The sequence below is a fragment of the Chelonia mydas genome, chromosome 4, assembly GCF_015237465.2.
Source record: "Chelonia mydas isolate rCheMyd1 chromosome 4, rCheMyd1.pri.v2, whole genome shotgun sequence".
Lineage (NCBI taxonomy): Eukaryota > Metazoa > Chordata > Testudines > Cheloniidae > Chelonia > Chelonia mydas.
In genome coordinates this window covers 73959576-74103754 of record NC_057852.1, presented here as the reverse complement: position 1 = coordinate 74103754, position 144179 = coordinate 73959576, and the positions used below count along the sequence as shown (strand labels likewise).

General features: G+C 40.5%; 1 long non-coding RNA gene across 1 annotated transcript; it reads right to left on the bottom strand.

The window, feature by feature from the left end:
• Positions 1-74382: 74382 nt before the first annotated feature.
• Positions 74383-124927, bottom strand: LOC122465496. The gene is made up of 3 exons (XR_006290397.1): positions 124724-124927; positions 119864-119973; positions 74383-74991 (listed from the first exon to the last, which is right to left on the bottom strand). It is a non-coding gene; the product is annotated as an uncharacterized LOC122465496 (long non-coding RNA).
• Between the last annotated feature and the right edge of the window lie 19252 nt (positions 124928-144179).

Below are 144179 nucleotides of genomic sequence, written 5' to 3'. Positions count from 1 at the left end.
ATAGTGTATGTGGAAGAAAATAAGTCTAGGAGAATAATGACTACTTCTCTTTGGTAAAATCAAAGATACTTACCATATATATTTGAAAGTAACTTGGGAATCAATCACAACATGATTATGGAAGAGCAAAATTCTCAAGTTATTATTTAATAAGATATTCTAGGTTCGTATTCTCCCTGATGAGTATTGTGTTAGTTAAAGTTTGAGTTAGGGTTTGCAGAGAATTTAATCTTTCTTCCTGTATTTCACATTTCTTACTAAAAGCTTCAACAAGGTCTGCCTGTTTTCAAACAAAATACCACTTTAGTAAGTGAAGTTTATACATTTCCTAACTTCCTTGAAAGAGTATGAGCCATTCACTGCACTACACGAAATCCTCTTTTTCCACCAATAAATCTACAGACTCAATTACAGCCAAAACTAATTAAAAGAATCACAATAATTGTGCAACCTTAATTCAGCCTGCTTGTGCTTCTGCGTTATGATAGTCTTTAGTCATACAGTGTTTTTTTTCCACAGGACCATACAGTGTATCAGGCACCTTTGCAACATTGGCAGCTGTTGCCCAAAATAAGGGGTAGATCTGGGGCTCACAATTAGATAACTGCAGCCAGCAAATGATTTGTGGGATGGGGAAGTCAGAAATAATTTCTGATCTCCCAAATAAAATCAGAAAACTAAATAGTGTGGGGTCTTTCTCCTCCCTCAACAAATACATTCTCCTCGCCCACATTAACTCTTCTGCTGACTTCCACCGTAGTTCACCTACTCCTCCTGAAACTGATCTAGCAGCTCTCTTCTGCTCTCTGTCTTCTTCTCCTCACCAGGTCATAGGTCCCTTTGCCTCCCCCATTTTCGCCTCCCCTCATATGTTCACAGGGCTCAACCTGCAAGAAATGTTTGGGGAGAGTCTAGAGAAGCCTTTAGAGACATGTTAGTTCCCTCAAATTGACTGGTAATAAATGAACTTGAGTAAAAACTCTAGTGTAGACAATCCCCATAGCCTTGTCTTCACAAAGAAAAAAAAGTGCATTTTAAATATGTTTTGAGCAAACCTGTATAAACTAGCCCATGTTCAAGTCCCACTAAAGATAAGGCTGCTGTAGTTTTGCTGTTAGCTGTTTGAGGTAAATGCTAGGGAAAAATGGCATGCAATCATAGTTTGAGTATCTACACTATCTATCATGAGTGGTGTCTCATTTTCAGAGCTCACATGGTCAAAGGTTATTTTATGAGTGGAGTTTGGGAGAGTTGCACCACCTTTGCCCTGCCCCACCTGACACTTGGTTAGAAGGGAAGAAAATGACCTTTGCTTTAAAAAAACCCAAATACTATTTTCAATAGCCTTTTCAACCAGTCTTTCAAATCATGTAAAAAACTAAACAGATCAGTTGACACAGGAGGGAACATAAAGTCTCTCTCAGTACTGAAGTCCCTCTGGAGATGGTACAGAGTTCTGTAGGAGATACACCAGCTACATCAGAAAGATAACTAGCTGGGAGTTCAAACTAACCTTGATGCCTCCGTCTGCCATTGTCTCAGTGCCTGTGGTGGGAGGGAAACGTTCTCCCCACAGCTGAGAGAGGAGGGAGAGAAAGAAAAGAATGTTTGAGCTGAGAAAAGAACGTCTGAGCTGTAGAATGCTCCTCAAATTCTGCATTACATGCAGGTCTTGTACGGTGTACAATAAATAAGGCCTGGGAGCCACACTTTCAAGTCTACTCAGTTTCTATCTGAGCTATGTGAAACATGAGGATAAAAAGTAATATTGAACAGCTGCCTCATGTACTGACCACCCTCCATCCTGTGCGCTGATTGAGGCAGGGTACTGTGGGGAAAACTGTTATCAAGACCATTTGGGACCCTCCTGTATCTCTGACATACTTTATCACAGGAGATGACACAATCAGGCTATGAACATAAGCTTTCGTGAGCTACAACTGTAGCTCACGAGAGCTTATGCTCAAATAAATTTGTTAGTCTCTAAGGTGCCACAAGTACTCCTTTTCTTTTTGCGAATACAGACTAACACGGCTGCTACTCTGAAATAAGGCTATGACGTCAGTAGCTTATGTCCAGTTCCTGCTTGGCAGTCCTATAACATTTTCATCTCCAGGAGCAGCATAGGTAGGTAAAGCTGGTAAAATTTCATTCAAGAACTGGATTGAGGTCATCAGACAAAGTTTGGGAAGAGGAAAGAGACCCAGAGGAACAGCAGAGAAAGAAACATCAAGGGAGAAGAATAAAGGTAACTGTCACAGAGAATCATGTAGGGGAAAGAGGAATCACTAGGGATTGCATGCAGAAGGAACTATGAGAAATTGTGAACTGGAGGATATGGGGGGACCCTTAGGAATTGGGTGCCAGAGCATGAAGATGAGGGACACTGAGGAATCATGAGCCAAAGCAGGAAGTTGTGTGTGTTGGAGGAGGAGGAACTTTGATGAGCATGAGCAATGAGGAGGAAGACAAGACACCAACAAATTGCATGCCAGATCAAGAGGAGTAGGGATTATGATGGATCACATGCTTGTGAAGGATGCAGAGGAGGGACTGTGTGGGATCGTGCACCAAAGGAAGAGGGATTCCCATGCGAAAGGAGGAGGGTCTGCAAGGGATCATGTGCCAGAAGAGAAGGGACCATGAGGAATCATGTGCCTGAGGAGGAGTTACTGAGCAGGACTGCAAGAGATTGCACGCTAGAGGAGGGAACACGAGGGCTCATACATGAGGAGGACAAGGAATGACACTGTGGGATCATGTGCCGCAGGAGGAGGACAGGTCATGCACCATAGAGGGAGGACAGATTACACGTCAGGAGGAGGGACAGCAAAGGACTGTGCTCTAGTGGAGGAAGGACAAATTTCCAGTGCTCTACAGGCAGGGCAGAGAGAGGGAATGGGGTGCTAGTGAAAATTGGATCTTACAATGGGAAGTGTTGGGCAAACTTAACTACAAGTGTCAATAACAGCTCTGCTTATAGTATATGGAATTAAGAACAGCTGAGATACTAAATGCCATGTGTGCTTCAACCTGAGATCAGTCACAGGAACTTAGGGAGTCCTCTGTGGCCAAGAGATGCTAAGGGATCTCTGAAGAGGAGGAGCATATTGATTGTTCCTCTGTTTTAAAAAGTTAGCATCTCATGCCTTGGCTTGAAGCAAACTGAAGAGTCTATGGATGAGATTTTTCAAGCCAATCAAATTGGATGACATACAAGAGGCAGCTTTCAATTGAGACACAGGTAATACATCTCCTTCTGGGTTCGCCACAGGAGGTTCTTTTAAAAAAAATTGTTGGGGGAGGGAGCATGGAATCACTGTCTGTAGATTGAGACTCAGCTGTGGTTGTGTGCAGCATTTGCACTCTGTCACTTGGTTGTTTGCGCCTACATCTGGCTATGAGTGAGCAGACAATACAGATAATCTAATACATTTAGTTTAATTGCCATATCATTTGCTTCATGTGAAGATAAATATATTTACTGGGGAAAGTACTTGGCTGCCAATAAGCAAATCTAGAGATGTAATGAAATGATATAAGATAATCACTCAGGAATTGGGGACACTCAGGTTTTCTTTTAGTCCTAGAGCCCTCTGAGGTACAATTAGTTCATAAAAACTTTATCCCTATTACTTAATTAATTCAACTACTCCACTGTTATTGACCTGAGGGACTGCAACTTATGCCTTCCTGGAAGGACACAATGAATTTGCCTGGGGAAGATAACCAAACCCTATTAATGGATTATTGGTTTTACACTTAGTAGTAGTAATAGCCTTTTAAAAGAATTTGAGTTTGGAGCAAATATATTTTAAATTGTTTAACTATGTAACTCTTGGTATATAGAATTTTAGTGGTCTTAATTATTTTTATTAAGGCTTCTCAATATGTTTGACATAATATGATAATAACTGTACATTTTAACTACTAATACATTAATACCTAAAAAAATTCCATTTGACTGGGAGAAAATATTGAGACTGTTAGCAAGACTTGAGAATTAACTTTTATATACTTTTCTGTATATATCATGGTTGTTTAACTTGAACAAATATGTTTTTAATAACTCCATATCTGAGCCTGTTTCCACTGAGATCTTTGCTATTGACTTCAGTTGGAGCTGGATCAGGCTCTAGTCTATGAACATATGGTAACTGTTTTATTAACTCAAGATTAAAGACAAGATTCTGCACTGTAAACTGGAGGGGCCACACTGTGGCTGTATTCCCTCCCAACCTCCCAGAAGGAATTCAGGTGGTGTCACTTAGAAATCCTTTTGGGGGCTTCCAGATACCTGATGCTTAGGAAGTACAGGATCAAGGCCCTTTTCAGACAGGTAGCACCTTTGGGAGGGGTGGGGATGGAGCAAATATTGAGGAATGCAATGTCCTTCTATGCAGCTTCTTCAAGAGAGCTGTCAGAGGTGGGAGACAAGTTCCTTTTGCCTTAATCTTTCTGCCTCCATGCAGCATCTACCCAGAATATGGTCCTAAAGGCATATTTTCAGAACTATAAAGTGCCTGCACCATTTGTTTATAATCTTCAGTAGAGGGTTCAGCATAAAGTGACATTTGACAAGCCTCTTAAGTGGTTATTTAGTTTAACCCAATTGTACTGGATTACTGCACAGACCTCCCAGAGTATTTAACTGTGGTTAGTGCATGAGACAGGTCACACATACGTATTCATATATATATTATTAATGTACTTTGAGGACACCTTTAAAGCTCCTATTAAAGTGAATGGGAATATTGCTTGAATAAGAATTGTGTAGGGGGACCCTCCATTTAAACGTAACTTCACCTCAGCAGGCACATACAAGCACTCTATCCCACTTAAGGGTGGTGTGGAGTGTTCACTGCTGTGGGTGGGGACCTCTTTGAAGGTAGGAGGCCATAGTGATACAGTCCTATGGCATGGCTGAGTTCTACCCAGATGCTTAGGTGTCTGCACAAAGGTGCTCTAGTCAGCTTTTTCTGGCAGAGGTGAGGGTGAATTTTATCCAGCGTATTCACGCAGTATCTACTACCATTATTTCTGATGAAAATAAATCTTGCTAAGTGGGTACAATGTCTGTTGGAGCTAGAGTAAAATTAATTGACCTTTGAAGTTAAAATTAGTTGAAGGAACAAGTGTCTTAAGCATGCTATCAATTTGCAATACAGCACAAGTATTTTTTGATAGAAAAATGGCTAGTCCTGTCACTTTCTTTTCATTATGCAGGTTGTTCCCTCCCAAAGAAGTGTATTGGAATGTCTAGCAAGTCTCCTTTCATCAGTTTCTGTATCTTCAGGAAACTCAATGTATCAATTAAATAATACAGTTCCAAATATTGTACACTGTCTAATCATGTAATTTGCACACATGGAGACTTGTTGGTGGGTTGAGAATTAGTCAATGGCTATGAAACATATTGGGAACTATGCTATTGGCCAGATCCTGCCATCCTTATTCATGTTGAGTAATGCCTTACATCACCAGTAATCCCATTGATTTAAATGGGTACTCATGGAGTAAGGCCATAGGCACCATGAGTAGGCATGGCAGAATCCAGCCTAAAGTAAGGACTTCACTTAAAATAAATTAGGTGGCATGTAAATAATTAAAACCTTTTAAAATTCTCCATTAGTTGATTTCAAACATAAGTAGGGGAAGTGACAATGGCAACTCTTGCTCAAATATGTGGTAGATACTCTCCCCCTTTTTACTTTAGCTACATGCATACATTAGGGCCTCTTTTAAAATGCCTCGCTCCAGCCACCCTAATATCTTGTGGTTTCTGAGCTGTTTCCTAAAGTGCAGGGACTTCTCAAAAAGGTTGCTGCTATAGGTCCTCCTACAGGAATGTGCACTACAAGCCTGGCACATTAGAACAGCTACTCTGTCTAGGAATTTATATAGCACTCAGAACCATGGTATCTGAACGCCCTGCCTGTATCTTTCATGTGGCAGATCGATTGCCATGATTGTCATGCTAAGGGGGTGATAGCGACGAGGCGTAGCCTCCCTCAGAGATAGACCAGGAGGGATGGCCACGCATGCCTACAGTATGTAAGCACATTTGTTCTAACTTTGATTTCATTTTTCTGAATGAGGCCGTACCCCAGTGTTGTCAGTTGGTGTGCATGTATGTGCTCTTTGTGTGCTGTCCCAGCCCTGCACGGAGAGCTGGCTCAGTGGACCTCGATAGAACTGCCTAGGAAGACCAGACTCAGTTCAGTGGTGAAGGCACTTGGCTGGGTTTATTGTCAACAAAGCACAGAACTAGTGTCCCATAGATTCTACAGGTACGCTAACACATGTATGCCCATTACAATGGCCCAGCTCAGTCAGCGGCGGGACTCTCCACTACCCCCCTAGGCTGGACAAAGGGTTAAGGCAAGGTACCTCAACATTTATAGACTGAGATAAACAACTTACGTACCACCTAATGTGTTTCAATTATGACATCTGGTTGTTACCTCCCCTTGTACCTTGCTCCAGCTCTCTCAGGCAAAACATCTCTATTTATCACTCCTTTCAAACCCTCTTATCTGGTATTATGTCAGGATGTACCTGGGCTAATCTTCTGGAATGTGTACACACATACCCAGTATCGGTTGCGTCTCATGAGCGCCTGTGTTTTAGCAACAGTAGCAGTACCTTTCCCAAAGTCATAAGTTGGACAGTGAACTTGTAAGCATCTACTTTAATATACAGCCTTCAGGCCTTGCATCAGTCGTTGTGCCCCCGGCTCTCTCTCTACTATACCCAGGTCCGCCAGTGATAGAGCAACCACTGACACAAACAGCAATTGAACAAGGAATGCCGGAAATATCCATTCAAAAAGAAGCTGCCAGCCAGACGTGCTTGGGGAGGGGGAGGTGGAAAGAAAGAATCTGAAGTATAATATGGCCTGCAGTTTATGTGCTGCTGCACAACCAGATTTAAGGGTTGCCATAGCTACTGCACTGCTGCTACAGCAGCTGCTATGATTCACGAGATAGAATATTGTCACAGCTACACTGGGATATGGCAGGCAGGGTTTTCTAAGCTATTGTGCCCAGTAAAAGTGTTTTTTTAAATTACAATAAACAAAAGTAGTTCTGTGTTAACTCAGAGTCTTAGTAGCCAAGCAGTCCTATTTCCATATTACAGGCAAAGACAGATTAATTCATTTTGTTGCCCTCAGCAGAGACTAAAACCATTACCCTTGGGTTTGTGTGCCTACAAGCAGGCAGCTAACAATTCTCCCCTTCCATTTACCCACTAACTTGATTCTGTTGGCTGCTTCTGGTTCTGGCATGAAATTAAACTTAAATTGGAGAAAAAGCAAAGTGATCAGAGACCTTTGGAACATAACCAAATCCACAACTGAATCAAATCATTTTGAATATATAAATATATTTCCTCCACACCTTGTTTACTTTTATTGCGTGGCGAGCGCCTGTAGAAGCCTTGAGATCCATACAGTTAATCATAGGAGAATTCTTAGATTTCATGAGTTCACTACCTACATTAATCCAAGTCCCCTGGTATAAAGAGCAAACTACACAGTCTACTTCACTTTGATCACTGATATTTGGGTTTTCCCCACTGACCATGGCTTTGAAGTGTTTCTTTTAAGCAGGTTTCAGAGTAACAGCCGTGTTAGTCTGTATTCGCAAAAAGAAAAGGAGTACTTGTGGCACCTTAGAGACTAACCAATTTATTTGAGCATAAGCTTTCGTGAGCTACATCGGATGAAGTGAGCTGTAGCTCACGAAAGCTTATGTTCAAACAAATTGGTTAGTCTCTAAGGTGCCACAAGTACTCCTTTTCTTTTAAGCAGTTACCAGAGATCTTTCCAGACTCATTTGTCACCTTGTTCTTCAGGTCTTAGGGGTTTGAGGAAAGTTACAATAAAAGTCCAACCTTGCAAATGGATTTCACAAGGAATTGTGCAAGTGTCAGTGATGAGTGGCTGTGCCACAAGTACTCCTTTTCTTTTTACGAATACAGACTAACACAGCTGTTACTCTGAAACCTGTCATAGAAGTGCAGGTTATATAAACAACACATGCTGGATGCTGACTTTTTCCCTTGAGATTTCAGATAATGTCTATATTTCCCATCAACAAGTAATGGTTCTGCAGTGGTGCCTGAATCTGTATTTCCCCCCCAGTCTTTGCCCCCACTATATATTGTATACAGTGTACAAGCACAGAGTCACAGATGGGTAAGTATCAAGTTTGGTGATTGGCAGAGTCCTCATACTTTTGACTTGACCCATTCATTACTTTTTGAACATTTATTCAATTTACCTTGGCCTAGTAATCAGAACTGGAAATCAAAAGAACAGGTTTATTGTTCAAATTTAATTGTATGCTATGCCATGATCCTAGCCAGGTCAGAAATGCCAAGAATTGTAGTTCTTTTGCCTCTGCGGCTGCCTGAAACCATGCAGGGCAGAGAACATTAAAAAAACAAACAAACAAAAAGAAACAAAAACAGAAAAGCAAACAAAACAACTACAAAAATCTTTTCCAAACTAGTTCAGACCACCCATGGTCAGGTCTCTCTCTCATTTTTCCAAACTCTTCTGCACATTCCTAATCATATCAACAATTTTCTAAGAGCAGATTTTACTCCAAAGGGGCTAAATCCTCTCAAGAACATAAGAATGGCCATACTGGGTGTCATGGGGTCTCCTCATGGCTAGGGGCACCTCCTCCTAGCTGCTCTAGGGATTAGCTCCTTCCAGATCTGGGGATGCCATCTGCTGCTCACTACAATCCCTGCTGCCACTCTCCTCTCTCAGTCTCTGTGACTCCAGATGCTCATTCTTCATGACTTGGCCCTCTAGCCAGGTCACTATATGTGTTTTCCCATTCTGGGGTATCAAAGTCTTGCTTCGCTAGCAATCTCTGGCAGTATTCCCATTCACTGCCCCACAATGCCATTTCCTCAGCAAGTGGCAAGGGAACTCTGGCCCATCCTCTGCTCTGGGTTCCAACTCAGGAACCTTCTAATCATCAGCCAAGGGTTGTTTCCTCCTGTACTTTACTGCCTTTCCCTGAGCCCTTTCCTTGTCTTCTGGCTCTCCCCACTCTCTGGGTTTACCAGCCTCAGAAATCCCTCCTCCCTAGGGAGTAACTGTGGGCTATTTGTCTCTGTAGCCCCAAACACTGCTTCCCTGCAGACCCCTCTGCTATGAGCTTTCTGCTTCTATAAACCCAGCCCAGGTCATTCCCCCTGAGCTGGGCTCCCTCATTCAGCCAGGGGATAACCTAAACCACCTGATTCCCCTCAGATCTGGCCTGTCAGATTAATTGGCCCCCTTCTTAGCCTACATTAACCCTTTCAGGATTAGTGTGGGGGTGAAAACACCCCATCACATTGGGTCAGATCAATGGTCCATCTAGCCCAGTATCCTGTCTTCCCACAGTGGACAACACCAGATACTTTAAAGGGGATGAACATTTACCTTCTGCTGTCCAGTCACAACATCTGGCAGTCAGGTTTAGGGACACCCAGCGAATGTGGTTGCATCCCTGACCATCTGGGCTAATAGCGACTGATGGACCTATCCTCCATATCCTATCCTCTTCATTGGATAATAAGGTCTTGATAAATGCCTTCACCAGGAGGTTAGAAAAAGATGTGTACATGCTAATTAAACCTCATACAGTAAGAATATAATAGCTATGTAAACAAATTGCACGAATAGAATCTCAACTTTGAACTCAATGAGAGTCATCCTGATAATTGAAGTAACACTTTTCAATTTCCCTTTGCAATTGGCATTGCTAAAGTCATTTCCTATTGTGCTTTATGGTGAATGTTTTGCAGCTCAATTAAACTCTCTCCCAGCAAAATGAACAGCTGAGACATAAATCCAGTTGCCAAAGTGCTCTCAAATCATAATAATTTTAATGGGAAAGATAAAACAAAAACCAGTTAGAGAAAAAATTCACCATGAAGTGTCCACTAAGGTAAGTAACACTTGGGAAACATTCTCAATATTACGGTATTATTGTTTGCTATTTTGCAAACCTTGTTTTTAACCTAAACAATAGCAAGAGTAAAAAGTGAGGCTGGTGTATACACATTTGATTATTAACTATTAACTCCTCATTGTAGCCCCTTTAAATTGTGGTTATACTGAAAAGTTACTATGAAAATGGCACCTGAGGGCTCCATGTTTGTTGTTTCTGTATGGTTCTCATATCACATTTGCTCAGTTTATGAATAAGAAGATAGCTTTCCTAACTACCAACCCTGCAAACGCAGCCTGAGATCTGAAAGTCAACCTACATTTGTTTCTGTCGCTCACATTACCACAAGTAACATTTTTTTGCAACTGGAACTTAGTTAAAAATTCTCAGTGAAAACCTTTGTTAAGGTGACACCACGCTTAAGAGTCCATACTGTATCAACAACAAAAATCTAAAGTTCCTTACAAGAAAGCTGTACTGAGTAATAGTAACAGCCATTAAAAAGCTAAAAAATTAGTTAGTTTAAGCTTAAAAAAACCAAATCATTTGAAAGTATGGACATTCACAGTTAAGCCAAACTACCTTAAATTTTCTCCTTAGGGACACAAGCCCCCTCCTTCTTTGTGAGTGAACTATCAAAAACATACCTGGGAGAGCACTGGTTACATTCATACTAAGGCGGATGCTTTTTTCACTACTCTAAGTTTTGCCCTTGTCATATAATCGTTATAATGTCATGATCTGGTCTTAGAACATTTGCATATGGGAGACAAACTAGCTCACTGTCTAATTACATGTGGATAACTAGCTGGCCTTTGGAATCTTAATCCCTGATCCTGAAAGTCACTGAGCTTCTCCAGCATTTCACAAGATCAGGCTATTAGGCTTCTATCCTGCAAGAAACTTTTTATGGAGCTGCCATCTTGAGAGCTGCAGGAAGGGGGCCTCACTCTTATGCATCCCCTAAGAATCACAGGGAGAAGGCCATAAGAAACACAGGGAATGAAATTACTGTCTGGAGGGAACTTATACAAATTGCAGGTGAATTGGGGATTTCAGAGGGATCATGGGGGGTGGGGCGGCAGCACATCTTGGGCCTTCCCCCTATCCCTTCTTGTGGATCTCCTGAGATTCAAATGGGGAAACTTACTCCTCCAGTTGTCTGGAGATGCACAGAAGCAGGGCTCTATCAGGGAATTTAGGTCTCTCAAAGAAGCAGGGCTCTATCAGGGTAATTTAGATCTTTCAAAGAATATTTGTGGCCATTGGCTGCACCTCCAGCTCCCATGGTCTTTAGGAGACTGGTTAGTTCTGGCATAACCCCCATGGCTTACAAGCTTTCAGGGTTGGAGGGTCCAATACTCATCCACCAGAGAACCTTAAGAAAATCTTCAGGGCCCAAGTAAAGCACACCACTTCTTTCCCCCTGCAGACCATAGAAAATGTATTTATTATCTGCAGCAAGCTAAAACTGGGTCACTGGTCACTTTACAAGCCTAAACAGGAACATCAGTCTCCTAGTCAGGATCCTCTAAATGTAGGAAAGCTTCCAGTGAGTGGGGTGATTATAAGGAACTCCAATGAGGCTGTTGGTTTTGTGGACAGTGTGGGCCCTACAGAGCCTAGTGAGGCTTGCATCGGGTAAAGGCGGCAAGCATCTAAAGGCTTACAGTGGAGTATGTGTGTTGGGTGAACAGTGACCCTCTTAAGGTCTGCAGGAGGGGTGGAATTCCCCACTTTTCCCTTGACACCCATGTTTCCCTTCTTCAGTGCTCCCCATTTTGCTTCCTCTTCCCCACTGCAACCCCTCTTTGTCCCAGCTATGCTGGCACCTCCCAAGAACACTCGCTGCTACCATGCCAAACTCTATGCTCTTCCCAGTCCAGCTATGCTACACCTCCTAACAACCCCTCTCTCGTGGAACACACTTGTTGTGGGTAAGGGTCTACCAAGTGATTTCCTTGGATTAGGACTACAGAAGTCCTTCTCTTCACCCACCCCCACAGAATAGATGAACCTAATAAACATAACTGTGATTGTGTCCCCACTATACTCTTAATTCTCAAGCTAGGATCTGGCAAAAAAATTCTAGACAAAAATTGCATTACTGATGGTCACTTTTTAGACATACTCAATATAATAATGGTTTATGTGTTTAACTTCAATTTTGGTGGGAAAATCTCCTTTCTCCGTTGAGAAGCCTCCCTAGCTATGAGTTGATATTAAGAAGTCTCCCTGTTTGGAAAAGGGCTATAGATTTATAGTTTTTAATGAAAGTTTATGCCTCCATCAGTTATTTGTTCTCCTATTTTAAGGTCATAGGATTCAACAGGTCATTCTGATGTTAATATTTAAAATCTTAACTCTGAAAGTTTAAAATATGTTAAACTTTTGGCACTGTGGTGAACACCTCTGTTTCTATGTGTTTGTAATTCAGGGATCCCTTTGATAAGCCACTTTAGACCTGTAGAAAAATTTGAGTTTGACCCTTGACTTAGGGTATGTCTACACTGCAATTATATACCTGCAGCTAGCCTGTGCCAGCTGGCTTGGGCTTGCCGGGCTTGGGCTAAGGGGCTGTTTAATTATGGTGTAGACATTTGGGCTCAGGCTGCAACCTGTGCTCTGGGACCCTCCCACCTTGCAGGATGTCTACACTGCAATTAAACAGCCCCTTAGGCCAAGCCCAATGAGCATGGGCCCATGGTGGATTTTTAACTGCAGTATACACATACCCTTAATGCCAACATTCCTTTGTGTAAGTCTTTTAGAAAGGGAACCAAAATCAGGCTCAAAAGGGAAACTCAGTTGCACCCTTAACAAGGTAGATTCTGATGGTGATGCATAAGTAAGGAAAGAACATGGATCCCTCACTTTACCTGGTTCGGCTCTGAACTGTGATGGGTGTAAAAAGTTGTGAAAGTTTATTTTTAAGTAATCAGATATGACTCAGACTAGATACAGAGATCATAACCATTGCATGAGAGGGTGTTATTTTTACATGACCATAAACCACACATTAGATAGTTCAAGAAGCTATGACAGTACAGGAGTGATTGCTTCATTACAAAATTTAAGATGAAAATATTCAGAAGCATTTCTAGTCAAATTCTTCTCCCATTGTCTTTGTAGTGTAGGGAAGCATCAAAATATTATATTGAATATAAATGTGTGGAAAATGCACAGTTTTAACTTTTTTCTCATCTAAAGTATTAAATAGAACAAATTACCTGCTTTATTCAATAAAAATCTTTAGCCTGGAGTATTTTATAAAACATGGAATTCACTAATAACACAATAGCACTAAATATAACAATTTTCAAAAGTGCAATTTTCAAAAGGGATAGATTCACCAAGGAACTTTGGTGTGATGATGCTGACACTCGGAGCCCGATTGCTGGATTGGGTGCTGCCAGTGAGTTAAGTGGAGGAATGTCTATCTTCTCGCTGTTTGCACATCACTCTGGGGCTTAGGTATCCAGACACCTGAAGTGAGGTTGCAGTGCACATGAGCAAACGCAGAAACAGAGACACCGAGGGACCTTTTACAGTGAAAATGTAGGCCCTGAGCAAGTTTAGGAGACTATCGGGTTCAGCAGCAGCTGAGCAGGGGTTTTGTGAATCCCTACGGGGCTGATTATCGAATTTAGGTGCCAAAAGTGCACCTAGTTGCCTTTTTGTGAGTCTAGCCCTGAGGCTTCTGGAAATATGCAGGAACGTTCTCAAGAATCTCCTCTATCCTCCAGTCGTCCTTCACATCAATGGTATCATGCTTTTCACAGGTGTCATACAGCCATTGAAGAGAGTCTACCAGATACAACCCCCCTTTGCTGAGCAGGTCTCCCATATAGCGACCACATATAGGAAAAGAGATGGTTACACAGTAGAAGGAAATGTGATGTGTAGCAACCAATCTGCTCTGCACAGCTCCCTGATTCCAGTATCTCCTCTGTGGCACAAGGACTGTTCTTCTTTCCATGTTGTGCAAGTGGATGGAACATATGATTCACACAGTTTCATAGGGCTGTATTTAGTCTGGTTGAAGAGTTACATTTTTATTTCAAATATGGTCTTTTTTCTAAGCTAAAAAAAATTTTTTTTTTAATTTTCCATTTCTGGGATGAAACCAGAAAACGAAAAATTGAGTGTGTCTTCAGTTGTTAGTTTTGGGGGGCTTTGAGTATTGTTTTTCCTGTTCCCCCTTTCTCACTGGCAAAGTAGAAAAAGGGGGACTGAAGAAAAAACAGGTAAAGAGAGGAAAAATGTGTGGGAGGAAGGGAAAAACAAAAACATGTAATAACGAAGACTTTGAACAAAACATTTCAAATAAAATTTGGAGGGGTGTAAAATGGTTTATTTTCAGAACCTGTAGAAGGGGCATAATGGAAATTTTAATGATTTCTCCCCCATCCTCTTCCTTTTCTGACCAGCTCTAGTCATATCACTAACTAAAAATGTTATTGTGGAATAAAATTTCATACTGCATATTCCCAGGAATAGTGTGACTTTTCATAACTTGAAAATATTGTTCAGGCATATATTATTTGGAAAAGGATAATTATAACTTCACTGGTTTAGATACTATTGTACTTTTATAATAATAGGTATTGTAACATTTAACAGGAAGCACTGTGAAATGAAAATGCATGCATGCCATATAATGCAGTCTTGATCAGCATGTATCTTAATGTTTGTCAAAAAATGAGGATTTAAAAGTCAAAATGAAATACCTAAAATTAAATATAGTTTGAGCTTTAAAGAAATTGACCGTGATTTTCAAAAACATTTTCCTGGAGTGGGATCTTATGGCTATAGATAGGCATTTAAATAAATAGCCTTATTTTCAAAAGTTCTGGACACTGGGCAGTTTCTGTTGACTACTGAGAGCTGCCAGGGGCTCAGCACTTTTGAAAGTCAGGCCACTTAATTAGTAGTCTAAATAAGAATTTAGGAACTGAAGTTTATGCAAACAATTTTGAAAACCTTGGCTATCAACTGAAGGATGTCCAAGTAGCTACAAGATCTTTATATTTTTTAATAGCTTTAAGACAACATGAATATCACAATAGCTTCATGCCACAGACTGACATAGTGTCTCATAAAGGCTCTTTTTAGAGATGTTATTGTGTCAGACTTTCTTGTGGTAGGTCCTTTTAAAAATATACATTAAACTAATAAAAGTATATTTAAGGAATATTAATATTATGACAGACAAAAGTTAAAAGGTGTCATTTTTTTTAACTGGGATTTGCAACATTAGGGCCAGTCTGTTAAAGGTATTTAGGTGTCTAACAATGCATATATGCGTCTAGTGGGATCTTCAAAAGCAGGCCACGACTACACTACCTGCCGGATTGGCAGGTAGTGATCGATCTATCGGGGATTGATTTATCGGGTCTAGTGTAGACGTGATAAATTGATCCTCGATCGCTCTGCCGTTGACTCCGGAACTCCACCATGGCGAGAGGCGGAAGTGGAGTCGATGGGGGAGCAGCGGCCATTGATCCTGCGCTGCGAGGATGCGAAGTAAGTGATTCTAAGTCGATCTAAGATGCATTGACTTCAGCTACGCTATTCTCGTAGCTGAAGTTTCATATCTTAGATCGATCCTCCCACAAGTGTAGACCAGGCCTTAGGTGTCTTACTCCCACTGATTTCAATCGAAGACAACTCCCTTAGGCTCCTTTGAAAATCACAGCCTTACATCTCAAACTGAGCCTCCTCTTCCAAGGAAGTGAGAAGTGTAGATTTGTCCATGCAAAAGTACCTGGTAAGTGCTTAGATGCTACAGTGATGGGCACTACAGAGATACAGATTTCCTTGCAGGGACTTATGAAAAGATCTCCAGACTTCCAAATAATAAACATGCTGGTAAAAGAAATGATTATGCTAGCTGACACAAACGTAATCCATTATGTACTATTCTGAGAGCTACTGTTATAGCCTAAGGTGAAACATACCTGTAGACATTCTTTTTACATGGTTTAGAAAAACTGCCTCTAGCAAGGCATAAAGAAAACAATGGACCAAATTCATCCCCATTGCAACTCCATTGATGTCCATAGAGTTTGTACAGGAATGAATTTGGCTCAGTGTCACAAATAATTTTAAATTGTTTTGCCTTGCTTTATCCTATTAGTAGTTAAATGTTGCCACACTTATTCCTATTTGCTCTTTGTATTGTCTGTGAGGAATTTACTTGTTGTAAAATGAGCAGGGATTATTTGCAAATACATATTTCTGAAAATATTGTGGAAATGCATACTTACAATTTCCCACAAATGTGGTTCTGTATCTCCAAGTGGATTGGATTATGATCTACTGTGTCAAAGAAGGAATATTCTCTGTCCATCTGTTTTTAAACGCGTTGCCCCCGTGAATTTATAGATTGGATTTTTGGTGTAGCACTTAGTATTATTTATCATAAGCCCCTATGTTCCAGGTGTTTCTAGACAGATATAAAGGAATTGTAGGTACTTTCTATCCTATCACCAGATTCAATGGGATTTATGAAAATAACTCCTTGTAATGCTAATCTGATACCTGTTTTGATCCTTTATGAATTGATTGCAGAATCCTTTATTTTTCTGTCCGGTGTAAAAAGTTTCCCACAAATGCTTTCTGTATGCACCAATCAACAGTTCATGATTATAGATATCACAAGTGGCATTAGCATTTTAAATCAATCAGCCAGAGAGAAACTGCTGATGTGGAATGCTTTACTGCCAAGACAGACTGTTTACTTAGTAAAACTTGCCTGTGTGTGAGTACAGTAAGTGGAGTCTCCTGTTGATTTCCTCATTTCATTACCTTACTTTGGCAGAAACTGATGGAATTCGATTTCTTTCCTATGAGTCAAGGATAAATTGGCACTTATGTAGTACTTTATATGTTCAAATCACTGTTTCATTAGTCAGTATTTGCACAACAGTTAAATTTCTGCTGAGGAGGTGGGAAGGTACAACAACAAAAAACATCACAAACACTTTGTAACAATCTGGACACTGTGTTGCAGAAAAGTGACAGCATCTAGAATTAGACAAAACTGATCTAATGACTTCTGAGTTCCCATGATCTCTATTGATTGCACAGCAATAGTGAGTGTCTCTAATCCATGGTGGCAGCTGGATCTTTGTACAGCCTTTAAGAAGAAAGGGCAGGAGGAGATTCCTGCTTGTTATAAGCATAAGGTAGTGGTGCTTCTTAGGAGCTAGAAGAAAGAACAAAACAGACAGAGGCATTAAAACAAATATATATATAGAACAATGAACTGACTGTAATTATGTACTACTGCCCTTTACTGGATAGAATCAGGACTACTCCCTTGTGTCATTGGTTCTATGCTACTTAGAGAGACAAGGTGGGTAAGACAACATTTTTTATTGGAGTAACTGCTGTTGGTGAAAAAGACAAACTTTCAAGCTATACAAAACTCTTCTTCAGGTCCGATCCTACTTATGGCTAATGAAGTCAGTCTTTTAGCTCAAATAATAGGGGTCCTGTGGTAAGAGGATTTGAGTTCTATCTCCATTTCCACTGTAAAGTTCCAGTGGACATAGTCTTTAGCATAGTGGCAACTGTGAATTTCTAGACTCATATACTTTAAGGTCAGAAGGGACCATCATGATCAACTAGTCTGACCCTTGCACATTGCAGGCTACAGAACCTAGTGCACCCACTCTTGTAATAGACCCCTAACCTCTGACTGAGTTCCTGAAGTCCTCAAATCATGATTTAGAGACTACAAGTTACAGAGAATTCACCATTTACACTAGTTTAAACCTGCAAGTGACCTGTGACCTATGCTGCAGAAGAAGGTTGGACCCCCCCACCCCACCCCCCCACCCCCCAACTCTCTGCCAGTATAACCGAGGGGAAAGTTCCTTCCTGACCCCAAGTATGGCAATTGGCTAGAACTGAGCATACGGGCAATACTCACCAGCCAGACAGCTGGGAAAGATCTATCTGTAGTAACTCAGAGCCCTCCCCATCTAGTGTCCCATCTCTGGCCATGGGAGATAATTGCTTCTAGCAGTTGCAGATCGACTACATGCCATTGTAGACAGTCTCATCATACTCTCCCACTCATAAACTTATCAAGCTCAGGCTTTAAACCAGTTAGGATTTTGTCCCCATTGCTCCCCTTGGAAGGCTGTTCCAGAACTTCACTCCTCTGATGGTTAAAAACATTTGATTAATTGCAAGCCTAAACTTGTTGATGGCCAGTTTATTTCCATTTGTTCTTGTGTCCACATTGGTGCTTAACTTAAATAACTCCTCTCCCTCCCTGGTATTTAGCCCTCTATGTATTTATAGAGAACAATCATGTCTCCCCTCAGCCTTACTTTGGTTGTGCTAAACAAGCCAAGCTCTTTGAGTCTCCTTTCATAAGGTAGGTTTTCCAGTCCTCGGATCATCCTAGTAGCTCTTCTTTGCACCTCTTCTGGTTTGAATCCATCTTTCTGAAACATGGGAAAACAGAATTGCACACAGCATTCTAGATGAGGTCTCACTGGTGCCTTGTATAATGGTGCTAACATGTCCCTGTCTCTTCTGGAAATACCTCCCCTGATGCATCCTAGGACTGCATTAGCCTTCTTCACAGCCGCATCACATTGGTGGCTCATAGTCATCCCATGATCAACCAATACACCCAGGTTTTTCTCCTCCTCTGTCACCAACTGGTGTGTCCCCAGTTTATAGCACAAATTGTTGTTGTTAGTCCCTAAATCCATGAATTTGCACTTTGAACTATTAAATTTAATTCCATTTCTATTACTTCAGTTTCAAGATCCAGATCTTGTATGATATTCCAGTCCTCCACTGTATTGGCAATACCTCCCAAATTTCTGTCATCCACAAATTTTATTAGCACACTTCCACTTTTTGTGCCAAGATCAACAATAAAAATATTAGATAAGATTGGTCCCAAGACTGATCCCTGAGGAACTCCACTAGTAACTTCCCTCCAGCCTGACAGTTAACCTTTCAGTATGACCCTCCTTATCTGCCTTTCAATTCTCATATTAATCCTCATCTTCTCCGATTTAATTTATAATTTCCCACGTGGAACTGTATGAAATGCCTTACTGAAATCCAGGTAGATTTGGTCTATTGAATTTCCTTTGTTTAAAAAAATCAGTTCTCTCAAAGAGGGAGATCAGGTTGGTCTGGCACAATCTACCTTTTGTAAAACCATGTTATATTTTATTGCAATTACCGTTCACCTCTATGTCCTTAAATACTTTCTCTTTCAAAATTTGTTCCAAGACCTTGCATACAATTGAGGTCAAACGAACAGGCATGTAGTTTCTTGGATGACTTTTCCCCCCTTTCTTAAACAATAGAAACTATATTAGCAATTCACCAATCATAGGGTACGACCCCCAAGTTTACAGATTCATTAAAAATCCTTGCTATTAGACTTGCACTTTCATGTGCCAGTTAGAATCATAGAAGATTAGGGTTGGAAGAGAACTCAGGAGGTCATCTAGTCCAACCCCCTCCTCAAAACAGGACCAACCCCAATTAAATCACCCCAGCCAGGGTTTTGTCAAGCCGGGTCTTAAAAACCTCCAGGGCTGGAGATACCACCACCTCCCTAGGTAACCCATTCCAGTGCTTCACCACCCTCCTAGTGAAATAGTTTTTCCTAATATCCAACCTAGACCTCCCCCATTGCAACTTGAGACCATTGATTCTTGTTCTGCCATCTGCCACCACTGAGAACAGCCTAGCTCCATCCTCTTTGGAACCCCCTTCAGATAGTTGAAGGGTGCTATCAAATCCCCCCTCACTCTCCTCCAGGCTAAATAAGCCCAGTTCCCTCAGCCTTTCCTCATAATTCATGTGCCCCAGTCCCCTAATAATTTTCGTTGCCCCCTCCGCCAGACTCTCCCCAATTTGTCCACATCCTTTCTCTAGTGAGAGGCCCAAAACTGGACACAATGCTCCAGATGTGGCTTCACCAGTGCCAAATAGAGGGGAATAATCACTTCTCTTGATCTGCTGGCAATGCTCCTATAGCCCAATTTGCCGTTAGCCTTCTTGGCAACAAGGGCACGCTGTTGACTCATATCCAGTTTCTTGTCCACTGTAATCCCCTAGTCCTTTTCTGCAGAATTTCCACTTAACGAATCAGTCTCCAGCCTGTAGCAGTGCGTGGGATTCTTCCGCCCTAAGTGCAGGACACTGCACTTGTCCTTGTTGAACCTCATCAGATTTCTTTTGGCCCAATCCTCTAATTTGTCTTGGTCACTCGGGACCCTATCCCTATCCTCCAGCATATTTACGTCTCTCCCCCCCCCCCCCCCCCCCGCCCCAGCTTGGTGTCATCTGCGAACTTGCTGAGGATGCAGTCCATCCCATCATCTAGATGATTAATGAAGATGTTGAAAAAACCAGCCTGAGGACCGAACCCTGGGGCACTCTGCTTGATATCAGCTGCCAACTAGACATCAAGCCATTGATCACTACCCACTGAGCCCGACGATCTAGCCAGGTTTCTATCCACCTTATAGTCCATTCATCCAATCCATACTTATTTAATTTGCTGGCAAGAATACTGTGGGTGACCATATCAAAAGCTTTGCTAAAGTCAAGGTATATCATGTCTCCTGCTTTTCCCATATCCACAGAGCCAGTTATCTCATCATAGAAGGCAATCAAGTTGGTCAGGCATGACTTGCCCTTGAAGAATCCATGTTGGCTGTTCCTGATCACCTTCCTCTCCTCCAAGTGCTTCAAAATGGATTCCTTGAGGATCTGCTCCATGATTTTGCCAGGGACTGAAGTGAGGCTGACTGGTCTGTAGTTCTCCACGTTCTCCTTCTTCCCTTTTTTTAAAAGATGGGCACTATATTTGCCTTTTTTAATCATCTGGGACCTCCCCCAATCATCATGAGTTTTCAAAGATAATGGCCAATGGCTCTGCAATCACATCTGCCAACTCCCTCAGCACCCTCAGATGTGTTGCATCTGGCTCCGTAGACTTGTGCATGTCCAGCTTTTCTAAATAGTCCTTAACCGGTTCTTTCACCACTGAGGGCTGCTCATCTCCTCCCCAAACTGTGCTGCTCAGTGCAGCAGTCTGGGAGCTGACCTTGTCTGTGAAGGCCGAGGCAAAAAAAGCATTGAGTACTTCAGTTTTTTTCACATTATCTATCACTAGGTTGCCTCCCCCATTGAGTAAGGGTCCCACACTTTCCCTGACCATCACTTGTTGCTAACATACCTGTAGAAGCCCTTTTTGTCACCCTACATATCCCTTGCTAGCTGCAACTCCAGTTGTACTCTGGCCTTCCTGATTACACCCCTGCATTCTCGAGCAATATTTTTATACTCCTCCCTAGTCATCTGTCCAAGTTTCCATTTCTTGTAAACTTCCTTTTTGTATTTAGGCTCACCAAAGATTTCTTTGTTAATCCAAGCTGGTCGCCTGCCCTATTTGCTATTCTTTCCACACATTGAGATGGTTTGTTCCTATGCCCTCAATAAGACTTCTTTAAAATACAGTCAGTTCTCCTAGACTCCTTTCCCCCTCATATTAGCCTCCCAGGGGATCCTTCCCATCAGTTCCCTGAGGGAGACAAAGTAATCTTTTTTGAAGTCTAGGATCCGTATTCTGCTGCTCTCCTTTCTTCCTTTAGTCAGGATCCTGAACTCGACCATCTCATGGTCACTGCTGCCCAGGTTGTCACCCACTTCTTCTTCCCCTACCAATTCTTCCCTGTTCGTGAGCAGCAGGTCAAGTGGAGAATGGCCCCTAGTTGATTCCTCCAGCACATGCACCAGGAAGTTGTCCCCCACACTCTCCAAAAACTTCCTGGATTGTCTGTGCACTGCTGTATTGCTCTCCCAGTAGATGTCAGAGTGATTGAAGTTCCCTGTGAGAACCATGGATTGTGATCTGAAAACTTCTGTTAGTTGTCCGAAGAAAGCCTCATCTACCTCATCCTCCTGGTCTTGTGGTCTATAGCAGACGCCCACCATGACATCACCCTTGTTACTCTTGCCTCTAAACTTAACCCACAGACGCTCAACAAACTTTTCTCCAGTTTCATACTGGAGCTCTGAGCAATCATACTGCTCTCTTACAACAGTGCAACTTCTCCGTTTTTTCTCCCCCACCTGTCCTTCCTGATCAGTTAATGCCCATACATGACAGTGCTCCAGTCATGTGAGTTACCCCACCAAGTCTTTGTTATTCCAATCACATCATAGTTTCTTGACTGTGGCAGGACTTCCAATTCTTTCTGCTTGTTTCCCAGGCTTCTTGCATTCATGTACAGGCACATAAGATAACTAGCCAATTTCCCTACTTTCTCAATATTAATCAGGAGGCCTCCCCTGTTGCACCCTCCTCCTCGTGTTTCCTTCCAGTACCCCAATTCCCTCAGGGCTTAGGTCTCCATCCGTCAGCAAACCTAGTTTAAAGTCCTCCTCACTAGGTTAGCAAGCCTGCCTGAGAAGCTGCTCTTCCCTCTCTTTGTTAGGTGCATACCATCTCTTCATAGCATCCTTCCTCCTGGAACAACATCGCATGGTTGAAGAATCCAAAGCCCTCTCTCCAACACACCTGCACAACCACGCATTTACTTCCACAATTTGATGGTCCCTGCCTGGGCCTTTTCCTTCAACGGGGAGGATGGATGAGAACACAACTTGTGCTGTTAGTATTCTTGGATGGAACCCCCCCCCCCCGATTTAGTCCCATTAAGCTGTTTGAGTTTGACTTCCACCTCAGATGTGGTAATTTCTACTTCCATATTGTCGTTGCCATTAGCCACAGTGCCACTACCTCTAAGCTCTTCAGTAGCCATATTAAAAACTGAGGCAAAGTATTTTTAGATGTTGGGCCATGCCTAGATAATCTTTAATCTCTACCTCATCCACAGTGGTTAGTAGTCCAATGTCTTCTTTCCTTGTTTTCTTCTTATTTATATGGCTATAGAACTTTTTTTTATTTTAATATTGATTTTAGTTCTCTTTGCAAGGTCCAACTCTTCTTGGCTTTTGGCAGTTCTCACTTTATCCCTATACTTTCTGACCTCCAAGAGATAGCTTTCCTTGCTGATCCCTCCCATCTTCCATTCCTTGTGGACTTTCTGCTGTCTCTTAATTACTTGCTTGAGATGCTTGCTCATCCAGTTTGGTCTGCAACTCTTCCCTTTTTCTTCCCTTTTATCCCCTTGCTTGGGATGCAGGCTTCAGATAGTCTCTGCAACTTTGACTTAAGTAACTCCAGGCCTCCTCCACATTGAGATTTTTTAGTTCCTCAGTCCACTTCCCTAACTAATTCCCTTAATTTTTTTAAAAAATTAGCCCCTTTGAATTCAAGGACTCTAGTAGCAGATCTATTTTGTTTATCTTTCCATTTAGTTTAAACTGAATTAGCTCATGTCCTCTTGAACCAAGGTTGTCCTCTACAACCACTTCTTCTATGAGGTCCTCACTACTCACCAATGCCAAATCTAAAATGGCATTACCTCTTGTTGGTTCAGTGACTATTTGGTGAAGAAATATGTCAGGTATCACATCCAGGAAAATCTGGGCTCTACTGTTGTTAGTAGCACTTGTTCTCCAACCTACATCTGGAAATTTAGAAGTCTCCCATAATCACACAATTCCAAGTAGCATTTATTTCATTAAAAACATTAACGAGGTCTCTATCGATATCCAAATCGGATCCTGGGGGTCTGTACCATACCTCATGCTCTTACCCAGGGGAACCTCTAGTAGCTTCCTTCCCCAAAGTGATTTTGGCCCAGACAGACTCAGTCTTATCCATTCCATCACTTCTAATTTTTTTAGTCTACCTCATCATTAATATACAATGCTACTCCACCACCTTTGCCTTTATTGTACCAGAACGGCACATACCCTTCAATACTTGTACTCCAGTCATGACTACTATTCCACCATGTTTCTGTTATCCCTATAATATCTGGTTTTACTTTCTGTACAAATCATTCTAGTTCCTCTATTTTGTTATCCAAGCTCCTTGCATCAGTATACATACATCTTAATTGTTGCTGCTTGGCTTCATCCACATTCTTAGTCCGATTGAATATGGCCATTCTTCTGCCAGTATCACCTACCTTACTGTTAGTTTTATTGGTATCAGCACTAATCTTTCCTCTTAATGTCTCCTCCCTTAATGCTCCTCCCTGCTGCTGTGCCTTTCTCCCTTGTTGTATCCTTTCTTTCTTGATTTTCCTCCCTCTCCATGTTAAAATAAGGCATGGAAATTACATGAGCATCTCCCCTGAGTTTCTAGTTTAAAGCTTTTTAAATCAGTTGTGCCAGCCTCCATCCCAGACGTCTTTTTCCCTCTGTACTCAGGTGAAGTCCATCCCATGAGAATGTCCTCTGTCCATGAATGAATGCTTCCTAGAGGTCAAACATCCCAAAGCCCTCCTTATAGCACCACTGCTTATGCCATCTGTTGACCATCATAATCTTGTCTCACCCTCATTCTCCTCTTCTAGAGATAGGTAGAAGCCCACTGAAGATCACCTGATCCTCCATTTCCTTAAGAGTCTTCCCCAGCTTGGCATAGTCTCCCTTGATATGGTCCAATGAGAATCTAGTTGCATCACTTGTTCTCACATGAATGACAATCAATGGATTCTTTCCTGTTCCCATTAGGATTCTCTTCAGCCTCAGTCCACATCCCCTATCTTAGCTCCCGGAAGAGAGCACACCCTTCTATTCTCCAGATCAGCTCTGGTGATAGGCCTGTCTGTTTTTTTTTAGTAGGGAGTCTCCAAGCACATAGACCTGCCTTTTCCTGGTGATGCTGTGATTCTTTGGCCTTCCTCCTGTTCTTTATAGCTGCAAGTCCTTTTGTCTTTTATTCTCCCTAAACAGCCAAGACTGGTTTACAACTCACCCTACTATACAAGTTTAATATAAAAATGGTCTCAAGGCTAGATCCTCTTGTTCTACAGTTACCACCCTCTGTCTCCCAAAAGAACAATGCCATATTTCTAAATCCGTCCCTCTGATGTTTCACCTCTCCACCTACATGACAAGGACTATACATGCTGTCAGTGTCTTTGCATTGACATAGTGTAGGTTCTCAGATACCAGAATGATGGGTGAGCTACAAGAAACTGAACAGAATACATTGCAGTCGCATTTATATTTCATTACATGCTACTAAGGAAAGTATCAATTAGTATAACTGGCAAAAGAAAAGCATATCTTAAGACATTTTAAAAGACCCAAAATATATGGTGGGTTATTATTGCACTGTGGATGACCCCATTTTGGGCGATTCCAAAATGATACAGCATCTGCCAAGAGTGAAGGGTGGCCTCTCATGAATGCCAATGTCAGGGCTGCAATATGTTGTTTGAGTTCAGATGATTTATTCAGAAAAGTGGTGCTGAGTTCCTCTCTTTCTCCTAAGGTTTCATTCAGTCTAAACCACTTATGATTTTTTAGATAGAAGTTGAAGGACCCTTTTTGCACAGGGATAAATTTTTTCCTTAATATGGAGTGCATTTTCCCCACTAACAGCAGACAATAATTCTATTTTCTCCTATTTAAATGACCACTTTAGGCATGAGTAATTGCTGTTATGCACCACATAAGGATTTTCTAAAGAACAATACTACTGACATTTATGCACAGTGACACAGACAGATTTATGGGCAGGCCATGTGCTGTTCTGTACAACAAGACTGAATCATAAATAAAATCCAGCTAAAAGCAGATCAAGAGTTTAGAAAATTAAATCTATTTAAAATGGTACTTAAAATTATGAAGCCAATTCCCAGGAAAGCACTGAAAAGGCTCAGTTTTTTAAGTGCCTGCAAAACACCCGATCTCCATGCATATGCCAGAGTTGCCCATCTGCAAAAAGTATAGTCATGCTCTGACTGCTAAATATTTTAACTCAAATTCGGATCTGAGAGTTGCTTTTTTCAAAACAAACAAAAAAACCAGAATGTGGTTCAAATCCATTTGGAAAAGCTGTGGGTACTAAATACATTTATAATCTAATCTTTACATCACTGGAGACAAATAATTAAATGGACACCATTCTACACAACTTACATATAATGTTTTCCCTACCCCTATGATCAAATATGCTTTCCAGTTTCTTTTGCTTGTTCTCAAAAGAACAAAGTTTAGCTGTGTGAGTAAGGCTGGGTACAGGCTGATACTCTTGAATAAAAATAGCCGTCTTCTTTTGAGTTCTGTACAAAACACAAACAAAAATGAAAATCACTTCTCATCAAATGGAGAATGTCAAAAATCAGTAGGGAAGAGAATATTTTCTAGCCCCTTATAAAAATCGAATGAAGAAAAATGGAGTAACCTGTCAGAACATGTTTGGAGAAGGATGAAAAAGAAGTCACAAAGATGCAACCACAGTCTTTTTGCAGGTACTTAGAAGTGACACAATAAAAGTAGCTGTTGATTTTTATATCTAAAAGAGCTTAATGTAAACTATCACCCTAGAAAGTCATTTTATCTGGAGGCTTTAATGAACTAAAATTCTTTGGGCTCAATCCTATTCCCATTGTCCATAATTTCTCATTGGCAAACAAATAATTTTAACACAGTGTTATAGTACACTTTGCGAAGTACAGAAGGATCATGGCATTGCTATGGTGTTGACATATGTCTAATTAAAATCATAACTGTTCTGATTTTGTGTGTGTTCTATACTAATGAAAGGATGGTAACCCCTTTATAGTAAGAGCACAATTATAAATAGTTAATGGTAGTTACCAACTGATTAACTGATTTACCATTCATTAAAACATCTATAATGACAGATTGTTATAGTGTCCAGCAGGTTAATATGTAGCTTATTGCCATGTTTTATAACCATCTATAATATGTTTTATGGATGTGGGTAACAGTGGGTGAGTGCTATTCTTGAGAAGTGCCAGAAAGCAAGTACTGGAAGTTCCAGAAGACAGCCTTCTGATGCCTAAAAGAAGTGCCAAAAAGGCATCCTGGAGTATTCCAGTGGGAATCAAGCACCGGTGCTTATAACCATTTATCACACATACTACTCACATCTTTATAACATCCATTAATCATTAATCCTTAATAAGCTATTTACAAATATACTCTGTAAAGTGTGACTAAAATATGCAGAAGAAATATATTCTTCATGGAATAGTTGGAATATGATGGAATTCAATATAGCATATAGACAGGTTTCAGAGTAGCAGCCGTGTTAGTCTGTATTCGCAAAAAGAAAAGGAGTGCTTGTGGCACCTTAGACTAACATCTCTAAGGTGCCACAAGTACTCCTTTTCTTTTTGCGAATATAGTATATAGTACATCTTTCTGAATTATTCATACACAGAGCAAACAGATACTATTCTGCCAGAATGACCTTTATTTTTGATGTAGAGAACAAGAAAAGTAAATGCTCCATGAGAGAGCACAGAAGTACCTGTCTCACCTCTGACAGTACTAAACTAAATTAAAAATAGTTGCCTCGCTCTACAATTGTGAGAATCCTTGGAGATTTAAAAGAGCAGTGTGGAGAAAACAAAGGCATAACATTTACACAGCTAAATATACCACACATATCTTTAATTAGGCAAAATCCAAGAGGATATGAGACCCTCTCCCCTAGCTCTGGAGTACCCTTTATCCCAGCAGATCTACAATAAGAATTTTTCATTTTCTCAGGAGAAAGTAAACAAATAGGCTTTAGTCATGGGCAAACAATATGTTCACCCTTGTCATCTGGGAAATGTTGGGAAAAAATCATTTCGTCTGGAGCATTGCAGCTGGATAAATGTGCTCAGCAGATGGAGCTTTTGAAACCCTGAAATATCAAAAAACAGGACTACTTATTGATTATTATTTATTAGTACTGCGATAATACTGAGGATCTCCAGTCACAGCCTATGATTTCATTGTACTAGGCACTGTTCAGACACAGAACAAAAAAGACAATCCTATCATCATCCAAATCAAAAGAATAATGATGCCTAAATATTTCAGTTAAATGTGACCATATTTGAGAACTTCTAAAGTAATTTAATAAATACATTTGTATCTGCCTATAATACTGAAATGTTTCTTTCTTTCCTATTTATCTGGGATTATTTTAACTTTAACAATATATTTATACAAAATTGCAGTGTATGACAGTAGTTGGAGATCTGAAGAATTCTACTCTATATTACAATAAAATTAAAGAGAAAATCAAATACTTTTAGAAGCTGTTGTTAAATTTCAAAAATAAATGTGATACATTTATAAGTACAAAAAAAATCATGGAAGACATTGAGGTAAAAATCTAGCATAATCTATTCCCTTTATTTTCTGTAGTTTTCATAGATATTTGTTTGATCCTACAAACACAAGTTACTCACATTCATGTATCTCACTTGTATAGTCCCACTGAACACAGTGGAATGACTAGTACGAGTGAGTTATTGAATACAATTTGTGCTGGGATTTTGCATGTGTTTCAGTGATGAGGTCCCTGCTGCCCACTACTGGGAATTGGTTCACAGCTATGTAATCAGCAAGGGCAAAGCCCAACCAAAGCCCAACCAACCAGAGTATGGCTTTGAACAAATCAGAAATTAAAGATGGAAAAGATATATTTTAAGATCTTGTTATTCTTACTAGACCTGTGGGTTTGTTACATCATATTCTTGAGTAGTTTGTCCAATCAATTTTAAATGCTTCAGTATTTAGAGGTAGTTAAATTTCTCACCTTGATTAGTCAATCTCTAGTGTTTGATATCTCTCTCATTTTTTGTTTTAACATAGAAACATTTTAGAAGTTATAGGGATCAATGTAACAGCTGGCAACTGTTATGCTTTTAAAATCATGAACATAATTTATTTGGTGACCTGCCTGTGATGGAAGCAACAGTGTTGCAAAACACCATCTGCAGGGCTCCTACTGAAATGCAAAAATGTTGGAACTTTCACCAACAGCAGCATGTAGCATCTCACACACGGGGATTTTTAACTGTAGACCAAAGCACCCTAATCTGAAGACATGGAACGTATTTGAGAACAGTTCATTACATTTTAAAATTATGAACTTGTCTGGAGTAATCTTTATTTTTAATTTTCAGTAAAAAAAATCAATGTAGTGTTGTTATTTTATCTCGTTATGTTGCAAATGTGGTGTAACCATGGTAACAGTATTTTGTTCAAAAACCCTGTACGGTAGCTAAATAAAAGAAACTTACTCAAAGCAGCTGCTGAAGAACAGATATTCATTCCTGAACAAAAATAATTTTGTTTATATACACTCCAGCAACAAATGTACAAAAAGACAGAAACACCTGGTCAAAAAGAGTGCTATAGTTTACAAATTTTAAATTATAAAAATATAAACCATAGAGGCTTATATGAGGAACACCATAACCCATTCAAAATAAATAATGAATAGCTTCCTTATTCACGGCACACCTGTCCAAATTGCACCCTGAATGAAGCAGAAGTTCTATGCAAAAAATGTCATAATGTAATCAAAGATTGTATCACAATGCATACATACAGAGGATAGAGTTAAGGAAACCTTTCCAGACTTTTTAGTATTTTTAGTATTTCATTGTACAAATTTGGCAATCTAACATCATTTTGCATGAAATATCTTCTGTTTTATTATTTTCTCTGTATAGCCCTGATTCAGCAAGTTTCCTAAGCATACATCTGTCTAATCATGAGTAGTCCCCTTGACCTCAACAAGATTACTCATGGGCCTAATGCAAAGCCCATTTAAATTAATGGAATCTTTCAACTCACTTCAGCTGGCTTTGGATCAGGCCCTTAAATACCGTTCTTTACTATTTCTGTAAAATTGTCAGTAAAATTTTCTTTTGATTAAGACTACCTGAACTGGAAACTGTCAGCTGCAACAGTTACAGATGGGACAGCTGAGACAGACAGAACAACTTCTGACATGAAGAGCTTCCAAGTCAGAAATAGATAATAGATTGAGTACGAGGACTCAGATGTAGATTGCTTTGGTCTTCTCCATTTTGTTCTGTTACATCTGAAAAGGGCTATTCTGGGCCTGAGAAGAGTCATATCTTCTAAAAGGTACAAACAGAGCTCATATTCTACTGGTACATGGGGGTATGGTGTACCAGCACCTCTGTCACACCAACTTCTTGTTCTCTAGAAAATAATTAAAATGGTAACTCCCCAGTAGTTACAGTTGCTGAGAGAGCCTTGAAAACAAGAACTGATTGTAACAGTTATAGTAATGCCTGCCAGAGTTTGCAGAATCTTAAACAATAGTTCTGAAAGGTCTGAGGAGGCCTGTTTAGTTCAGTAGAGGCTAATTCAGATACTGTGCCAGAGGTGGGCAAACTACGGCCCGTGGGCCACATCCAGCCCCTGGGACTGTCCTGCCTGGCCCCTGAGCTCCCGGCCGGGGAGGCTATCCCCCGGCCCCTCCTCCGCTATCCCCCCTCCTCTGCATCTATGCCAGCATGTGGGCAGCATGGCTTACGCCCGCCCTCCTCCCAGGCTTTCCAATAAGCTGCTCTCAGCAGCATGGTAAGGGGGCGGGGGGAGAGAGGGTTGGATAAGGGGCAGGAGGTCCCGGGGGGCAGTCAGGGCACAGGGGGCAGTTGGATGATTTGGAGGGGGGTCAGGAGACAGGGAGCAGGAAGGCTGGATAAGGGGTGGGGTGCTAGGGGGGCAGTTAGGGACGGGGGTCCCGGGAGGGGGCGGTCAGGGGACAAGGAGTGTGGGGGGTTGGATGGGTCAGGGGTCCTGGGGGACTTTTCAGGGGATTGGGGGTGTCAGGGGACAGGGAGCAGGTGGGTTGGATAGGGCGCGGGGTCCCAGGGGGGCGGTTAGGGGTGGAGGGTCCCAGGAGAGGGTGGTCAGGGGACAAGGAGCAGTGGGGGTTGGATGAGTCAGGGGTTCTGAGGGGGGAGTTGAGGTGGGACGTGGGAGGGGGTGGAGGACCAGGCTGTTTGTGGAGGCACAGCCTTCCCTATCCGGTCCTCCATACCGATTCACAACCTTGATGGGGCCCTCGGGCCAAAATGTTTGCCCACCCCTGCTCTATGCTAATACTTCAAATGACAAAATTATTAACAATTTCATTGCCCTTTAAAGTATAGCTGAAAGGAGAGGGAAGATCAAATTATGAAGATCTGCACAATCTACTGGGAACAAAAGCTCATTTTGACATGGATGATGGGGCTTAGGAGAGTACTGTCACTTTTTTATCATCCCCAATCAAAAAGGAGCCAAGCCCCAAGAATCTAGGAGAGCTGAGTGGGGCATTTGAGCCCCTCTGCACCAAGGAGGAGCTAAGTTCAAGAAGCCCAGTGGGGCATACAAGCCTCATTAGATGAAACCAAGCACAAGGAACCCAGCACAGCCTGTGAGTGTATTTTGATTCTGTTGAATTGGAGCTGAGACTGTGGAGGCTAGAGAGCTAGTGTGATCATATTTTGAAACATCTGCAGAAACTACTGAGAATGGCATCTCATACTGGCAGTCTGACCCAAGAACCCCTTACTGCCAACTGGCAAGGGGGTTACAGGAATATCCTGATTCTGGTGAGTACATTCTAGCTCACCAGAGAATGTCTTGTGAGGTGTCTAATGAAACCCAGTGTCACATTGGTCCTTAATAACATTGTGAAATGTATGTACAGGTGTTAGTAAAGAATTTGGTACATACATAAAATATGTTTTTTAAAAATCTGTATCAAGGCAGAGGTGAAAAACAGGTTTTCCTCCAGACAGGATGTAAGAAATGTGTCTCTCTCTGGCAGGATTTAAATTAAGCATTGTAAGCTAACATGATAGAATCTCATTAACCTACAAAGTCAAATATTAATGAAGCGATACGAAGTCAACAGGGAAATGGCGCACAGGAAAAACAAGCCCCCGGTGGTTATCCTATCTGAGTATGGACAACTTTGGGAGGTATACATAGCAGCAAAGAAGCCCTGCTCTTCATCGTTCACCTATGATGTAAATGGACAGCACATTTATATTAATGAAAATTGGATTTCATCCAGGTTTGGTTGAAAACGCTGAAAACAATTTTGGATGAGATAAACTTCAAACAGGAGTTTAGCCTGACTGTTAAGTTTAGTCTCTAGAAAGCATGTTATGATTTTGTTTGATATGTAACCATTTGTTTCCAGTTATCATAGATTCAAGTGACCGTGAATATAAGAATACAATTCTTGTTTTCACTGTAAATATATCTCAGTGCTGTAGTTTAAAGCAAAGTGTTTGCCTTGAGCTGAATCTTACATTGTTCCTTTGGGGACAGCAGACCTGGTATTTCTGTGAGTAGCCAGTGTCAGGGGCTGGATGTCACTGGGCAGCACTTCAGTGGGACTCAGGGACTGGGGTGCAGCTATTGTCAACCTTCAAGGCAAAGATAGAGCTAGCATAGCCCAGAGGAGAGTGCTTGAGATAGCTGACAGTCTGGTGGTGCAAGGGAGCTGACACCCAGCTAAGCACAAGTAAGACTCCCTCACGCTAGTGGTAGGGGATAACAAAGTGACTCTCAGCTCCAGGTACACAGAGAACCATAAGAGCAGACCTTATATTTTTAGATGGAAGTAGGAAAAATGCCACTCCTCCTCCTCCCCCCAAACACACATACCTATCTAATCCCTGGGTACATGGAATGGTTTCAGAAACCTCAAGTATTGTGTACCACTCCATTTATTTCTGTGATATAGCCATCCCTGTTTCAAATGATGGACGTTTCCAAGAACCAAGCAAATAATTTCCAATGAGCAGTTCATTTAATAAATGTCACCTTTGTTTATTTCATTTGCAGAGTGAAGGCAAAGAGATTTAATCTTGTCAAATGTCTTCCCTGTTCAAAGATATTCACTAATTTCTTCAAGTACTTCTTACCCTGTAAATCGTTGGAATTATGATTATCAAAAGTAAATGTATAATTTGCATTTAATGGTGTAACTTGCGTCAGCCACCCAGACAACTTAGGTTATAAATATTACAGTCAGGTACGCAATTTGCAGTGCGTTTGTTTTAAATTTAAATTGGTATTCAAGGATTTTTCCCACTGTTATTCACTCAGCTCTAAGTGTTTTCTTAATCCTGTCATTGAGTCAATTGAAGAGAAATCTTTTGTGTCCAGTACAGTTCTTCCTATGAATTGAGGTGTCACAGGGGTGACAGACAGAAGTTAACCTACACCAGGGACCTCTTGTGAGTCCCAGTCCTGGAAAGGCATCATGAGAGAGTCTCTCTGTTGGATTCAGGAAGCTCTTAGGAAGGGCTACAGAGCACCAATGAAATAAGTTTTCAGCCTCCAATAGACAGTCAGGACTATAGCATGTATATTAGTGCTGCCAAGTCACAGAAAACAATTAGCAGGTAAGGAAATTCATGTTATTTGTTTTACTTCGGATTATAATGAAAGTTGAGAATTTTTAGGTCAGTGGGGAGCACAAGCTTAGTAGCACAGTCTCTTCTGGCCTTAATATCTTGGAATCTGAAGGTGGAAGGTTCTGCAGTTATTTTTAATAATCTATGAGACTTTTGTGGCTAACAACGGCTGACTGTCAATTTCTTGCCCCATGTTAGTATAGATCTGGAGCTTGATTACTCCCTTTTATCAGCCCATTTTACAAAATCATATCTATTGCATGGATAGTGTCAGTGTATTAAATATGGTAATGTTTCTCTTAGGGCTTGGCAAACAATTTCCCTGTCATCATTCCCATATGTTGGAAGTCTATGGCAAAGTATTCCAAGGAAGAGAGAACCTTTTAGAATAGGGTACAGCCTTCATGGCTGCACAGAGGTAATTTCTTGTCAAACAGATTCCTAGGTCTAAAAAACAGGTTTCCTGTTTCCCACATAAATCATCATTTAGAAAATATACTTTTTGTCTGAACGTTTCCATTAGCACAACTAGACCTTAGGGTTAAAAAAAATTGCTAATGTTATTACTCTGTTGTGTATGTAAAAGAAATAAGCAAAACAGAGTAATTATGGTAGTACCCAGGGACAGATTGAGAATGGCATTCCCATTGTGCTAGGTACTGTATAAACACAGAGTATTCATAATCATAGAATTGTAGGGCTGGAAGGGACGTTGGAAGGTCATATAGGTCATCCCCCAGACACTAAGGCAGGACTAAGTAAACCTAAACAATCCCTGACTGGTGGTCATCTAACCTGTTCTTAAAAACCTCCAGTGACAGGGATTCCACAACATCCTTTGGTAACCTCTTCCAGTATTTAACTATCTTTACAGCTAAAAAGTTTTCCCTAATATCTAATTTAATCTCCTTTGCTGCAGATTAAGTCAATTACTTCTTGTTCTACCTTCCCTGGACATAGAAAACAATTGATCACTATCCTCTTTAAAATAGCTCTTAGCATATTTGAATGCAGTTATCAGGTCCCCCCCTTAATCTTTTTTTCCTCAGGACTAAACATATCCACCTTTTTTTAAGCTTTCCTCATATGTCAGGTTTTCTATACCTTTTATCATTTTTGTTGCTCTTCTCTAAAAACTCTTTAGTATGTCAACATCTTTCATGAAGTGCGGTGCCCAAAACTGGACTGTTGTGCATTTGATTTTTTTTCTTCCTAAGTGAAGTATTTCGCACTTGTCTTTATTGAATTTCATCTTGTTGATTTCAAAGAAATTCCCCAGTTTATCAAGGACATTTTGAATTCTAATCATATCCTCCAAAGTGCTTGCAACCCTTCCCAGCTCAGTGTCATCTGCAAATTTTATAAGCATACTCTCCACTCCATTAGCCAAGTCATTAATAAAAATACTGAATTGTTACAGGATCTAAGACTGAACCCTGTGGGACCCGATGAGATGAACCCTCCCAGTTTGAGAGCAAACTGCTCACATATTATTACCATTATGGTGATTTGTATTGACATAGTGACTCAGAGCCCTAGTAATGGACACCATTGTGCTAGGCACTGTACAGACACCAGAACAAAGAAAGTCTCTGCCCTAAACAGTTTACAATTTAAACAGATGAGACAGACACAGGGTAGGGGAAAGGCCTATAACAACAAGGAGAACGGATGCCAGATGGGGAGAGGTGGTATATTTACCTTTGTTTCATGCTATATTAAAATTCATTGTAGACACAAAGCAAAACATGAAGAGTGGTACATTCCTCGACCCCTGCCACTCCCTTGTACTTTATATCTAAAATAGGAAAATATTAATTGCTTTGTCCTTTCTGTCACCAAAGTCTCATGCTAGTAACATTCCGTTCCTGTGTGTGATCTCTCAGGAAATCCAACTGACCATCAATTCAAGATCACAAAAAGCTGCTTGTTTTCAGCAACTATTTCATCACTATTTCTTTTGTAAGGGGTGTCTAGTGCATATACTGGTTAACTGCCTGCTTAAGCTGCCTCTGGGTAGCACAGCACATTTTATCTGACAGTGATTGTAACTAATTTCTTGAAGAATCACAAAATCATTTCATACCTTGTCTACTGCATGATATCATCCTCTCGCTCATCTCAAAATAGAATGATCAAATACTCCCTGTGTGATCTATGCCAGCAGTCGGCAACCTTTCAGAAGTGGTGTGCCGAGTCTTCATTTATTCACTCTAATTTAAGGTTTTGCATGCCAGTAATACATTTTAACGTTTTTAGAAGGTCTCTTTCTTAAAGTCTTTAATATATAACTAAACTATTGTTGTATGTAAAGTAAATACGGTTTTTAAAATGTTTAAGAAGCTTCATTTAAAATTAAATTAAAATGCAGAGCCCCCCGGACCGGTGACCAGGACCCGGGCAATGAGAGTGCCCCTGAAAATCAGCTTGCATGCCGCCTTTGGCACACGTGCCATAGGTTGCCTACCCCTGCTCTATGCTATATTTTCTTTGCTCCCAGTTTTAGATTGTTAAATTACTCTAGCACCAAAGCAATTCTTTACCGAGGGGGGGAAAAATCCCTTTTTGACACTTCAAACTCCATTTTCCTAGCTTGTCCAATGCGAAGTTCAAATAATATGCCCATCTTTAAGAGCCTTTGTTCATTATCAAAAGCACATAACACTTGCCTGAATTCTGCCTTCACTTTCAATGGGGAAACTATATTCTTCTTCACTTTCTGGCCTAAACTACTGTGTAGCATTTAGTAATGAGCAAACTACGTGTGGCAAAACATGAATTCCATGAACTTACATCTTTCTTATGAATGTGAATTAGCTGTGAACAATCATCGGTTTTTACAAGTATGTAATTCTAAATTATCTGATAATTTGCGCACATGTATCAGACTATAGGGTGCTCACACAGTATTAGTTGTGACTATTGATTCGACTAGTCTCTGTGTGTAATTCTTTATTCAATTGTTCGCCTAAATTACACAGTATTGTTTCTGTCCCCTGACTCGCTGACTCCCAAGTTGACAAAGATTTCAGGATAGCCACACAACCACTTCTGCAAACAAACACTCACATGAGTATCCATGTGCAAATATTTACACAAATATTGTTTCTTTCCAGAAATATTTTTGCATACAATTTTAATGGAAAGCAAATGTGCTTTATATTTGAAGACATATCTGAATATTTTGCAGCATTCACCTAGCTCTAGTAGAACTTTGCTAATTTTCACTAGTTCAGTCAACACAAGACATTTCTCCTCCCCAGGAGCGTGGGCAGGGGGAGCGGCCACTCCTCCATTGAGCACAAGTGGTGCCTTTTTACGCCTTTTTAATTTATAGGCGCCTTTTTTACTCCGGGTCTTCGGCGGCGGGGGCCTTCAGTGCCGCCGAGGACCCGGAGCGCCACCCGGTGAGTACAAGCAGGTGGCACCTTTTTTTATGTCTGCTCCCCCTGTTTGCTTGACCTAGCTATGCCACTGCTCCTCCCCAGGTATTTTTAATAGGATAAATATATCAAATTGCAAATTACCCTTTTTTCAGAATCACCAGAAAAGCTCAGTTTTGAAAGGCATTTCTATGTGAACAGAACTGTAGCTTGACAGGTAATTTAGTCCTTCTATTAAAACCAATTCTGAATTCTGAATATTTAGAAAGATATATTTGGCTAAGGTGTACGGTACATTTCTAGAATTTAGGGAAGGAAGGTGATGATTCATAGTCAACTTTATTCATAGTGACTTAATTGTAAGTTAAAGAACCATCTTGCTCTATTCAAAACAAGTATGGTTTTAGTCTTTCCATCAGACAGCAAGTAACCTTTTAGATCAACAATTAAATAGAAACACTCTTTCAGGAATTGATGGGGGTGTAATTTAGTTTTTAAAATGAAAACACCATATATATAAAATCACAGATATGCACACTGGCTGCATTTGAAATGATATTGTGCAACATAAAATTCACCTTTGTGAAATCAGGCACTTTACTAAGTTAGTTATGTATGATCAGATCAAGACCTATCAATTAATTTGCCACTGTTGCTCCTTATTGTGTATTAGCAATTGGTCAGGGGTCCTCAAACAGGTAGCTGTCAGCTTCCACCCCAAACCCCGCTTTGTCTCCAGCATTTATAATGGTGTTAAATATATAAAAAAGTGTTTTTAATTTATAAGGGGGGAGGGTGTCACACTCAGAGGCTTGCTATGTGAAAGGGGTCACTAGTACAGAAGTTTGAGAACCACTGCAATAGTGCCATTATCCATGTAGCCACAAACCTACTGTGCTTTGATTTAGTTGCTTGGGTTATAGTCTACAGGAAGTGGTATCTCTAGATATAACACCACACTATTTGCTCCTCAGTTAGCACTCCAGTACGTATTCTGGAAGAGGATATTCTAAGAACAGCTTAAAGTGGATGGAGTGAGATTTATGAATAAAGGTGTTGAGAGCTGGTATCCAAATATCTGAAACACGAGTGGGCTTCATGCTTTTGTGTAAGTACCTGTGGCATCTTTCCTTTCTGGTTTTATCACACATTAAATATATTCCCCCTGTATTGGTTTGACTGCTTATATTTCTTATGCCCATGCTAATCCTTAGAGAACACTGGCATTTTAAAGACTGCCAGCCAAATTAATGCTTACAAGGACATGTATTTGGCAGGGGTGGAGGCTTCTATTTCTGAAAATCTGCATCCACTCAGATTAAATTCTTCAAAGATCAAGTTAATGGGGCCATGTTTCTATGTTTAAGGTTAATAAATCATTCATTAGCATCTTAGAAGCTATAACAAGATATGTGCGTGTGCATAAAAGGGACTTGTATTACTGAATTAATTTATCTTGGAGATGTTTCTCTGCCATTACTGGAAACTTTGCAAACATATTCTTATTGAAGTTTTATGTTAACATGTCCCAAGGGAAGTGTGGTGAATTTTCTTATAATCTCTAATCCTGTTTATCTGCTACCTTTCTATAAACTTTAATCACTAGCTACATCTGAACTGGCAAAAATCAGACCCATAAGTTCTCCACCACAGGAAGATGTAATATCATGTATCTAACTCTAATCTACGTAGAGTTAATCAAATAATACTGGTAAAAGTACCTGACCACTGGCTACCCTGGTGTTTTCAGGCACACTAGGCGGGGAGCTGCCCAAGATAGCCAATGGGAGACGCTGATGAGAGGTATCTCTCTCAAGCCCCATTCCTCTCACAGAGTTAAGTGCCGAGTCTGGGCTGGATAGGGAGGAGCCTATCTCTACTTGCAGCCCACAGTCAAGAACGCCTCTCCCAGAGTCAGAAAGCTTAGGCATCTAAGTTATTTCTTGTGGGGTGGAGTGAGGTATGTAGTTAGAGCACTACCTGGCATAGGGGAGATAAAGGTCCAATTCCCTTCTCTGCCTGTAGATAAATAAAGAAGATTGGGTCAGAGAGTGAGAATGACTCTACAGCCTGTTGCTCAGTACTCCCCCTCCGTACTAGTCAATAATCCTGACTGAGGTATTTATCAATTTATAAAACCCAAACTGTCCGTTGATATTATAGACGACATTCTTTTTGAATTGAATGGCACTTGAGCTATATAGGATTTTGATCTGTGTACTTTAGTAAATGTAATTTATTCTTCTGTCCCCGTTTCTTGCTTTCCACCAGCGCTGTTAAATGGGAAGATCCTTTTCTCTTTCTACTTAACTTGCATACATGGTATATCATTTCATTAACATGCATTTGTACATAAGGCCATTAGAATACATGGTGCTTTACAGCCATTCATGAAGGCAGTTAATGCATTTGTTGACACCCTTCCATGCATTTCTGATCCTGTCACAAGTTGGGAAAGAAAGTCAAACTACTGACATAGGGCTGAAATTATGTTTCTTTTGACAGACCTAATCCTTGCCTTCTTTCACAGCAGAATCAGTTTTCTGATCACATACTTATTATGAGCCATTCTCATTTGTGGTGTTGTTTATTCCAGATGGCAACTTTATGCAGAGGATCCTAGGAGATACATATCTTAGCATGTGCTTCTTTTTACAGTCACACATTTTTGCTAGTGTACTGTGCTTCTGGGCTTTCCCTATGTGTTAACCTCCCCACTCTCTCACTCTAACTTGTACCACGTGCAGAATATAGCTTAACATACCTGGAGAGGTTAAAAAAAAACCTGCTGCAGTCAACTACATGGCAGATTTCATTCTCATTGTAGACAGTGACCAAAATGGTCTACTGGATTTTCCTGTTTGACTCAGAATATTTATCTGTACTTTCTTCCATCCACTTATTTGCTGCTTTGTTTTTTCTCTTGGTTTCTGTATCTGATAATTTTCTCCGAGCCAGAGATAACATTAGAATGTATCGGTTGTAACTGGAAATTTCCCCCTTCCAAGCCCAAAAATCCCTTTAATTTAACTGAGGCACTCTGTAAACATACATGCTTTTACAGAGGGCTCCAGGGACGCTCAAATTCTTCAATAAAATCAGAGTTGATAAAATTGATAGAATGTACAATCAGCTGGAAGGACAGTAGCATAATTGTGAATTAGCTTATTTAAAGAGGAAATTGTGAAATTAATATAATTCAATTCATTCAAATACATTTTATTAAAGAGTAATATATTAATGTAATCAAAATCTAATTGCTAACATTATACAACTAAGATATGACATTCAAGACACTATTTGTTTCTTAGCTACCTTGGTAAGAAAAAAAGCTTCACAAAACCTGTCACTTACTTTCTAGCACTGGGCAACATTTCTCAATACCATCAACTGCTTCTCAATCTGCTAGTCATTGCTAGAAGCTTCTCTTAGTCTTCATTATTTGTAATGTTTCCAAGACCACACGCTGTCTCTCAGGACTGCTGCTAAAACGTCACTGTTAATCCTATCTTAATAATCTAGATAGGTCCATCATGCAGGATGTGATCATTGGTCCGATGAATCAAATATATTACCCTCAATATTGGCTATTACCAGATGCTACAGAAGAAGGTGCAGGAAACTGCATAAATAGAAAATTATGTACCCAAACCTATTTGTCTGTAGGATCTAACTACCTTTTCCCTCTGCTACCTTTTTAAGTAATCTAGCACTGAAATTAAGGCCATTAAGTAAAAAAAAAAAAAAAAAAAAGCCAACTTTTATTAACAAAACAGTGGAGGGGGACACATTGCAATGCTCCTCCCGCTGATTTAACTCTCCTGCTATGCAGACATAATAAAACCACCTGGACAAGAGGCATGGAGCTTTTTTGTGAAATTGGAGACAGTTAGCTATTTAGGGTGTCCCCCCCCGACTCCTTTGGCTAGGAGCTCCAAAGAAAGAAATTAGACCATAATTTGTAATAGGTGTTTTATAAATTTCCTTATGATTAGCTTTATTTTTACATACAAAACTTTTCAACACTATGAAGAAATCTGATGGACTTTAGTAATGAGATTTATTATATTTTCTATTTAGTCTCTCATATGATTTTTAGCTTTGAAAACTGTGTGAATAAAGGATACAATTATAATTCTCGTTGATTATATCATAGTCATACTTACTCATAGGAGAGCAGTGGGGCCAAAAAGTTAACTGGCTTTAAAACTGACCTTGATAAGTTTATGGAGGAATGGTCTGATGAGACTGCCGACAATGGTATGTAGCTGATCTCCAACTGCTAGTAGCAAATATCCCCAGTGGCTGGTGATAGGACACTAGGTGGGGAGGGCTCTGAGTTACTACAGAGAAATCTTTCCTGGTGTCTGACTGTTGGGTCTTGCCCGCATACTTATGTTCTAACTGATCACCATATTTGGGGTCAGGAAGGAATTTTCCCTGGGTCAGACTGGCAGAGACCCTGGGGCTTTTTCACCTTCCTTGCAGCATGAGGCGCAGATCACTTGTAGGTTTAAACTAGTGTAACTGGTAGATTTGCTGTAACTTGAAGTCTGTAAAACATGATTTAGTTACTTCAGTAATTCAGGCAGAGGTTTGGTGTCTATTACAGGAGTGGGTGGTTGAGGTTCTGTGGCCTGCAATGTGCAGGAGGTCAGACTAGATGATGACAGTGGTCCCTTCTGGCCTTAAAGTCTATACCATATTTACCTACTCACAGCATCTCTGAGGCATATTAACTGACTTCAGGTTAGCCCATTATGGAGATGTTTGGCTCTTGTGTCAATGGGTATGTCATTTTAAACCTAACCAGGGAGATACCACCACAATGAAAAATTGACTGTATCATAGCGGTTCAGGTTGTCACATGTGCTGAAACGACACTGTGAGTGCTGAAACGACACTGTACAGGGTCTCAAAGAGAGCTCTGTATTAGATAAGGAATTCTAATTTTTTTAAAAAATTCACTCCTTTGGCAGTGACAACCTCTTCCCCACAAAAAAACTATATAGCCACCATTTCAGTTGGATACAAATATCCAAATATTTGACCACTCAGTGGGGAGTGCTGCTTAAAAATGGATGGCACAATATGGTTCATTCTGTGAGCTTCTTTCTCTGGCTCTGCAGCAGTAAATAACTAACAAATTGTATGAAAGCCATATCCAGGGCTATTCAAGAGAAACAAAATGAAGATCAAACAAAACCAAAACAAAGTCTTGCTCCTGTTTGTTAAATTTAAGCTATACAAACAAATTCCACACTTGCCAAACTGAAAGCAATAAACTTGACAGGGGAAACATTACAGTATGTTACAATGGAGGCATAATAAGTGAGAGACTTAAACCCTGCTTCAGTGAAGTAGGGTTTAACATATTTCAACATTGACAAAGCCTTCTGGAAGACACAGGCAACCTAAGATGATCAATGCACTCAACTGATCATTCAGCCTGCCCCATATTGTCTGGTTAAAGTTAGGGTCACAGAGATGCTCTTCAGTTCTGTTACTGAGCCAGTTTCAGAAGTCTTTTGATCTCCCTCTGGAGTCCATGGAAAAATCCACATTGCTCAAACACAACTTTAAAGGGACATCAACTGAAACTAAAGCAGTTTTTAAAATTGAGTTATAAGCAGTTTTACTACATTTATCCAGGAGCCCCTTGCCAATTGCTGGGATTTTACAATCACACTGACCTACTTTTTGAAGTGTTTTGCTCTCTCCTGCTAGTGTGACTCACAAATCACAAGAGGAAACTGACTAACTCTTTTTTGGTTGCAGTGTTGGTGTAGCCATATTGGTTCCAAGGTATGAGACACACAAGGTGGATGAGGTCACATATTTTACTGGAACATCTTCTGTTGATGAAAAAGACAAACTTTTAAGCTCCACCGAGCTCTTCTTCAGCTCTGACAAATGTAATCAGACTCTGACCCTGTAAAATAAAAAAAAAAACCTCACCCACCTTGTCAAACTCATTATACACAGGAAACCATACAGCCTTGCAAAATGTGTCTAAATTTACCAGCCTATGCACAAATTCCATCTCCCAGAGAAGGACAGCCAGTCAGTGCAGCTCACTGAGCCTGGTCCCTCAGCGCGTGTAGAACCCAGTACTTCCTTCTTCCTTCCACCTCTTAAAAGGCTGGGAGAGGTTCTATGTACTGAGAGACAGCCGTGAAAGAGTTGCTCATGCACACTTTACAGCAGCTCCTCTGGTTCCCAGCACTGCCTGCACCCAGGGAAGGCGGTGGGTTGAAGAAACTCCCAGGCCATAGAAGACCTTTATGAATGCTATAAAAAAAAATCAAATAAATACTGAATACTGAAAAATAAATACTATCAAATAACATTCCCACCAGAGAACACCACCCCCACATTGCCGGTGACACATAGCCAAAGGCAGCTCAGTGGTAAGCTATTACTAACAGCAACTTATTAGAGCTCACAGTGCTAATATTGCACTGCACATTTAAGATTCTTAAGGAGAAATAACACCAGCCTCAAAATCATGAACAATGGGAAATTAAAAATTAATCCCCCAGAAACACTGGCATCAAACACAGGTACGATTGTCAGAGCAATGGCCGTGGTTGAATAGGGCTGGTTTGCTAGGGGAATGGAGGGTGTGCATTTTTTTAGAGCGTCAGTTGTGCTTGCATGAGAAAGTGAGGATGTAGGTATATGGCTTTATTCTGCTCTTCCTGGTTTAAATATGGCATGATTTTCCATTTAGCAACTGCTTTTTACATTGTTGTTTTGTACTTGTATACAGGCCCCGCCAACAGCAATTGTGGGCCCCGCGACAGAACAGTCAGTGGGCCCCCACGCACGCACAAGCCGCCCCAGCGCAGACGTGGTCCACTGGATATTTGGGCGGTGCTGTGCCTGTGCTGGCACGTGCCCCGCGAGCTGCCAGCTGCGCTGCTGGGTGCGCTCTTCTGGCATGGCCAGGGCTTCCACATGCCCACCCAGCAGGGTTGCCAACTGTCTAATTGTGCAAACCCAAAGACTCTTGCCCTGCTCCCTGCCCTGTCCCTTCCCTGAGGCCACGCCTCTGTGCCACCCCTTCTCCAAGACCCCCCTCCCCCGTCGCTCACTCTCCCCCCCACCCTCACTCACTCTCACCACACTGGGGCAGAGGGTTGGGGTCTGGGAGGAGGTGCGGGGGTGCAGGCTCTGGGAGGGAGTGTGGGTACAGGAGGGGGTGTGGGGTGCCAGCTCTGGGGGGAGTTTGTGTGCAGGCTGCGGGCTCTAGGTTGGAGCGGGGGTTGTGGTGCAGGACGGGGCCAGGGGGCCAGTTCTTACCTCGGGTGGCTCCCGAAAGGGACCAGCCCACCCCTCTGGCAGTGGCTTCTAGGCGGGGGACCCAAGGGCTCTCCGTGCGCCGCTGCCTACAGGTACCACCCCCACAGCTCCCATTGGCCACAGTTCCCGGCCAATGGGAGCTGCAGAGTCAGTACTCGGGGTGGGGGCAGTGTGCAGAAACCCAGTCCCGTCCTCCCCAGGGGCTGTAGGGCCATTACGGCTGCTTCTGGGAGTGGCATGGAGTGAGGGCGGGCAGGAAGCCTGCCTTAGCCCTGCTGTGCTGCCAGCAGTGGTGGCCGGGGGCCCCCAGGCCCTTTAAAGTCACCTGGGCCCCTGGGCAATTGTCCCCACTGTCGGCAGGCCTGCTTGTATATATTTAACATCTACAAAAGGTATATACTTACATAGCTATACACCTATACACTTTAAGCATATCTAACTACAGATTAAGAGAGAATCTGACAGGCTGTAAAAGACAGGTTCATTTTTCAAAAGTTAACTGTGTGTTAAACACAGAATATCACAGTATATTTTCCCACCAACATCTAGCAATACATCAAAGGAGAAATTAAACAGAAGACTCATACACACAATTCTCCACAGTAACCTACTCGAGAGTACAGTTACTTCACAGAGGACCATACATTCCGATCAAGATAATATTATCAGCATATCACCATAGGGTAATAGAAAAGACATATGAAGAAGGAAAGAAAAAAACCTCCACTAAATGGCCAACTTATCTAAGTATATTGAAGTTTCCTTTGAAATATTTTACCAAGTGAAGACCTTCAGTAGCCCTCATGTTTTCTTACATTGTGAAGGGCAACTAGTAAAGGGCAGCATTCGTTAATAAAACTGTGGAAATTAAGGGAGTTATATGAAGTATTTTTTTTATAAATCATATGCTCCTCAGTTTATCTGTTTGGGATGATCCTGCCTGAATGAACAGAGTTAAATCAAAGGAGATGTATGGGAGGAAACCAGCAGGAAACAAAACAATGCAGAGATATGGTGCTATTATAGGGAATATCCAGTTTCCTTGGGGAAACAATGGGGAAGCTATTAAGTGGGAAATATCCCTGGTCTTGCACCTGTTAGCAAAATTAACTCTTCCCAGGCCAACTGTAAAATCAAGGGGAATACTGAAATGTTAAAGAAGCTAACCTAGGCAGGAGGAGGGGGATGTGGGTTGTCAGCCCACTGACAGAGACACACACAGGGAGAGAGTCAGAGAGCATGCTGCAGAAGGCAGTTTGTCTCCCTGAGCCGGGGTGAGGTTAATTGGGCTGAGGGGAGCTTAACAAAGCTAGCTAGGAAAGTTTAAGATGTAGGTCAGAGAAATATGCATATAGGCTCTGTTTATATCAGTTGCTCAGTGTGCTGTGTACCTTCAGGTGAAAGAATACATAACGCTTTGTTTTGAAGATGCTGTTTTTTAGTCACTTTAATCAGCCACTGTCATAAGCTCCTGAAGTAAAATGTTAGGACTATTGAATTATTGTGGTTGGGAAGCAGGGAGGGTTGCAACCCAGAAATTGAGCCCCAGACAGTTGAGCCACGTGGGACTGATCCACCTTTAAGAGAAGTTAAGGTAGCCAGGTCTGTCGTCTGAGGGGTGTACTCAGAGGGACTAGAAGGAATCTAAAGCACAGCTCACCCTGCACTGTGACAGAGGGTAATACATAGTCCCCCATCAGCCCTCAGGTCTATCAATCATTTCATATTTCAAAATAAGGGACCATAACTATAATAAAATCACCTTAACCTTACCCTATGTAATGCCTCCAAAAGAGTAGGTAGGTTCTTCAGTGACTAAACTCTACAATTAAATTACTTACACAGAATGAGGAAAGCAAAGGTAAGACGTGATGGTCTAAATCTAATCCTCTATTAGAGGAGAAAGAATGGTTATAGTGGAAATCTTTCTCCTGTGTTATGAACTATACAAAGACCATCACAATGAAAGTTCACATGCTGGGATCAGCTCAGGCTCTAGGGAACTGATGGTGCTACTCTGTGTTCTGAACTCAGGTCATCTCAGTCATCCACTGAATGTTATTTATTGTATAGTGCCACTTTGGTACATGCCAGTCGCACTTCAGGGCAGGATCTTGTCTTCTAACGCATCCCTGAACAGCTTACAAGCTACGTAAGTTAAAATATAATGAAAGATGACAGCCACAAGGGATGTTGTTTCATTGTTCTCCTCACACATGCACACAAGAGGAAAGGGGAAACAGAGGGGCAGTAGAGGCAAAGGGGCAGTAATAAAAAAAACTAGCTAGCGCTTAGATCACACTTTTCATCAGTAATTCAAGTGATATCCTGCTATTTCATATTTTTTTTATTTATTCTTATCATTTGTAATGTGTTTCATTTTTGGAGGGGCTGGATTTTGATATTTTCCAGGGAGACTTTTTTTGGTTTGAATAATCTCTTGTACTGTACTTTGCAATTTAACCATATTGGTTCTTTTCTTGCCTTCCAGGGTTTTGGGTTTTTTTTAAGGGTTTGCATGCAAGGATAGGATGCCTGTGAGGGACAGGTGTCTGTTGATGTTGTCCAACCATCATCTTTTAGGTTTTCTGGGGGTGCTTTTCTATCCTGCTTTCATTGGGTCAAGGACTAAGATGATTCACATAGGGAAGCTGGAAGTCATTCAGACCAGATGACCATACCACTTTAGAGGGCATTGGGTGACTGTTTGAAAGAGCAGGACCTCTTGAGCTAGACAACTGATCTCTTCATTAGACTTGCCTTTAATTGCCTTTGCACCAATGCTAGGAGCCTGGGTAACACACATAAAGTATTTGAATTGCTCATTTATTAGCATTATTTAGAGCTGGTTGGTATTACTGAAATGTAGTGGGATAATTCATGTATTTGGAATGTTTAACCAATGGTTATAACTTATTTAGGAAGGATAATAGGAAAAAAATCCATTTTATTATTCTAGCCTTAATATTTATGCTGTTTAACATTTTTATTAATGACTTGGAAAAAAAATCATTGCTGACAAAGTTTGCAGATGACACAAAGATTGAGGCACTAGTAAATAACGAAGAAGATAGGTCATATAGAATGTTCTGGATTGCGTGGTAAGGTGGGCTCAAGTAAACTGTAGGGTTTTAATATGTCTAAATGTGAATGTATACATATGGGAACAAAGAATGTAGGCCATACTTACATGATGGAGAATTGTATTCTGGAATGCAGTGACCCTGAAAAAGATTTGGGGATCATGGTGGATAATCAGCTGAACATGAGCTTTCAGTGCAATGCTGTGGACAAAAAGGGTGATGCAATCCTTGGCCGCCTAAACAGGGGAATTTTGAGAAGGAGTTAAGAGGTTATTTTACTTCTGTATTTGGCACTGGTTGATTGCTGTTGGAATATAATGTCCAATTAGTTCTGATGTCCACAATTCAAGAAGGATTTTGATTAAATTGGAGAGAGTTCAGAGAAGTACCAAGAAAATTATTAAAGGATTAGAAAACATGCCTTATAGTGATAGATTGAGCTCCTTGAGTCCATTTAGTTTAACAATAAGAATGTTAAGGGTAACTTTATTACAGTCTACATAGAGAAATAATATATAATAACCTGCTCTTCAATCTAGCAGAAAAAGATATAACACAATCTGATGGCTGGAAGTTGAAGCTAGACAATTCAGACTAGAAATAAGGTGTAAATATTTTAACAGTGAATATAATTAACTATTGGAATAATTTGCCAAAGGTCCTGGTGCATTCTCTGTCACTGACCATTTTAAAATCAGGCAAAGCAGCACCCATCATTCCTCCTCTTGAGGTGTCGAATACCAGGTTTGGCTAGGACTTGCTGTGGGCATTTTGCTAGTTCTTCTTTCTAGGGGGGCTGGGAAGGAATATTTCCCTCACCACCACATTGGCCTAGGAGGTGGAATGGGTTTTTTTCACCTTCCCCACAACGGGTTTCAGAGAGGACCTATTACGGTGAGGAGGAAAGGGGTTAGTCTATAGGTCGCAACTTATTTTGTAGGTGTGGGGGCAGATGTCCAGTGCAGGTACTCCATAGGGAAGGGATGCAGTGACTGGGTAAATGGCTTGGTAAAGGACTTAAAAGGAGGTACTGGTTAAAGGAACAGAATGGGAGCGGGAGTTGGGTCTCCTATGATAGGTATGACAGGGAGCGCCCTTTCTTATAGTACACCTTAACCTACAAGTGCGGTTGGATGATAAGGTCACAGCCATGGGTTGGCTGGGGGACCTGGATGGAAAATGAAGGGGGCTGGAGGAAGCACCTGCACAGTGTTTGAACATGGAGTTGCCTGCACTGTACACTTTTATCTGCCATCTAGTCCCAGACATCTAATAATAAAGTTGCGGCCTGATAAAATCAATATCAAGTGTCTCCTGTCCTCCTTTCAGTATAGCCAGACAACTAGCAATCTGTCGCCCACACAAGGGTTACTAGCCTTTGTCTTTTCTTTTCAATGTTTTATATCAGAAAAAATAATCTAAAATTACGTACTGTCACCAACAGAGGGGTCTTGAGAAACCCATGTGTAGGATGACATAAGCAGCATACTGTGGGAACACAATCATTAAATGAGATTAATGTTTTAAATGCAAGATATTGTTGCAAAGAAAAGAGAGCTTAGTCGATATAACAAAAAATTGATGGATTTTCATGAACGTTACATAAATTCATGAACATTCAATATAAACATTGGGTCTCCTACTTTTTAGTACGATGGTCTATAGCATTTGAATCATATTGTTCATGACAATTCAGTTGACTAATTGATATACACTTTGGGTGGGAAAATTATGGTCTATGCTCTCCGTCATTTACAGCATGAAACGTCAATCATAGAACATCTAATTCAACTTTATAATAATTTTTGCCAAGGCAATTTTGACATGCCTTATCTTCTAAGTCATAAATAATTACTCAGCTAGCAACAGCTTGTTCATATAATAGTGCTGGCATATGAAAGCCTAAGCATTTATCATCAAAAAGAACAGGAGTACTTGTGGCACCTTAGAGACTAACAAATTTATTTGAGTATAAGCTTTTGTGAGCTACAGCTCACTTCATCGGGTGCATACAGTGGAAAATACAGTGGGGAGATTTATATAAACAGAGAACATGAAACAATGGGTGTTACCATACACACTGTAACAAGAGTGACCAGGAAAGGTGAGCTATTACCAGCAGGAGAGCGGGGGAGGGAGGGGGGAGAGGAGGGGAGGAATTTTTTGTAGTGATAATCAAGGTGGGCCATTTCCAGCAGTTGACAAGAACGTGTGAGGAACAGTAGGGGGGGAAATAAACATGGGGAAATAGTTTTACTTTGTGTAATGACACAACCACTCCCAGTCTTTATTCAAGCCTAAGTTAATTGTATCCAGTTTGCAAATGAATTCCAATTCAGCCGTCTCTCTTTGGAGTCTGGTTTTGAAGTTTTTTTTGTTGAAGAATTGCCACTTTCAGGTCTGTAATCGAGTGACCAAAGAGATTGAAGTGTTCTCCGACTGGTTTTTGAATGTTATAATTCTTGACGTCTGATTTGTGTCCACTTATTCTTTTACATAGAGACCGTCCAGTTTGGCCAATGTACATGGCAGAGGGGCATTGCTGGCATATATCACATTGGTGGATGTGCAGGTGAACGAGCCTCTGATAGTGTGGCTGATGTGATTAGACCCTATGATGGTGTCCCCTGAATAGATATGTGGACACAGTTGGCAACGGGTTTTGTTGCAAGGATAGGTTCCTGGGTTAGTGGTTCTGTTGTGTGGTGTGTGGTTGCTGGTGAGTATTTGCTTCAGGTTGGGGGGCTGTCTGTAAGCAAGGACTGTAGGAGGGACCAAGTGCACCCTTGCCCAAGGCTCCGGCAATGGCAGGGAAATGATTAAGTGGGATATACTCAGATCGCCCACATGCTGCAGATCAAGGTAAAAATCCCCCCATCTGACCTGGGGAAATTTTCTTCTTGACCCTACACATGGTGATCAGTTAGACTCTGAGCATGTGAGCAAGAACCAGCCAAGCACCTGAAAGAGAAAATTATTGGTGCCACCTCAGAGACCTGATTATAGATTGCAATGGAAACCACAAGAAAGGATACGTAGATAAACCATTATAAAAAGGAAAGCAACAATGAAAAAGGCGGATTGTGGAATATAAAATACATAAAAGCAGGTCAAAACTGTGGTGACCTTTTCTATGCTGGAAATTTGGAGTGTATTACGGCATAATGAAAATGTAATTGCCTAGACAATTAGCTGCAAGGTAGATATGTTATGGTGATGGGACTAACTGCAAAAATTGTAATATAGGTTTGAGACAGTGCTTGGATACCCAGGACTGAGAGTTACCTTGCCCTGCCACCAGTGAGAGGAATATGCTCATCTGGGCTAGCATATTACGGTAACTCCTCACTTAAAGTCGTCCCGGTTAACCTTGTTTCATTGTTACGTTGCTGATCAATTAGGGAACATGCTCGTTTAAAATTCTGCAATGCTCCCTTATAACGTCTTTGGTAGCCGCCTGCTTTGTCCTCTGCTTGCAGGAAGAGCAGCCTGTTGGAGCTAGCTGGTGGGGGCTTGGAACTAGGGTGGACCAGCAGCCCCCCATCAGCTCCCTGCTCTCCTAAGTTCCCTGTGCGGCAGCTGCCCAGCAGGCTATCAATTGCCGGCAGTTCAGCTGTCCCTCCCTCCACTGTCATGTGCTGCTCCTGCCCTCTGCCTTGGAGCTGCTCTCTGGAGCCTTCTGCTTGCTGTGCGAGTGTGGGGGGGGGGAAAGGGGGCTAATGTCAAGGTGTCCCCCTCCTCCCTGGTCCTGCACCCCACTTACCCCTTCTCCATGGGGTGAGGGGAGACAAATGACGGCTCAGGATGGAGGGAGCTTCCTGGTGGCCGCAGCTGCTATCTCAACTTGCTGATCTACTTAAAAAGACAGTTTACTTATAGTGGGGTCAGCCTTAGGGTGCCCAGACAGCAAGTGTGAAAAATTGGAACAGAGGGTGGTGAGGGGGAAGGGGGGAATAGGAGCCTATGTAAGAAAAAGCCCCAAATATTGGGACTGTCCCTATAAAATGGGGACATCTGGTCACCCTAGTCAGCATACTTAAAGGGGCAATGCGCATCTCTCTCTCTCTCTCTCTCTCTCTCACACAGGGTGCGTGTCTCTGTCTACCATGCTGCCTCCCCTCCCTCCATTTGCGCTGCCTTGTAGAGCGTGAGGCTACATTAACAACAATGGGTTAACCCTTGAGGGCTCAGCCAAAAGCTAGTTCATCATTTAGCAGAAAGGCTTCTCCTGGGAAATATCCCACCCGCTTCCACCCTCTGACTTCACTACCTCAACCAAGCCTCACAATCATCATCGCTGTGTACAGTATTAAATTGTTTGTTTAAAACTTATAATGTGTGTGTATATATATATATATATATATATATATATAGTCTTGTCTGGTGAAAAAAGATTCCCTGGAACCTAACCTTCCCCCTCCCATTTACATTAATTCTTATGGGGAAATTGGATTTGCTTAACATCGTTTCGCTTAAAAGTCACATTTTTTTCAGGAACAGAACGACAGTGTTAAGCGAGGAGTTACTGTACATGTATCAGTGTAGCCAAGGTAGCATGGGTAGCGGCGGCACTGGTACTGGCAAGCCACTCTGAGTACATACCTATGGGATTCAAGCCGGGGTGCTGGAACAATTTGTACAGTGGGGGTGCTGAGAGCCATTGAACCAAACTTATAATGGGAATCACTTCAAGCCAGGGGTGCGGCAGCACCCCCCGAATCCTTAGTTCCAGCAACTATGGGGTCAGTCAGGTTTGTACCTGGGGTGACTAGCGTGAGCTGCTGCAGCTACACTACTATTTTGACTGTGCGAGTTCACATGAGGGCTAGTGTGAATATGTGCACGTCAGCTGGGAACCCCGCTCCTCGCTCAAAGTGTAGACATAGCCAAAGGGTCAAACATTAACATCCTTGAAAGAGCAGAAACAACTGGCACTGGCAGAGTATGTTGCAGAGAGAGATACATGAATCCTTCTTTGGCAGTAAAGCAACTCTAGTTTAGTGTTTGGGAGGTAATGAGGAAATATTTTTTGCCCCTGAGACAGGAGAAGCTGAGGGAACACACACACATATATGTTTGTTCTTAATGCGTGCATCAGGAAACACCCTGTCATCCATACTGATAAGGAAGAAAAGGAAAAAAAGAAACAAGAAAGATCTTTTCAATTTGATGGCTTTGATCCACCCAGCAAAGCTTTAAAAATGTGCAGAACCTTAAGCATGACTGGTCCTATTACTCCATCGGGATTAGTCATATGCTTAAAAGTTAAGCACACAAAATTAAGTGCTTTTTTGCATCAGGACCATGATTATGGATTCCATGACATTCAGAGATCTCCGTTTCAGAGTAACAGCTGTGTTAGTCTGTATTCGCATTCGTATTACCAGCAGGAGAGTGAGTTTGTGTGTTGGGGGGTGGAGGGTGAGAAAACCTGGATTTGTGCTGGAAATGGCCCAACTTGATGATCACTTTAGATAAGCTATTACCATCAGGAGAGTGGGGTGGGAGGAGGTATTGTTTCATGGTCTCTGTGTATATAATGTCTTCTGCAGTTTCCACAGTATGCATCTGATGAAGTGAGCTGTAGCTCACGAAAGCTCATGCTCAAATAAATTGGTTAATCTCTAAGGTGCCACAAGTACTCCTTTTCTTTTTAGAGATCTCTGTGACATTTTCAGCTTCAGCCAGGTTCCCTGCAGCTGTCAGCCGGCCTGGGAAGCAGGTGCTGGAGTCCCCTACCCCTCACAGTGGGGCTCTGGCTGTTATCCCCCCGCCTGGGGCTCAGGTTTCAGTCATCCCCTTGCCAACTCCCTACCCCCATTATTTTTAGTGAAAGTCAGACAGGTTGTGGCTTCCGTGAAGTTGTGTTCATTTGCTACAGGGATTGGTTCCTGGGTTAGTGTTTCTGTGGTGTGGTGTGTAGGAAACCTCGTTGCCTACTCTGTCCCCATATCTACTCTAGCGACACCATCAGAGTACTCAACCACATCAGTCACACCATCAGCGGCTCATTCACCTGCACATCTACTAATGTTATATATGCCATCATGTGCCAGAAATGCCCCTCTGCCATATACATTGACCAAACTGGACAGTCCCTACATAAAAGAATAAATGGACACAAATCGGACATCAGGAATGGTGACATACAAAAGCCAGTAGCAGAACACGTCAATCTCCCTGAACATTCTATAACAGATTTAAAAGTAGCCATCCTTCAACAAAAAAACTTCAGAAACAGACTTCAAAGAGAAACAGCAGAACTAAAATTCATTTGCAAATTTAACACCATTAATTTTGGGCCTGAATAGGGACTGGGAGTGGCTGGCTCATTACAAAAGCAGCTTTGCCTCTCCTGGAATTGACACCCCCTCATCTATTATTGGGAGTGGACTACATCCACCCTGATCAAAGTGGCCCTGTCAACATTGGTTCTCTACTTGTGAGGTAACTCCCTTCCCTTCATGTGTCAGTATAATAATGCCTGCATCTGTAATTTTCACTCCATGCATCAGATGAAGTGGGTTCTAGCCCACGAAAGCTTATGCCCAAATAAATCTATTAGTCTTTAAGGTGCCACCGGACTCCTTGTTGATTTTATGGGGAGAGCACCTGGCTCTGAATCTTTTAAGAAAGTAGCAGGTTATGTTTCTGTGAGTCAGTCAAGTCTATTGAACATATTCTCAGTTGCTCCTTAATCTATAAAAGTTTTTAAAGCCCTAATTCTAGTTGGTTGCTTTATTAACCCACACTACTGAAGACATATATATATATACTACTTGTGCTGGCAGCAGTTGCTTCTACAATAGCAGGCTAATGATTGTTCTATCAAGATGGACATGTTGCAAATGAGCATTTCCTGAGTAACGTTGACTTTTAAGAATTATGAACTAGAGGCCAAATGACGATGTACACCAAACATGTACGGTATCATAACCCCATAACACAGAGGAAAGGGTTTGTGGGAAGGCGAAACTCAAGGACCAGATTTTCAAAGAGTCATGGAGACAGATGCACAACAGTTCTTATACAGAAATGTAATACTAAAAAGGGATGTTGATATGGATTGTTAATTAAAAAGAAAGTGTGCACATGCTGAGGCGAGCACAAACACTGGTTCAAAAGGGATGCACATGAGCTGTTATACACCACCTTTGTGTGTGACAACTTTGAGATCTGCCTCGGTTAAAACAAAAACAAACTGTGCACATACTCTGCACACTCACCCTTGCAGCAGCATCTCTCCAGCCCGTCAAACACTGCAATAGGATTAGGGAAAGAAGTTAAGTTTGACTACACCATAAAACTGACTGCTGGGATGCCTGCTTGTCCCATGGGAGGGAAAACTATTTCCATCAAGATGACCAACTAGATGTGGATGTATAGTTCATCAGAACTAAAATAATATTTTTAGTTAGTAAAGTTTGGAGATGAGACTCCAAATACAAACATGGAGCTGATTAACAAGGTGTCACTTACACATCGTCATTTTTCTGGACAATAGCGACTGTTTAAAAACATGCAGATAAAAGCACAGCACTCAACTTAAACATACCCAGAAAAGTTTGAATAACTGAGCACCTGTTTGTGCTGTCATTATGTAACTGTGTACAATTCCACAATTTAGCCTGAGGCTTAGTGATACTATATATATATATACACACACCCCCCCCAAAAGCATAGTTCCAGCCATCAAAAATACAGTAAGTAAAGATTATTGCATAACTTGGAAGTGCCTAAAATGTCTGAAAAAGAAAGTCTTTTAACAGTGTTCCATCCATTCATGATCCAAAAACAATGTGGAGGTACACTTATCACATGTTACCAAACTATGGGAGGACTGTATCCAGTCCAGAGTTGAGTGCCTCCAGGTTTTCCCATTCATTATTATATTTGTTTATTATAGGCTCCCACACATCACTGCCCTTATTGATGTTTCTTCAAGGTGACAAGGCTCAGCGTTACTTCAGGTCACTATACATTGGATTTTGCAAAACTGAGTTTCAACCAAGCGAAAAACATTTGACGTATGTACATCCCTAATGAAAATCAAAGCTGAGCTGACCTGCTATGGACTGTCTCTAAATGTATCAGAAGTATAAAGTTTGGAGCCAGATATAATTTTTCAGACCTTTATCAACCAATCCCACTTGTAATCCTAGTCCTAAATTATTTTTATTGTGCAAAATAATATTTAAATTGAAATTACAGCAAAGTTAATAGTGTAGTGAACACTGTAGCAGGACATTAAATATTGGGCTTTGTAAATTGATGAATTGTGATTAAAAAAAACCTCCAATCCTGAGTGAAATTGACAGTTATTTTAAAATGTGCATTAAAATCACAAGTATTACATTTTTACATGTATTCCAAAAAATCTGTTTATAAACATTAACTTAAACAAATAGCCTTCCTAGTTTAAAAATGAGACTGTCACAGTATAGAAGATATTGATCCTGTTCTCATTTTTCAACAACTAAGCTGAATGTATAATGCTTTAACACAGGCAGTAAGAATAAAGGAGGTGCCTGCTGTAACTAGGGGAAAAGAAATCCTCGTATGAATGCCAACAAAGTCTTTTAGTTAGTATTACACATTCAATAATTTGTTGTATTTCTATACTTACATTTTGTGATATGTGTCTTGATGTGGAATACTTTTACTGAAAGGACATATATATATGAAGGAGCTTGTGATGCAGGATTTATTTGAATGAATTATAATATAGTTTAATAGATTATAAATTCCCAAATCAAACTGTTCCAGGTCATCTGTAAGTACCTTGTTTATATAATCTTCAGATTTTGCATATCTTTTTTCAAAAGAAATGTCAGGCCAAAATATTCAAGATTGAGTCACAATGTCTGAAGTCAGACAGCTAAATGAAACTGGCATACACACAGAAAGTCAGATAAAAACAAACACTTTGCTGAAAGGTTTGCAACATAACACTACTTTATTTCTTTGAATTCAAACAACAACACACAAGAACACAATACAGAGCCAGAACAAGCAGGCTGGTCCCTCACCCAACCTTGCTCTAGGCAGGCAGGCTGTCAGCCAACTACTGCAGTGCTAGGCCAAGATCGCACACTTACCTACAGAGCCTCCTAGACTTCAAGAAGGAACAGGAAAATCCTTTGAAATTTAATGTGACACCCTACAGTTTTAACAGCGTTTTTAATACACCTGCCTTTGAATCACTAAAAGTTAGAAACAGAGTTGTTTTTGTGAAACACTCCAGGTTCTCTGAATTGGCATTTTAAATGTCTGACTAGCTCAATTGTACAGTAGGTGGCAGGACAGCTAGCTTGAAGGCCTGTGTGGCTTGGAACCCAGTTGGACTATGTCCTTTGAAAGGTGCTGAATGGAGTTGTAACACAGTGACTCCTGGGTATACTCCATCTTACTGTGAGCCAGCGGAGGACGGGTACTGTAGCATATGGAGCTATAACAGTATGTTCTTTTCTGTGTTCTAAACTTATAAATACCAAAGGTCTCTGCACATAAGCAGAGGTATCAGTCTTAACACAGGAGATACACATAGTACACCCTCTTGTGGAGACTTTGCTTTTGTTTTTTGTCTTGCTTAATCCAAAATAAAAATCATCTGGATCCAGCCATCATGTTTTCAGTATGTATGGAGAATGACCTAGAGCTGTGATGGGAATGAAACTATGACATCAACTTCTTCAAGGATCTGTGTCTTTCAGCTAATGGCACTCCCCCCCACCCCTTCAGATCTGATTGGAAGCTGAAATGAAAAGGCATCTTTTCTTTATAGATGTATTTTAATCATTTGAAGTGGTGGCCTAACGTCTACTAATATGGCTACAAAATGAACATAAGCATCTTCCCCCTATTTATTTAATGGCAGGGAGGGACTGAATCAGGTTTTTCTGGCTACCTATACTTGTCCCATTTAGCAGCTAATGCTGCCATTGAACACTACTCATTGAACTTGATCTCCAGTTATTTAATGCTCAGGATGATGTACAACTGCAATTTAGCCATTATCAGAATAATATGTATTAACGGTATCCCAGACCTCAGGGATACTATTTTTGGTTGTGAGATGCAGGTTGGACTTGCACAGATTTTCTGTCTGTGCCTTATTCCATTTTATATAATGCCATATATTTCCTTACCATGAACACACACAGCTTAGTCATCAATCCCTTTTATGAGCTCAAATATAATATTGTCCGGAAAGTATAGTTCCTGATTTGAGTTGATTATAGCTTCAGCTTATGGTTACACAGATGATACGTTCATACTGGTGCAGATGTTTGCCTCAGTCCTGGGAAAATCAAGGTAGCTTTTGATGCCTTGGCTCAGCACATCTCTTGTTAAAGTATGGTTTTATGGCTCCTATTTTCCATTTATTTATTTGACCTAAATGTGACTATTTGTAAATATTAAAAGGCCTGATACCTCAGGGAAGACATCTGGAAGTGTGATGGGACTGATTTAGTAAGGGGAGCAGAAGCTGGACATGCAAAATGTGCATATTTGTAGGTTTCATCTGTAGACACCCAATCCAATACCAAAAGGTGATGCTAACATTAGGCTGGCTGCCCGTAGCCTCCAGGGACCATTCCGGTAGTTGACAATTCTTGGAACATAATGCCACCCCTGCTACAGCTCCTTCCCCCTGCCCATGTGTCCTGCAGCAGAGCTAGTGATGGTGTGTATGCAGCACTACATTGGTTCAGCTGTATAAATTTAGATTGGATTATGTTAACTCCTTTGACCCCATTTATTCAATCACTGCCCAACATTAAACAGTGTTAAAGTCTACGGTTTAGCATACAGAGATCTCAGCGTGCTTTAGTACTATGGCAAACACCATTAGAAATCCTTCTAATCTGTTATTAAAGGTAAAGAGGAAATACAGTGAAAGCATTTGAAATGTAAGAGTATTACATAAGGGTTTCATTTTAACAACATTTCTTGTTCCCTTTAGCTGAAGACCATTTTTAGAAGGAAAAAACCCTTGTCTAAGACTGCCAAATGGTATCAGAGATGGGTATAACTGTACTTTTGGATAAAAGAGAAGGAATTAGTTGAAATGGGCTGGAGCTGTTGTTGCTGCTGCTATTAAACTCCAATTCCATTTTATCTCAGGTGGTGTTTGGGATTCAGCTGGATGGGGTGGCGATGTCATCTGGATCCCTCGCTCTGGACTAGTCTGGTCAGGACATCTCAGGATCAGGATGACAAAGACTCAGGGTCCCAAGGGGTGGCAGCTTGCTTGCTTGCTTCAGCAGCTTGTGTCTGTTCTTCCTTATTTTTTCCCCAAAGTCTCTCTTTTTAAGGACCCAGAAAGTCCCCTCATTATTTTGTCCACCAATTAGGCCTAAAATCAGACACATCAATTTTGTTATTAATGTCTGGTTCCACATATTCTGTTTTTTTCCAAGCATAATTTCAATATAGTCCTTGAATCATATTGAAGTGGCCTTTTTTGTTTGAACTAATTTAGTCTGTCTGGTTCTCTTGCACCCATTTATAACATTCATTATTGAAAATGACTTACTGTCTATCGACAATTGATAGAAAGTTGTGTAACATCATATGAACCTTCATATACTTTTTACAATTCAGCTCATAAGTAGAGTAAATTTGTAGGCCCAGTTATCACAACAGTTCTGGAGGAGTAATGCAAAACAGATTTAGTTCATTGGAGGATTAGGAGCAGTTGTTGGTTCACAAACAAAAATCTAAAATTACAATGAATATTAATCACAAACAGACATCTTGGCCTGCACTACAGCTCATTTATGCTTTTACCAACACCTGCAGAGGTTAATTAAGTAATGGAATATTCTATTTCAAAAGTCAAATAGAGGAACATTTTGCCAACAGATGAGAGAGAGTGCTTGAGTGTGTCATGGGGCACACACTCACCCCTGGACTGGTACCCCCTCCTGGTACTCTGGGGACTAGCTCGAGGCTGACGCCCTCCCTGTCTGCAGTTTGCACACCATCACTCTCTCTCTACTGTCCACCCGCAGCCCCTCTTGTAGCCTCAGGAACCACAGTATCCTCTTTGTGGTTCAGCCCACCAGCCGTGTCACTGCCCATGTTCCCCCCGTCTGGGGAAGGTTTAGCTCCTCAATAGTCCTAGTCAGTTTTCCTGCTCACTAGCTCTGTGCCACTCACCCAGTGAGTGTTAGGGGAACCTGAGCCCACCCTATTCTCCAGGTTGCAGCCCAGGTTCTCAGCAATCTGGGCCTTCTCTCTCTGGCCTCACTACTCTATCCCTGGGCTGTTTCCTACTACTGATTCCCCTTTTCTTCCTAGGCCTACTAGTTTTCAAAAGCCTCCTCCCTCTTCCCAGAATGGGGCTGTAATCTCCATTCATTCCTCCCTCTCTCCTGGGAGTGTCTGCCTTTCCCTAACAGCCTCTTCTGCTTTCATTTCCTCAGCTATTCCTGCCTAGCTGAGCCTCCTTAATCAGCTGCCTAGTGGGTTATTGCCCATCTGGCCTGCATTAAACATTGAGCGTGGGGTAGTCACCCAAGCAGAGTGTGTAATTCATAGCTTTTAGGAATACAAGAATTGCCATATTGTATCAAAAGTGGTATTTAATATAGTTCAGAATCCTGTCTCTGATGAAGTCTAGTACAAGGTGCTGGAAGATAGAAGAAACTCTGTAGTAGACTGCTGTCAAATAACCAACTTTTAGGGGAAATTTCAGCCAGCCGGTCTGTATAGGATACCTGCTCTCAAAAGGCATTCCAAAGGAAGCCATTTTTTCCAAATATTAAGAGTAAATGAATTGATATAATTATATAGTACATATGTAGACAGATGAGTTAATTTTTGCAAAGTTCACTTCTGACATGAAAGTTAAAAAAAAAAGAATTACTAGAAAGTAATAACCTTTACTTATGTCACCTTCTTGCAAAGACTTGCTATAGGAATTATTATTGATTTCACGAAAATTGAATGAGATCCTTTAAAATTTTTATAAAGCCATATTTATTGCATAGATTTCAAAAAACAAAGCAATAGTAGAGTTCATTTATCATCCAATGCAGCCCTCACCTTGTTTTTGGAAAGGCCCCCACTGAATCAAGTCCTTTTACTGCAGTCAGCCTACACATATGCTTCAAGTTAAATCATAACTTTATATGCTTTCTGGGTCAGGGCCCAAGTCTGTATTGTTTTCTTGGAGTGTCTGATCACAATGACCCAACCTTTAACTGCAAAGATTTAGGGTCAGGTGCTAGAAGTCAGCATAGTTCCTTGTAGCTCTTGTGGTGTTTAGATGTTGCTTGTAATTATTAGAATTAGGAGTACTGGCTATTGGGAGTCTGAAAGGACAGGAAGGAGGGGGAGGAGTTGAGAGGCTGGGAGAGAGCTACAGAGGGTACAGCAGCAGCTTGGTAAAGAGGTTTCCCCTTTGAAAATAATTTTCAAAGTGGAAACCTCTTTACCAAGCTGCTGCTGCACCCTCTGTAGCTCTCTACCAGCCAGTGGACATTTTGCTAAAGTATGTCGCAGTAGCCAGTTCAATCAACAGGTGCATGCAGTTACAATACCAGATGTTACTGTGCTGAGCGTGGACAAAATCACTACTGCACATATTCCAGAACCGATAAAGTGCACTGTAAACGTTTCCACCATACCCTCAGGCAAACCACACTCTATTCAGCTAATGTTGGACACTGGCTCAGCAGTATCTATACTACCTGATTCCATCTATCTGCATTACTTTAAAGATGTGCCTCTTACTGAAACCAAACTTCACTTGGTGTGCTATTTGAAAAACCATCAGTACATGGCTTCTTGCTAGCAATAGTTACTTTTGGTGATTGCTGTGTAACTGCAGAGTTCTACATTGTCCACAAAGGCACTCCTATCCTTGGCAGAGATTTATTGGCTGCTTTAATTCTCAGGGTAGTTAATGGACGAATTGATCTTCCTCAGCAAAGCACTCTTGCAGTACACACACCAGTTTCAGCTGGGACCCAACACCAGGTTGAGGAGAAACTTGGCTGTGCTTATGGGTTTCTGCATAAAGTTAATGTGGAATAATGTGATGCCTGTACGACAGAAGTTATGGCGCTTACCATTTTCAGTCAGGGAAGCTGTTTCAGAGGAACTTAGAAAACTTGTTCAAAAGGACATTACTGAAGAGAACAACTCCTCAGAATGGGTTTCACCTATAGTAGTGACGCAGAAGAAGGGTGGAGGCTTTCGCCTTTGTGTGGACTTAAGGGAGCCAAATAAAGCTATTGTGATTGACAGCCATCCTCTTCCTCACATAGAAGAAGTATTTGCAGAACTCCATGGAGCAAAGATGTTTTCTACTCTTGATTTGCAAAGCGCATACCACCAGGTTATGTTGCATGAAGATAGCAGAGACCTCACAGCATTTATTACACGACGGACTATTTCATTTTAAACATGTTCTATACGGTCTCGCATCTGCCCCAAGTGCCTTTCAAAAAATGTCATTGATTCTGAAGAATCAACATGGAGTTCAGTGCTATCTGGGTGATATTATTGTGTTTGGAAATACTTCTGAGGAGCATGACAATAACCTGCAGTCTGTACTGAACTGCATCAGCACAGCAGGCCTCCAGCTCAATAGGTCCAAATGCAAATTTAGACAAACTGAACTCTCCTTTCTGGGGTATGCAATTTCACAGGCTGGATGAAAACCTGATCCAGATCATATCATGGCAATTTGAAATGCTCCTCCTCCAACAGATTTGCAAAGCTTACGTTCCTTCTTGGGTCTTACCTCCTGGTATGCAAAATTCATTCCCAATTATGCTTCTGTCATTGAACTGTTACGGGAATTACTATGGAGAAGTTCTATCTTAGTGTGGACAATGGATGCACAAGCTAATTTCGAAACGGTGAAAGACTTGATTGTACATAGTCCAGTATTTGCACTATTCAGTCTTGCATTGCCCACAATTGTAACTACTGATGCTCCTGATTATGGACTTGGGGCTGTTCTCACACAACTGCATGAGGACAACACAGAGAGGACTGTTGCACTTGCTTCAAGGACACTAAGTAATGCTGAGAGGAAATATTCTACAGTCAAAAAAGAAGCACTTGCTTGTGTCTGGGCTACTGAAAAATGGAGAACATACCTGTGGGGCCGAACATTCAAGTTGCACACAGACCACAGCCCTTTGACGATGTTGCTCACCACGAAAGGACTGGGAAGAGCAGAATACCATATTGCTCGATGGTCTGTAAGACTACTTGTTCAATCATGAACTGGAATATAAGCCTGGAAACCAAAATGTGGTCGCTGATTGCCTTTCTCGCCTGCCTTTGCCTTCACCAGATGGTCCAGGATGTAGTGGTTGCACTTATTACAAGCACTCTCACTGCAGTTACAAGAGAACAATTTCAAGCTGTTTGTTCAGTGTCAGAAATATAAAGGGAAGGGTAAACACCTTTAAATCCCTCCTGGCCAGAGGAAAAACCCTTTCACCTGTAAAGGGTTAGGAAGCTAAGACAACCTCGCTGGCACCTGACCAAAATGACCAATGAGGAGACAAAATACTTTCAAAGCTGGGGGGGGAGGACAAAGGGTTCTCTCTGTCTGTGTGTTGCCCTTGCCGGGACCAGAGCAGGAATGTAGGTCAGAACTCCTGTAAAGAGTTAGTAAGCAATCTAGTTAGATATGCGTTAGATTCTGTTTTGTTTAAATGGCTGATAAAATAAGTTATGCTAAATGGAATGTATATTCCTGTTTTTGTGTCTTTTTGTAACTTAAGGTTTAGCCTAGAGGGATTCTCTATGTTTTGAATCTGATTACCCTGTAAAGTATTTACCATCCTGATTTAACAGAGGTGATTCTTTTACTTTTTCTTTAATTAAAATTCTTCTTTTAAGAACCTGATGGCTTTTTCATTGTTCTTAAGATCCAAGGGTTTGGGTCTGTGTTCACCTATGCAAATTGGTGAGGATTTTTATCAAGCCTTCCCCAGGAAAGGGGTTGTAGGGCTTGGGGGGATTTTGGGGGGAAAGACGTTTCCAAGTGGGCTCTTTCCCTGTTATATTTGTTAGACGCTTGGTGGTGGCGCAATAAAGTCCAGGGACAAAAGGTAAAATAGTTTGTACCTTGGGGAAGTTTTAACTTAAGCTGGTAAAAAAAAGCTTGGGGGGTTTTTCATGCAGGTCCCCACATCTGTACCCTAGAGTTCAGAGTAGGGAAGGAACCTTGATATTCAGTGTGTCCAATTCAACAAAAACTACGGGAATTTCTGACAAAGAGATGGTCCAGTCACCCTAAAAGCCTTGACCCAGTTTTGCTGCCTTATTTTAGAGTTCAGGATGAACTTTCTTTGTTTGATGGCTGAGTGCTACGAGGTACACACCGGCTCCTTGTGCCAGAAGAATTACAGTCAAAACTCATACACCTGGCACACGATACTCATCAAGGAATTGTCCGAACCAAACAATGACTACGGGATCTGTATTGGTGGCCAGGGATGGACTCTCAAACTGAAGCACTCAGAAAATCCTGTTTCAGAGTAGCAGCCGTGTTAGTCTGTATTCGCAAAAAGAAAAGGAGTACTTGTGGCACCTTAGAGACTAACCAATTTAGTTGAGCATAAGCTTTTGTGAGCTACAGCTCACTTCATCGGATGCATAAAGTGGAAAATACAGTGAGGAGATTTATATACACACAGACCATGAAAAAATGGGTGTTTATCATACACATTGTAAGGAGAGTGATGTATGATAAACACCCATTTTTTCAGTGTAATATTTCTGCCAACAGTATAGTGTCTTGTTTCATATTTGTTCCTGTGGTTAGAACAGTAATGTTTATTTTAATTAGGAGAATTTCTTAAGAGAGGATGGAATGTGGTGTTTAAATGTTGCTTGTAATTATTAGAATTGGGAGCACTGGCTGTTGGGAGTCTAAAAGGACGGGAAACAGGAAGGAGGGGGAGGAGTTGAGAGGCTGGGAGAAAGCTACAGAGGGTGCAGCAGCAGCTTGGTAAAGAGGTTTCCACTTTGAAAATAAAGTCCTGTTGAAGCTTGTTAGTATCTTGCCTGGTTGATACAACAGCTCTCCAATTCAAATGTTCCCCTCATTTGTGAGGCTCCATGAGTGTGGTATGCTTTGGGCATATGAAGGCAAAAAAAAGAGTAGAACCAGGGAAGACAGTATCCCCCATGCATATAATCTCGTGAACAGAGCTGGTTAGGAATTTTTTGACAAAACAGTTTTTTGTTGGAAAATGCCAATTTGTTGAAAACAAAGCTTTCTGCAGGAATGTATCAGTTTTCACAAAACTTTTGTTGGCAAAGGTTCAGGATGGACTTTTGGAGGCAGGGTCTGAAGAGAGAGAGAGGGAGAGTCAGTTCAGTGGTTAAAGTACTTATCTGGGATGTGACAGACTCAGCTTCAAGACCCTTCTCTGTCTGAATCAAAGAATAAGGTAAATATCTCAACAATGAAGATATTGGTCTCTCTCAATCTCTCCTGTTGGAGCTGTTCCATTTGGTATCAATAATTAAATATACATTAGGGCAGAGAGAGACTGATTCTATAGCTTGGTTGTTTGGCACTCACCTGGGATGGAGGAGACTCAGATTTGACTCTCTGTGCTGAATCAGGCAGAGCTGGGCTTCAATGTGTATCTCTCACATCCCAGGTGAGTATCCTTAGGTGGGGGACAGCTGTTTTATTTTTGTGAAAAAATTCAAATGATCTCCATATTGGCCAAATAGGAAATATTATGAAATCTTAAATTTTCAAAGGATGGGAAAACAGGTTCCCACTCAGCTCAATCCCTGAAAGCTTGGTAGGTTTTGAAGCAGAAATCCAGACGGGAATGCTGAAATGAACAACACTAATTAACTCCCCCCACAGTAGCATTGTTCCCTTTCAGAGAAGAATGCACAGTCAAAGGGAAGGGGAACCAAAAGCAACATAACATCTTAATCCCTGCCTTTGACCCCGTAACATAATGTATTCAGGTCATTTCTTATATTTTCCTACAGACACATGAAAGAAACAGCTCTTGAGCATAATGTGCAAGTTTTTTTGCAAATTTGTTTCTCGATTCTTCAGAAAAAAATATCATTGTTGTTCTCTATTTCATAACAATGAGTCACTTCTTTCTGCTTTTCAAAGCCTTCATTTTCAGCTTTCTAGCTCTCTCAACAATGAGTTCTCTAGTGTATTTCAGAAGGCTATTAAACACAGCTCCTGCTTTCTTACAGTGCTGTATTACACTTGGGGGTATCGGTATCTTGATAGTCTTGCATCATTAGACATCCTAATGGATTTTTTTCTGCCCAAATAATTGGTGTGTGTAAAATTTACCAGCAAAAAACACCGTGAACAGAGTTACGAAAAGGGAATGTTTTATTTTGTTAAGGGGTTGCAATTCAATTATGTGAAATAAAGTTTGTCTTGAGATTTAACAGCAAAACAGCTATAAAACATTTTACTCTCACAAATAGGCAACTCAAGATATATTTGGATAGCTGCTAAAACGTTCAACTCTCTTTAACTGCAGGTGTAATTCTCACAGCTCTAGCTATGCATGTATAAAAACCATACATATTCAGCTGTTCTGTGTATGTAACTCACGTGTTTGCACTGCAGAATTTGGTGGTGTAAATAAGGGAAGGAACTGTGAGGAGCAGACATAGTTTCTTATCTTTTCGTTTGGAGACTCTGTACTTATAGGTTTGCCAGAGCTGGACGGGGTGACTCTGCTGGATGGACCAGCCAGGAACTGGGTATGAGAGGCACTAGGCATACTCATTAGTTGTTCGAAACTTGTGTCTTGCACTGTAGACAAGCAGCCTGGCAGGACACATCCAGGGCCACTCTTTGAGAGTGGAATCAATGGGAACTCAAGGGAAGGGGGCAGTTTTCATAAGCAGAATAAATGGAAGCCTCAGTGGTGGAACAGCACAAGGACCAACAGGGTATGCTGTAAGGATTGGTTTCAGGGACTTCACCAGTTTTTGCTGGATTATACACTACAGGCTCTCTCATCCCGGTGGGAAGAAGAGAACTACAATTTGCTGCAGGCTGTTGTTGCAAAGAGTCAAGTGGAGTTTGAAGAAGACTGTGGAACTTGTTTCTCAACTTTAAGGAGCTGGCATGCCCTACAGAGAGTTTGAACGCTATTCCACAGAGACTAAGAAGAAAGGACCCAGAGAAGAGCCGTAGGAGAGTGTATGGGAGCACGTGTTTAACCCATGCCTACTGGGTGTGGTGCTCTGTCCCCCTTCTAGACCTAGACCACCTAGAGATGAATGAGTCTGCTACAGCCTTAGCTAAGAGCCACGTGACTTTAGCACATGCACTAAGCTTCAGAGGTCCCAGGTTCGATCCCGCCTGCCAATGACCAGGGACTGTTGGTATTACACATGCAATTTTGCCTTTGAACTTGTGATAACATGTACTAAAACTTGGGGATACTCCCTGAAAGTGTTGTTTGTAAACAAGAGAAGTTATTGACAATAGTCATAGTTGTTTCAAGTGGTATAAATAAACTGTTGTATAGTTAGGCACATATAGAGGTTTAGCACATGTTTTCCTTTAGAGATTGTGTCACTCCTTCCATTAGAGATTTGACTCTGTATAATATATAAAGATATATATCAAAGTCCTGAAAAGACTAAACTCTGGTCTGTGCTGGCAGAGAGGTAAGCTGAGGTACAGGAAAGAGGAAAGGAACATTATACATAACATGAGCATAATGCTTTCCCCCAAACCCTAACACATGCACAAACAACAGTGGCAAAATCCTGTCTCCATTGAAGTAAGTGACAAATCTCCCATTATCTTCCACAAGACCAAGATTTTAACACAGGTGCTAACATATGAGGAATCTGATACACACATATATCAGAAAGAATGCATCAGTTTTTGGACCTGATCCAATAAAGTTTACTTCAGAGGTCTCAAAGTCCCAGCCTGCTGGCCATCTGCTGCGCAAGAGCCTCCCCAATGTGGCCCACAGGGCTCCAGCAATTTTGGGGCTGTCTCTCTCCCTTGGCCCCACCTGCCACCCCAGGGCACTCCCCCCATCCCGCTTGTCCCCTGGGTGATTTAAAACTGCCCGGGCCCCCGCTCAAAACTGGCAGCGCAGCACTCCCCGACCCCCTCCCAGAACCTACACCCCCCATCCCTTTCCTACACACCCCCAAACTCCCTCCCAGCACCTGAACTCCTCTCCTTCCCACGCCCCCTACTGCCCCCAAACTCCCTCCCAGCATCTGAACTCCTCCCTTTCCCACACCCCCTCCAACACCCAAACTCCCTCCCAGAGCCTGCAACCCCACCCCCTCCTCCTACACCCCCACCCCCAGCCCAGAGCCTGCACCCAGCACCCAAACTCCCTCCCAGAGCCTGCACCCCAGACCTCCTCCCCCACCCAAACTCCCTCCCAGAGCCTTACGCAGGTGGGGGTGGAGTTTTGGGGGTCTGGGTTCTGGGTGGCATGGGTGACATTATTGGCCCGCTGGGAGAATTTGAGGACTGGCACTGGCCCTAAGGTAAATTGACTTTGAGACCCCCTGCTTACTTGAACAAAATTGCTCAAAGTTTTGCTTGAGTATAGCACTGACCCCTATTTTCAGGCTATAGGAGCGTGTACCTAGTGAATCTGTCATAACTGAAGATACATTGGAGCCATAATCTCAGAGTTTTAGAGTTGAATTTGGAGGTGTAGCAGGAAGAAATTCAAGACAAAACAAAATCTCAACAATTAGCACCGAGAAATTAACACAATACTGAGAAATTGTTCCCCTTACTATACAGAACAACATGGCAAAAACTGTGACCTAGCAGAGTAAAACTTTCTTCCAGTATTTCATCTGCAGATCATAAGGACTACTGTGCAATTTATAACAGCATCAGAAGAAATTGAATAAGGCACATATGAACGTTTTCTGAGACACATCTTCCAAAATGGAACTATTTGTTTTGATGGAAGCTCTGTAATGAGCAGCAGCCTGCATGAATGGGGCTCTTTTCAGTGGCAGACAGTGTATCACAGACTGAGATATTTTATGGGGAGATTTGTTCCTGCGGCTAAACAGAAAGAAACATCCCTAAAGATGTTTGTAGAGCTGGAAGAAAAAGAGCTTAGAAGAGCATTGGAATTGGAATACATAGGAACATATTTTCTGAACTAGTTCACACCATTGGTCTATGAAGATGTTTATCCTGCTTTCTCAGTGGTCAACAAATGATGCTTCAGAAGAAGTTGGAAAAACCCATAATGCACTTAGCCGATTGTATAGTGCTCTACCTCATGTAATAACTGTGGCTGTATTACAGACTGCCAGAGATGGATTTTCTGTTCCTCAATGCTGCATTACTCAGTCTAAGTGGCTACTGTCAAAGATACTCAGGAAAGATGAGAACAGTGCCATTGTGGCGATCTGCTGCATAGTTTGCTTTTGCCTTCGTCTGTTTCTACGGGGAAAAGACAGCAGCTGGCTTGTCATTTAAACGTTGCATTACATCTTTACTGGAAAGAGACTTGAAATAACTGAACATTCTTGACCTATTTAAAATTTGGACTTCAGATTACACTGATGAGAACTAGATTTTTAATTTCTTTATTACAAAGCAGAGTTAAGCATCTGTGCAAGAAATACTCCTCGGAGAGCTCTGGCATTGCAGTTAACAGCCATAACAATTTGAGCTTCCCTCTCTGCAGTACTTTAAAACAGTAGACACTGTAGAATTTAGGGAATTATTTTCTGAAATTTCTAAGGATGCAATACTATATTAGGTGTTAAAACATTACCCTAGTACTATAACACGTAATTCCAAGCAGACCCTTCCTTCTCTGTTTGATCATTAGAAAAAAGCAAAGAAGTATTGTCTTGCAACAATTTTTCCTTTAAAATGCACCCCTGAGAGCTACACTATTTATTGACGCAGTGCACCATTCTGTTTCATTTGCAATAATACATTTGTCCCTTTGACATTTGGAATCCTGGTGGTTTTTTTGTGCAAGAATACACAGGGACTCAATTTTTGTAATCATATACATAATACGTAATACTTAGCATTTACACAGTGCTTTTCATCCATATATCTCAAAGCGAGGTAAATATCACTATTCCTACTTCACAAAGGGAGAAAGTAAGGCAGAGAGGTGAACTGATTTGCCCAAGGTCAAAGAGCTAGTCAGCAACAGATGTGGAAATAGAATCCAGCAACCAGACTGTGCTGTACCTCTCAGGCCCAGGGGTGGAGAAGGCAGACATTATGATGTAGATTTTTTCCCCTGGACTCCAACAACAGAAAAGAGGAATGGATGGGTAGGTATGTTCTAACTGAGTACGTTTCTTGCCATCAAGCATAAAGAGTATGGATATTTGGAATACAGATCAAATATATAGTGTATATACAAATGCATATTAAAAGCTATTCTTGCAGTTGAATTGTAGGCACTGATTATGTTGAAGACCTCCAACACCACACCAATCAGAAATTGTAGGTGTGATGCTACATTACTAAGAATCCCAGTGAGGAGTCAGAATGTTATTCTTAGGAACTATGTTTCAACCTTTCCATCTCTCACTGTTTCATCTTAAAAGACTTTTATTGATCTAATAAAGCATACACTCTGCAGGTTGGAACAGCCTTGGTACATGGAGTTTTAGATTTGAAGACCACCAATGTTATTTGCAGTAAGACAACTGCCATCAAAAATAGGGTCTTCAAATGTCAAAACTAAATGGCAATTCTTTCCACAGAAAAATATGTAGTAGTATAATACAATAAAATAAACAGGAAGGGATAGGAGCTATACCAAGTAAAATGGTAATAATTTGTGTGCATGTAACAGTGATCGTTAGCTATGTACAGGCAAGGCAGAGGCTTCCTTGTCATTATACAGTATCCACTTGTCTTCCCTTTTGGTTTTGAACAGAAGACTTTTTTTAAGACATGAAGTGAGTATAACTGCTCGTTTTATAAGCTATTTTTTGTGTTGGGGAAAGGAGGGAAATGTTTCTGAACAGCTGAGCTACGTTAGATTTTTTTTAGTTGGTCATTTATATTTCTTAATTTGTTTTATTTTATTAAAATATATCTAGTGCACTGGACACATGTAAAATTTTATTATTCTTATTGTGAAGTTTTAAACATTAGGAACAACTGCCAACACCTCTGCCCCACTACTCATCCCCTTTTTTCCAGAAGCAACCTTGGAGAACAGATAGGTCTCACAGCATAACCTGAAGGTCAACAAAGTCAAGCTCTGGTGAACCCATTTCAGAGTCTGAAAATGTCCTGCCTCCAGACCCCTTCTGATTAAAATAGGGGTATTAGCTCAAGTGCCATAGCTGATCTGAACTACTATAATATCACACAAGAAAACAGGATATATCTGCAGTAACCATGGTGTTTGCCTAGGTCCAGGAGCCAGGAACTCCTGTGTTTTAATTCTGACACCAAATGCTTATATGACCTTGAGCAAGTCACTTAACTTTTCTTTCAGTTTTGACATCTGTAGAAAGAAATCTCGTGTCAACTGTAGTTGAGCATTATATTCATTAATGTTCAGTAAAGCATTGCTCATTCTTCCTCTTTAAAGTTCTCCCTTGCTTATAGGAAGGGATTATCTTTTGTGAAAACTCAGTATAATTCAGTAAATTTCATTCTACCAGGAAGGCAGAATTTTGAAAAAGAACCTTATGAGAGGGCACTCTTCCCTCCTGTTGTATCTTTGCTTTTACACACTACACCTCTCAAGTCTTCAGGCACCACCATCTCTCAGATTTCCCTCATTCTGTGCTCCAGAAATACTCAGGCCTCACCACAGAGTATTAAATCCTTACAGGGGGAATTTAATTGATTCAGCCCAAAATTAAGGAAACAGTTCACGTGGCTCACTCATTTCACAATCCATTCCTGCCTTAGTTATCAGGGTTTCATAAATCAGTCCCCTGGCTCTTTTACAAGAGTCCCATTTATTGGAAGAACAGCTAACAGCACAGGCAGCAGCAGCATGGACTTCCTCAGTCAATGTTCTTCAACATTAGAGTTGAACGAATAATTGATTTTTTAGGTCAAACAGGAAAAAAATATTAATTTCAAACCACAAGGGATTCTTTTCAGTTTCTTACCAAACCAACCAAACAAAAATATAATTTTGGATTGAAAAACACCCAAAGTGAAATAAAGATCAGAAATGGAATAAAAACTCAATTTTTTTGTTTTTCATGGTGATTTTATTTTAGCCTTCCCCCTCCCCCCCCCATAAATATGGCGAAATTCAAAAGCAAAACATTGTTTTAAAATGAAAAATCAAAACATTTTATAACAGTCAAAACAGTTATGACTAGAAAAAGTTGGCCAAAACTACTTGCTGAATTCAACCTGAATTCATGAGTAGTTTCATGCCCAGAAAAATGCATTTGTGGCAAAATTTACTCTTTGCCAACTTTTTCCCCCCCAACTCTACTCAACAATGACCCGAAGGACGATTTGAAAGAGGTGAGAAATGGAACTGGTTGAAAAGTTTCCATTTAAACTTTTTTTTTTTAACAGAAATTTTTGCGCAAAATGAAAGGTTGGGCAAAATATTAATTTCATGTGAAATTTTCTGGGGTTTATTTATGAAAAACTGAAAATCAAAAAACCCGTTGGGTTTTGAACACTATTCAGTTTCTAGTTGAGAAACTGGAAAAGTTTTGCAGAACATTTTGAAAAATATATTAAAAAAATTCCACAAAACACAATCAGTATTTTTCAGTATCCATGCCTCTACTTAGACGGCCACCGACTGTTTTTATTTGCATCAGTTGGTGGTGTAACGTTTTATGGCTGTGTGTCATAGAATGCTGTGCTGGTCACGGATCACATCCCAGTTGTCAAGGAACTCACAGGATGTACATGCTAGAAGTTTTTGTGACTGAAATAGAAAAATTAAATGGCAATCTGGACTAATACTTTGCTTGGAATGTAAACAAAGTTCCGGGGCTGTCTGGTGAGTGATTGAGGGGTTAATATGCTTTGTATTCAATTATTTTGTACAAAGAATAGAAAAATATGCCCACAGCTACTCGTAACTTTAGTCTTTGATTATTCACCACTGCCTTAAAGATGGGGGTTCTTTAACATGTTTTTAATCTATGGACCACTTTGGCTGGGCAGCTCAAGATAAAATATATATTATTCTTGTAGTTTGGGTTGTATATAACACCCAAAATGTTCCAGGTGCTTTATAAAAACTCACAAATGACCAAACCCTTATCCTGAAAAATGTACAATTTAAATACACTTTTATATTTGATGTTTGGCACATGTTGTTTACTGGTGATGACAAACACAGTGTGCTGGAGATAGCTAATGCAACAAAGAAAATCTTCCTTGTATTGAAAGTATAACCAACAGCACACTGTGATGGTTGTTGACTAATAATTAGAATGTCCTTTTAGGAACAGCTGGAATGAGATTAGTGAGCTCATGATCAGCTGTTTCAGCAGGCGTAAATACATTTGAAAATAATTTTCAAATATTTGTATTAATTAGTTATATTAGTATTTTAAACATTAAACATCATCTCAGTAGTTATAACAATGGAAAATCCATTGGAGAGGCCATTACTTTGCTAGAAATAGGTGCCAATGCTCAAGCAAACAAGAAAGTCCTTGGTTGAACAGTCTGAGATGCTTTATAATGAATAGCGTACGATCATATCAAGCAACAATTCTAACTTTTAAATATAAGGTTCTTGGCCCTTTAAATTTGCTGTTTGCTTGAGCACTACAAAGTACTGCTTCATCTTTCCAAATTCCTGATGACATTAATATATCATTTTCTCAGTTAACAAGTCTAATAGATTGACTGATCTCAGTTAGTTGAATACAGTAGGTAGTAAAGTGTATAAAAGTAACCCAAGCTGAGCAGCCTCATTTGCTGTGCCGGAAAGTCATAGCAAAACATGGCAAAGGGAACTATCAAAAGCATTTTTGCATAAGGCTGAGCCACAAGTCATTTGGGACATGTCTACATTTACCAGGGACTGACGTTTCTGCGATCAATGCAATGGGGGTCAATTTAGCGGGTCTAGTGAAGACCCACTAAATTGACCGCCGAGTGCGCGCAGCTGGTACTCCACTGGAACAAGAAGATTAAGGTAAATCGATGGTGTAACCTCTCCCGTTGACACAACGCGGTGTAGACACCGCAGTAAGTCAACCTAAGCTACGTCGACTCCAGCTACATTATTCACATAGTTGGAGTAGTGTAACTTAGGTTGACTTACCGCGGTAGTGTAGACAAGGCCCTAGTGTCCATCAGTTAGTTCCACCATCTAAATTTTTACCTTATATTGACTGCAAGGTTTCCCAGGTTTCCCACAGTTCAGTAACGTAAGAAGGCAGCTGGGGAACAAATCAGTTTCCATGATTTAAGGAGTTGACCTCTGAGGTACAGGACATGCATGAATATACTTGAATACTCAAAACGTATCTGAAACTGAAAAAGATGGTCTTGAAAGCATATCTTAAATTCTTCAGGTCTCTGGAAATGGAACATCAGGGACATTGAAATGAACATTTAAAAATAACAGGAATGGTCAGTTACACCTTCAACACTGAACAATATAAGACACACTTTGATCCGAAAACACTGAATGGCACAGCTATCTGTGAATGGTAACATTAGAGAAAGACATTATAAAAGACAGTGATGCAGGAAGGGCTACTTTATAAAGTCTTTTAATTGTTCTATGTATTCTATTGCCTGGGGCCTCAATAGCTACTCTAATACAAATAATAATACATCTGTACTATGGTGCTAAGTGTCACAGGGATACTCACAAATAAAATTAAATAGAAGCAACATTGAGCAGCCTTCAGTTCTTGGTAAATCAGAAATCCATTGAGCTTTTAGTTTTATTGTGCTCTGTTGAAAAGGGAATTAAGGGGAAGATTATTAAATGAGATTACTGATGATGAAATCTTCAGAAATGTTACTTAGAATAGACTGTGAAATGGCTTTCACATTCCAACGTTCTAATCTTCAGGTGAGGAAGCTTCCCCTGAAACGGTGGGTTTAGTATATATAAATATTTGAATATATCACAATGTAAAGATAAATTACTTCTCTCCATGTACTCTCCTCTTCTATGCATCCTCATAAAATGCACTAATGTAGACCTAGTGGGTCTGGCTGGACAGAGACAGTAACATAGTATACTCAGTCTGTTAGTGGCATGGTGTGTTTAGCTGTTCACGTAACTGCTTTATCACCTCTCTGTGCTGGACACAAAAAATCCTTTGTATTGCACTGCCCTTATTAAACACTCTAACACCCACACTGAAATAAGAATTCTGTGAGACTCAACACCTACCAGTGCCCCGTAAAATGTGGCTAGAATTGTGTTTAATTACATTACAAATATATTGTGGGTTCCAGACAATCTAATAAAAAGTTAACCTTCCTTTAGTGTCTGCTCTCGTTCAGGTATCCACAAAAATAAGTACAATACACTTTTGATTTCAAACCAACATCAGTACTTTCTTGCTTACATCTTCAAGGAAGCTGACAAATTTGCATTTATTTTTTAGGTTCTCAAGGGTAATTATCACAATATTTATAATATACAATGGGCTTGACTCGATGGCTCTTTTGTGCAGTGCAGAGCTAGGAGGAGCTCTGTGCCCTGACATGACCCCCACAGCTGTGAAGCACTACATATATATCTCCTGAAAGACAACCCTGCCAAACCCACCCTCTCTGCAAGGGGTGGAACCTGTGTCTTCCCCACTCCAGTCCCTCAGAGATGAAGTCAGGGAGACTTTCTCCACACAGAGTGACCTTCTGGTTCCATGAATAGAGGAGGGAGTCTCCACAGCTCATCAACAGTGGGATACAGTGGAGTCTCACGTTCATGCTGACATGAGGATTCAGGAAACACTGTAAACAAACATATATCAGCAAGGTCAGACTAATGCGAGAATTGCAAACACAGTTATACGTGGGACACACAAAGTTGTCCATGAAGAATGCAGGCTGCTGTGTCCTTGCTTTGCACTATTCATGTTTTTCACATAAGGTGCTGTTTCTTGCTTCAAAGTGGTTGAGGGCAACATGAGATCTCTGCCACCACCTTGCTTTGTCATGGGCTGTTGCTTCTCAGTTGCTGGGGTCACATGACATGCTTTCAAGTTTGACTTCAGTGTGTCTTTATACCAATAGTGCCCAAACTTTTTACCTTGTGCCCCTCCCTTCCCCTTGTCTGTACCCCGCACCCCCAGAGCTGGGGCTGGGAGTGGGGCAGTGACTCCAGGGGGGTGCACGGACAGGAGTATGGGGCTGCAGCTCGGGTCACAACTAGGGGCAGGCACAGGGCAGACAGAGGAGTGCAGGTGTGTGTGGGAATCTGCACACAACCTTGACTGGTGCCATTGGTGACCTGAAAGGGGTCCAGTATCTCACCATTTTCCACCATTCTGGCCATTACCCCATCATAGAAGGACTGAGTGACAGAAATCAACTTTTCTGGGCATCCAAAAGTGAACAAAAGTTTCCAGCACTTTTTCTGAGCTAGTGGGAGGATGATTACCACAAGATAGATGATAAGTCTATTCAGTATGACCTGTGCAAGAATTTTCTCAGCAACAGAGAAGGGAAATGCTATGCTGATTATCACAGTTTGCCCTATCACTTTTATCACCTTTATGTTTATAGAGGTGCACAAAACTGGCATCCTTGAAATCTTGTTCCCGGATAATCTGTAAGAGCCATGTGAGGTGACTTGCAATGTGGTAGCCACGCTGTTTATAGATCTTATAGCTGACCAATAGTGGGATCTAGAGGATGTCACAGGAGCCACATGGTTTGAAGAGTAGTAGCAAGGGCATGTTCTACATTCCCCTCTAACTCCTACTATATCGAAATTTCCTCCCTCTCCTGAGTCCAGTGCCTCAACACCTCATTGAGACTCCTCTTGGTAGTTCCCCTACCTAGCAGCTGTTCCTCACAGCAGGTTACAGAGGGTGGGAGAGAATTGGGCATGGGGGGAGATCACAGAGGGTAAGAGACAGATGGGATCAAGACAATTTTGTACCCCAGAAAGCAAGAACAATCTTTAAGTAAGAGAGGGAGGGGAGAGGAGGGCATGTCTCACAGGGATACTGAAAAATAGAAGGGAAGAGAACCAGTGGAAAGGATAAGAGAATTTGAGAGGCACCAACAGAGAAAGGTGAGACAGTATATGGGTGTACATAAAAGAATGTGTCTGTGTGTTGTGTTAACACAAAAGAGAAAGAAAACATAAGAAAAGGAAATGACACAACACAGAGTAGACTAGAGTGTGCACCCTCCATTCTGCCTGCTCACCTCCCAAAGGGGAAAAGCTGCAAGACAAATAACTAAATTCTAAGTTTTCTAGGCCAGGAGGTATTTCAAGCCTCCTCGTCACAGCAGGGCTGGCAAGTTAGGGATGTGTGGTAGGGTACAAGAGCAGAGACGTATGCAGGGATAGCATTGTGCGGGGTCTTCAAAATGAAAATAAGGAGTGAACTTAATTTAGAATCTAGAATTTAGAAACAGGAATCTAGTGGGGGACACGTATGTGTGTGTGTGTGTGTTAGAAATGGGAAAACCAGCACAGGTGATCTGTTTAGCTGCAACTTGATGAATGCATTGGAACAAAGAGCAAAAGATGCAATACAGGGAGAGAAGGCAATATTTACATTGGAGATGTCTCAGAGGTATCCTACTTTTTACCATTGCTTCTGTTCCCATCTTCGCCTCTGTACCACAAGTTTATTTTTAAAGGTGGGGGTTCAGTCTTCAGTCTGTCTCTGGCTTATGTGCCTGAACTCAAATTCTGAATATAAACACTCCCAGATTTCAGGAATTTTTTTATTCAGATTAGAATCCAAATTTAATCTTTGCAGCTCAAACCCATTCTAGAAATGGTGGTGAATTATACAGACTGGTATCCATTAAAATCTTTGCAAGTTTGCCTTCACAAGTAGCTAAAAGTTGATATGGCATTGGTTTTCTGATTGTACAGAAAAAAATTAAAGATTTTAAACGGTGGCAAATGCAAAAAGGGACCATATTTTGGAGTCTGATCTGACAAGTGCCGATTGCGAGGTGCTGAACATTCTCAACCATGGGAATCCAAGCTGTTCAGCTTCTTGAGAATCCAGCCCTAAATACATACTCAAGAGAATGTAGCATTAACATTTATAATTGATTGTTTAAATCTGAGAGCCTGCATTTGGAAACAGACCGTGAACCATTCCACACCAACAGACATAGGGAAGTTTTAGTCAGGGATTAAAAAACATGCAATGTATTTTGCAACCTTTGCAAGAGCATCCATGATTCATTTCAGAAGCCAGAACATTTTTCTTCTAAATTCTGTCAATGTCACGTTATCACTGTAAGTAACTGACTTATTGAATTAAGAATGAAATGAAACTGCAGATTCTTGAACTTTAAACTATGCTATCTTTACAGATTACTCTGCTCCCACTGCTGAAATGTATATTCTATTGCCACTGGCTGTCAGATACCGAGCAACAGGTGGGTTAAAAATATCTACATTGCAAATAAGCCCTACTTGTAGCCTCTCTCCTCCAGCAATGCTGAATGCACATTGCGGAAAGCAAAGCTTGGTATTTGTTTCTAGTCATGTGGCATAGAGGCATCACTGTTATAATTTTCTGACTTTAATACTATCAGTTACTGCATGAAAGCATCTCTCTCATTCAGTCTAATTAGTTTCCTCCCAGCTCATGTCCAAGAGTTTTTATATATGTATTTTAAAAGCATCCAACCTTTGCCTGTGGACCTGCCTTGGGGACTGGCTTTCAACAGGAGAAAAGAAAAGAAAAGGTTGGATAGTATTATAATGCTCCTTTCAACATCCCATGACATATTGCTTTCATATGAGCAGCTTTAATAGTTCAAAGTCTCGTTCTTCTGGAACAAAGTAACTATTCACCTTTGTTTGGTAACCAGAGGTGTGCTAAGCTCTTCCAAGTTTAAAGGGAAATGAATTCCCAAATAGTATGTAATTTGTGCGTATTAGAGCTATTTTCTACAGTCAGCTCCCACTGTGAACCCACAAGTGAGGTTTGGTTCACACAAATTCACTGGATTATCAGAACTCCAAATGGGACTAGGCTTCAGAAATAAGCAGGGAATTTTGAATGTGAGGAAATACATTTTTGCTTTGTAAAACTGAGATTACCCAAAATTCAGGAAATAACTGGGGTGTCAATTCCATTTTTAGGTATGATCCATGGGAAGGGATGTAAGTTTATGATCCTATACTCCTCCACATCTACAACAGACACTCCTCCCCCCCACCATACACACACACACACACACAAATCAGTAGGATACTTACAAAAAGAAGAAAGATTGACTCTGGCCTCTTACTAGAAATGTAGGGTGATATTTTCTTTACCTGTAGGTGTCCCTGATTGTAATACTCTGATAAATATGCAATTTCAGATGTGCACTTGAGAAATAATTATGGATTTGTCCCATGTGGTCTGTCTTAAATCAAGATCTAATGTGAAATGCACAGCGAACAGCAGTCGCAAAAAGTTCATGGATACCCAGAAGGGAAAAAAATGTCTCCCCCAAAAGCTCTGCAAAGTTAATAAAATATACATTCTAACAAACCACTTCTGCTGCTAATGCAGCTGGAATGCAAACAAAAGCTAGTTTTACAGTTCAAGTCAAACATTTTGTACAGCCATCTTAGTAACCTACAAAGTGCAGCATCTCTGTTATAACGTATACTTTCCTAAGTTTTTGCTAAAGATCACATCCACTGGAGATCTCATACAATAGCTTTGTTTTTATAAGTTAATTTAGGTAAACTTAAGTTATCCTGTAACTTATTCTTTGCAATGTAATGAAATCTTCTGAAATATGCACAGTACTATTAAAAAAGTTTAAAAAAATTAATATTCCGGAGCACTTGCTTGTGTTCTATATAAAGCATGATGTCTAAGAAGAAGAAAGCTACACTCATGCCTCACTCTATCAAGTTTCAGAGTAGCAGCCGTGTTAGTCTGTATTCACAAAAAGAAAGGGAGTACTTGTGGCACCTTTGTTAGTCTCTGAGGTGCCACAAGTACTCCTTTTCTTTTCACTCTATCAAGGCTGCCCTCATTATGCCATCTTGCTCAAACTCAAATCTATATTGCTAGTTTCACCCGAGTACTGTATCTCATTATCTCTTCAGTGGGTTGGATCTTTACAAGCACTGAGCATTGGCCTTACTCTGCTCCCACTGATGTCAACAGGAATTTTTTCTTTAATTTATTATTATTTGTGTTGTGGTAGCACCTACAGGCTTCTTATAGATCAGAGGCCCATTGCTCTGAACACTGTATGAAAACATATGTAGTAAATGGGGACTGTATTAGGCCAAATGCAAGCACTTCTGAAAATCCCACTCAATAATTTCTCTTCCCTTCTTGTTTATGTGTTGATCTGTGGTTTCATTCCACACCCTCAAACGTTTCTCAAGAGACAGCTTTTTAAAATAAAGGATGTGGGAGAAAACTTTGATTTCTGAGCTGGAACAAAATTTTATTAGAAAAAATTACATTTTCTGTCCTGAAAGTTAGGTCTAGATGTTTGTTAAAAAAAGAATTTCCTCTGAATGACAGCCCGCCCCAGGTCTCTATCTAGAAACTGAAGATACTGTGAGGATCCAAAAAACTTGTATGCTAATATACAGAGTTGATATATCATAAATAGAAAATCTCAGATGAACACAACTTCTGACAAGTGGGAGAGCACTTTATTTTACTTTCATTGGCTTCTTAAAGGAATTTCCAGTTGTCCGCAAACTGAACAGAAAAGCTGGGAAGGAAGATTTATTTGTAAACATTTTCTTGGATGAATGTTGACCCACTTCTGCTTGCTCATTGCTTACAGACAGACTGATTAGACTATTATTCATAAATGCTTAATAGTTTTCAACATATGGGTTGTTTGCAGAATGTTTATTGTGTGTATTTGGTATAGTAGAACCTCAGAGTTATGAATATCAGAGTTATGAACTGACCAATCAACCACACACCTCATTTGGAACCAGAAGCACGCAGTAGGCAGCAGAGATTACAAAAAAGGAAGCAAATACTGTACAGTACAGTACTGTATTAAATGTAAACTACTAAATAAATAAAAGGAATGTTTAAAAAAACATTTGACAAGGTAAGGAAACTGTTTCTGTACTTTTTCTTTGAAATTAATATGGTTAAGAGCAGTGTTTTTCTTCTGCATAGTAAAGTTTCAAAGCTGTATTAAGTCAAAGTTCAGTTGTAAACTTTTAAAAGAACAACCATAACATTCTGTTCAGAGTCATGAACATTTCAAAGTTACAAACAACCTCCACTCCCGAGGTATTAGTAACTCTGAGGTCCTACTGTATTCGTTCTTAAATACTCCCACTGTGTAACTGGTTATGTTAGTTGTTTCTGTTCCTCAATTGAATGCATTTATTTTGTATACTAATGGGTCACAATCACTTAGTTGGGTCATTTGATCCTTACAGTGTGAGTGTAGGAGCAGTTTGTGGAGCTAGGAGGAGCCAGGCCAGCAAAATTAGAGAATATTTAGGACATTAGCCTTTTTCTTTCTGAGCCACTGAAGTTAGGACTTCACATTGTCATTAGAAAAATGAGGCTTATATAATGTCATGGGTTAGGGTCTTATTTCACCTCAGTGTTGTCTCTGTCTTCACAGAAAGTAATTTCATGTGGTGTGAGCAGTCCCAGCTTTAAAGGATATGTCCAAATCTTTGTCTTATTTAATGCATTACTTCACAGGTAGGACTGTGTAAAAGCCCTGACTCAGAAGGACCAGTGGTGGATATAGAGTACATCTACACTGCAATAACACACCCACCAGCAGGTCTATGTCAGCTGACTTGGCCTCACAGGGCCAGGGCTGCAGGGCTATAGAATGCACTGTAGACATTCAGGCTCGGGCCTCCTGGGGACCCAGAGCCCAGTCTCCAGCCTGAGCCCGAATGGCTATACTGCAACTTTATAGCCCCACAGCCCAAGGCCTGTGAGCCCAAGTAAACTGACATGGGCCAGCCAAGGTGTTTTATTGCAGTGTAGACATATCCTTAAGGATCTAGCTAGAGAGCCATCCGGATGGTGCTTGATCTGCAAGGAGGCTACGTCCCTTTGCGATTTACTAGGATTATGATGATGAGGAGGAGTTGTGAAGGGTGCAGTCATCTAACTTTATCTCTCTTGTTTAAATACATTAGTGCTCTGGCCTGGATCTCTGGAAACAGACACGATGGTGTTAAGTTCTTAAGTGTTTGTCCCACTTTATACACAGCAATATTTCATATATCTATCAAGCTGTCATGGTGGAGGTGGAGGTGGGCATGTGGAGAAGAGCAAGAATACTAGAATATTTGGAAAGAAAAATATTTAGATATAGCTGCAGAGCAAAATATGAGTGTTCGGTATATGATAGATTAAATGATGAGTGGAACTAGTCTGAGTGAAGTTGAAGGGAATAGGATTGATACTAGGAACAGATCAGAGGAGAATCTGTGTTTGCAGTAGGTGAACAAGAAGAGATTAAAAACTAGAAACAGGAATGATATTGGTAATGTTAACAGTTCTTGACTAGAATTGAGAGCAAATGTTCAGACTTTAGGTGAAGAGTCTTCGTATGCTGATGTTTTGTGAATTTAAATGAGATCTTGATTTTCAAAGTTATCTAGCTTCAGAGTATTTTTCAAATGAACACAGGTTAATTTGAAGCTCTCATTTAAATTAAATAAGTACTGCACAGTAATAAGGATTACCAAGCAGGGTTATTCAGACTTGTCATTTTTATGAACGTCATAATTGTGGCAGACATTCAGAATTGGTTCTGTATTCAAGTCAGCATTCAATGTATTCAATTAAGTATTTGATCTGAATATAAAACTTGTTAGCAATCCCATTCTAAACTGTGTACAGCCTACAACCTACATAAAAGCACCAGTAGAAATGACCTGTTCTGTTGTTTATTAGAATACTGTGAAATCAAGCTGTTGCACCTTAATGAAAATTTCTGAAACTAAGATACCTTAAATAATTACTTGGAGCATACATCTGCATGTGATCTTCCCAGTGTCCAAACGCTTACAGTCAGTGTAGTAAATGTTGGCTATTTTGTTTTAAAATACTGTGGTATATATGATGTGAATATAATAGAGTGAAAAAAAAATGAAAAGCACCTTTTTGCCCATATATCTGTGTTTGTAGTATAGTTTAAATGGAGAATAATCAAATATGAACAACTAAAAAGTTCACAGGGTAAATACAGGCACCTGATTAGAACATCTGCATTTTGCATTTTAGCAGTCACAGAACATAAAACCATAAATTCCAGTTTTACAAGCCTTAGTACAGATTTAAACTCTCAAACAAAGGATTTTAACAACCTAATCAGATACCCACATTTGAAAATTGAGAGACTACTACCTACATTCTTCGCATGGAAATTGTTAGAGCTGCAATCTTGTGGAGAAGTGAGAAGGTAAAATCCTTTTTTTTTGCCCCCAAATTCCTTTATAGCTTATTCAGAATTTTAGAATACAAAAAAGCATTTAATTTTGTTTTGTCACTTAAATCTAGGGCAAAGAGCTATGCTGATGTTTTCTTGCTGGTTCAGTTGCTAAGACAACACGGTCAATACTGTCAGCATTGAGTGACTAAAGGTAGGCACTTAGCAAGAGGAGTTGATGGATTGTCAGGGGTGCTGAGCAAATGTGGATAGTAGATTCATTAATTCATTTAATAAAGGTACAGTAAGTGATCTGTCAACCTTACCTCCTATGGCAGCATATAAAAAAGAAAGTTTGGTACTTCCAGATACAATTTGGAGATTACAGCACACACTGTCTTTAAAATTCAAAGTTGATCTGTGGCATGATATCTACTTCAATGGAAAAGTACTAGCTCCTTTTTTATAGTTTGGTGCATGAAGTTACCTGTATTACTTGGTCCCTGCTCTATTTAGGGAATAATGCTCTTTTATATCTATGGCTTTTAGTAATTTTCTCCTAAGCTACTCAGAGGATTTAAAGCACTGGAAGTCTACACCGGTGCAACTCTCACATGAAAAGGAGGGAAGAGACATAAAAGCAGGAAAAGTAATTAACAGGCAGATGTAAGAAATTGAGGTAAAGTAATACTCGCACCCTCTCACTATTTACAGCTCAGTGCGTGTATTACACCAATTTAGACTCCTCTGTTCCTATTTACTTATCTGTAATTTATGCCACTGTGTATATCACCTGTGAGAATGGTCCTAACAATTTTGAAAAAGTGTCACTATTATTGGACTTTCCTATATACTTCTCTCCACTTGTCATTTCCACTGAAACGAGCACTACATAATATATTTTCCTAAAATTCTTGACAAAATTGCTTATTTTTCCTCATGCAAGCACATTACTTATTAGCTGATGGAGGGTTGAAGTTTAAATCATGATGTGTGTGCTGAGCTTTTCAGCTCTCAGTGTGACATACTCTGGATACATGTTAAAAATACATCCTCCCTTCTCCTCCAAGTCCCTACTAAACACTCTGTCACAGGGAAAAAAGACTAGATGACCTAATAGATCTATTCCCTCTAATTTCTACGATTATATAAAAAACTACTTTTTGCAGTTAGTTTTTCATCTTTAATCTCCATTCTGGCATTCATCTGCTCCCATTCTTGTGCCCGATCATAAGTCAGTTGAAAAAAAGTTTGGAATTGAAACAGTTTTTAGCTATCTGCATCTTGGAAATAAGTATCCAAAGAGATGCTTTCCCTTTCCTTTGTGATGTGATCCCTTCTTTCTCAGTTCTCTTGTGGTCCATTGACTTGCATTTGCCATTTAATTTAGATAAGGGCCTGATTCTCTGGGTGCCTGGCAATAGGTTTGGTCATTTACATTTGTGCAAAGTAACCGTGGCATTCTACTAAATTAGAATGGTAGCATTTTACATGTAAAAGACTACACAAGATGCACGGGAATGAGGAATCAAGCCCTAAATTCTTCGGGTTAGCACCAGTCTTCTTACATATCTTAAAGTGCCAAGCATAGCTATGACATGATATAATAAAAAATAACTTTGAGTATACTTTTCCAGCCAGTTGTGAAACATATCTGCTACCTCTAGTTTACATAACTGAGAACTTGTCAAATTTGAGGCTGCAAAATCCAATACTAACACACACATAGGCTCTGAGGATACTTGTGTTTGATTAATTTCCATTAATTTTCTTAAGACTTTCTAGTCACTGCATTCTTATTACATTGACAAAGTCATGATACATGAATTAAATTTAGATAATATAATAGCGAATATCATCATCACTTTTAGGATTCAATCATAACTATGTTATTAAAGGAAATCTGTGTGTTGAAGCCACACTATAGAAGGTTTCAGTTTTCAAGCCCACAGTCAGCTACATAATACTGTGTCAATAATGTCATGAATTGTCTTCCATTCCTTTGGGAGAATCCTTCAGAAAACAAGAACCTCATTTGCATTTCCTAATTGAATTGTTACAAGATTTCCCACAGGACTTCAAGAACTAAGTTTCAGCAATATAATATCCTAACCTCAGTATAAGATAATGTTTGAACAAAGCAAGCACTTTCTAATAGACTTCTCCTTTCTCTCTATTATGTATCTTTGAAGTGGTCTTGAAGATAAAGAGATCAGTAGTGAAAAAAGAATGAATTCATGTTTATATAATATCTTAAGAAACAAAAAGGTTTCCTTAAAAAGTAATGGCAGCAAACTGACTCACAATGTTTTGACTTTTCCGTTAAAGGTCATCTGCAAATTACAGTAGAGAAATCCCCATCTTTGGAATTATATGCAGACTGCCCCCAAATGAAGGGGATTTAGAGCAGAGCGTAGAGTGGAACCTGCTTATAGTGAGTTGGTTAGAATGAAAGTCAAATTACACAATTCTGGTAATAGTTAACCACTTACAGAGCCAAGTTATACCCTTATTTAATTTTGCAACATAGACAGGGATACATCAAATGTAGGTCCATATTCTGCTCTAACTGCATTCCCACACAGAACCCCTTGTGCAGATAACTGCTACTAAAAATTGGTAGTGGCAGTGCTAACCCTGTTATTAGGGTGTATGGGGGATATTAGGGAGAGTTAGTACCTCTGTTGCAGGAACATGTCATGCTCCTTAGGGAACAGTTCATCCGCTTTGGTCCCCACCTACACCCAGCTCTCACCTGTGGTTCCAAGTAGCTGTTTGCACAAGAAGTGGCCACACCCCAGTAAACCTCTTCGATGAGCGGGCTAAAGCAGGTGAGGGTAGCCAATGATCACCTATTGCAGCTAAGGAAGTCCCTAGCTGTTATGATTCTTTGTGCCACTGGAATCTGGTTTCCACTGTCGAGAGAGTGGGACTTCCCTCATGCAACAGCTGTCTCACTCAAACATTTCCCATACGAGTTTTATTGCAACACTCATCCCATTAACATTATTGTTATAATCGTCAGCAATGGACTATTGTATATTGCAGAAATACCCACTATGTGGCTAGGAGTTGATATTCCAAATGTGGAAGATGACCTATTCCTGCCCAGAGAGAATACAGTTTAAAGACAAAGGCAGACGACGGGCGAGAGGAAAGGGACAAAACATAAAAGCATAGTGATCAGGTTAGTGATGCATATAGTTCTGGCTAATTCCAGAGTTTTCTGGAGTGTGTTTTTTAAGTTGAAAATACAAAATTTCTCTTTCCTCTAACCTTCCTCCACAGTTCTATTCAATAAAGCTATATTGGTATGAGAAGACAATGTGCCAAGTTTTTCATCCTAGTTATCAATATACAGTTTCAAGGCTAGTTTATCAATAAGCCTGGGGAATGGGGACTAGAAACTTTTTTCTTTGTAAAATGGAAGATAAAATCAACATGCTGTGCATTACTTGCAGGAGGGGGCTGAAAGTAATGTCACAAAATTAAAGGGGATCAAACTTTGGTGGACCAGAAGCCCAGGATTCATAGGTATCAAAGGGTGGTCCTTTTTCATCCAGCAGCAAGCCCACTATATTCATTGGGCAAGCATGGGACAGCAAATGGTATTTAAATTCCCATCATTAGATTCTTACTCTCAGTCAACAGCTTTGATGATAGTAATAGACTGGTTTGTTTCCCTTAAATCAAGGCTGCTAAGTCATTTCTGCTGAAGGTGGTGTGTTTCAACTTCTCCCAGTTGTCTAATTTTCAAAGTGAACTTTCCCTCCCACCAACCCTCAGGAGATAAATATATTTTAGTGGCAAGCTGAAATCTTGGAAGTCTTGTTGTAATTTATTTTTATCCCAGTATTAATCATGAATTGTTTTCAGCAAGTTTAACATTTTTAATTTTCATTTATTTTGCACAGGAACTACTGTATGCAGGAAGGAGTAAATCCCAGCAGACTGGGCTGCTCTAGCTTGGTCATTTTAGACACAGAATGTTAAATTTTAAGGAAAAATATTACCTAATGCTGAAGTTTATGCTTTGTCTTTGTATGCTGTTGGCTGTAATTCAGAAAAGGGAAGAAAGAAGAGAGGTTTTGGAAGATGTCACACCATCGTACCCAAAGTCCTGATATCAAAGAAGCTATTTCAGGATTATAAGAAGTGAACTATTTAATCATATATTGTGGGATCTACCACACAACATCAAGTGGATGCTCAGGGGGATTCTATTGGGTTTACTTGTCCCTGGGTTTTACTCTCTTTTCCCCCATCACCTGTTCACAGCTATGATCAAGTCTCAGGCTAACTTGCCTTTTCTTAGAACTGATTCATTGACAACACTTCATAAGTCTTTCCTTGCAGAGATAACTTCATAAAGAGGCAGGGTAATGATGCAGGGGATGGATGAAACTATGCAACTGCCCCTTCTAGTAGGGTCACATTTTATTTTTACTCTTTGTCCAAGCTATTTTCTCACTGATGTTGCCTTATTCAATGCTGCTGCATGGACAACAGCAAAGTTTTCTCTCATGGTGAAAGGAGCATTTTGGTGGATAGGAGGGTGACTTGTTATTTAGTTACCTGCAGTGGTGATGGGGCACATAACATTTTATGCTGCAAAGGTAAACAGTAGGAATTTAATTCTTACAAAACAAATGTAAAAATGCCATAATATTATTTTGAATTAATAGGATCATTGTGCAACTTTCTCTACCTTTAATACTGTGTCAATAGCTAAATTAGGTCTATCTTTATGATATGGTCAAAGCACTTGTACATTTTCCTGCTGCTCCAAGTTACAAAGTATTTATCATTTAGGTATTTATTATTACATTGGTCTTACACTCAAACAACACAGTATTCTTAATCTACAGAACAGATAATTGGTTATGATTGCCACTCATTCATTCAGTTCATTTTAAAACTACTTCGCAAAGAACAAGAACCATGAGGGGAATGCCCCTTATAGGAAGGCAGAGAGTGTGAGAAACTGACCTGAATCTGTGGGTCCTGCCAAGATTTTAGATTTGCTTATCACTGAAAAACCATCTCCCTAGTCAACCTAGTGAGATTTGAGTTAGGCATAAGAGGGGTTGTGGATGTGGAATGGGATATTTGAGGTTTTGGAGGAAGAGGCCAGTATCCTTCCTGCCTCATGGTTCCTTTGGTTTCTGTCCCTAATTTGGAGATTTCCTCAGAATCTCCCGGGGACACTTCCGGGTGCCCAGCCTGGAGGCTTCCTTGGGGACACATCTCCTTTTCTGGCCATTGCTATTGCCCTCCCCAGGAGGCTTCCTCTAACTCCCTCTCACCTGGGTGCTCCAAGGTGGGATTTCTTCAGGGCCCTCTAGCCTGAGCATGCTTCCTGCTCCTTACCCTCCCTGTCCCAGCACCACCTCTCTATCAGCCAGCCTACCCCTATCCTACATGTGCCAACTTGTCCTGCCCCCCTTTTCCAGTCACCAAGTCAATCTGTCCTAATTCACAGATGATATATGCATTTTACAATAGAAATAAATCATACCATTTTATTTATAAACAAAGATGAGGGGAGATTTTTTTTGAGGAAAAACAGATAATGGAGTGACAGAATATGATAACCCTACCACCATTCCACTAGTATCCTGGGAGGACGTTAAACAGCAGCTACTGAAGTTAGACATTTTTATATCATCAGGTCCAGATAATTTTCATCCAATAATTTTAAAAGAACTGGCTGAAGTGCTCAGTGGACAGTTAATATTGATTTACAATAAGTCTTAGAACACTGGAGAAGTTCCAGAAGACTGGGAGAAAGCTGATATTTTACCAATATTTAAAAAGGGCAAACTGGATGACTTGTGCAAGATAATGAGCAATAAAGGATTAAAAGAGGGTAATATAATTAATGCCAGTCAACCTGTGTATATGGAAAATAGGGCCTGTCAAACAAACTTGATATCTTCTTTTGATGAGATTACGAGTTTGGTTGATAATGGTAATAGTGTTAATGTAATATAATTAGTCTTTTGAAAGGGGTTTGACTTGGTACCTCACAGCATTTTGATTAATAAACTAGAATGATATAAAATTAACATGGAACACATTCAATTAATTAAAAACTGATATGTCTCAAAATATAATTCCCAATGGGAAATCATCATTGAGAGGATGTGTTTCTACTGGAGTCCCGCAGGGATTGGTTTTAGGCCCTACACTATTTAACATTTTTGTCAATGGCCGAGAAGAAAAAGTCATCACTGATAATCTTTGCAGATGACACAAAAATTGGGGCACTGGTAAATAATGAAAAGGATAGTTCACTCATCCAGAGTGAGCTGGATTGCTTGCTAAACTGGGCATAAGGAAACAATATGCATTAGCACAGCTAAATGTAAATGTATATATCTAGAAAAAAAGAATGTAGGCCATACTTCCAGGATAGAGTCCTCCCTCCCACCCAGGATGGGGGACTCTATCCTGGGAAGCAGTGACTCTGAAAAAAGTTTTGGAGTTGTGGTGTATAATCAGCTGAACATGAGCTCCTAGTGCAATGCTTAGATGCATAAACAGGGGACTCTTCTGTAGGAATAGAGAGGTTATTTTACCTCTGTATTTGGCACTGGCATGAGTCCTGCTGGAATACTGTGTCCATTTCTGATGTCCAAAATTCCAAAGGGATGTTATAAATTGAAGAGGGTTCAGAGAAGAGTCATGAGAATGATCAAAAGATTAGAAAACACTCCTTATAGTGATAGACTCGAGGACCTCAATCTATTTAGTTTAACGAAGAAGAGATTAAGAGGTAACTCAATCACAGTCTATATGTACCACCATGGGGGAAAATATTTAATAATGGCTATTTCAGTGTAGAAGACAAAGATATAACAAGATCCAATGGTTGGAATTTGAAGCAAGACAAATTTAGACTGGAAATAAGGCATACATTTTTTAACAGTGAGAGTAATTAACCATTGGAACAATTTATCAAGAGTTGTGCTGGATTCTTCATCACTGGCAATGTATAGATCAAGAGGTTGCATTGCTGACCATGTTGGCTAATAGCCATTGAGGAACCTATTCTCCATTAACTTATCTAGTTCTTTTTTTAACCCAATTATACTTTTGGTCATCACAACTTCCCATGGAAATGAGTTTCATGGGTTAATTGTGTGTTATATGAAAAAGTACTTCCTCTTGTTTTGTATTAAATCTGCTGCTTATAATTTCATAAAGTGACCCCCTATTTTCTGTATGGTGTAAAGGCATAAATAACTTTTCTGTATTCACCTTTTCCACAATATTAATGAATTTATAGACCTCTATCATATCCCCCCAATCATCTCTTTTTTTAAAGATGAACAGCCCTAATCTTTTTTTGTTTCTTCTCATATGGGAGCTGTTACACATCTTTGTTCCCCTTCTCTGAATGTTTTCCAGTTCCACTATATCCTTTTTGAGATGGGGTGACCAGAAGTGGACATAATATTCAAGGTATGTATAGTGGCATTGTGATATTTTCTGTTTTATTATCTATTACCTTCCTAATAGTTTGTGATATTCTGTTAGTCTTTTTTACTGTACTGGTGTGCATTGACCTGAAGTTTTCAGAGAACTATCCATGTGAACTCCAAGATCTTTCTGGAGCGGTAACAGCTAATTTAGGATTATATATGTATAGTTGGAATTATTTTTTTCTCCAATGAGCATTACTTCGCACTTATCAATGTTGAATTTCATCTGCCATTTTGTTGCCAACTCACCCAGTTTGGTGAGATCCCTTTGTAACTCTTCACAGTCAGCTTTGGACTTAACTATCTTGAATAATTTAGTATCATCTGCAAACTTTGCTACTTAACTGTTCACCCCCTTTTCCAAAACATTAGTGACTATGTTGAACAGCACGGTCCAGTACAGATCTTTGATGACCTCACTGTTTACCTATCTCCATTGTGAAAACCGACCATTTATCTCTACCCTTTGTTTCCCATCTTTTAAACTATCTTAGTTACTGATCCACGTGAGAACCTTCCCTGTTATCCCATGACTACTTAGTTTCCTTTAAAGTCTTTAGAGAGGAGCTTTCCAAAGGCTTTCTGAAAATCCAAGGACACTAGATTGACTGGATCACCCTTGTCCACATGCTTGTTGACACCTTCAAATAATTCTAATACATTGGTGAGGCTGAGTTCTCTTTACAACAGCTATGTTCACTCTCCCCCCAACAAATCATGTTTATCTAGATGTCTAATAATTCTGTTCTTTACTGTAGTTTCTATCAATTTGCTTGGTACTGAAGTTAGGCTCATTGGCCCATAATTCCCAGGATCGCCTCTGGAGCCTTTTATAAATCAGCATTACATTAGCTACCCTCCAGTGAGCTGGTTCAGAGGCTTGTTTCAGTAATAGGTTACATAGTACAGTTAATAGTTCTGCAAATTCACTTTTTATCAAATGGAATTTTACATTTTCCTTTACAGGGGCCAATGAGTAAGAATGAGCCTTCACCAGCTGACTGATTTTTGAAGAGATGTTGTTCAGACTGGTCAAATTATCTGCTTTGTGGCAGCAGAGCCATATATCAAGGGAAATAATAATTCTTTTCTTGATTTTTGTCTTGCATCACTCATGTAAGGTAAAGCTTGGTATCACAGCTTGTGCATTAGGCTCATATGTCCATCAAGTCAGCGATGGCCATTAGGAAAATACTGGATCCATTATTGATGGAGATTGTCAGTACTTCCAGTGTGAAGAACAAGATACTGATGGCTTTGGTGGAAACTTGTGTGCACCCTTTGCTGAAGAAACCATTGCTTAATGTCAGCAATCTGACCAAATGTTGACCTCTTTTGAATCTTTACTATTTTTGCAAGGTTAAATGCCATATTTCTCCTTGACTCTTGTCATCCTGTTACAGACCTGAATATTCTGTAGAAACTGCACTTGTGCTGGTTTGACATCACCTCTTAGTGACAAATAACGTTTAGGTGCCCATGCTGGTATTAATTAGGTCAGCTGCCTTGGATACTCTTGTTGCTGAGGTGCTGTTGAGTTGCCTGAATTATATGAAGGAGTGAATGGTTGCTCTTTAGTGCCTCTATTCCTACCTGGCTGAGAAATCCAAGAGGGCTATATTAGGAAATTGCTGATAGACCCTGAGGGCTCTCTTGTGTGTGATGTGGCAAGCTTACTACCCATACTGATGAATGCATATATAGAACTGTTAGGGGGATCAGAGAGGAGGGATGGGCTATGACTTTCAGTATGCTGATGAAACTCAGCTCTATGTCTACAATCTTGACTGATGCAGCAAGGTAGGGATGAGTTTCTTAGACATTGTCTGATGGTGGTTGAGGCATGCTGAGAGGAAACTAGATGAGGCTCAATCCAAGCAAAATAGAGTTAATAGTGGTAGGTTTGAGACTACTGGAAGTTATATCTGCTCTCTTGCTTTAGGTTGTGCACCTACCATTCATTACATACCTTCATAAATTGTGAGAAAGCCTGGTTATCTAAAAGCACCTGTCCATCCAATACCATCTGTGGCTAGGATGGCCTTTTAAAAAAATCTGTATTTGACCAGGAGGGTCATCCAGATGACAGATTTTTCTTTCAAATCCTCATCTTTGCTACTGTCAACCATGTCTTAGACTCTTCAAAATTAAACTTCCGCAATGCACTCTACGTGGAGCTATAGCTTCAATTTATTCCAAAGCTGAAATGGATACAGAATAAAGCTGCCTACCTGGAGAGTGAAGTACTTTGCTTGGAGCACATAACAGTAGTGCTTCGTGGTCCACACTGGTTACTGGTTGGCTTCCAGGTAGAAATTAAAGGTGTTGATTTTGAGAGACATCCTTTCTCTTCCAGCCACGCTTGATTTCAACAAAGCAGCTGGAGCTGGAGTCCCTTGGGATAGCTGTACAGGAGGGAGCTGGCAGCAAAGTATCCTCCAGGAGGGAAATTCACATCCAAACTCTTTAGGCAGGAAGTGAAAGGCATTCAGATGTAAACAACAGTCTTGATAATGTTGTCATTGTTACAAAAGCTGTATCTTTTTTATAATCTTACATGCATATGTTCTGGTTCAGCAGAAGGAAAGAGATAATCATGTTGTAAATAGACCTTTCTACAGACACTGCAAGTTAACAGTAAATGGATGCATATTGTGTGTATTCTGCAACAAGGAGGATTAGCTTTTATATGCAAATTAGGGATTCTGGAGAAGAACCGCTTTGCAACCTTATGAGAAAATCTGTTGTCAAAGAACAAATATTTTACACTGAGAGTTGATAACTCCACTAGGTTTCATTATTTGTTTCTCAAGGGGCCTCTGTTGCCTAGTTTACAAAATGTATGTTTTACTTTTTGGACATATAAGACTCAATTCATTAGCCACATAAAGAAGTAACAGACAAATAGTCACTTGGTGTGAAAATGTGATGGGACATTAAAAGGACACAAACTTGTGGATAAAGTTGTGTACCTATTATTGTTACAAGCAACACCTAAGATTATTAATACTGAAAGATTAGAGACTAATAGTGACTCTCTCTATTTTTTCAGCTTGTTTACTTTGTGCACTTGAATAGTTTGAATAGCCAGGTAATAATAATAAAGCCTATTCCCTATATAACACTTGTCATCAATAGAACTGCTCCCCAATCTTTTTAATGGATTTATCCTCATAACATCTCTATGAGGAAGGGATGCATTATTATCCCAATTTTACAGACAGGAAACTCAGGCACAGAGGTATGTCTACACTGAATATGGGAAGTCTGATTCCCCATGCAGGTAGACAGACTTATGCTAGCCAAGCCTAAGCTAGCTCACTAAATATAGCAGCATGGACATTGCGACACTGGCACAGGCTAGCTCCCAGCGTCGGAGTCCACATGACCTCCTGGGTCTGGGCACAGGCAGCAAGCTAGCTGAAGTCTGCCTACCCGTGCTGGCAATCACACCTCCTAGCTGCAGTGTCAACATACCCAGAGCAGCTAAGTGGCACACCTAAGATCACACAGGAAGTCCATGGCAAGGCAGAGATATGAACCCCTGTCTTCCATGTAATAGGTCAGTGCCACTCTTTCCCCTGCAATAGTCAGTAAGCCCCGTTTGTGGGGGTCTTTCATACAGGAGAGAAAATATTTAAAATATAGGAAAATGTGACTATAAAAGAACAACACTTGGCAAGGGGACCCACGAGCAAGTGGAGTACCTGAAATGATTTAACTCATTATTTGAAAAAAGACTGCTACTCTGAAACCTAGTATTCAAATTGACTGTCTCCCTTTAGTATGCATGAGAGTTCAATTCTGTAATGTAAAGCCCCTTCCCTGTTTGGGAGGAGGGGAAGAAGGGCTGGCCAGTGCTGAGGCAGAGGGGAGTACTTTATGCAAATTGAAGGTTTGTCTGATTTTTTTGTGTGTGGACTTTTAACCAATATTGCACCCACATCATAGTAATTTATTCTAGACTACATTTCCCTAGTTTGTTTATGAGAATGTTCTGTGGGACTGTTCAAAAGCCTTGCTAAAATCACGATATATATCATATCTACAACTTTCCCCCTAATTACTAGGTCAGTAAACCTGTCAAAGAAGGAACGATGGCTAGTTTGGCATGATTTATTCTTGACAAATCAAAGCTAGCTATTATTTATAAACTTATCCTCTAGGCACTTACAAAAAGATTAATAATTTGTTCTAGTATCTTTCCAGATATTGAAGTTAGGATGACTAGTCTATAATTTCTAGGGTCGTCTTGTTCCCCTTTTCAAAGATAGGTATGTTTGGCCTTCTCCAGTCCTCTGGGACCCCACCCATTCCCCAAGAATTCTCAAAGATAATTGCTAACTGTTCCAAGATTGCTTCAGCTAGTTCTTTCAGTATCCTAGGATGAATTTCTTCAGGCCCTGCTCATTTGAATACATCTAGTTTATCTAAATATTCTTTAAGCTGTCCTTCCCCTATTGTGGCTCATGTTCCTTCCCTCTTGTTGTTAATATTAATTGTGTTAAGTAGCTGGTCACAAGTTACCTTTTTAGTGAAGACTGAAGCAATATAGGCATTAAACTTGTCAGCCTTCTTGATGTTGTCCATTATTAGCTCTCCTTCCCTACTAAGTAGTGGACCTACATTTTCCTTTGTCTTTCTTTTGGTTCCAATGTATTTATATAACCTCTTCTTATTGCCTTTTATGTCCCTTCTTAGCTGTAACTCATTTTGTGTCTTAGCGTTTCTATGTCCCTGCACACTGGTACTATTCTTTTGTACTCATCTTTAGCAATTTATCCAAGTTTCCACTTTTTGTAGGATTCCTTTTTGATTTTCAGGTCCTTAAAAGAGCTTTGATGGAGCCATATTGGCCTCTTACTGCCCTTCATATCTTTCCTTCACATAGAGATTAGTTTGCTGTTTAATCTTTAATATTGTCTCTGAGAAACTGCCAGTTCTCCTGAACTCCTTTTCCCTTACATTTTCTTCCCATGAGATCTTAGCTACCAGTTTTCTGAGTTCGTTACAGTTTTCTTTTTTGAAGTCCATTGTCCTTATTCTTCAGCTCTCACTTCTGCCTTCCTTAGAATCATGAAATCTATCATTTCATGATCACTTTCACCCAAATTGCCTTCAACCTTCAGATTTGCAACGAAATCCTCCCTGTTAATCAGAATCAAGTCTAAAATGGCTGTCCCTCTGGTTACTTCCTCCACCTTCTGAAAGAAAAAATATCCCCAATACATTGCAAGAACTTATTGTGTTTTGCTGTATTACTTTTCCAACAGATGTGTGGATAGTTAAAGTCCCCATTATTGCCAGGTCTTGCATTTTGGATTTTTGTTGTTTGTTCTAGAAATGCCTCATCCATCTCCTCCTGATTTGGTGGTCTATAGTAGACCCCCTACCATGACATCACCCCTATTTTCCCTCTTTTTCTTCACCCAGAGACTTTCAACTGATCTACCTCTTATCTCCTTCTGTACCTCAGAACAAGTGTACATATTTTTGATGTATAATGAAACATCTCCCTCTTCTCCTTGCCTGTCCTTCCTGAACAAACTAGAATACATGATCCAAGAGATTTCTTAGTCATACAAAACCATTTACTACACAAGGAGAGAGTATTGTTTAGAATGATTTTGTATACAGTTAATGCTAATATATCAAGTACCCTATGCATATTCATTTTCTAACAATATTAAATATCAAATCCATGCGCCATGTCAGTACTTATAAAATATGGAGGTAAAGGGTGTCTAGAAAAGATGATTTTCTATTTGTTAATCCAGTGCTACAGATCTTTTCTAATCCTTCCCCTCTGAGCACCTAGGACCTGAAATTGGAGAGTATAGGGTTTTAAAAATCACACTGTCTTCAGTGTGAACTATCACAATGGCATTCTGTATAATCTCGAATCTAGTTATAATTCAGTTTATGGATAATCACAAAATACAGGCTTGAAGTAAACTTGAAAAAACTACTTTATCTCCCCTACAGCCCAACAGATTACAAAAGAACCTGATTAACTAGACACTTTTCCTCTAACAAAAAAAGATAAAGTAAATTACATGTGGAATTGGTTTTTAATCTAATATTAAACTTCAGCATAGTACACTTGAAGTGATAGTACCAATTTAGGCACTGGCAGGAACAACTAATTTTGAGAGTTTGAGTAAACAGAAAAAAAGAACAGAATTTGTAGTGAGGTACTCCTGTGTAGTCTTTGTTGTTTTTATATTTGAATTGCTCCCACCATTTTTAACTAAGGAGTTAGGAATAAGAGCATTTGCTCCCTCCTGAAGCACAAGTCACTATAACTTTGCCTTGCCTGATATAAATATGCCACATCCATATCATTAGCTATCAGCACATCTCTTAGAATATACACCCAAACTGGCCTGTCTTACTCCACCAGTTAATTGTGTGCCTTCTGCTGGCTGGATCTGCAGCAATAGATTGGAAATACTGTAGCATTATGAATAAACTATGGCTATTTAAAACAATATTATTCAGCAGCAGTACAGTGCATTTTACTTTTGAAAAGGTATTTATAGCAATACTAGTGTTAAATAAACTTTTGACCTACAGGATGTAAGAATCTTTAAGTGGCATAGCATATAGGAAAACACTTTGGAATCCATATTTCTAATGTTAAAGATGCCTGAATGTTTTCATACTTTTAAAAGAATATTTTCTCCAAAATTAACATTGTTTCAGTGTATCTACATACTGAAGTGCTGGGAACATGTTGAAAGGCATAAAGAAAATGAACTACTGTGAGGAAACAGTTCAATATGAGTGTGCTTAAAAGTGAACTGCAGGCAATGAAATAGAACAAAAATAAAGCCAAATTTGTTGGCTCTGTGTATCATAACAATGAAGAAAAATTTTGGAGCAGAGAATATAACATTTCAAAGTTCACTTTGTGCTTTATGAATTTATGAGCTTGTAATTGAGTCAAAATACATTTCATGTGATCAATTATAGGTACATTCCGTTAAAAACATCAGTTGTCTCAAAGGAACAAAATCCAAAAAACAACAGGAAATAACTATTACATGTTGAAACTTGTCAATCTGCCTTTTATTGCTAGGGTCTCTGAAGAGTGAGTGATTTTATTTAATAGGTTTGCCACAATTATTGGGCACAAAAGATAAAGGATGAACTTCATTTCTGCATATAACTGTTTTGAAGATTGTAGTATAGTACTTAGCCTTTTTAGTGGTATTGGGTATTGGAATGGGAGCCCATAACTACAGAAGAAGATGCAAAAATCCTCGTAGTGGTCAATTATGGAATAATACGTGCACAGGGGAATGTTCTGCCTAACTTCCTTCAGTGACAGTTTGGCTTGTGATCCCTTGTGTTGTTGCGGGACATCCCTTCTAATTTGTTTTTAATTCTCTCTAGTATAACAGTGGATTTTATGATTATCCAAATAAATATCTAATCCATTTTTAACCCCACCATTCTCTTGGGCTCAGCAAGACCTTTTAGAAATGAGTTCCACATGCTACTTGTGCACAGTGTATAATGGTATTTCCTTTTATCGATTTTAAAATTTGCTTACTAGAGGAAGGCAGGAAATAGAATTTCAATTCTATGAATAATTTTGAGGTTTTGGAAAAATTTTCATCCTGAATCAGGACAAAATTCCCAAACCTCACCATTTTTCATGGAATTGAAATTCCTCAATATTTTGGTACAGAAACAATATTCTCAGACTTTCAGGCTTTCCTGGGAGCACTGGCTCTGTGGCAGTCTTCCTGGCAAGCTTCCCAGGAGCCTGGGAGGTCAGTGGGCTGGCAGGAAACCTGCCTGGCTTTTGTCTGAAGTTCTGTTGAAATCAACATGTTCCCTCAATAAAGAAAAGTTGTCCATGATGTCACCAAAGTCTTTTCTGAGTGGGTGAGGTTCTGTGGCCTGCAACGTACAGGACGTTAGACCTGATGATCATTATGGTCCATTCTGGCCTTATGTCTATGAGACTAAATGTTAAAAATAATTCAACAATGAGCACCCGTTCTTCAATTTTATGTGATACATATACAATACATCACAGCATGACACTTGTTAGAGATCTTCTCAGCTAAAATTAACAGATATTTGCCTTCCAGGACATGCCACTCCAAAGTAATGAGAAGCTATTGTTTCCATATGAAAGAGTGATACCTAGAAAGGAAATTCTTTGCATTACCACAGGAAACAATATGAAAGGAAAATAATTTACATTACTTGAATATAACACAGAAGACCTTTTAAACTCAGAGCTTCAAGTTTTACAGGAAGGATATAAGGGACACAAACTCTTTCCCCCCTAAACAGATGTTGAATCCTACATCTCCTGATATTAGATTCTCCATTGGTTTTCAGTAGGCCTTTGAATTACTTCTGCTTGATTTTAGTGCCACTGTACTTTTTTCTTCAGACTCTGTCCTGCCAGATCTGTTTCTATCTGTATGCATATGTTTCTGTGCTCCTGCCTCCAGCCTTGATTTCTGATTCATACATTGACTTTCATTTGTCTCTGAAGGTGTCAGACTTTCTTTAGAACAATATTATTTCTAACTATCAAAAATTCAGAAAGTGACTTACAATCTGATATCATAGGTTCTTGGGATATAAAAGAGTACAGTATTAATATTTCTAGGTTTAGTTTAGTGATTGTTAAACCTCTCAGGTTCAAAGTTCAGGGTTGGTTCATACATATTTGGATGTTTACCTGAAGATTATTTAAAATGATCATTTCCTTCACTAGCAACTCATCACCTAATGGTAGGTCTTTTCAGGGTTGAACTGTACCCTTTTTCTACTTCTGGCATCTGGTCTCCTCTTCAAAGGCAACCAAATGACAATTCCCTCACTGGCTTATATTTTTCTTATTACTTAAAAGGGAGGCAGCTGGGCGTTGCCCTTCAGGGCATACTAAATAACACAGTGCTTGTAAAATTTAGGCCAAATTAGTAAGTTCATCAGAGGAGTTTCTGAACTCAACTGATCTAGAACAGGTTAAGAAGCCGGCCAATCACCTCTAGAAGATAGCAGCAGAAGGAATTTGGAAGAGGAATAATTGCACTAGGACTCTGTTTGTCACTGAAGAAGCTGGAGGTAAGATCAGGGCAGCTTTACCTAGAACATGAAGTGGGCTTATCAGCTGGTGTTAATGGACACCAGCATAGGAAATGAATCAGCAGGTCACCCTTAGGAGAGGAATTGGAGGGGCATGGGTGTGCCAACTAATACCTAAAGACACAGGAGAAAGAAAATCTAGTAGGCTGACCTCCCACTCCCTAGACAACCTGCCATAGCAGATAAAATTGTGCAGGGAGCAGGAAGGGGAAAAGATTTCTTATTGAAGGAGAAATGGGGATTCCTTCTCCAGGTATTTTCAAACCTTAAAGATTTGATTCAGTGTCTTAGAAGGAAAAAAAAACACTAATGTGGATAGCAATGAAATTGCCCGATTGTGGTGATATTAAAGAAGTGATAGGACTCATTGACAGACTGAATAGGGGGGAGAGTAAGAGAAAAAGAGTGGAAATTTGAAGGCAAGCATGAGAACTGACAGTAGTGCTAGGGAAGGAAGATAGATAACAGCAATCAGGAGAAAGATAAGTTTCATTTTGGAAAGACTGAGTTTGGGAATGGCAACAGGACATGCAAAAGATGCATGATGTCAGACTGTATAGAGGACAAGAGTTCAGGAGAGGATATGGGAATCAGGCTCATAGAATTTCTGCTTGAAGACACAGGAGATAGATGTGAAAGAGAATGTCATGAGAGCAGGGGACCAAGGGCAGCACCTTGAATGAGAGCAACAGAGAAGGGAAGAAGGGAGTATGAGGAGCCACCAAAGGAGACATTGGAAGAAGGATGAAAAACCAGGGGAGTACAGTCAGATAAGCCAAGAGAGGAGAAAAATCCAAGGAATAAGGTAAGATCAACTCTGTCAGAGTGAGAAGATAGACCAAGAATGGAGAACTCTTTAGACTTAACAAAGTTAGATACTATCTAAAATTAAGAGTGAACAAAAATGCAAATTTTGATTCCAATGATAAAACTAGTAAAAAAACCTTTGAGATTGTTTGCTATATATTCCAACATAGAAATCTAAGTGATGTATGAGAGCTACTTCCATTTTAAAAACAAATCATTAGCCCTTTTAATTTACCGTACCCACTTCCCTTCCTTCCAGTCACAGAAAGTTTCCTTTGAAAAGCTGGTGTATGACACGTTTTCCTTGCCAAAAGATCATAATCAAGGACAGAATGGCCATATGGCAGATCATATGAGCAGTCAAATTAAAACCTATCCAAGTTGCATCCAACTTCACATGACATTAGCTCTCGCCATAAGACATCTGTAATGCTCTCAGCTAAATTACAAATAATCAACTCTGCCTTATTTTGTCTCTAATATAGTATCAATATTTATTATGCCAGTTGCAATAATTAGAACAACAGTGCATGAATACAAAATGCTTTCCAAATCTCAACAATATTTTACAAAATAAGGGCCAAATTCTGGTGAATTCTGAAGTGAGGATTTCACATCCCAGCTATTGATAAGTGAGTTCTTGCCAGACAGGATGCTATCAAACGAAGTTTCCTTTTACATTGTCTAGGCACTTCCCTTTCTCTGGAGGCGATAGGCATTATCAGGACAGGATTGTATTCCTAACAGCCCAATAGCACCTTATTTCAATGTGACTAGTTTGGAATGTGAGGATGTGACCGGTCGCTTCCAGCTTATGGCTGCCTCTGTTGCTTAGCCAAAGGCCTTAGCCTAAGAACAGGGCCTCAGACTGTCACAGTAAGAGAAGGACCTTACACTGGCAGACAGTGATTCTGATTCTTTCTTTTATACCTCTAGAACTAGCCAAGTGATAAGAATACACCTAAATTCTTAGAGTATAGGCCTTTACAGACAGGCCTGAATATCTATATCCTAACATATACACAGGCATCATATTGTTCACAAATGAAGAGCAGCCATCCCTGGGGTGTAACATCTCGTGTTCTGAGCAGCATGCTGTTGCACAACAGGTTAGGAATCAAACAAAGAACGTATGTGGAATTGCAGGGGGCGTCAACTAAACAAGATGTAATCATTAAAAAAATATTTCTACTGATTTGCTGACCTCTAACAAAGCTGTATCGTAGTTGCCATTAAAAAGTGAGCTTTTATTGACAATTACCTGACAGCAGCCTTTGAGATAAAACAATTCTCCTGTTTTAAGCACAAAGAAAATATTACGTTATGATAGCAAACACTATATATAAACTCTTGACCACGATGAGTTTTTAATGGCTACTCCTACATAGCATTTTGAGTAAGATTTGTCATAGGACTTCACAACTTTTATGGTCACAATGTTGTTTATAATGTATCCATGAATAACGCTCTAGGAAGAATATAAAACCAGGAATTAATTGTACTCTCAGATTGTTCATACTGTTCATTGTATGCAACTTACATTTATTTTAATGGAGGGGAGTTGTTCATGTATCGAGGCTAGAATTTGGTTCCGAAATAAGGTAATCAAATTATGACAGTTAAATAAAGAAAACAGCAAGCAGTGGTAGCACTGGCTCTTTTTTGCTTGCTCATAAATTTTAAGTGCCAATGCATCATACATTTCTCTCCATTGTGTATCAGCTGCTTTAACAAAGGTCATATGTATCAGAAGAAGGGTCTCTTTGAAAGCAATGAAGTTTTCTATACCTCTCTCCTAGCTCCCCTGAATTGATGAGCAGCATCAATTCCAACTGAACTTAATATGGATGAGGGCATTCAGCATCTCAGAGAATCAGGCTCTTAGGGTGCTCACCAGTGAAACATACATAAAGATGCACATTGCCAACTACTGCATTCTTTATTATTTTTCCAGAGGGTAGCATTGACCTAATTCAAAGACATCCTTCTGTAACCTCTTCCCAGCCACTATAATGCTCCAATAAAGGGGCCAACTTCCTGGGCTCAAATTAAACTATCTGGTACTGTACTATATTTTAAAGGCAAGAGCAAATTTAATTTACAGTAATCTTTTAAAATCCTTCTTGTTCTTCCCACTGGTTCTCAACTGCTTAGCTGCACTCTGTAGAAGAGAAGAATGCTTGATAATGGGTCTTAAGGGAAGCATAGCTAGTGTATGGTTTTCTTCTATATACATATTATCATGCAACACTGATCACATGGATATGCAACTCTCGATAAAAAATAAATAATTGATCCTGCAAGATGCTAAGTGCCCTTAATTTCCACTGAAACCAATGGGAACTGAGGGCACTCAGCATCTGGCAGTAGGTGTTCAGCACTGGATTTGCTATGGCTATTGATTTCATTTGGAAGGTGCTTAGATACAATGGGTGGCAATATACAACCCTAAGAGAGCTTAGATAAGGACAATGTAAAAATCTAACAATCCCCCCAAAAAGGAAGGTAAAGGGCTGAAATACCATCCTTTAGGTGCCCAGCTGTGCCTAAGTAAAAATACAACATGCAAACAAAAAGTGGCTACACTAATTTTTAAACAAAGAAATTATAAAGGTATGACTCACCTCTCACAGCCTCCTTAGGTGATGCAGGAGCTCCTGTGTACTAACTCTGAGCTTGTTCCTGCAAGATCCAAAGCATCCTTACTTCCCACTGAAGTGTCCCAGGAGGTGCTCAGTATTAGAGCTGGATGAAACTTGGGGATTTCAGTTTCTCAGATGTTTCAGGATTGGATTTTTTAATTTGCTTTTCCTCCAGTTCAGAACAAAAACAAATTCACTGCAATGTTCCATCAAATCAATGATCCGCCAAAATTTCATTTCAGAAACTCCAAAATGTGATGTTCTTGAAATGAAATTGATATTCTTGTCCATTTCATGGCTGCTGTTCCAGCTGGGACTTGGGGACAGGGGGATTGGCAAGCTCCCTACCACAGAGCACACAGCCTACCAGTCCCCAGAGACATGGCTCCAGTTGAGGCTTGTGGGGCTAGCAGGCTCCCTGTCATGGAACCTAACGGCCTTGAGAGACCCAACTCCAGGTGGCAAGCTCCCTATTGCAAAGTGGGGAGGCAGAATGTTTTGCTTCTCCATCGTTCCAAACGGTGTGGGGGTGGGGAGACAGAGCACTCCAGTACTTTCCTCTCGGTGCCCAGGAGTTCCGGGGTGTGGGGCGGGGGAGAGACAAAGCATGCCTTTTCAGGAGAACATTTTGTTCTACTGAATTGGCATTTGCCAGTGAAACAGTTTCATCCAAAAATTTCCAACTAGTTCTACAGTCAGCACCTCATGAGAGCAGGCCTGCTGTCTCCTACTTTCAGATACAGAACGGCATGCGTGAGCAGTCGGTATAAAACAGCTGGAAGAAACTGATGATGTTTTCATAAAATTGAATGCAACTGTGATGGGGTAGTAGTGCCTATGGGTCAGTTCACCTCCATCAGGTAATGTGGCCCTTTAAGATGTTGAAAGGCCTGAGGTATTGACAAGGACCTAGGAGATTGTTTGGAAGCAAATCCCATCATTGTTCTTTCAGAGCCCTGGGGCCAGGAGCCTTGCAGAGACAGTGGGGCAAGGCTCCCCTCTCACCCAGCCAACTGGGGAGGAGATGGGGCCAGGAGACTAGCATATATGCTGCTTTCTCTGTCATAGTAGGGCAAACACCAGCAGGAGGAGGCTGCCTGCTGGCTCCTCCAAGCCTGAGGACTAATTGGGAAAAAGGGTCCAGTTAAGGGAGATGGTGTCTAAGGCCTGAGAGCAGGCTAAATTACAACTCAGCTCCAAAGAGGAGAACTGAGCCTCCTATTCTGAGAGCGGGACTGTTAAAGTACAAGCCCAGCCCCACAAAGGGGGTTGGCAGTGAGGGGGGCTCCTGAATGAAGGCAAGAAAACCTACCAGGACCCAGAGTGGACATGAACTTGAGCAACTAAAGGACTCATGTAGAACATTCTGTAGAATGAATTAATAAACCAGATACACATGAAGATAGTATGTGCATTGAACTAGTGTGGTCTGAGTAATTGACAAAGAACACGAGAGGGCACTGAAGGAATTACACTTGCAGGGCCATGAAAAAAAACTTTTTTTGGCCAGTTCATTTTATGTGGTACTTGGGATCTGCAGATTTAGATTTTTGCAAAATTTTGAGGGCACATTTTAAGGGACAGATCAGTTTGCAAAGTTCACTTCCAGTTTGCAGTTGCATGCTTTGCAAACTGTGCATATTCACCCTTGCACACAGAAGTACCATGACAACTGCATGTGGCCCAGATGAGAACTGTCTGCTGCTGTTGGAGCTGCTCTCAGTAGTGGAGGACTATGAGTTGGCACTGGATGTCTAGGAGCTCTGGCTGCTTTTTGGGAGACACAGACTTAACCCAGCACCCGACACCCACAAGCTGACAACCTCCAACTGGTGATACAGGTTGCTGGGAAGCCCATGGGGTATATCATGCCCACAGGATGCTTCAAAAAAAGTTTTACAAGGGTCACAAAGCTTCAAACATAAGTGTTGTCAAATACGCTACTGGACATTAACCTGCCACTGAATTTCACAGCTCAATCTCATGTCTGAAAGAGCAACAGCAAAATAACTTTTGTCATAAACAGCTGCTATATGCAGGTGAGTAGGAAATGCCCCATTTTAATTTTTTATTATCTTGATCATTTTTTACTGGACTGCACACATCTGTGTCTACAACCCCAGGCCCATCTTTAATGTAGCCAATGGAATTTGCTGTTCCCTATATCTTCAAATTAGCTTAACATTAGTTAAAGCATCACACTGCACTATTACTCTTTTTTTTAAAATTACTTTTAGGGATCTGATGCTATTTTTATAAATATGATGTTTCTATGTATGAATAAATAAGAAAGTTGGTTGGACTAAAAAACCATGAATACAAATGTCTGGTTTGCCTACAGCCTACACCTACCCCTAGTCTTTTGCACTATGGAGCACATTAAGGAAGGCAATTTCATCCTTTTGTCTAAGTTTCCTTAAAGTTTGGGGTTTCATTTTCATTCAATTTTTTTTTTTACAGCTTTAAAAAAAAAAACTTAAAAAAAAAACTAAATACATTTTTGAGATCTCAAAATAAGTGGAAAGGGGAAAAAAAATCTTCCACTGGCAGGCTACTTTGGAGACTACAGAATCTTGATGCAGATGCATGGATACATCATAAGGCTGCTTCAGTTAATATAACAGAGTTTCGTTTGGCTCAGTGGGAACTTACACAGCCTTAATGACTTGATTATGATCTTGCACTACCATAAATCATGATTAACTTCAGTGAAGGGAGTGGAGTCACTTTAGTGTGAAACTGGGAAAATGAGAACAGAATTGGGCCTGAAATCTAACACACTAATATTCCATTCGCTTAACTGCACACAGTGTTTTTAATAGTGTATAATATTTGAGATTATAGTTGATCATATTAAGAGTTATGTAGTATATACCAAGATAAGGGAGAGGGAAAATTAAAATTGCATTTCCTGAGTTCTTAAAAGTGCAATCTTAATGTCTTCTTGACATAGATTTTTTGATGGAATGTTACACAAAGATGGAGCAATACTGCCAAAAACATTACATGTAGAGATGAGCCTGAATCAAGCCCGTGGCTGTGAAGAACAGCTCAGAAACTTTGAGGATGGGGAGCTTGAGATCAGAGTTCAATTTCTGATATTTGTTTACCTCTATAGACTCTATGAAATCCTAAATCCTAAAAACCCAATATTAAGAGTTTCCAGATCCAGCTCTAAGTTGTGGGCTCATCTTTATTTGCACGTATTGCCATTCTTCTGACACCTTCACATTCCCTTTTCTTCAAGAACACCTCTTTATAAACAGCCAACCATAAAAATATACTGTTTTCATTCATTCAGTGGAGATGCAGTTCATGCTATTGGCATGCTCATTCTGAGGGGGTAAAGCTTTCTTCCAAGTGGAAAGTAATCTGCTTCTAACTAAGACAAGATTCCTGAGTTTTTGCCCTATACATGCTTTGTTTATACTGATTGCTTTCACTTGAATCACATTAGCTAGTGCATCACTATCAAATAGATAAGTTAATTCTACATCACTTAGTGCGACTTGTAGATGATAAATGTTATTGATGAATGAAGTAGACCAAAGTTGTACTTGGAACTATAATAGGTAATTTTGGAGAAAACATTTATATAAAAAAGAAACCCTCTGTTATATGCATTTAATTTTTAGGATCAGGCATTTTTGTACGTCTCTTTTGGAAGCAGATTCCATTGTAAGAAAAAAAGAAGAGCAATTCTTGGCCCCCCACTTCTGTCCTTGCACTACTCCAGCAATGAAAAGGGGATGGAACAGAAGGGGATTCATCTGACAAAACAGTGCCACCCACCCCACCATTCAAATACTGGAGTTGGACAAGAGGTGAGAGGGGGCTGAGCTGGAGTGTAATGAACTCCAGTGAGTATTGGCTGGCACAAGGATCCCTATGGCATTAATAGTCTGTGTAATTTAGAACAGCCTTTAAGCTACTCTAAGTATGGCATTGAACAGGCTGGACCCCAGTCCAGCCAAAGATGAGGGGAGCAGAAAAGTGGCTTAGTACAGGAACCATGCTGGCCCTAAGTGCAACTCATTTAGACTGTGACCAGAATCTGGCCTTATAGATATTGCTTTAATACCTGTAATTTTATTAGCAAAAGCTGCTGTGGGTATGGGTGAACAACCCATGAAGGTTTAGGTGTGGGTCTTACAAATATGATCTTGCACTTGCAGGGGGTAGTGCCTACAGAACACAAACCTCCAAAAATCTTCTCTCAGACCAACCCACGATATTGTCTTACATGCCATCTAGCTGTCTGGACAATTGTTTAAATTTTTTCATCTGGGAGCCTAATGTACTCTAGCACTTGGGGCCCTGATGGCTACTCCACTCTCGAAGTTTTAGGGGTTAGAGTGCAGGTTTTCACATTATGAGTTGCTGCTCCTGCATTCAAATGTTCTTTGGGGCAAGACAAATACTACGAGGGCCCATCTCCAGCATTTCAGAGTAACAGCCGTGTTAGTCTGTATTTGCAAAAAGAAAAGGAGTACTTGTGGCACCTTAGAGACTAACCAATTTATTTGAGCATGAGCTTTCGTGAGCTACAGCTGAAGTGAGCTGTAGCTCATGAAAGCTCATGCTCAAATAAATTGGTTAGTCTCTAAGGTGCCACAAGTACTCCTTTTCTTTTTGTATCTCCAGCATGTAGCAGACAAAGAGGGGAAAAGACTCTCCAACTGCAGCTGGCACCTTGGAGCTGGCAGCTCCCAATCAGAGTGAAGTCCCACAATTGTTATTGCATGGCTGCTGTGGTTTTTAAGTACAGTGGCCCTTATCTGCTTTCCCCTTCCCACACATAGAAAAACTCAGAAGTGTGGTGAAGGCATTGGACTGGGCTCTTTCTTAAGACAAAAACTGTAACTAGAGGTGCCCTGCGAGGATGGGGGCAGCGTATGTGATGGCTTTGGGTGTATAAACAGCATCATGATATTCTGTGGCCCTGGTATGACATCTGAGGGGGCAATAAGACTACAAAGCTACCCTGATTTCAGGAGAGTTAAGCGTTCTTTACCCACCTTCTAGATGGCCTTAACTGTAGATAGTGTTGGCATACAGCTTTCTTCTGGTATAGGCCATCCTAAAACAAACTAAAGTTGGAAACTAGAATAAGAAAATAAAGCCAGCAGGGCCCTATGGGCAGCCTAGCAAAGGATGCTACCGAGATAGCAACGCTTTTCATTCCTGGCCCAAAGGAAAGCCCTCAGCTGGAACAGCAGCAACAGGATACAGACCAAACATACAGAGCCCTCTGTGGAACAGAGTGGTCATACTTGACCTCTACTCCAGAGACTGGGATTCTGGGGACCTCTGCAAACACAGGACTCTTTACTCTGGTCTTCAGTGGGGGAAACTGAGAAATGGCAGTGACAGACTGCAGGTACTCTTTGACCCTGGCCCACCAGAAAGCTGTGGGAAAAGCAGCTAAGAAGAATGGCCCTTCGGCCATAAAAAGAGCATGGGAACCAGCAGACCGGGCCCCCGGCTCATTCCCCAACCCCGCACACTGGTGGAACCAGTGTTTGGGGGGCCCTATCTTAATCACCGTGGGTCCCACGCTGATATGTTACCATGTGATCCCAGAGCTTGGGGTCTTAAGTATAGGCCTACACCTAGCTGAGGCACTCAGGATTTCACAGTCTGGGCTTGTGTTAAGGTTACCTTTTTTTGGTGTTTGGTGCCATGTGATGAGTGGTGGAAGGGAATGGAGATTTTAAAATATAATACAAACTACACTGTCCATATTATTGATGACACACTGACTACTATGTCATTTACCCATTATCACAAAGCACAGCAAACCAGGTTTCCGCTACATTGAAAGTAGGGGCCTGGCTTACCGTAGGCGATCACTAACATTTTATAACTGACTTGATTGATAGCTTGGGACGTACTATGCTAATTATATAAAATATTAAAAGGTTTTAAAGAAAGAGCTGTTTGAAAAACCTCACAGGATGATGGGATCTATAATTGTGGGGGAATAAAAAACCCAGGATGGAAGCTTTCATAAGATTAGAGATTTCTACACGAATGCTATGCTTGCAGTAGAATTTTTGTTCTAACCATCACGGAATAAAGCTAAAAGGCAACTGCACTTAAAAAGGACAATGAAATTGATTCGAGAACTAAAACAGTATAAGCCTAAAACAACCTGAAAAAAACCCCTTAATCTCTCTACTTCAGAGGAAAATGAATGGGAGGATTTACTGGAGAATATCGAAGGGTCAGTTGCATATAGTTAATATCAATCCACGAATCTGCTTTCAGCCAACTATGCTTTTCCCAGAGAAAAGGAATACAACTAGCATTTTAAGTAATACCACGCTATACATTAGTAAATGTAGCATCTCTACACTAGTCTAGGGAGAAACCAGAGATGTTTGAGTTCTGATTTAGTTCTGCTATTTTGAGAAAAATCCAGACAACAACAAAAAACCTTTTGAAAATTGGTAGAAATCAATGTTTAATAGCACTAAAATAATGGAGAATGATCAAATGAAGGGGAGGAAGGAGATACTTGAACTGTATCTGTCATGGCAGATGGTACTTTCAGTGTAATGATTTTACATTTCATTCCATAGTACTGCATCTTTTTAAAAAACACAAACATTTGTATTATAGTATTTCCCCACTCCTACAATACCAGTAAGAATTACAGAGGCACATTACACCTAGTAGCAGTAACTCAACAACTATGGGGAGATCTATATTCCTAAAATGCTTCCCGATGACCTCTTGGAACCATCATCTAGCTGCCTCCTTCCCCATATGGCCAAACCTCTGCTCCTCCCTGCTCTCCGCATAGGAGCTTGTTGAGAATAGCCTTTTAGCAGCCACTGCCTGCAACTGTCCCACACTTCCCACTTGTATTTCAGAGATGGCACCCAGTTCTCTCATTGTGCCTAACTGAATGTCACTGAACAGCTCTGTGGAATTGCTTTACTCTGTGGAGGGAGAGCAGGTTTGGCATTTAGGGCGAGAGAGTCAAGTTATTTGATATTGAGGCAAACTAGTGAAACTACAAATGGATCTAGGGATCTTGTCATTAGGGATGGGGTATCCCAGTGGGGACGGGGAGGCTAGTTCGGTTGCAGTGTGTTTTGGCTTGTCACTGGGAGGGAACTGCTTAATTGGCATTTGAGAGGGGAGATTGAGACTCATTGGAGCGAGGGGAGGAGGAAAGGTTTGAGACAGTCATCCAGGTGAGGAATGAGAGTATTTTCCGGCATAGCTATTACCTTATGCAGCCAGCCTTCTCCAGCAGCATATTCAGGATGCCACTTTTCATAGAAACTTGAACTATCATCACCACAAGACGCAGTCTTTAGGCAAATCACAATAAATAAATAGCACGTCTGAGGATAAACCTCTGTCATAAACAGCAGAACCAAGAGGAAGATTTTACACTTGAAATAGTCTCAAGAGGAGAGCTCAAGGGTTTGTTCTGGCATAAGGGGATTACAAAACCCTTCAAGTGCTATGTTTGTCTCAAAGTTACATTAGACAACTGCTTGAGAAAACTGCTTGGTTTTTTCTTCATGTTCACAGTACGTACGTGACATTTAGACACACTGTGCTATGTCAAACTTTGTACTGGACAGTCACTTTGCACTACACAACTGTGGGCTTAAGAACATGTTTCCTCGGCACTTATAGCTTTATTTCTCCATAAATATTGGTTTGGTACTTAAGAAAACTACTCAAGGTATTGAAACTGCATAGCACATTGTGGCATGTTGAAAACTTACAAACGTATAGGTTAAAACATGCTAGAGCAAGTGTTAGTGTTGTGGAATATTTCAGGAGAACTGGGTCAGAAGGCTAAATTTTCTAAAAACATGTGCCTCCGTTGTGTATGTAAAACATGAGTTTGCATTCTTAGAACAGATAGTTGATCCTATGAGTTTCATATTCTGGGCCAGATTTTCAGCTGGAGTAAATCAGCATAGCTTCTTGGACTTCAGTGTTTATTTACTCCAGCTGAGGATCTGACCCTCTGCAATTTCTCATTTAATTTGCACTTGTGTAGAGAGGGGAACTAGCTGTCTCTAGGACAGAGCCTTTCAGTGCTCACTTAAGAGTCAAATCCAAACCAGGTTGGTCATGACAGAAAAGTGTTACCACCGGATGGCTGTTTGGTGGTCTCAGACCACTGCCTATGGACAGAACACCCCACCCCACCCCTTCCAAGTTAATTAAGAAGCCAAGCACAGAATAGGCATGAAGAGTGAAATAAATACCCTCCATTTCCTAGAGTTGTTTCCTCCAGGACAAAGTGAAGGCAGATTGGCTGAGCAGCATGTGGAAGCTTGCACTGCCATTGCCTATACGGTTCCTTTTCTGTGGATCATAATTTGATACTGATATTTGATTGGAAGGGTGGTAGGACAACAGTATTTTATTTATATTTGGGATAAAAATCAGATACTGAAAATAAGCCTGGAGCATGGTTTAGGCAGAAATACAACCTCAGCTGTAAGAGACAAAACCATGATTGACAAACTGGAATCAAACTGTAAAATTGTGAATTTGGGTTTGACCTTCAGTATTAGTGGAGCATCATAGTGGACTTCAGCAACTGTCATGCTCATGCTGAAATTAATGGAGGAGCCAGACTGAGCTGATTAAGAGAAAAAAATTCTTCTCGTGAATTTTGCTACAGTATTGTGTTGCATTTCAGTTTAGCATTAGCAAGGTGAAGTGAACGGGGAATCCATTTCTGAACCGTCCTAAGTGTTTTGTAGTGACAATGATGTAAGGGATGCATAGCAAAATAAGTTGCAATCAGAGCTTCAAGTTACCAGAGTACCATTTTGCACAGTTCAGTAATATCTGTTAAATAAAGACCAGTTATAAAGGTCATCATGCTTGACATAAGATCAGTTTTCGTTACTTCAGCTCAGGCATCTTCCACAATTTCTGCTAAGGTTGAAGATCTCACAGTCTATTAACTTAGTACCACTAGACTATTGATGTTGATTTTACCATGGCATCTACAGGCCTTCTCACGAAACAACTGAGATACAAACAGTAAAGGGCAGAATTAATAGTGCCATGGTTCTCGTCCTAGAGATTAGCAGAGCAGCAAGTCCTACAGAAGACCAGAAGACCTAAATCTTCTGTTTGACATCCTGTTGTTGGGGACACTGGGGCATGGCCACTAGGTAACTCGAGGGGATGGAAGACCACGAGTGTCGATGAAGCCCCCTCGCACTAGGCCCAGGTGTCCTTGCCCCCCTCCCCCCCCCCCGCCTGGAGGCACTCGCAGCAGTTATGCTGAGAATCTGCAACAATATGCTGTAGACTCAGACTGCCTGAAACTAAGCAAGGCCAAACAGGGCAGATATGGAAGAACAATGCTGAATAAAGCAGCTTTATGTATAGTTTAACAAATGATACATAGAACCAGGGAACTAGCTGGGAACTGGATTGTCTGGCTATATGGATACTTAGGGCAGCTTGCTATTGAATAAGTATGCTGGGAAAAAGGATGTATAAAAGCCTGTGTAACTTCCTGCTCTGTGTGCAGGATTTGAGATTCTATTCTCCCTGTTCCTTTTTGAAGCTTCAAATAAACTTTTCTGCTTCTCCACCCCGTTGTGACAATTGGGTGTAGCACACCGGGTAGTGAACCAACTCAAGCTGTTGTTCAGCCTCTCGGCACTGGGTGCCGGCAACACTGTAGAACATTTTCTTTACAGGGATAGAGAAGTTAAATTGATCAATTGGGATTCTCAGGTGGCAGTTGTTATACATGTTCAAAGTATTATTTTTAGTGAGTTGTGTGGAATGTGACAACCTATGTGGATCTAACACAATGGACTTCTCTGAGTACACAACTGTTTTGCACTATTTTTCTGACTTCAGCAGTTCAGCTCGTATTTCTTGGTGCAGATCAATATTTAGAGGTCTCAACTTGACTGACTGGCTTGGCAGAGGCTTCGAGGTTTATGCCACTGACTCCCGTCTTACACAGTGGGGGTTAGGTATTTTAATTCTCAACGCTCATTATGTAATATGGTGTTAATATGTTATATCTGATGTGCCTAACTGTATGCTATTTCCTGAGTACTTAGTACAATGTCTGCTTTTATTAAATCAGCCTGGGGAAGATTTATGTTATGGTACCCTTTAAACATTGGCTCATCAGCACAGAATTACCCTCTCTGTTCCACCCTTGACATGCTCCCTTTTATTTATACCATGCCCTCTTGTTGCCTTCTACTCCACCCTTTTAACATACCTAGCATGATTCTGGTTCCACTAATTTAGGACAGCTCTTAATTCCATGCAGACATTTTACACCTCTGTCCCACCAACATGGTGAATTGTACCACCATTTACACTAACTCTGAATTTAGCCTTTAACATCAAGGCACTAGCCAATGTTTTGAGTCTTCCTCCCCACAACATTCCACAGACAGTGCCCTGTGATGCAGATCATAAAACACAAAGCTCATGATAAAGTTGAGTCTACATCTTTAAAATGAATAAGCTCTCCTCCCCCTCCCCTGGGGTTAAAACAGATATTTTACTTATCCTGGTGACCTAAGTCATTGATTTGTTTCATCCTACTCCTCATGAATGACACTGCAATCTTTAATTGGGCAAAACCCACTCTGATCTTCGACTGAACTCCCACTTGAATAAGGAGTGTATGTACTGCAGGACTGAACCTTATATTTATTGCACACTGAGCTTTCTGAATCAATGGGAATTGTACTGTCATTCTCCCCATAAGATTCTTTTTCCTTCAATGAGTTACACAAATATGAATTTTCTATTGTCAAAACAATTCTAGTAGCTAAGTATGTAAATAAAAAAAAATATTGTTAAAAAACACCAAAGCAACTTTGGACCGGATTCTGCATGTTGGAAAGATTCTCTTGCAGAACAGTGCCTTGGTCCTGATTGAAACTTTTGGTTGCTGATGATAACAGGAAGTTAAGGGCTCTCCGCTGCATACAGGATTGAGTCCTTTTTAAATACCACAAACTATAAAGTTGAATAGACATATATAAATCCCACTGAGAATAACTCAAGTTGTGTACATTCACTTGTAGTATAATAGAGTACACACAGTAACTAGAGTTTGATTTTTTTAAATGCAGGTTTCACACAAAGATCCAGACCTTGGGCCAGATTTGGGGTGTGTGGGCATGGTGAGAAGATGAGAGAAGTGGAGGTATTCTTCCAAACTACACCTACAGCCCAAGATATATCCACTCCTGACACTACATAGAATTCCTCTCACAATGAGAAAGGCCCATGGCTACCATAATTGTTGGCTACGTTTGGAGCAGTCACAGCTAGCAGATATTAAATTAGAATATTTAAAAATGAATATAATGTATGTGAAAATGTACATATTTTATGGTATCTCTCCCCCACTCTTCATATGCTGCTTATTGGATTACCTTCTTCCTTGCTTACTTTAATCAGCAAGTTAATACTCATTGGGCTAGAAAGTGACAGTTTTACCTTTCAGAGCTATTGTTTCATGCTGCTTGCAGACATCACTGCATTGATTTTACCTTCACTTCACATTTCTAAACTATAAGGGTTACTGACTTAATCTTAACCCCCTTCCCGCATTTCTCCCCCCCCCAAAGAAAAAAAAAAACAGCACAGAAACTAAAGCAGACAAAGGCAGCCATGAGGAAATGTACTAGCTCAATAAACCATGAAAATCCAGTCCAAACTTCTATCTGCTCTATTCTAAGCATTGAGAGGAAAGGGACTAAAGCGTACTTCAGTAAACAGTATCATGCAACCAGAGTTGCAAGGTGCCACTGAGTGTTGTGATTCATCAGACGGGACGAGTATTGGCTAGAGTGCTCTATGTGCCACAAGCTTGAAAGGAAGTACTCTAGGCACTCCAGACACTTGGATCATCTGGCTGTAGCTGTGGTTAGTTCCTACAGACACTCTCCGATTTTGAGTATTCCTTTACTAGGGCTTCCAGAACATAAAAAGGTGCAAATTCCTTCGGCATAATTACTTTTAATGGTTACAACAATAAATCAAAATAAGAGTTCCTAAACCAGCCACTAGGAGCAGTTGTGTGCAGTGAATAAGTGATGTAACACATTCTGCCTATCTACAGCCCACTGCACTCCTCCCACTGTGGCTACCATGCAGCCCTGCAGTTCCAGCTCTCAGGCAGCCTGCTGTTGTGCCTTGCCCTTGCAGCCAGCTCCCCAGCGGTGGCTTCTGGCCTGCTGCTCCTCCTGTCACACAGACTATCACCCTCCTGAACCTGGTCCCCTTCCACCTCAGGTGGTACTTCCAGCCCCTATCATTTAGGAATTATGGAATTCTCTACTGGCTGGATGGGCTGTAACAATGCTCAGTAATAAGCCAGCAGGTGTGTTACAATAATTTTAATGGAACCCTGAAGATACACACATGGCATGTTTCAGAGCCCATGTTAATCCATTCTTCCTCACCCCATCATCCCAATTTGATTGTTATTCTCATTTTTTGTGTCACATTTGAAATTAGAGTCTAAACTCTTCAGGGCACTTTCCATTTACTCTAAAGCTCACAGTACACTTTTGGGCACTGTAAATAAAATAATGCAACCACATATATATTGGGAAAAAGCACTAGGATTATTGTGATGCTTGTTTTGAGACAAGGCATCTGATCATTAGGAGTTAATGAGGCTAAGCCCCACCAATAATGTCACAAATACATAGCATAGCTAATATGGTGGTACAAACACTACCACTAAAATAACTACTATCAACACAGACCAAGTGTTAGTGATACAAGACAAAATCTATGATGTAAATGAACCACCAAATTAATGAGTATTGCCTAGTGTCTGAAACTTGACAAATGCAGGCTTGGACAGACCACCCCGGGAACTGAAATCCGATTGTTTCTACCATTGCCATGGAAATTGTTCTTAGGTCTTACGCTAATTATAAGCATTAGTAAAACAGTTGATTTATTAGTGCAAGCAACACACTCTGATTGACTTCAGTGGGCCCAGGATTTCAGCCTCTTCCTCAAGAAAGTAGGTGACAGCAAACAGGTATAGCTTTAGAACCAGAATTTTAAAGAAAAGGAGTACTTGTGGCACCTTAGAGACTAACCAATTTATTTGAGCATAAGCTTTGAAGTGAGCTGTAGCTCATGAAAGCTTATGCTCAAATAAATTGGTTAGTCTCTAAGGTGCCACAAGTCCTCCTTTTCTTTTTGCGAATACAGACTAACACGGCTGCTACTCTGAAACCAGAATTTTAAAGATATTTAAGTACAGGACAGCAGGTTTAAAACAAATAAAAGCAAGTTCTTCTTCACACAGCGCACAGTCAACCTGTGGAACTCCTTGCCTGAGGAGGTTGTGAAGGCTAGGACTATAACAGGGTGTAAAAGAGAACTGGATAAATTCATGGAGGTTAAGTCCATTAATGGCTATTAGCCAGGATGGGTAAGGAATGGTGTCCCTAGCCTCTGTTTGTCAGAGGGTGGAGATGGATGGCAGGAGAGAGATCACTTGATCATTACCTGTTAGGTTCACTCCCTCTGGGGCACCTGGCATTGGTCACTGTCGGTAGACAGGATACTGGGCTGGATGGACCTTTGGTCTGACCCAATATGGCCATTCTTATCTAAAGATGCAGATAGGAGTGCTTAGTGGGATTTTCAAAAGTGCCTAAGTCCCATTGATTTCAATAGGAGTTAGGCACTTTAGGATTAGATCCACAAAGGGGACACAGAGTTTCAATGCCTAACTTTAGATACCCTGTTGCCTAGTGGAATACGCAGCCCTGAGTTAGGCACCCAGGCTCCCTATACAATGCCTGGGGTGAATTAGATGCCCAAGAACATAATTCACAAAAGTCAGCAAGCTGATTGGGGAGCCACCTATGCTAGCCAATAGGAAATGCTAGTGAGAGGAGTGTGGTCTATGTACCTCTATCAAAGGTGCTTGGGATTCATAGCTGTGAACCCACTCCTACACTTAGGTCCGTAAGACAGTTTAGGCCTCTCTCACAAAGAGTAGTGACGGTTGTGCCTCTCCACCTTTTATCCTATAGCCCAGTGATTAGAACACTCATTCAGGGTGGCAGACACCTAAATTCACATCCCTACTGTATGTGGGGGATGAGGGACAGGGACTTGAACCCAGGTCTCCCATTTCACTTGTGAGTGTCAAACACTGGGCTAAAGAGGTATTTTAGGCTTAACCTCCATCTCTTTTGTTGAAGCTGTTCTACTTTGTATAAAATATTTAAATAACCATCAGGCCCTAGAGACAGTGACTCTACAGCCCAGTGGTTTTAGCACTCACCTAGGATGTGGGAAGCTCATGTTCAAGTCCCTCCTCCAATGATTATTTAAGTATTTTACACAAAGTGGAACAGCTTCAACATGAGAGATTGAGAATCACCCATCCTAGAATATTTTATATAGCTGGTGACTAGAACACTCAGCTGGGAAGAGGAAGACCTGAGTTCAAGACCTTATACCTCTTAAGGGGAGTGGGATTTGAATCCAGCTCTCCAAAATTCTGAGTGAGTGCTTTAACCACTGCACAATAGGGTATAATGGCACTAACACCACCACCATTTTGTGCAGAGCCTTATTTGGTATATGTGCTCTAAGAATGCCGTCCAGATGGGATGAGATAGGTGAGGAATGCCTGGTTTGAGGATCACGGTGGGGCTTAAGCATGAGCTGGGCCTTTGGCATAAAATGGCTTTGACTGTGCACAACACCAGGAACTTAGATGCCTAGGGAATTTCAGCACCTATAGGATTAGGTGGCAGCTAATCAGTGCGAATCTCAGTTTGGGATTTAGGTGTCTAAAGAGGCAGTTTGACATATACATCTTGTTATGGATCTAGCCCCTAGACATTCATAAAAATCCCACTAGGCACCATTCTGCATCTTTAGGTGCCTAAATACCTTTAAAAATCTGGCCCTTGGTAACTCGTCATTGAACAACCTTGAAATTCACAGGAACAAGACAGGAAAACCAGTTGCGCCATAAGTCATTTTGCAGTAATATAAACTTAAATCTTCAAATCATCCAGTTCATGCAGTCTTAAAGGTGTCTTTGATTCATGAGTTTATCCTACATGTGTATATCAAGACAAATCTTAATTTGGCATTGGAAGTTATTTTTTGTTACCAGTATTTTCCTCTTCTCTTCAGCCGTGCTAGAGGATTTTATGTCAGTCTGATAATACAGATTTAGAATCAAAAATTGGGGGCCATGATAAAGATTAGATTAACTTAACAAATGAAAACATAATATATACTGCAGTACTTGAAATGAAATTAAAATTACAATAAAGCAGTTAAAAATTCAGTAATAGTCTTGTCTTCCACCTAGGAAATAAGAGAAAGCTTCTCCTATAATTAATTCAGTTGCTCTATGGTATTAGACTAAACATCTGATTTAATCTGCTCCTATAATTATTCTAAGTGATTTTAATTAGTACCATCTGTAAAGCAATTTGCAAACAAGTTACTTCTGTAAATATGCACATATGTTATCATCCCCATTTTATCTAAGAAGTTCATAAAGTTACAAAAATTCAGAACTTAATCCGTTAAGAGTTGTAAATAAGAGGATTTTTTTTCTCCCTAAGTTATATTAATCAAACTAAATATATGAAAATGGAAAAGGATGGATTTTCCACTCTTCATGTTTAGTATTTATGGTGGCTTCTCAAATAATTTCCTTTTATAGTAATGAAAAACAGGATGCTGACTCACCTTCTTAAAGGTAAAGTAGCATTATACTAACTGAAGGGAAGTCTACTGATTGAGCACAGGGCAGAGAAACATGAATTCTTGAGATCTAATCCTCGTTCTGACATTCCTTTTATGGCTTTGGGCAAACTACATAACTTCTCTCAGCCCCTGTTTTCCAAGTGTAACATGCTGGACAGTGTTAAGCCTCTCTGCTCAGCCCAATCCAAAGAGGATGAGAGAGTTTTTTTATAGCTCACAATTATGGAGCCTGGCTCCTAAGGCCAAGCTGTAGAGACTCATGCATTTATCTTTGGAGGTCCTTGGTTCAGTCTCCTAGCTGTCATCATGGTTGACATCATATAATTAGGGGATTGTCCAAGATTTGACCTGTTGCATGCCTCAGAAGGTTCACGATGAGCTTCTTCAGTCCAGAGGAAGTAACCCACCCACTGGGTCAACGTGTGCTATGTCCTCCTCTGTGTACAATCCACGGCTACAGAGCCTGGCAGTTTAACTCAAGCTGTAAAGACTTTGAGCCTGGAGTACCCATTTTAATATCTGATGCTGGCAAAAATGGCATCCATTTTGACAACCAGGTTAAACAGAGCTAAGACCCTATTTTCTTATCCCCATTTTAGTCAGTAAAAATAGGAAGTCCTCCCACCATATGAAAAACAAAGGAAAAGCTAGAACAGGAGTTACAAGTGCTTACCAGCTAGATGAGTGGGAAATAAAACCAGCTGCAAAATGCCCAGGTTAAGATTACAACAGCTAGTTTCTGTCAAATTTTAGAAGAGCCAGCTCCCTCCCCATGAAAGACATGCAGGGAACTAAATGCATATAAGAGAACAAGGCTGCACTGATAAAGAACTAGTAGGGATCACCAAAGAAGGTGGTCCTATGGACAAGACTGCTTCTATGTACTGTATAACATCACTATATTTAAGATATGATGAGATATGATTAGTCTTCATTTTCAGCTCAGAATCTTTTTCAATATTATCTGGAGCACTGATGCTTTTAGTTAAACCGTTGTTTTTAAGGAAAATGTAGTCTGTTTGTTTTTGTTTCTCTTTAGTCTCTCACTTTGAGTTTCTCATCAAACCAAGACGTTTAAGTCTCTCAATGGCATAGGGATACACCCAAGTCCAAGACTGACCAAAATTTTTCATAAGGCCTCAGCTCAATACAGAGATAGCTAGAACTGGACTAAAAGGCATAGATCCTATCACACCTGGTTTTTCCTTCTTGTTTGACTTTCTTTTTAATTTTCCAAATACAAAATTAAATACTCAGAAAACAAACAACCCTGTCTGTAGGGGAAAAAAAATCAAATTCACCTTAAAAATTATGAGATCTGCTATTGAATCACCTTGTGAAACATTCTCCCCCTCTAGCAGGCCTAGGGAAGCCATAAGAAAGTGAAATAACTTAGCAGAAATGCAGGTATAGACCACAAGGGATAATGCAAACAAAACAAGTTAACAGAAGGTAAAGAGTAATAGAACTCACCAGGCTGGAGTTCAGCTTCATTCTATGATCTTGAATGTTTAGCCCCGACTCCTATTAGCAGCTTCCCTTCTAGCTCCCAAGCAGCCAATGTTTAGTCTTTCCTAGAGCACCTGTGCAATAAAAAAAAAATGGCAGATGAGTTGAAAAGTTAACTCCCCATTCACCAGAGACTAAGTAATGTCCCTGTTGTAACCTGTCTCCCACGCATACAAACACTAATTAAGAATGAAACGTCTACCAGCTCTGGATTTCTGCGGGGGTGGGAGGGAAGGATGTTTGTGATTGTATAGCTGCAGTCAAATCTATAACCAAGTCAAAAGGAAAAAAAATTAAGATAATCTATAGATTATCTGTAGATAATTTTATTTTCTCCTTAGAAACACAGATAACCGGTCACATATCCCAAACTTTATGTTTTCGGCCCAGCTCAAGAGAAGATGGAGATCGGGAACAATTGTGGCATGTATGATGATGATCCTAATCCTGGGATGTTGTAAAAGTATGAAAACTAGGTGCAAGGGCAGCTTTGTTTCATCTCATCCCATCCCATCCTCTCTCCCCCTTCCACTTTCTGTACCGGGCGGGCGGGGGGGGGGGGGTGGAAATCATGTGCTTGAAGGGGAAGTGGCAGTGAGTAATAAGATGTGGGAGGGAAAACTGGCAGGAATCTTTGGGTTAATACAATCTTTTTCCTAGAGTGAAAGCCCTGATCCTAGAAGCGACAATTCAGGAAAACACCCCTATTCAGAAGAGCAATTAAGCCCATGCTTAACTTTAATCATGTGATTAAACTGGATTGAAGTCAATGGAATTTAAGTATGTTCTTAAACACATGCTTAAGTGCTCTCTAGAATCAGGGCCAGTAAAAACCCTCCACTTCGATCCAATTAATTCAGGAAAGCCCTCAGGTCTGTGCTTAATTTTAGGTCCACTCAGTAAAGGCCCCAGTTAAGCAAGGTCTGTAAGCATGTGCAGTCATGTGCCTAATATTACAAGTGTATTTAAGTATATTGATGAATCCAGACTTCCCTTAATGGGGCTACGTATGTGCTCAGAGTTGAATACAGGTGTAAATGTTTTACTGAGTCAAGGCCTTAGAGAAGAAGAGGAAGAGACACTATGGGCCCGACTCTGCCGTCCATATTCAGGCAAAACATCTGCTGATTTATGTAAAAAGAACTAAATATACTTTTTAAAAATGAGTATATCACAACCCCAGGTCTAAGTGTATTGAGTTAATTAACATTCCTGCAATAAGAACCATGTTTTTATTATTTCTGCCATGATACGCTTTAGTTATTATCCAAACACCCTTTGGGTTTTGAAATAATTCTGTCAAATAATTGTTTGTTCCAATCTTCTCTGAGTTTATTTGGCGGTCGTGCAGTTACACCACTGGCTCTTTTGGGAATCAGGAAACTGCTTTATTATGTAAGGAAAGCTTACAGAAAGAACAATGCACCCCCTTGACTATACCTGCAGCATACAGCTGCACATTGTACGTACAAAAGAAACGCGGAAAGCAGTTAGATTTCCCATAGTGAGTTTAGGGGATGGGGCAGAGAAACATATATAAGACTATGTTATGCAAAAATAATTTTTTGGTGAACTCTCTATGGAATAAATTTAGCCTTGGTGTGGGCAGATTGAGCTCCACTAAAGTCAGTGGAGTTACATCAATTTACACCAGAACAGAACTTTGCCTGTGCTAGGTCTCTTAGCATATATACCCGAATAGTAATTGTTTAGCAATACATTTTCTCTTTAGTTTTCATGGACCAAAAAAAAATGCTATTTTTATTGATTAGCCACATAGCCTCTGTCCAAAGTGTTTGTAATCCAAGTCCCTGACCCTCCCGTGCATCCTGCCCATGCAGAATACCATTTTACTTCAGTGAGTCTCTGTGCCAGCAGAGGGTCCCACCTGTGAAAAAAAACAAACAAAACCAAACCACACTTGCAGAGTGGAGGCAAAATTTTAGATGTGACCCAAGTGTAGATAACAAGCAATATAGGGGAAAGAGAGGGAAGCCTGCTGCTGTGAAACTTTTATCAGGTCATTTTTAGTTTTGCAATTGACAAAGACATTATTCTAATTAAAATTACTAGTATTATTAATCATGTTTATTATGGTAGTGCCTAGGGATTGACCAAGATTGTGCTGTTATTATACAAGTACAGGGTAATAGACAGTCCCTGTCCCCAAAAGTTTACAATCTAACTAGACAAAAGTGTGCAAAAACTATCATTTAGATTTGTTTGAGCTATTCTAGAAGAAAGCCCTAAGATAGGTTAATTATCACAATCAGTGTGTTACATAAGGTTACCTTAAAAGCTAGAAATGGAATTCAGACTGAATGATGCAGTTTCCAGCTAGTGTAATTAGTTCACTAATAACCACATCCATTAGAATCCATTTAGATTAGAGTAAATGACAGTTAAGATTTAAAGTTAAAATCAACCCAACATTTACACTAAAGGGCAAAATATGGCTCCTGTGAGACTCACCTCTGCTGCTTGCGTGGCAGCTCCATGACCAGTGCCTCTCAGTGCATAGTGCCTTCTGGGCATTAGAGAGAGTATGGTGGCATCCCATGCTAGATCTTTAAGAAGCGAAGTCACCATGTCTCCTCAACACTCTCATTCACATGAGGATGTTGGAAGACAAAGTATAGCTACCCCCTACTCCACTGCACTAGAGGTTGAGGACAAGTCTCCCTAGATTCCCAGAGCTGGGCAGCTCTTCAAGAGAAATTTAGGTCCCAGTACATCATGTTCACTCTCATTTCACTTTTATTTACAGACATTTTGCCCCCCACCTGTGAGCTTGGGACTTGAGTACAATTGCCCCCTCCCATCAGTCCTGATTCTGACCCATGTTAAGGTACCTTCGTGCTACTTCAACAGCACCTATGGGTCCTTAAAACAGCTGTGGAGTTCTCTAGTGTGGGGGTGTACCAGGAAATATGTGCTGGGGGAGGGCAGAAGTGGAACAAACAAATACAATTTAGATCATCCCTGTGGTCACTTTAAATTACAGTTCCTAGCTGCCCTAAGCATAACATGACTGCAAGACAGCTTAAAGTCAATTTTATCCCCTCTCTCCTCAGTTGGAATCCTCTTGTCCTTGGAGAGTGACTCCCCTGTTCCTCCTAGCTGCTGGGAGAAGGGGAGGATTGTCAGTGCTTTCAGATATTTTCCCACACCCCATCTCTCTTACTACTTTCATCCATTACATTACCTATTCCAGATCAAGTCAGTTACAACAGTTAATTTTCCCTGAGTGATTTCTGGCTGCTCAGCCTCGAAACCTTTCTCTATGTGCTCACAGTAGATAACTATTTCCTCTAGTATCTTACAACAAGATGACTATTTTGTGTTGAATTCTTCACTTCTGCACGAGACACTATATTCTCTGCAACCCTTTCTGCAGGTGGCATGCAAAGCTTTCCTTGACTCCCCGTTTCATCACTTTTCATAGCAACAGGAGATAGAATATACTGAAGTGTGAAGAGGAAAAAAAAAAAAAGAGAACTAATGTCAATATTTGAAATGATAAAAGAAGGTAGAGTAACTAAAGAAGTGAAATATACCACATGATGTGTCAGTCACTTAAAAAGCCTTTCATAAGGCACATCACACAGTAAATTTCACCAGTCTTTAGTCTAAAGAAGAGGGAGTAACAGATGGATTGTATCTGTGGCTAGAATCTAGTTACAGAATTTACTTTCCCCTTGAAATGGTAAATCAAGTGGATACCACAGCTTGCTGTTTGAGTATATGAATAATTCTGTAAATTTAATATTTCATTTTATAACCACTTCCCTCACCCCAAAAGTTAACATACCGAATGTAGTTGAATTGTAATGCCCACTGACCAGTTTCAGCCATTAGCCAGTTTTCATAGTTGTTTTGAGGTTTCCCAGCTTGCAAATAAATATCCATTAAAGCTCATCTTGGGTGTTTGGTACAAAAATCAGTCACCTTACTAAGACTCTGTCCATACTCTAGACTGTAATTTACGCAGTTTGTTCTTGGAACATAGTGTGTGTCCAATCTCAGCATGAATGCAGACTGTACTTCGGCTGTGTTAAGACCCAATTCTAGACCCCTGTTTGAAGGCTACTGCAGAGATAAGATTATTTTTTTATATATTTTCCCTTTCTTACAACACACTCAGCTAAACAAACATTTTATTCCCATAAATCTCCACACTGAGGAAAAGAAATACCACGTAATATTTCCCCCCTCATTTTTCTCATTTGCTTTTTGAATTTGTATATGTAGGTTAGGGAAAACCCACGATTATTTTGGTTGGAATGAAACTTGTCATAAAGTATATATCCAGCCCACTAGTTAACTAGAGGAGGTTTAAAATCCAGAAAGTACACAAATGTGGACTGCTACTTTCACTACAGGAAAGTGCCAAGGATTCCTGTCACAACCTGGAGTTTTAACAGCCACTGGTTTGTTGTAATGGGATCCAGCCTCTGAATCCCACATGCTCCTAAACCCTCTGGGTCTTGGTAATAACCAGTTCTTGTTCTAGTTCTGAGTCTCACAGGTACATGTCCAGGTAAAACCCAGATCTAACACCTGCCTTGGATAGTGGGATCCTGCAGTCTGGCTGCCTAGACCCCAGAACCACTGCCGCAGCCCTTCTAAATCTGCAGCTCATTAGATTGCTTGTGCTCGGGTTTTCCTAGTTACACCCTTCAGAGATAATATGGCTGTAAAGCAAGGAAATGTGAGCTTAGCAAAGGAATTTCTCTCTCACACGCCTCTTAAAAAGCACAAGGGAGGTAAAGATCTTTGGAAAATAACCATTCCTGAACACACTCCCCTTCCTTCTGATCTCACCTCCTTTATGCAAGCTCCCACATTTGGTCCAGGTATTTAGGAGAAGCAAGGACCCTCCTTCCCCCACTCTCTTCTGCTGAGTCTTCTGTTTCACTTGTGAAAATGGCTTCCTTTGGCATAGACAAGCACACCTTTTAAAAAAAAGGTCTCTGCCTTTCTGGCTAACATGAAAAAACTGCAGCCCTCCCAGCTGTGTACTGGGGGGAATTCCAGGCCCCCTTCTCCCCAAAAGCGGTTTCTGTGAAGGGATTATCCATTCAAAGACAGTGGCTCCTACTGGCAGAAACCCCTTTATTGAAGCAGGTGAGGGCCATTCAGTTGCTGATAGCCCTTGATTGCTTTATCACACCTTTCCAGACATAGCTTCCTCACTACCTCAAGTTCCTGCTACAAAATGGATGATCTAATTCACAGCATACGTTAAACTTGTAACTAGTGCTCATAAAACCAAACAGCACTCATACCTGGACACAGACATTCCCCAAACTGCCACAACCTCCTTGCAAGCTGCAGAACTGTGATTACCTCCTTCAGGGCAGTGATGATTGAAAGGCTTTCCCTGCCCCTTCCCCTTTCAGAGGGACCCAGGCTCAATTTCCTCCCCTGCTTGATGGGAAGAGAGAATTTGAACAGGCCTCCTACTTCTCGGGAACATGCTTAACCACTGAGCTCTCGGACATTCTGATATGGGGCACCCTCAGTCTTGTGGTAAAGCTGTTCCACTGTGTATAAATAATTAAATAGCCATGGGAGAGGGGACATTGGGTCTCCCACCTCCCAGATGGGTGACCTATCACTGGTTACAGCATCACTCACTCTGTCTGGCCGAACATCTCTTTTTGTAGGCCTTGGCGACTGAGGGATACACAGCAGATATATATGTAGGATTTCTTTAGGAGTCGTATTGTTATTTATTTATATTGACCTATTATAGAATTTTGGATAGTCAATGTATTTTATTAATGTATATTTATTTTTTCTGTAGAAGTGAATTGAGTCAAACTAGAATAAATAAAATCAATGAAGACCAGACTGATGTATGTCAGTACAGAATACCTTGTCTCTATTTTCACATTACTATTTCAGTAATGATTCCTGTAGAAAGACCGGCTGGGTTTCTCCAAAATCAGAAATGAAATTTGATGTTGTTTTGGTGGCTGACGTAAAGCAGCCACGTAATGAACATTGCTGAAGCACAAGTACTAATGTCATGGAATTCAACATCAATTAGATTTCCTTGCCTTATCAGCAGAACTCTGACTAGCCCGATGCATTTATACATCAAATTTCAAAGACATCATAATTCTCTCTCTATTTCTTTTGACAAATTTCTGTTTAACAATAAAGTGAAACTTTATTTCTTAGATCAAAATCTGTAAAAACTATTCTTAGTTCTCTTTACCGGTAATAAGAAGATAAAACTTATCACCTGTTTTGGCTTTGTACATATTTAAAAATACCCAAGAATTAAATAATTTGAAGTAGGGTTAAAATATCAGTTATATATTTGTCTTAACATTCTTTTCAACATGTCAGAGCAAGAGAGAGAAATAAATGGATAGACTCAGGATTTTGTCTAGTCTATTTACAATATGTGCAGGCAATTCATAAAATCTAGTTGTTATCAGTGTATGTCAAATATGTGGAGTTTTGTTTTTACTTCCAAAGGCATTTGCTGATTGCCAGGGAGGGTGCAACTCCAATCCATTTGTATGCTTAAGAAATACACATTTTGTTTTAACTTATGTCTTCCCTGATGTCTAATTGTTCTGATAAGTGCCAGTTTGGTAGTTCTTTGCCAAAACCTTGCTGCTAGAATGGCTAAAAATGTCTACATATTTAAGATTAAAAGTGACAATCTGTTAATGCTACATTGGGGTTGATGAAAGCAAATGTCTGTTTCATTTTGCTCAATACTAGACTTATGTAGTTTAGAGGATCACCTGCTATACTAAACACTAGATTGATTTCAGGATTCATTTTCATCTTGCTCCACTAAATAGCTGACATTAGCCAAAGTTTATGAATTGCAACATGAGACAGAGTTTCAGTGGACCAGGACCAAGAAAAGTCCTCCCCCCTGGCTTCACAGATGTTACCCATTTGTTCCTTAAAGGGTCCTGAGGCCTCTGTGACCAGGAGGATTCCTAGTAGTATAGCTCCACTGGAGTCCTGGTACCCAGAATCCAAGAGGAACCCTAACAAGTGCCAGAGCCAATGGTGGTGGACGTGGCAGCGGATGTGGCAGCACAAAAATTATTCATTTGAAGATTTATAACTTTCATATATTGAGCAAAGTATTTGATATAGCCATTATTTTATTTAACAGAACTGTAGCAATATATCAAATTGTTTTTTATGGTGAGGCATTTGTGTGGTCCCCAATTCTTCACCATTTATCATTTGAAGGGACAGAGCAATACACCATAGACTTTATTTTTTGCAGTAAAGTGCAAAGTATTCAAAGAGAAAGCCTACATTTTAAGGAAAAACTATTACTTCTCCCTTGTGTTAGCTAGAAGGGGAAATTTAGAAAAGGAAATTCATTTCTATACTGGGGAAAGGGAATGGAGTCTCAATTTATTACTTGAATTTTGATTAGTTCTCAGTTACTTTCTTTTTAATATTTGCTCAGAAAGTGGTTAGAAAAATGCAACAGTCTAGATTATTCACTCCTAAATTATCTGCAAACATGGTCATGGTCATGTCCCCAAAACCAACAAATTATAGTGAATCATTGTTTTATCCAAATCCCCCTCCCCCCCCGGCCCGGACCCCTGTATTCTTTATACTTATTTGACATTTGGGAGGTCAATGTTCCAAAGTCCAGGACTCCTTTTAAGATGCATCCTTATGTAGTAACTAGGGCTTAGTTCTTAGCCTATTCAAGTTATTGAAGACTCCTATTGACCTCAAAAGAAACTTATACCAGGGCAGAGTGAGTGGTGATACTAATTCAGAATGGCTGCATTTTACACCTACTGCTTGCATAAGGCTAAAGTCTCACTGAAGTTGTGAGGCAGCAGAGAATCAAACTCCCTAGTCTGATAACACAAAATGCTATGCTGGATCATCAGAGCAACCCTGGTTTTACATTTTTTTTTGTTTTAATAACCTTCTATTTGAAGACTTATTCAATACCCCTCTTCACCTCCTCCCAGCAGCCTCAGAGGTAGGAAGTCTTTATCTGGGCCAACAAGGGAAAGCAAACGCCTTTAAACATTGCCCTCCCATTTTGTTTCCTCCCCTCCTTATGCACACGGCTTCCTTGGGAGTTTGAGATGGGCAGGAGGGGGGATCCTTGGTTAGACAGAAGGATGCAACACAGGCCTATTGATTGCTGTGCACCCAAGGGAAGTCTGATAATTAATTGGAAATAAGGTGCATGTTTTTAACAGTGAGGGTAAACAACCACAGGAACAGTTTAATGAGGTTCATGATGGACTCTCCATCTCTGACAATTTTTAAAGTCCAGCTTAGATATGTATAAAAGATTTTTTAATTGAAAAGGAAGATTTGGGGACTTTGACTTCCTGCATAATAAAGGCAATAGAAACTAGAAGAGCACACGGTCCCTCCCTTCTGGCCTGGGAAAAACCCTACCGCTTGCCCCCGTCTTTCTACATCCTGAGGAAAAGACCCCACATTTCTCCCCCTCCCCACCCAAATATAAGAGCAGGACTAGGGTTTTGGGACTCACTGTGGGTATCATACGAGTTGCCTTTTGAGGTCTGGGAAGGAATTTTTCTGTCAGACTGACCTGGGTGGGGTTTTTCCACCTTCCTCTCAGCAGCCCACGGACCTAGTGGGTAGGCTAGGTTGTAAAATTAATGTCTCAACCTGGCAGGTGCCCAGCATTGGAAATGGGGCTGAGGCTTCTAATGTGTGATACTGCAGTGAAACCACCCCCTCTTCTCCATTACTTTAATCCTTGTATGGGGGGAAGGGCAATTGGGGCCCAGCACCGTTGCTGGGACCCAGTTAATGGGTTGGAGATGGTAGTCCTTCCCCTGCTGGTATGGATTACAAAGGAAGGATGACTGGCACTAGATTGCTGAATAGTTCACAGATTTGTTACTTAAATTTGTGGCCTAGTTAACCACATTCCTGGTGTCTTGTCGCCTTTCCTGTGGAGTCCGACGAAAGAAGCCTTTTTTAGAGTAAAATCATTATTTAAACTAGTTAATCAGTTGCCATTCATTCAGTGATTTAGGCGCTAATACTGGGGAATGTACCATTTTCCCAGTATTATTGCAAATGAAAACTTGTGGTGACAAGAGTCAGTGTTTTTTCCTTTCTATATATTTTTAGTAGCATGAAAACAAGTTTTATTCTCTTATCACCTTCTTCTTGATTTGTCTGTAAAAGGTATTAAAAGACTAGTTTACCAAAATATATATATATATTTTTTTATAAATAGCATCACTTTCTGTACGTCAGACTCCACCATCTTAGGGAATTGCATTTGTTTCCTTCATGAAGTCTTTGCAATGCTAAAGAGAGAGGACGCCTCTTGAGGAGGTAAACCAAAACCAAACCACCATATTCATTATCCAGAGTGAAATGCCTAATAAAAAAATTAAGTAAAAAGGGGAAGAATGTCTAGCGGTGGTAATTCCCTAAAAACATAAGCTCATTACTTTTTCGTTTCCATTTGTCTCATGGCTAGTCTACACTAGAAGCACTACAGTGGTGCAGCTGCACTGATGCAGCACATCTGGTGAAGATGCTCTATGCCAAGGGGAGAGAGCTCTCCCGTTGGCATAATAAATCCACCTTCATGAGAGGCGGTAGCTATGTCAGCGGGAGAAGCTCTCCTGTCAACATAGCACTTTCCACACCAGCACTTCGGTTGGTGTAACTTATGTTGCTCGGGGGCGTGTGTGTGTGTGGCTTATTCACACCTCTGAGCGACTGAAGTAAGTGGTAGTGTAGACCTGGCCTTAGTCTCTGGCTGGTAATGTCTGTTCTGAAAACACTTGGAGCTAATCATAATATTTCCAGAGTCTGACAAAGCTAGGGCTGTCCAGGGTGGCTTTATCTCACAGACGCTTAGTCTCTGGAATGAAACATGATGCTGTAATACTAAGTGTGTTTACTTTATTTTTAAACTTTCTGCCTGCTCTTTTAGGGCTTGCCAGTGTCTGACCTTGCACTGGTGTAAGGTGTGAGCCAAAAAGTCTTCCTGTCCTCCTTGCACACAGGCCAGGCACATTCATAGATTCCAAGGTCGGAACAGACCATTGTGATCACCTAGTCTGACCCCTAGTCTGACCCAGCCCATAGAACTCCTCCAAAGTGATTCCTAGAGCATATATTTTTAGAAAAACACCCAATCTTAATTTAAAAAATTGTCAGTAATAGAGATAAGTTGTTCCTTTGGTTAATTACCCTCACTGTTAAAAGTTTACACCTTATTTCTAATCTGAGTTTGTCTAGCTTCAACTTCCAGCCATTGACTCAAGTGCTACCTTTCTCTGCTAGATTAATGAGCCCATGAAATATTTGTTCCCCATGTAGATACAATTTTTTGTTTAATCTTATGATCAGGAATGACTACAAAAACATAGAACGTGTTACACTCATTCAAGCCCAATCCAATTTAAATGTGTCTGGCAGTCAATTTATGGAAACAAGTGTATACTCTTACAACCATCCATGAGTAGCATTCTCTGGTTGATGAGACAGATTTAAGATTTGGCAACCGTTCCCTAAACACAGAGTGTGCTGCAGTCTAGACACTGCTAACGCAAGTTTCTCTCGAGATGAAGTGGAAATTCAGCCATAGACTTTTCCCTCTCCCCGCTGGGCAGCCAGCAGGTGATACAACAGCTGCACACTTGGCTCCTAGAGCCATAATGCCTGCATGAGATCCTCCAGCAGCTTTTGCTAGGAAAATGCACCTTCATGTCATCCTTTGTCATACACAGTCATTTAAAGCCACCACTGTGTCATTAAGGTTAGAGCTTGCTCACATTCACGCTCACTTGCACACAGGTAAACTAAGTGCTGTGGGAACTGGGAAGAAGGTTTGCAAATCTCACTTTAAGATTTGGAGATTGTGTGTACAGAAAGGGTGAGAACATTCACCCTGCATAGAAAACAGGTCAGCTTTAAAATGCACCCATTTCTTCCCCTTCATGTTAAAACTACAAAGGCTGAACAGCCCAGAGAGAGGATGCTTACCAGCAGCACATTGGTAGCCGTGTGCTCAACCACTGGGAATTATATCAGGCAGCAGGTTAGAGTTGCCAACCCTCCACAATTGTCCTGGAGTCCCCAGGAATTAAAGATTAATCTTTAATTAAAGGTTATGTCATGTGATGAAGCCTCCAGGAAAAAGTCCAACCAAAATTGGCAACCCTTCAACAGATTAAATGATGAAAGCTCTCAATGAAGCAAAGATAGTGTTTGACTGAGCGACAGAAAACAATATTTTGGGGGTGGGGGAAAGTAGAAGAAAACATGAGGGGGTGAATTCTGCAGTGAGTCACAAACTGCAATAGGCATGGAAAGAAATTCCACACTGATTTCTGCGATGAAATGTGAAATGCATTAAGAATAGCAATATGGTGTTAACAAAACTCCCCACCCCAAAAAACAAATGAAATATGAAGAAATCAGTTTCCTGTGTTTGATTCATTGCATAAAGTCATTTAAAAATGCAATAATTGGGAAAAGAAATCCAATAACTACTGCTCCCAAAGGAGGAGTGAATGGTTTTTGTTTTTTTTTTAAATCCTCTTTTGGGGCTGAGGATGTGCCTTCTTTAGCCAGCCATTGGGATGGGTTAAAGTGTCATTCCATCTCTGAGTACTTCAAGAACACACTTCCACCTGACCTCCCTACGATAATGTTTTTTTAAAGTGTTTCTATAGTGAAAATTGTGAGATTTGAAGGAAGAGAACTCAAGAATCCAACAGTAAATTAGAAAAAATTCTACCATTGACTTTCCTAAAAAATGTCAATTTTACTGATCTTAACTGTACCTGCTAGACAGGCTGGAGAGAGAATAGTCTGGTTCATTGCAGGAGTCCATCCTCACAACTCAACTCTGATTGGTTTAATCTGTTACCAGTGAAACATGGGATTCGAATGTTTCTCTCAAAGGAAGCTCATACTTTCTGATAATGGATTATGAGCCTGGGACATGTACCTACAGACCTCTGATAGCGGATTAACACTCGTGCATATCCATAGGAAATATTGCTCGACTCCCTTCTCTGCACAGGAGATCCTCTGGTAGCAGCAGAGAGGTTTTTACCACTTACAATAAGAGTGGTCACAACTTTTCACAAAAAGGAGTTTTTTTCCAACCCAAAAAATTTCCTTTTCCCCTACATGAAAATGAAAGGTTTTGAAAAAAAAAGACAAGTTCTGATTTTTTGCAAAAAAATTCTGACACTCAATAATAGAAATTTCTATAGTAATTTAATGAGTCTGAGATCATTTTCTAAATAAAGATAATTTTTGATTTACCCAAATCCTGCTCTTTAGTAAGATTTTTTTTTGTAAATGAAGTGTTGATTTTGATAATTTCAGCTATAGTGAAAATACAATCCATTTCAAAATCATTTTGAAAATAATTTTCCTATTTTTTTTAAAAAAAGCTCTATTTACTATACATGAATAGCAAGCTAACAAATATTTCCCTGCAAGTCTGTGGATCAGTCTTCCCAGTTATTTTTCTATGTCAAAAGTAGTAGTGTTTAGAGATTTTTGGTTGTTTTTATTGGTTATCTTTTTTCAGAGACTGACATCTTTACAAATTCACTGCTTGACATAGCACAGTATGAAGCATTGTGCTCCAAAGTATAACATCAGCTTGTATAAATCACACGTGCCTACTTTACATACCTAACATGATGTATCACACTAGACAGTAACAGCTAGAACATTCAAAGTAGCTGAAAAAAGTTATGGTTTGCAGATGAAAATATTTTAAAATAATTTTAGCTAGACCCACTCTTTGTATAAGCATATAGCAAATTCTGACAGGTAACACCACTTAGGTGTTATTTCTGCAGTACATTACTGTACCTGTTTTTTCTGTTACCTGTGCTCCCCAAATGTCATAAAGAAACAGACTGACAGTAAGATTCTAGTAAGAGGAAACATCTCCCTTGGCTACTTTAGAACAATCTACATCCTGAAAAGTGGCTTTTTACTGTTCATAGAATCCATTGACATTCAATTATTTTGGAGACAACTACCATTGCTATTGATCAGGATCATTCAGTGTTTGGCTTGAAAAACCTTACTTTCATGGAGAAGGGAACATTTCTCCCCCACCACACACAAATTTGCAGATTCAAAGTAGTATTTTTAGTTTCAATTTTTTGCTCATAATTCAAAATTGGCTTCATTTCTAAGGTTTCAAAGTAGCAGCCGTGTTAGTCTGTATTTGCAAAAAGAAAAGGAGTACTTGTGGCACCTTAGAGACTAAACAATTTATTTGAGCATAAGCTTTCGTGAGCTATAGCTCACTTCATCGGATGCATTCAGTGGAAAATACAGTGGAGAGATTTATATACATAGAGAACATGAAACAATGGGTGTTACCATACACACTGTAACCAGAGTGATCACTTAAGATGAGCTATTACCAGCAGGAGAGTGGGGGGGGGGGAACCTTTTGTAGTGATAATCAAGGTGGGCCATTTCCAGCAGTTGACAAGAATGTCTGAGGAACAGTGGGGGAGGGGGGGAATAAACATGGGGAAGTAGTTTTACTTTCTGTAATGACCCATCCACTCCCAGTCTCTATTCAAGCCTAAGTTAATTGTATCCAGTTTGCAAATTAATTCCAATTCAGCAGTCTCTCATTGGAGTCTGTTTCTGAAGTTTTTTTGTTGACATATTGCCACTTTTAGGTCTGTAATCGAGTGACCAGAGAGATTGAAGTGTTCTCCAACCGGTTTTTGAATGTTATAATTCTTGACATCTGATTTGTGTCCATTTATTCTTTTATGTAGAGACTGTCCAGTCTGACCAATGTACATGGCAGAGGGGCATTGCTGGCAAATGATGGCATATATCACATTGGTGGATGTGCAGGTGAACGAGCCTCTGATAGTGTGGCTGATGTGATTAGGACCTATGATGGTGTCCCCTGAATAGATATGTGGACACAGTTGGCAACGGAATTTGCTGCAAGGATAGGTTCCTGGGTTAGTGGTTCCGTTGTGTGGTTTGTGGTTGCTGGTGAGTATTTGCTTCAGATTGGGGGGCTGTCTGTAAGCAAGGACTGGCCTGTCTCCCAAGATCTGTGAGAGTGATGGATCATCCTTCAGGATAGGTTGTAGATCTTTGATGATGCGTTGGAGAGGTTTTAGTTGGGGGCTGAAGATGATGGCTAGTGGCATTCTGTTATTTTCTTTGTTGGGCCTGTCCTGTAGTAGGTGACTTCTGGGTACTCTTCTGGCTCTGTCAATCTGTTTCTTCACTTCAGCAGGTGGGTACTGTAGTTGTAAAAATGCTTGATAGAGATGTTTGTCTCTGTCTGAGGGGTTGGAGCAAATGCGGTTGTATCATAGAGCTTGGCTGTAGACGACAGATCGTGTGGTGTGGTCTGGGTGAAAGCTGGAGGCATGTAGGTAGGAATAGCGGTCAGTAGGTTTCTGGTATAGGGTGGTGTTTATGTGACCATCGCTTATAGCACCGTAGTGTCCAGGAAGTGGATCTCTTGTGTGGACTGGTCCAGGCTGAGGTTGATGGTGGGATGGAAATTGTTGAAATCATGGTGGAATTCCTCAAGGACTTCTTTTCAATGGGTCCAGATGATGAAGATGTCATCAATGTAGCGCAAGTAGAGTAGGGGCATTAGGGGACGAGAGCTGAGGAAGCGTTGTTCTAAGTCAGCCATAAAAATGTTGGCATACTGTGGGGCCATGCGGGTACCCATAGCAGTGCCGCTGATTTGAAGGTATACATTGTCCCCAAATGTGAAATAGTTATGGGTGAGGACAAAGTCACAAAGTTCAGTCACCAGGTTTGCCGTGACATTATTGGGGATACTGTTCCTGATGGCTCGTAGTCCATCTTTGTGTGGAATGTTGGTGTAGAAGGCTTCTACATCCATAGTGGCCAGGATGGTGTTTTCAGGAAGATCACCGATGGATTGTAGTTTCCTCAGGAAGTCAGTGGTGTCTCGAAGATAGCTGGGAGTGCTGGTAGCGTAGGGCCGAGGAGGGAGTCTCCATAGCCAGATAATCCTGCTGTCAGGGTGCCAATTCCTGAAATGATGGGGTGTCCAGGATTTCCAGGTTTATGGATCTTGGGTAGCAGATAGAATACCCCTGGTCACGGTTCCAGGGGTGTGTCTGTGCGGATTTGTTGATATTGGGAGTGGATGGGTCATTACACAAAGTAAAACTATTTCCCCATGTTTATTCCCCCCACCCCACACTGTTCCTCAGACATTCTTGTCATCTGCTGGAAATGGCCCACCTTGATTATCACTACAAAAGGCCTCCCCTCCCTCCTGCTGGTAATAGCTCATCTTAAGTGATCACTCTGGTTACAGTGTGTATGGTAACACCCATTGTTTCATGTTCTCTATGTATATAGATCTCCCCACTGTATTTTCCACTGAATGCATCCGATGAAGTAAGCTGTAGCTCACAAAAGCTTATGCTCAAATAAATTTGTTAGTCTCTCAGGTGCCACAAGTAGTCCTTTTCTTTTTGCTTCTTTTCTAAGTGACATTTTGCAAGCCATCAATCCATAATACAGATATGACTTAATCACTCAAGATTTGGTTATTATTAGGTGAACGTTTGCAGAAGCTTATATGTGTGTGTTTACATATCCACTATTATACACATACTCATGGCCCTCAGATTCGTCTGTGCTATTCCCACAAGTCAATTTTAAAATAAAGATGATTTACTGTCATTTCTCCTAGCCCTAGCATTCTGGACTTTGATGTTTGGTTACTGATCTCAAATGATCTAATAGCACTTGAGGGTGGTCAATGACATTAAAATTAGAAATATATCACTAATGCAGAGGTTGGAATGTATTCACCCACACCAGAAAACATTACTTTTCTAAATGGTGACAAAACAGTTCTTTAATCAGATCTGGTGAGCAGTTTTAGAGATTTATGTTTAGCCATTATGTGATGAGTAACTAGAACAGTGCACTGATCTCACTTCAGCAGGTACACCACTGCTTTTTAGTGACCTCATGACTTTTCCTGTCTCATGTTTATTGACTGTGGGGTGTTGTGTACTGTTCCACTTTATTTTCCTTTACTGTCTTATCATAGGGGAACATCTATTTTCTCTCTCAATATTACTAGTTATTGTTTTTAATCCAGTGAAATAAGATAGAGCTCCTAAGGAAACCTGCTTCTATATGTGCTGTACATTAGTGCTAGCAGCCCTGCTTGCTGCTGTCACAGGACCCCATTAAGCTCCAGCCAACCAAGATGTAACATTGTTCTCAGGCTTCCTTGAGTTCCTGGAACTTTTCACCCACTTGGCTCCAAGACCAGGCTTTCAGCTTTGAAAAGTCACCAACTCCTCCCAAGTTTATCCAAGCCCTGAGAGGCAGACATCCCTAACCCTCTTTAGGCTGAGGAGGGAAGATACTCTACCCACAGTGCACTCCACACTTTGGTAGGGTCAAAAGAAAACATCTCTGCCTCTTCTCTCTCCAAGCCTCAGGTAAATGGCAAATCATTATAGAGGATTTTTTTGCACCATCAAATTTGAAGCCAGGAATATTCTAAAGCAAAGTGGGCACACTCCAATATTCAGTGCCAGAGCACTTTTAGGGGCAGCAGACTTCCCACAGATTTTTTTTAGAAGGACGTTCAAGAAATAAGGCATGGGGACACTAAAGTCTAGCAGCAGAGATTTTTTTCCTGCATTTTCTAAAAATCCCAATGGTTTCAGCAAGTGTATTAGAACTGCATGTGGCAGCTCCACCAAACTACCTTTCTAAAGCTGTTAAGATTCCACCTAAACTATAACCTCTCTCCCCTTCCCCTCCCCGGGGACCTTAGGAGTCAAATGATTGATCTCAGCCCTTTGCTAAAAGCCTTGAGGTGACATGCAGACTAACTACTTCCAGCACCTGCCAGAGGCACAGGCCTCCTGAAAAACCCACTGTACATTGGGTGCACAAGGATACAGAAGAAAACTTTATTCAGATTTATTTTTGCCAGCAATTCCCCCTTATCTTCTGTGGGCCTTCCCACTGGCCAATTAAGGATGCTTTGCAGTACTCTGTAGGCACAAAGTAGCCCTACACCCACTTTGGCTGGCTACTTAAGAATTTCTGCCTGCCCTGTTACTTCTAAACCCTCCCTCCATCTGGCAGCAAGTAGAAAGAGTATGGCCAAGTTGTCACCGTGAGTGATGGATCACTGGCTCCCACAAGGCCTTTAGCTGCCAGTGGCTACCAATGTACATTAGAACATTGTCCAGCATAATCTATTATATAGTTGTTTGACATATTAGCCTACTTTACTTATCTAAAGCTTGAAAAACATTAAATATTAGCTTCATGCTTAATTAACTCTCCCCCACCATATAATGAGTGATAGCAATGTCTTAGCTATTTAAGTTTTAGTAGTTAATATTCAAAGCATTATAGACTGTAGAGTTTTAAAAATATAATCCTTAATATGTACACATAACTCAGATTAGTTTAATGAGATCTGGTGATGTTCACCAAAATGATATACAATTATCAATAAAAAAATGGAGCATCTTTCCAATTTTGTTGTATAAAAAACAAAACCCAAACCACACCCAGCTAGTTCTTCTATAATTGTTACTTCCACTGACTTCCTGTAGAACACAATGGCAAAAATCAGGCCATTTGTCTGGCACAGGTTATAAACTAGATTTAATTCAGTATTCAATATTCTGGAATCAAATGCACAAAAATGGTTAAGGCTAGAGCTGTTTGAATAAAGAGAAAACAGATTTGAGAATATATTCACAAATAACCAACCTCACTTAGCTACTATTTGTAGGACCACTGTATTATTCACATAAATACTGTGTGCTGGTGGAAATGAGTAAACAGAACTTCACAGACGTGATCATGAATGCTAATTCATCCAAAACTCTGTACTGGAAATGCATTATCCCTTGTCCTTTTTTCTCTCTATCATCTTGTTTAAGATGTTTAGTCACCGAGTCAGGATGAAACTTACCATAGCTCTCCAGGAATAAGGAATTGTCACAGTGAGAAACTTATAACCTTAAAGTGGTTTTTCTGATTTATTTCCTCCCCAAGGAACTTGTTATGACAAAGACATCTACAGAATTCAGGGCTGGTTTATGAATGACTGACTTAAAAAAAAAGGGTGGTGGGGGGGTTACATTTGCAATTCAGAACAAATATTTCAGTAACCTATTGAAAAGGCATATTAGGTTAATTTTATAGAGTTGTCCTGTGTAAGATATGTTTAGTGAAACATAACGATCACTCAGTTAACCTCTTCAGCAATGACTTGTAGGGTTTAAAAAAAAAAAATAATACCGAAGGCATCTATAAGCGGATCCACATTTTTCTTTATACTGCTGGTGATTCTGTATAACAAACCGTGAACTTCAGCGCTCTCATCAAAGGCAAAGAGCTCAATAGAATGGAGGCATCGGGCCCAGATGACATCCCTAAGGGATAAGGTTATACGGTCACTTGCAATTATGTGCTTCACAAAGCTTGTCCTTTACCGAAGTTTAATTTGCAAGACCTTGAACCTCTAGAACTCAAAAATGTGTTGCTCTGGAATTAGCTTGGATTGGATCTGGGGCACAATTTCTCTCGTTTATGCTCTGTCTCTTAATGAGAGCTGGGTGAATAGCTGATTTTTCAATTCACTGGCACTTTCAAGAAAAAAAAGAAAGTTGTTTCAGGTTGAAACAAAAGCAAAAGTTTTTCAAAGTTTTCAGCATATCAAAGAAGTTGAAAAAATTTCATTCCAGGGTATTCAGCTGGGGATGCGGGAGACCCAGGTTCAAGTCTCACTCTAGTGTTGAAACTTGAGCCAGGTCTCTGCCCTCTCAGCGAGTGCCCTGATCTCTAGGCTGTAGGCTATTCTGGGATGCGTCTTTTGCAGTAAGTCTTGTTGCAGCTGTTCGCTTTGTCTGGAATATGTGGTAGTCTTGATACAGAGAGAGAGAGAGAATATAACTAGGACCGAGAGCCTTGCAACCTGATAGAGCCCAACTACAAGTGTCTGGTTCAGGTAGGAAAAACACCCAATTCTCCTGGGCTTGGATCAGGTCGGGTCGTCTGATCACCTCCTGCTGCCCATGAGGGTCAAAGTGGCAGCAGCTGCATAACCTGCCGCCATCTCACTGCACTGTGCAATGCAGAATGAATGTGCTGACCAACAACTGCTCAGTGTCCCCCATTTGAGAGGGCCCCAAACCAAGTGTCATTGCAACCTTGCACACAGTGTCATGAAGACATGCAGCCACGCCTCTGTCATGATGGAGGGGTAGCTAGGCTAGGCACCTGAGTGGTGCTGTGACACTGTATGCCAGATTGCAGTACCTGAGCAAGGGAGCAAACCCAGCCCTGATGGATAGGAGCTGCTACTATAGGGTGAGTTCATGCTACAATCCATCACCCTCAAGGCCTCCCTTCAGCGTTTGCCCCACATTTGTGTGGCCCTGGCCCCAATGAGTCACAGTGCCTCTCACTCTGCATACCACTTAAGCCTGGACTTCGAGCTTAAGTGAAACAGGCCTTGTACAGCTCTCTCCATTCATTACAGCCAAACCCCACTGTCCCAAAATATCGAATCTGTCCCCCAAAGACTTTAAACCAATCTCATGACATGAGATTAAATATAGGAGGTTCTTTTTATTTGCCTTCTGGTGTCAAAGTGTTTTGGATTCAGAGTTTTCAAGCTTTTCTCTGTAACCAGAGAGTGAGAAACTTTCACTATAAATTAAGTAGAGATTCTCAGATAAGCAGCTGATTCCTAGAGCTGGGACTTTATCCTAAGCGTCTTGATATTCTTCATAAAGTTACTAGTTGGTAACCCTGCAAACACTTACACATAAGTAGCATCAATAGGGCTACTCCTATGTGTAAGTGTTTGCAGGATTAGGCGTAACACATTTCTCTCTCTCTCTCTTCTCCCTCACTTCCCCCTCCTTTCAGGCAGTATATAGACACCATGACAGGCAGTGTTGAATTCTCACTCAAAGTTAAGGAAAGTGACTGTCAGGGCAGAATTTGCCTATGAACAAGTGATAAATGATGAAAGTCAGATACATAGAGGTCTTGCCATGGAGCAGTGACATTGAAGATCACGGTCCTAGTCTGCCCTGTTTGTAAAGAAAGTCTTTCCCTTGACTGCAATAGAACTTGAATCAGCCACAAGATTGGAAGGGAAAAAAACCGACCACAGTGTCACATCAAATGCACTATATCAGAATATATTCTCTCTCCCCCTAATATATTAGTGTTTTTCATAGAGTGAAGACATATACACAGTTATGCAATGATGATATCCATGTAATGAATTGCATTTATCATGCACTTTTGATCACCTCACCCACACACTGCTTACTATCCCCATCCTTTGTATTACTGGAAACAGAAGACATCTACAAATAGGACAACCAGAACTTGGTTCTAGACCTCAATTCCGGAGATACAAGGTTCTACAACTGCAGCTTTATTTATGGAGGAGAGCTCTGATAAGTAGGATTTTTCAGAGGTCTTGGTTAATATTTTTCCCTACCTCCAAAGATCTACAAAGTTGTACTCCTGATTCTGGTTGCCTTTTATGGGGAATGATATGAAAAATAATGACAGTGAGCTCTTTGAAATGCAGGCAAACATATTAGAAGTAAGGTTTTTTGTAATATATGTGGCACAAATAGAAAAACAGCAGGGTCATTAGCATTTATTAACTCTTTTTGAAGAGGATGTGCATCCTTGACTTTATCACTGGAATAACAGAGTCCTCCCAAGTTCACCCTCAAAGACTTCATATTGCACCACACCACATTGTGTAGCCCATGATGTATATACATACACAAATACACATACTGCATTGTGCAGACAGGAGAATACATCCTACAAGATGAATGAAAGTAACTTAGTAGGTGAAAAATGTTGAGCAAAAAAACCCCACTTAAACAGTGCTATTTATAAATTATTGTTATGTAAAAGTTAATATGTTACGAGAGTTAAATTGATATTGCCTGGCTATATGAAGGGTTTATATTGCACTGGACTGCAGAAAGTTGGAATGTTTAGACCAAGTGTCTATTTTGAAAGTAGACAGCAGCTTCTTCTCAAAGTTATTTTTAAATTAATATTTGTCAAAATAAGTTTCATACATGGTTGCAACTTATTGACAAGCCTGTTTGGCAGTCTTACAGAAGTCAAGGAACGAGGCCACAGTTCAGCAGAACATTTAAGAATGTGCTTAAATCCATTCCCATCCATAGTAATTGGTTGTATCCTTCTGCCTCTCTGCCCACCCACCATGTGTCACCTGTCTTTAGGCTGTGAGAGTCTCTGATCAGGACCCTAGCTTCATGTTTGTACAGAGTAATAATAATTGTTTTGTTTGCTGACCTTTCCTTACCCTTTCTGATGTAGGAGGTGGGGGAAAAGAAAGAATTGTGTAGATCCTTTACATACAAGACTCTAGTCCCCATAGCCTTTGGACCAAGACATTTTATTGACATCATTTTGAGACTACTCATCTGCTAGAAGTACAGTACGTGCATGAGTATTTGCAGGATGTAACTGATGTAGACATCACTGACCCCAATGGCACCACATCCTCCATCAGGGAGTGGCCCGCTTCAGGGAGAAGTGCCTTGCCCTTGAAGCTGGAGAGAGAGAGAGAGAGAGAGAGACGGGGAAGGAAAAAGAAAGAACTTTCTCCAAGCAGGCAGATGACCTGCCACAAAATGTCTGTACCTTCTGTGGTCGGAGTTGCGATTCCAGGATTTGACTCCTGTGTCATCTCAGGACCCATATGTAAATCCATAGTAGAGATCATCCTCAAGTCGAAGGATCGCCAATCAATCATCATTTGCAGGATCAGGACCTACTAAACAAACATGTTAATTATTGTATTGCTAAGGTTTTTCTCTCTTTTTAAAATTCTTGTCAGGTACCATAGTCTGCTTAATTCAAAGCCAGTGTTATACTAACTGATAATGATTGACAGTCTTGATAAAAAGCACATAGGGAAATGCTTGGAAACTGTGAATAATACACTTAGAATGTTAAGGGAATCTAAATTACTGTACCACTGACTATTTTTGCAAAAAAAATTGAGAACTGGAGAATCAGGCAATTGAAAACTGGAAACCAAATAAAAATCAAATTTGTTTTACTCTATACAGGCTAGATTCCAAACCCACTGAAATCAATGGGAGCCTTTTTATTGATCCAACAGGCTTTCAATCAGACCCCTAATGGTTTTCCAAATTGATAATTTTTTCTTGCATAGATTGTATTGTCAAAATGCAATGTATGGTAAACACACTTCCATGGAAAAGGTGTTTTATATGACTATTATTCATTCCTATGTAGTGCATACTTTTTCAGATATATGCAAATATGTTCAGAAGTAACCTCTTAAGCACAGTTAAATGAGGATATATGTACATTCTGGTCTTGTATTTCTACAGACAGGTTATTACACTTTATTATTATGGTCTTATGCTTACTTTGCACTTCTCCATGGCACACTCCAAGATCTTAATAAATGTAATAAACAATAACTGTTCAGTGACAAAAATGAAATAGCCTTTGCAAAGCATGTCCTTTTCAGGAAAGTTTAGAAAAATTAGATTATATATTAAAAATGCCAGTGGCCTTCTCTCATCTATATTCTGTAAGGACCATATTTTTGGGTACTGCTAAAATACATTTTAAAAACTAGGGTAACATTTTCAAATAAAGACCCCTGATTTTGCACCTGTACTTCTACATGAACTGTGAGTATATGCACACACAGAGAGAGAAAATTTAATTCTAAAAACATGTACAAAGTATAGTGCATGCAGAATGGCATAAGAAATTATTACCCAGTCCTGCAGACACATACTTGAGTAATTTTACTTCAGTTCAGTGGGACTATTCATTCAAGTGTTTGCAAAACTTCCTCCGCCCCTCGAATGAAGCAAGATAATAATAGGTTTCAGAGTAGCAGCCATGTTAGTCTGTATTCGCAAAAAGAAAAGGAGTACTTGTGGCACCTTAAAGACTAACAAATTTATTTGAGCATAAGCTTTCGTGAGCTACAGCTCACTTCATCGGATCAAAAGACCCAGTCAAAGAGAAGCGAAACACTTTACAACAGAGTATCTCCCTTTAATTAAGCCTTCTGAATGGAGCACTTGTAGGTTCCTACTTCAGAGTCCACATAAGATTTAAAAGCTCCAAAACAAACTCCTCTTGGTTCCAGCAGCAGATCCCTCCATTGAAGGGCCTCAGGCTTCTCTGCTGTCTAAAGAACTCAGCAGCCTTTTCCCTGTTTGCTCACAGTAGCCCAGGTCTCCCCACCTGGGAAATATTTACAGTTTAGACTCCCTCTGTAGTTTCCATTCTCTTCAGGAGCATTTCCACCTGAGCTCTCCTAAGCCTTATTAGGCCCAGGTGTTCCTTAATTAACTCCCCTCTTGCATTTAGCTGTGACACTCCAAGTACCTTTCCCAGACCTGAAGAAGAGCTCTGTGTGGATTGTCTCCTTCAGCAACAGAAGTTCATCCCATAACAGATATTACCTCACCCACCTTATTTGTCTCTTCCAGCTACTGTGGCAGCTACTGTCCTGCAGGTGGACCTGGTTGGGTTGTCTCTTTTCCCTTCAGTGGACCCTGTCACAGGTGGGCTGGGCATCTGACTCCCTTAAAGGGACACGTGGCTCAGATCTTTATCCTTACATAGACTATGAACTGAGCAGACATGAATGCAGTGGGTGAGGGAGCCATGAGGAAGCCAGTTTATATAACTCCCTGATCACAGAATCATAGAAGCTTAGGGTTGGACAAGACCTCAGGAGGTCATCTAGTCCAACCTCCTCCTCAAAGCAGGACCAACACCAACTAAATCATCCCAGCCAGGGCTTTGTCAAGCTGGGCCTTAAAAACCTCCAAGGATGGAGATTCCATCATCTCCCTAGGTAACTCATTCCAGTGGTTCACCACCCTCCTAATGAAATAGTGTTTCCTAGTATCCAACCTAAACCTCCCGCACTGCAACTTGAGACCATTGCTCCTTGTTCTGTCACGTCACCACTGAAAACAGCCTAGCTCCATTCTCTTTGGAGCCCACCTTCAGGTAGTTGAAGGCTGCTATCCAATCCCCCTTCACTCTTCACCTCTGCAGAAGAAACAAGCCCAGTTCCCTCAGCCTCTCCTAATCTTGCATCCCCAACGGCAAGTTAGAACTGCAAGAGAACAGACACCTTACATACCAGTGGAAGATCAGACGTATCAGAACT